Here is a 119406-nt window from a genome sequence, read left to right on the forward strand (position 1 = left end):
TTTTCTTGTGTTCGGGTAGCCTGTAAGGGCGGCTATGCACTACCACCCCCAGGAGCATCTCAATGTGGTGCTCTATGAGGTTGGTGCGGCCAGGCAGGGGCAAGAACACGTCCGAAAACTCGGTCTGCAACTGGGCAACCTCCGCGAGTTGGGTCGGGGAGAGGTGGTCTCCACAGGGGACCAGAGAGGTACGTGATGCCAATGTTCCTTTTTGAACCTCCGGCCCCAGCTCTGCCTTCTCCGGAACCAACGACACCAACGCTACGGGGACCTCCTCGTTCCAGAGTTTGAGCAGATTGAGGTGGTAAATCTGTAGCGCCCCACCCCTGTCCGTTCGTCTTACCTCATAGTCGACGTCCCCGACTCGCCGTGTGACCTCAAAGGGTCCTTGCCACTTGGCGACTAATTTGGAGCTTGATGTGGGCAACAGTACGAGTACTTTATCTCCCGGTGCGAACTCTCTAAGGCGCGTACCCTTGTCGCACAGGCGGGTTTGTCATTCTTGGGCCTGCCGCAAATTCTCTTGGGGTAGGTGGGTGAGTGTGTGGAGTTTTGCATGCAGGTCAATAACGTATTGGATTTCATTTTTACTTGGTGAAGGTCCCTCCTCCCAATTTTCCCGCAGCACATCTAGAATGCCGCGCGGCTTATGCCCATATAATAATTAAAACGGGGAGAACCCTGTGGAGGCTTGGGGGACCTCTAGCACTGCAAATAGCAAGGGTTCGAGCCATTTATCCCAATTACGTGTGTCCTCACTTACGAATTTTTAAATTATATTCTTTAGGGTGCGATTGAACCGTTCAACTAAACCGTCCATCTGTGGGTGATACACGCTGGTGCGGATCGGCTTAATACCCAATAACCCATACAGTTCGTTCAGTGTACGTGACATAAGCGAGGTGCCTTGGTCAGTCAGAATCTCTTTCGGAATTCCAACTCGGGAGATGACGCGGAAGAGCGCTTCCGCAATACTGCATGCTGAGATATTGCGAAGAGGCACCGCTTCCGGGTATCGCGTTGCATAGTCCACCAGAACTAATATAAAGCGGTACCCTCGTGTTGACCGATCTAATGGCCCGACGAGATCCATCCCAATTCTTTCGAACGGGGTCTCAATTAATGGGAGAGGGCGCAAAGGTGCTTTTGGAGTGGCCACTGGATTTACTAACTGGCATTCGCGGCACGCCGTACACCACTTACGGACATCGCCGCGAATCCCTGGCCAATAGAACTGAGCCATTATTCGGGCTAGTGTTTTATCCTGCCCTAAGTGTCCAGCCATGGGATTAAAGTGAGCCGCCTGGAATACCAATTCCCGGCGGCTCTTCGGAATCAAAAGCTGCATGATTTTTTCTTTAGTCTGAGTGTCCTGCGTCACTCGGTATAATCTATCCTTCATAATTGCGAAGTAGGGGAAGGACGGGGTGGCGTTTGGCTGGAGCATTTGACCATCGATTACTCTCACTCGGTCAAATGCATGCCGCAGAGTCTCGTCTTGTGACTGCGCTAATGGAAAATCCGTGAGGGATTCCCCAATAGAGAGAGGAGGAGCCGGCAGCTCCTCACTCTGACGTGGAGATGATGTAGATGGCTCTGTGACAGCTGCTCCCGCCAACGCGATACCGGGACCTCCCCCTACTAAACTATGGCAGGACCCACTCTTCACTAGATGACTCATTAATTCCCCAAATCCCGGCCAATCCGTCCCCAAAATTATCGAGTGGGTAAGGCGAGGATTAACCTCCCCCTTCACTATAAATTTTTCCCCTCGAAAAAAAATGTGGACCGACACTAAAGGGTAGTTGTGAACATCCCCATGCACACACAACACCTTCACCAATTGTGCTCCCCCCAATGCCTCGTCTTGCACCAGGTTTTGGTGGATTGAGGTCTGATTACAACCAGAATCCACCAACGCCTGAAGTGTATCCCTTTGGATACTCACCGGTATGCAATATGCTCCGGCCCGATCAAGGGCGGCTCCTGGCGTGTCGGGGATCCGAACCACCGCACCCACCTCCATTACCGAGCACTGCTGTTGGAGGTGGCCCAGCTCCCCGCAGCACCAGCAAACCGGCCCAGGCTTCCTCTCTGCACTAGTGCTCTGGGGCTCACTCACCTGAGGGGGGGAGAGACAGACACAGAAGGGAGAAACGGGAGGGCACCGCGGGTGCGGCGGGCTGGCTGGGGTGGCGCCGGCCCCCGCCTCCGCGGTGGGGGAATGGGGCGAGGAGGAGACACAGGAGGCGGGGGAGAGAGAGAGAGAGAGAGAGGAGAGAAGAGGTTGTCTGCTGTCCTGCCGTTGGGACAGCTGCCAAATGGTCCTCCGCCAGCTCGATTGCCTGATCCAGTGACGCCGGGCGGTGGCACTGGACCCACTCTGTGGCTCCTGCTGGTAAACGCGCGATGAACTACTCCAGTACCACCTGGTCGATGATTCCCTCAGTGTCGCGGTTGTCAGCCGTCAACCACTGCCAGCAGGCGTCCCGGAGTTGCTGGCCAAACACGAACGGCCGGCCAACTTCCTCCAAGCGCAAAGCGTGGAAGCGCTGACATTGTTGCTCAGACCAGGCTTTCTGATTACATAGTACCTCTGGATTAGTCTGGCTAACGCGACTGCAAAGCTCTACGAGCTATTGGTCTGGCCAAGATATTAAGCCCAACCATTTCCCAAAGTGCGTGCTTGACCCGCCTCCCTGAAATGCCTCAGTTTCCTACTGGTCGAAGCCAGAAAAGGCTGTGACGAAGCTTAAACCAATCACATCACTCTTTCCTCTGACGTATGCGACACGACGGGGCTAACTGGTAGATTAAACTCTTACCGAAGCCGGTCGGGAGCAAGGCGAAAACGTCCTTCCTTTCAATAAATACCTCCAGGGCTGCTCTTTGCTCCGTTTTCAATGAGAACTTCCCATTGAATGCTTTCAATACAGCATCTACCGCTGTGTTAAAGGCTTGCCGCTGCTCCATGTTCGTGATGTGAATGAAGCGCTTCTGGCATAGATTCTGTAAACAATCTATGGCTTCCGGTTGCAGTTCTACTACGTCAGTGCCTTGAATGCGCCTCTACCCAGGGCCGTTGGAGATGCTCAAAGTTGATTGGTTCCCGATTTTTCGGGAGCTTGGAAGAGCTGTAGATAGCTTGCCTGGCCAGACTAAGCTCGCAACAGGCCCTCGTGTTGCATCATGCTTAGGATGGGCGGGCCCAGGCTACCTCTGGATGGCCTTTCCATTTCTACACATGCAGCAGTAAAAGACCTCAGAGTGATCATTGACTCCAGTCTTTTGTTTGAAACTCATATTGATAATTGTGACAGTTTGTATGGGTGGGTGGAGCACAAAAGGACGGCAGGCCAGAACTGAGTTCACAAAACTCTTTTATTTTTCACTTTTCAGTGCAAACTTTTGACTCTCCCAGCCACACACGCGCGCACACACACAAGTCGTCCGGTTGGGGGAGAGAGAGCTCCCTCTGCTCTCTCTCTCTCTCTCTCCTTAAATAGGGCGCGGTCACTGGGGAAGACACACAAACACATTAATTAACATCAGGTGCAGTGATTCTGCCACTTACCTTCCCTGACTCTGCCCTCCGGTCACAGACCGACGCTTGACCACGCCCCCGCTGCCACAATAATATTATGTGGATAGCCTTCTTTTATCTCAGAAATACTTCTAAGATAAGAAATATAATGCCATTATATCCATTCATCCATCCATTATCCATAACTGCTTATCCTGTGCAGGGTCGCGGGCAAGCTGGAGCCTATCCCAGCTGACTATAGGTGAGAGGCGGGGTACACCCTGGACAAGTCGCCAGGTCATCGCAAGGCTGACACATGGAGACAAACAACCATTCACACTCACATTCACACTGAGGAAACTCATGTAGACACGGGGAGAACATGCAAACTCCTCACAGAAAGGTCCCTGTCGGCCACTGGGCTTCTTGCTGTGAGGCAACAGTGCTAACCACTACACCACCATGCTGCCCTAATGTCATTATTTGATGAGGAAAAACTAGTTCATGCTTTTTTTTTTTATCTCTAGGTTGGATTATTGTAATGCCTTACTGTCTGGATGTTCCAATAAGTGCATAAACAAGCTCCAGTTAGTTCAAAATGCAGCAACAAGAGTCCTTACTAGAACTAGAAGATATGACCACATCACCCCTGCAAAGACCTGGCAACTTATCCACATTGCACTGCTCCCAATCAAATTTTGCAGTGATTATAAAATACTACTATTGACCTTTAAAGTACCGAATGGTCTTGCGCCACAGTACCTGAGGGAACTTCTGGGCCTCTATAACCCACCACGCCTAATTAGATCAAAAGGTGCAGGCTGTCTGTTGGTACCTGTGGCAGGGGGACGTGGTCAAGCGTCAGTCTGTGAACGGAGGGCGGAGTCAGGGAAGGTAAGTGGCAGAATCACTGCACCTGATGTCAGTTAACCTGTGTTTGTGTGTCTTCCCCAGTGACTGTGCCCTATATAAGGAGAGAGAGAGCAGAGGAAGGGAGCTCTCTCCCCAACCAGACGACTTATGTGTGTGTGCGTGTGTATGTGTGGCTTGAAGATTATAAAAACACTGAAAAGTGCAAAATAAAGGGTTTTTTGGAAACTCAGTTCTGGCCTGCCGTACTTCTGTGCTCCACCCACCCGCTCAAAGTTCTACAGTACCTTATATTGCAAAGGTGACATCAGGGGGCAGAGCCTTTTCTTACAAAGCCCCACAGCTCTGGAACAGCCTTCCAAGTAGTGTTTGGGATTTAGACACAGTCTCAGTGTTTAAATCTAGGCTGACACAGTTGTACAGTTGTTACACAGTTATACTTTGTGACTATATAGGACACAGTTATAGAAACAAGTTATTTATAATCATGCTATCTGTTATCACCCAGATGAGGATGGGTTCCTTTTTGAGTCTGGTTCCTCTCAAGGTTTCTTCCTCATGTCATCTGAGGGAGTTTTTCCTTGCCAACTTCGTCACAGGCTTGCTCATCAGGGATAAATTAGGGATGAATTAGGGATAGAATTAGCTCATGTTTAAAGTCTTTAATTTTCTGTAAAGCTGCTTTGCAACAATGTCTGCTGTTACAAGTGCTATACAAATATGAGGGCAAGTCAAAAAGTTCTAAGACAGATGTTATAATTTCAAAAGGTATGAAAGACTTCCCCCAGAATTCTACAAAGAAGGAATTCTCTGATGGAAACACCGCTTGCAGAAGTGTTTAGACTTAAATGGAGGATATGTAGAGAAACAGCTTTGTTATTTTCATAAATAAAGATTTTTTTCAATTTGTCTTAGAACTTTTTGACTTACCCTCGTAAACTGGACTAAATTAAAAGAAAACATGATCAAAGACAAAATCATGATCCATTATGATCTAAGGAACAGTTACATGTACATTATGAGTGAGCAAAGTACAGACATGAACACATCATCACTAAGCCCCTTAAGGAAATCACCTTTCCTAAAATATCACTAAATCAAATTGTTCTCAAGGATTAAGTCATGTACTCATGGAATAATTATGGATTATTGGCAAAAAGACTTGTTGGTACTGTTTCCAGCCTATTCACATGTTATTTGAATTTACTGACAAACTTTATGGTATCTCACTGGCTCTGTTTTGTCTAATGCTGAGGTACTACACTAATTGCACTGCAGTTTATACATGATTTGTGTGGTAATTAATGTCACTACTAAAGGTCAAAAGAAACCATTAATATTCTTATTTTAAACATTACTACATGATTACATATTTTAACTTCAAAAGAAAGTCAACAAAAATAAAAACACAGATCATTTTTAGCCAAAATTGTAATAAATACAGTATACTTAATGCAAAGTCTCTGACTTGGTGCACTTGTGGGTCTTAAATGTAGCTGAATAAGTAAAATTCTTTCCACACTGTGTGCAGTGAAAGGGCTTCTCTCCTGTGTGAATGCGCTGGTGTGTTTGGAGATTACTCTGTTGAGTAAAACTCTTCCCACACTGTGTGCAGTGATACGGCTTCTCTCCTGTGTGAATGCGCTGATGTTTTTGGACAGCACGCTGATGCAGAAAACTCTTCCCACACTGTGAGCAGGGATAAGGTTTCTCTCCTGTGTGAATGCGCTGATGTTCTTGGAGATTACTCTGATGAATAAAACTCTTCCCACACTGTGTGCAGTGAAACGGCTTCTCTCCTGTATGAATGCGCTGGTGTTTTTGGAGATGACTCTGTTGAGTAAAATTCTTTCCACATTGTGAGCAGTGAAACGGTTTCTCTCCTGTGTGAATGCGCTGGTGTGTTTGGAGATGACTCTGTTGAGTAAAACTCTTCCCACACTGTGAGCAGTGATACGGCTTCTCTTCAGTGTGAATGTTCTGGTGTTGTTGGAGACTACTCTGATGATTAAAACTCTTCCCACACTGTAAGCAGTGATACGGCTTCTCCCCTGTGTGAATGCGCTGGTGTGTTTGGAGATTACTCTGATGAGTAAAACTCTTTCCACACTGTATGCAGTGAAAGGGCTTCTCTCCTGTGTGAATGTGCTGGTGTTTTTGGAGATTACTCTGATGAATAAAACTCTTTCCACACTGTATGCAGTGATACGGCTTCTCTCCTGTATGAATGCGCTGGTGTTTTTGGAGATGACTCTGTTGAGTAAAACTCTTTCCACACTGTAAGCAGTGATACGGCTTCTCTCCTGTGTGAATGCGCTGGTGTGTTTGAAGATGACTCTGTTGAGTAAAACTTTTTCCACACTGTGAGCAGCGATGTGGCTTTTCTCCTGCATGACAGCACTGGTGTGTTTTGAGGGCAGTCTGATGACCAAAGATCTTTCCACAGTATGAGCAGTGGTATATTTCCTTCTGTACATCATTGTGAGAAGTGTCCAAACTGAAAGCATCAGATGATGTTGGCTGATTACTGGAACCTTTGGAGGGGATCTGAAGCTCATATTTTATCTCTCCTGATTTCTGCAGTCTCATAAACTCTTCATAATGGCATCTCTGGATGTGTTTGTGGCGGTAAATCTGAGATGTATAGGAAAGAGGACATATGGGGCAGGAAAAGACTTGCAGCAGAGCGTTGTTTACTTCTGGAGAAGTGAAAGAACAAATATTAGAAACTGAAAATGAAATACAACAAAATTATAAAATGGAACAATATCCCAATGTAAAAGGGTGTTTCAAGTCAAGTAAAAGCAAACATTCAAGATTCTACATGAATGAAGACTAATCTGTAATTCAAGAAACCAAAAACAGAGAATAAGTGGATCTGGGAATTGCTCAGATTGTGTGCAGATTCACAAAGCTCAGGATCACCAGTATGGACAAGATGAACACTTCTCATTAAGAGACATTTCATTTGATCAAAATCATACAATTCTTGAAACAGTTCTCACTATCCTGAAAGAAACAATTGCCATGAGAACAAGTTTGCCACCAGGCTTGTTACAACCAGCACAGTATGAAGTGGCATACGTCAGTATGTACTATATAAGATTACAGCTACTCAGTCTCAGCCTGGGCAAGAAGGCACGCCCACAACCAGTTGATTGGTAATAGATTTTTAGATTTCATCATGTTTCATTATTTTCACAAAGCTGTTCTCATCTCTCATCTCATTATCTGTAGCCGCTTTATCCTGTTCTACAGGGTTGCAGGCGAGCTGGAGCCTATCCCAGCTGACTACGGGTGAAAGGTGGGGTACACCCTGGACAAGTCGCCAGGTCATCACAGGGCTGACACATAGACACAGACAACCATTCACACTCACATTCACACCTACGCTCAATTTAGAGTCACCAGTTAACCTAACCTGCATGTCTTTGGACTGTGGGGGAAACCGGAGCACCCGGAGGAAACCCACGCGGACACGGGGAGAACATGCAAACTCCACACAGAAAGGCCCTCACCGGCCACGGGGCTCGAACCCGGACCTTCTTGCTGTGCGGCGACAGCGCTAACCAATACACCACCGTGCCGCCCTTCACAAAGCTGTTGTCCAATAAAATTGTAAATTTTAAAAAAGGAATGTTTGAAGCTATATAGCAGCTCAAACGTGACGTTAATAGCACTAATATTAAGAAAGTTATGGCAGATTTAACTTTGAAAATTGACTAATCTGCCGACACAGCCATTTTGACAAGTAGAAAATGAAATTTTTTTCATTTTTAATAGTCAAATACTTTAATTTGTTCTTCAGATAATAACTTGGAAAAAATTAGACATAAAATATGCAAAAAATCTCATCTCATCTCATTATCTCTAGCTGCTTTATCCTTCTACAGGGTCGCAGGCAAGCTGGAGCCTATCCCAGCTGACTACGGGCGAAAGGCGGGGTACACCCTGGACAAGTCGCCAGGTCATCACAGGGCTTATTTTATTCATTTTCTTAAAAAAATTTTTTTCTTATTTTTTTATTTCTGCATTTTGTCACACATATTGCTAGCAACCAGAGTTTGTGGTAGCCTTCAAACATGGCTGCCACAGACTACAAGTCCTATACACCTCATGGCCTTCCCTCTCTGGAATTCTAATCAGCGCCTCACCTGCGCCCCATTTACGAAGAGTACTTAAAGACTCTAACAACAACAACCAGTCAGTGTGAAGTATTGCCAGTGTGTTACTACCTGACCTTACCAAGCTGTTGTTTATTGTGTTAACTTTCCATGACTCTGACTCTGGTTTCATTAGTTCCCAATTTCGATTTCTTGTCTAGTCTACTATAGTCTGTCTGCACATCGCTCGACCCTTGCCTTTCCTGACTCTGAGTTTGGCTCTCAATTTGGCTTTGTCTATCAGTTTGTGAAGCACCCACTCTCCCCTACGACTGGTTCCATAAGTGCCTGCCGTTTCTGACATATTTATTTTCTCTTTACTTAATTTTTTCCTTTTTTCTTCTTTTTCTCTCTCTTTTTTTTGCTCCTGTGATTCCATACTTTTATGATCTGCCACAACTGCTTTAATTAAAAGATGTAGGTTATTTATTAGCACCTAGAATAATTAAGACTACAGCAGGGGGCAGAGCTTTTACTACAAACCTCCACAACTATGGAAAAATCTTCCAATTATTGTTTGCACACAGAGGTATAGTCTCAATCCAAATATTTCTTTAAAACCTATTAGTTTATTCAGGCAATTTGTTAAATTGCTGTTCTCAAGGGTAAAGATGAAGATCTTAGTGTTCATGATTTTGTGAGAGATATGGTTGAGCTATGCATGTTAGTCCTCATTCCTTACCAGTGCCTGATCTGGACAAACATTGATTGTGGAGGTTCCTACACTATACAAATATATAATTGAATAGAACTGAAATGATTTTATATATATATATATATATATATATATATATATATATATATATATATATATATATATATATATATATATGGACGGACTTTACCATTCATGGAGCACTTTTTGTTCCAGAGGTTATCAAACACAGGACTGAGTTCTTTGGCGTACTCCTCTTTATACCACACCAAGAGCTCCTGTCCTGGAGTAATGGGTCGACAGCAACGATATAGAATTCCCCCTCGATACTGAAATGCTACAAGATTCTGTTCTTCATAATTACGGGCACAATTCACATACCTAAATGAAAGCGGAAAAGTGGCAGAAAAGGTAAAAATCAGATCAGTGTTACATACAGTGAAAGCATGGGGGAGATATCAGAGCGAGGAGGAAGAAAGTTCTTCCAGCAAATTAGGAGCTGTGAAATCAATCACTAAACAAAGACCCAATAACTGGTGTATTCCTCACCTCATCCAATTTGCATGCATTTCTCGTTTGCCATCGATATATTCTTCGCACTGCCTGGTCCTGCGTATCTGTAGAAAAATTACACATTTCTTCATTAAACAGGCATATCAGGTGAAAATTCAAATCCAAATTGTTTGAAACTGCTGTCATTGAATTCAGAATTGAATGCAGAACAACATGCTTTTTACAGAATTAAAATGTTTATCCATTCTTGAGATATTATAAATCAAAGACTGAAAAAAGGCTTAATTTTTAGAAAGCTTATGTAATATTATGTGATAGGATAACATGGTCCAAAATGGGTCTAATTAACGAATGAGATCAAACTTTTTTTCTTAATAATGTTTCTATTTTTCAAGATATTTACATTGAAATTGGCAGGCACATAGATGGTTGTATACTGAATACAAAGTTTGAAAAATTAGTATTAATTATGCTAATTAGGTTAAAATGTTAAATCAGTAAACTCAATAAAAAAGTAATAAAAATTATTTCTAATACCCTCTTGGTGCGCTGTAGGCCTTTGTATTTCTCAAAAGTAGGGCATACTAGTGTTTACATGAAAGAATATAAATGATCATATTCACAGCTTTCAAGGTGAACCTCAAAAAAACTATGTGAGCCACATCCAATAAACAATTCCAATTAATTGAATTGAAATTGACACTCACATTTCTGACTTCCAGTTTTTTAAAAATCTCATTCCCACCACGAAGATCTTAATATTTTTAATCAAAACAACTACAGTTATATTCTAAAATAGTTATTAATTTACATGAATCATTTTTATTAAAAAAAAAAAAAACTAGGTAAAGCTATGAAAACTCACTTCAAAGTCTCCCATGAATCACAACATCAAAACTCGCTGATGGATAATTTTGCTGAATAGTTCATCAGAAACAGTGAGAGATATAGAACATCCCTATAGGAGTTATCTGACTGATATCCATGAGTAATCCAGTTGGAAACCGATCAGGAGAGAGACAGCCTGACCACTTTCCCATGACTCAAAAAGCACCGGCAGTTTCCCGACATCACACAAGCAGAGTTTTTACTCTGTTGTACCAGCTTCAACCTGCTGTTACTCCCAAAGTACTGAACACATCTCAACAAAACAAATTTCTTTGGAAAGCAGAAATTATAAGCTTTTTAATGATAGTATTCACGATAGAAAATATTCAAGAGTTAAGCACTGACAGATTTGGAAACTTAGATGAGCATCTGCATGCACAATTTTCACAGCACGGCTCGCGAGCGTCTGATACGCCTGCATTAAATTCAAGTCAAGTTTATTTTTATAGCGCTTTTAACAATAGACATTGTCACAAAGCAGCTTTACAGAATTTTAATGACTTTAAACATGAGCTAATTTTATCCCCAATGATGAAGCCTGTGGCAACAGTGGCAAGGAAAAACTCCCTCAGACGACATGAGGAAGAAACCTTGAGAGGAACCAGACTCAAAAGGGAACCCATCCTCATTTGGGTGATAACAGACAACGTGATTATAACATTTTTAACAGTTTTAACATGAAGTCAGTTTCATTGATGTTATAACTCTTCATTGATGGAAACTTGAGTGCAAAACTATTCACGACAACTGCAGTCCTAAAGTTAGCAAGTAAACTGTAGTCCTCAACCAAAAAAGCATGACTGTAAGTGTCCAGAGCATCTTCCAAGTGTGACTTTCAACTGTCCGTATGGGGCCGTCCTCTATAGGAGCAATGTGATGAGACTCCAGCCAGACATAAGGCATCAGGATGGATCAGGCAGGCCCGAGGTGCAGCAGAGGTCAGCATCTCGATCTCAGGATTGACATGTAACTCAGAGGGACAGACAGAGTGTGTGTGTGTGTGGGGGGGGGGAGAAAACAGGTTGTTAGGTATGCCCAATGTCACCTGATGAGTAGGAACAGTATACATTTTGCACTCAGTGCAAGCAGGGACTCTGGCAAAACTAACTATGAAAGCATAACTAAAAGGGGAGAGCCAGAAGGTAACACAGGCATGAGGGAGCCCCGGGACATAAAGCAGCAGCCACTACACCATCAATAAACTCGAGTGAGCAAGCGAGTGGGGACTGACAGCATCCATCATCCCAGTTTACCAAAACACTCTATGTTCGAGGACCCTCCAGATCTGCTCCTTTACCTCATAAACACTATTAACAAAAGGCTTGACTGAACAGATATGTTTTCAGCCGAGACTTAAACCCTGAGGCTGTGCCTGATTCCCAAACACTACTTGGAAGGCTGTTCCATAACTGTGGGGCTTTGTAAGAAAAGGCTTCGCCCCTTATGTAGCCTTCACTATACGAGGTACCAGCAGATAGCCTGCACCTTTTGATCTACATAGGCGTGGCGGGTCATAAAGGACCAGAAGTTCACTCAGGTACTGTGGCGTGAGACCATTCAGTGCTTTAAAGGTCAATAGTAGTATTTTACAGTGGTGCTTGAAAGTTTGTGAACCCTTTAGAATTTTCTATATTTCTGCATAAATATGACCTAAAACATCATCAGATTTTCACACAAGTCCTAAAAGTACATAAAGAGAACCCAGTTAAACAAATGAGACAAAAATATTATACTTGGCCATTTATTTATTGAGGAAAATGATCCAGTATTACATATCTGTGAGTGGCAAAAGTATGTTAACCTTTGCTTTCAGTATCTGGTGTGACCCCCTTGTGCAGCAATAACTGCAATTAAATGTTTCCAGTAACTGTTGATCAGTCCTGCACACCAGCTTGGAGGAATTTTAGCCCATTCCTCCATACAGAACAGCTTCAACTCTGGGATGTTGGTGGGTTTCCTCACATGAACTGCTCGCTTCAGATCCTTCCAGAACATTTCAATTGGATTATGGTCAGAACTTTGACTTGGCCATTTCAAAATATTAACTTTATTCTTCTTTAACCATTCCTTGGTAGAACGACTTGTGTGCTTAGGGTCGTTGTCTTGCTGCATGACCCACCTTCTCTTGAGATTCAGTTCATGGACAGATGTCCTGACATTTTCCTTTAGAATTCACTGGTATAATTCAGAATTCATTGTTCCATCAATGATGGCAAGCCGTCCTGGCCCAGATGCAGCAAAACAGGCCCAAACCGTGATACTACCACCACCATGTTTCACAGATGGGATAAGGTTCTTATGTTGGAATGCAGTGTTTTCCTTTCTCCAAACATAACACTTCTCATTTAAACCAAAAAGTTCTATTTTGGTCTCATCCATCCACAAAACATTTTTCCAATAGCCTTCTGGCTTGTCCACATGACCTTTAGCAATGTTCTTTTTGGAGAGCAGTGGCTTTCTCCTTGCAACCCTGCCATGCACACCATTGTTGTTCAGTGTTCTCCTGATGGTGGACTCATGAACATTAACATTAGCCAATGTGAGAGAGGCCTTCAGTTGCTTAGAAGTTACCCTGGGGTCCTTTGTGACGTTGCCGACTATTACACCCCTTGCTCTTGGAGTGATCTTTGTTGGTCAACCAATCCTGGGGAGGGTAACAATGGTGTTGAATTTCCTCCATTTGTATACAATCTGTCTGACTGTGGATTGGTGGAGTCCAAACTCTTTAGAGATGGTTTTGTAACCTTTTCCAGCCTGATGAGCATCAACAATGCTTTTTCTGAGGTCCTCAGAAATCTCCTTTGTTTGTGCCATGATACACTTCCACAAACATGTGTTGTGAAGATCAGACTTTGATAGATCCCTGTTCTTTAACTAAAACAGGGTGCCCATTCACACCTGATTGTCATCCCATTGATTGAAAACACCTGACTCTAATTTCACCTTCAAATTAACTGCTAAACCTAGGGGTTCACATACTTTTGCCACTCACAGATATGTAATATTGGATCATTTTCCTCAATAAATAAATGACCACGTATAATATGTTTGTCTCACTTGTTTAACTGGGTTCTCTTTATTTACTTTTAGGCCTTGTGTGAAAATCTGATGATGTTTTAGGTCATATTTATGCAGAAATATAGAACATTCTAAAGGGTTCACAAACTGTCAAGCACCACTGTATAAACAATACAAAATCTGATTGGGAGCCAATGCAGTGTGGATATAACAGGGGTGATGTGGTCATATTTTCTAGTTCTAGTAAGGACTCTTGCTGCTGCATTTTGAACTAACTGGAGCTTGTTTATGCTCCTACTGGAACATCCAGACAGTAAGGCATTACAGTAATCCAACCTGGAGGGAACGAAAGGATGAACTATTTTTTCTGCAACATGTAATGACATTAAATTTCTTATCTTAGCAATATTTCTGAGATGAAAGAAAGCTATCCGGGTAATGTTATCAATGAGTTTCAAATGAAAGACTGGGCTCAATAATCACACCGAGGTCTTTTACTGCTGGATGTGAAGAAACAGAAAAGATATCCAGAGTTACTGTGGAATCAGAAAACTTACTTCAAGCTGCATGTGGTCCGAGTACAAGTACTTCAGTCTTGCCAGAGTTAAGCAGAAGGAAGTTAATAAGCATCCAGTGTCGAATGTCCTTCACACATTCCTCAATTCTATTAAGCTATTGGGCAGCACGGTGGTGTAGTGATTAGCACTGTTGCCTCACAGCAAGAAGGTTCTGGGTTCGAGCCCAGTGGCCGATGGGGGGCCTTTCTGTGTGGAGTTTGCATGTTCTCCTTGTGTCTGCGTGGGTTTCCTTCGGGTGCTCCAGTATCCTCCACAGTCCAAAGACATGCAGTTAGGTTAACATGGGGAAGCCTTGGGCTGAAGTGCCCTTGAGCAAGATATCTAACCCCTAACTGCTCTCCGGGTGCTGTAGTATGGCTGTCCACTGCTCTGGGTGTGTGCGCGTGTGTTCACTGCTTCAGATGGGTTAAATGCAGAGGATGAATTTCAGTGTGCTTGAGTGTGCATGTGACAAATAAAGGCTTCTTCTTCTTCTTAAGCTGGTGTCTCTCATCTGGTTTTGCAGAAATATACAACTGTGTGTCATCAGCAGAACAGTGGAAACTAATACCATGCTTACAAATAATATCATCCAGAGGTAACATATATAAAGAAAAAAAAGCAGTGGGCCTAAGACAGAACCTTGTGGAACACCAAACTTTACCTCAGTATGTCTAGAAAAATCACCATTTACATCAACATACTGATAGCGATCAATTCAATAACAGCTGAGCCAGGAGAGGGCCGTTCCCTTAACTCCCACAACATTTTCTAGTCTATCCAGAAGAATGGAATGATCAATGGTATCAAATGCTGCACTAAGGTCAAGCAACACAAGCAGTGAGACACAGCCCTGATCAGACGCCAACAGTAGGTCGTTTACTACTTTAACCAGAGCTGTCTCTGTGCTATGATGAGGTCTAAATCCTGACTGATACATTTCATGGATGTTATTCCTATGTAAATATGAGCATAACTGCTGTGCCACAGCTTTTTCGAGGATCTTGGAGATAAAGGGGAGGTTTGATATTGGCCAATAATTGGACAGCTGACAGGGATCAAGGTCAGGTTTTTTAATCAGGGGTTTGATAACTGCTAGTTTAAAGGATTTGGGTACATAGCCAATCCTAAGAGAAGAATTTATTATTTTTATAACCGGTTTAATTACTTCAGGTATTACCTGTTTGAATAGACGTGCAGGTAAGGGTTCTAGTACACAAGTTGAGGACTTTGATGCAGAGATTAATGAAAGTAGTTTGATTTCTCTAAGGGGAGTAAAACATTCTAATTGCTGATCTGATACAGTTATATTGTTAACTACAGGGTCACTTACATTGCCACTTAAGTTGTCTGACCTTAAATTAGTAGTTCGAATTTTTTGTCGGATATTTTCAATTTTGTCACTGAAAAAATTCATGAAGTCGTTACTACTACAGACTGCAGGTGTGCATGTATCTATAGTGGACTTATTCCTGGTTAATTTTGCTACAGTATTAAATCGGAATCTAGGATTATTTTTGTTATCTTCTATTAGGGAGGACAGATATGTTGATCTAGCAGCACTAAGAGCTTTTCTATACTTCAGGAAGCTCTCCTTCCACGCTAATTTAAATGCTACCAATTTTGTTTGATGCCACTTACATTCCAATTTTCGAGTGGTCTGTTTTAAAGTCCAAGTGTCATCATTATACCAGGGTGCTAATTTTTTCTTGCTAATCATTTTCCTTTTTAGAGGAGCTACATTATCTAAAGTATGGCGGAATGTTGACTCTAAGCATTCAGTTGCCTGATCAAGTTCTGCAGGGGCTGACAGTGACCCAATCAAAGCTGATAACTCTGGGAGATCATTTATAAAACTCTGTGCAGTAGTTGACATGAATGTATGTTTAATATAGTAGCGTGGTGAGGTGCATATATTATTACTCAGACATATTTTGAATGAGATGATGATCTGAGATAACTTCAGACTGCGGAAGTGACTGTATTTTCTATATTTAACCCGATTGTTAGTCTTAGATTGAGAGTGTGACCACGTTTATGGGTCGGTCCTATGACATTCTGATTAACCCCTACTGCTAATCATGGACACAAACGCTGTTTCAAAGGGTCTTCTGGGTTATCGAAGTGAATATTAAAATCTCCAACAACTAAACTTTGTCTAAGGAAATAACCAGATCTGAGATAAAATCTGCAAATTCAGAAAGAAACTCAGAATATGGCCCCGGGGGCCTGTAAATAATAAGTAACGGAATTAACTGGGTAGACTTATTTTTTGAGGCTACATACATTATATGAGTATGAAGAACTTCAAATGTATTAAATTTATAACCAGGTTTTTGTGTTACACCTAGATAATCATTATAAATAACCGCGACGCCTCCTCCTCTGCCAGTTAGACGAGGCTGGTGTATATAACTGTATCCAGGAGGACTCGCTTCATTTAATGCTATATATTCATTTGGCTTAATCCGTGTTTCTGTTAAACACAGTACATTAAACTCCTGATCAGTAATGAGTTAATTAACAATTAGTGCTTTAGATGTAAGAGGTCTAATATTTAATAGCCCCACCTTTAGATCAAAGTGCTGGCAGCGGCTGTACATTCAGTATGATCTAATTTTATATTGATTAGATTACTGGAACAAACTCTCTGAGTATTTCTATTTTTTTTATTTTGCTTGGGGGGAACAGACACAGGCTCAATGTAGTGGACCCTGAGTGACGACTCTGTGCAGCTAGCAGACAGTTGGTTTAGCCTGTTCGTCTGCTCCCTGGCCTTGGCTCTGGATTGTCAGAAGTTAACTAGATCTGTTCTGAGACTATGAGCTATGCTGCAAGAAATGAGAGCAGCGCCTTCCCCAGTGGGATGGATACAATCCTGCCCTAACAGGCCAGCAGTGCCCTCAAAATTAGCCCAATTATCTATCAAGCCCACATTGTTTTCAGAGCACCACCCGGACAACCAGCAGTTCAGCGACCATAACCTGCTGTAAGCTATATCGCCACACCACATTGGGATGGGGCCAGAGCATACTACAGCATCGGACATCACCTTTGCTAATTTAAACACCTCTACAAAGTTACTCTTTGTAACCTCAGACTGACGAAGGTGTATATCATTAGCTCTTACATGGATAACTATCTTTGAGAACCTGTGCTTGCCTAGGACCCTAAGATTACCTGCTATGTCCAGCGCCCTGGCTCCCAGTATACACCTGACTAAAGCTGCTGGTGCCCCTAAAGGCCTAGCTAATTTCACGTGCCGTATGATAGAGTCTCCTAGAGCCAGAGCTCTTTCAGGTTTCTCCACGGGTGCAGCACTGAGGAGGGCAAACCTGTTCGACACGTGAAGAGGAGAGGAGTGGTGCTCCCATGGGCAAGCCTCAGCGGTAGCTTTGGCTCTACGCTTATGCTGCCGAATCGTCACCCATTCACCCCGCTGCGAGGGCTCTAATGCCGGAGTTGGAGGATTACTAACTCCACCTAGGGCATCCAGACTTTCCCCTGCAGAAATTACACTGTTCTTATTCTCACTAGCTCTCTCTAAAGTTTGGATATGCACCTCCAAAGCTGCAATCTTCTCTGTCAGAGAGCTAACTAATCTGTACTTATCACAAATAAAGCTATCACTAGTGACAGAGAAAGAATGACTAAACATCCTGCACTCAGCACACTGAAGAAGCTGAAGGTGTGCCATGATGAAAGGATTCATGTACCTTAATTGAGGATCTGTTGATATTAAAGCAGATCCGATGTGAATGGCCTCCGCTTGTAGTCTTTAAGCAGGAAGAGAAAAAAAGAAAGCTTCTGGTCTTGGTGTTCTTCCGAAAAAATGTAAAATGTGGAAAAAGGAAAGCGAAAGTGAAAGTACAATAAAAAATAAAAATGATACTGGAATATTATTTGTAGAGAAAATAAAAAAAGATTAGTGATTAATGCCAACACTCGTTGGCATTAATTGGAAATTAATTGGAAAAAAGACTCATTGCAAACAACTCGGAAACCAGGAAGTACATCACACAGAATGCTACTTTCGAATTGTGTGGCTGACTGGGGCCTTTCTGTGTGGAGTTTGTATATTCTCCCTGTGCCTGCATGGGTTTCAATCTATGCCTTCAAATTAATTGAGACACACAGGAACAGAGGTTGGTAGAGTAAGCAAAAAAACCTGTACTAGTAAAAGCATTGCTACTTTTTAATAACTACTCAAGTCGAAGTAAAAGCGTTCAACAAAACGACTTGATTATGAGTAAAAACAAATATAAAATGAGTACTCAAGTAGTCAATAACTTCATATGATGATTTATTACATCTATAATCTAACAAGGGTGGTATGGTGGTGCAGTGGTTAGCACTGTGCCTCACAGCAAGAAGGTTCTGGGTTCGAATTGTGCGGCTGACTGGGGCCTTTCTGTGTGGAGTTTGTATATTCTCCCTGTGCCTGCATGGGTTTCCTGCAGGTGCTCCAGTTTCCTCCCACAGTCCAAAGACATGTGGATTAGGTCAACTGGCTCCTCTCAATTGCCCACAGACGTGAAAACTTGAATATAATAATTAACAAACAAAATTAACACATTTTCTTCTTTAAATCAGTCTATACCTTCAAATTAACTGACGTACACCAGAACAAGAATGATGCCAATATTATATTAAGCATCATAAAGTCAGAATTAAAAGTTATTGACTGTGTCTTCAGTTTCACAGACTCAGCAATCTCTGAGATAAACTTAATAACTACAGGAAAACATGGACAAGGCTTTTGTTCAGAATTCAGGCAAAGGAAGTGTTTATTGAAAGGGTTTTTTTTACTGTATGTCTGACAGGGCAAAGCTGTGTTGTTGAATCAGACCTCTGGTAAACCAAATACATCAGGTAGGGACAACCGTACAGACAAAGAAAGAATTGAGCACAATACTGCAAACAATACTGGTAGCTATCAACATCATGAAATCTGAGCTTTCCACCAGATTTGATGGCCAATACAGAGAACATGAGGAAAAATATGACTGACAGTGTGGAGTGAGTCACACAGGCAGAGGTAAGGATGTCAACAACAGAAAACAATGTTGCCATGCTACAAGATAAACTGCAATCTCTGGAAGGCAAATAAAGAGAGATTATGCAGAAAAAAAAAACTGAACCTGGAGGCAACATTAAAGTACTCCAACTTAAGGCACACCAATCAACCCAAGGAAACAGTGGGCGAAAACACATGCACCTTTCTGAGGAGATGGATATCGGAGGCGCTGGAGCCGGCACTGTTATGTACAAATCAGCCTCAGTGGTGTTGAACGGACAGCATCTGCTTCACTCCGACTCAGCACCAAAGAAACAGCACTGGTTCAGCACCGTTGTTTTGGATCAGCCGCAGCCGCATGGCTGAGGGCAGAGAGACACAACTTGGCACAGCTCCCTGAGGAGCTGGAAGAGTATACAGTACCAGTCAAAAGTTTGGAAACACCTTCAAATTCGATGTTTTTTCTTTATTTTAATTAACTAAAAGACACTTCGTGTCTTAAAGTAATGACTGACTGTTATTTCTCTTTACTTAGTTGAGTGGTTCATGACATAATATGGATTACTACAGTTGTTGAACAGGGCTTGTAGGAGCCATAGGAGGAATTTCTGTTTATGCTTTGTTGACTTTACATATAATTTGCAACTTTATTTTGTTACATTAAGAACTGATTTAGTATTTCTATATCTAATATAAGTTCATGTTTTGAGTATGTGTGAGTATATATGAGTGAGTGTGTGAGCCCTCTATAGGTCAAAGGGGTGATATGCCAGAAGGTATATAATGTGTCATCCTGACGCCAGGGGGAAGGTTTTCGGTGATGCGCATACCATCATAGACCGTGGTATGGCGTGCATGGAAAGGAAAAAGAACAATTAATGGACATTGCTAGAATTAAGGAACCTGGAACCGTTTGAATAGTTTAAGTTTCTTTATTTATTTTTTTGTATAATCGATTGTAACTAATAAATCACCATTATACTTTATTTTCGTTTCCTGGACTATTTCCACGAGTCGAGTGATCACACCGAATCCCAGATGTAATGCTCAAACAAATGTCAATGGGACTCATAAACATCACGGTTTTGAGCTTACAGGGCTATTTACTGTATTTTTATTATTTACTTTTTACTGGTTGATGGTGTCAAATGCATTAAGAAGGCAAGAAATTCCATTTTTGACAAGACACACCTGTTAATTGAGAAGCATTCCAGGTGACTCCCTCATGAAGCTGGTTCAGATAACGCCAATAGTGTGCAAAGCTGTTATCAAGGTAAATAGTGACAATTTTGAAGAATCTAAAAGATGAAACATGTTGTTTTTTAACACTTTTTTTTGTTTACCATATAATTCCATATGTTCTATATGTTATTTCATAGTTTTGATGAGTTCAGTATTGTCCTACAATGTAGGAAAAATAAATAAATAAAAACATTGAATTTGAAGGTGTTTCCAAACTTTTGACTGGTACTGTATATATGATTATATTCCATTAGCAGACACTCTTAACATACCCAGAGCAGCCTGGGGAGCAGGTGGGGGTTAGATACCTTGCTGAAGGGTATTTCAGTCATTCCTGCTGGTCCAGAGAATCTAACTTTACATTACATGTAGGCCTGTCGCGATATTTGATATACTGACTTATCGTATGGTAAATGAAAATGAACTCGGTAATTTTTTTTACCGCGATTTTGGCATTTACGCGCTGTACATCTACACAGGGAAGTCGGCAGAGTATTTGCTTGACCCATTGACTGAATAAAACACCGCACTGTTTTCTGTCGTCTCACGCGGCTCTCTGTCAGAGGCGGGGCCTCCCAGCATGCAACAGTTATCCAGCCAGGGTATCCACTGAATGGGGAAAAGACAACAACATGTTGCTCCGTTGTACAGACCATAGGCGTAGAATTGGGTATGTACGTGTCCCTACCAATATTTCTGATTGAAGAAGGGGAAAAAAAAATCCCGCTCTGTGCGTGGTACACAAATGGTTACTATAGGTTTCCACTGGGTGAAACCACTCAAAATTCGCTCATGAATATTTGCTCTGGGATCATGGTCGCGAAAACAGCAAGCAGTTAGGCTTCCGTGTCAATTAGCAAGTGTGGTTGCAGTGCGGTGACCGGCTGCTAGCTAGCAAACTGTCCTTGAGGAATGTAACATTAGATTAACTCGTAAAATTAATCAGTTAACAACAGTTCATATTCAGTGTGTAAAAACGACAACATACGAATATGACTGTTTTCTAAGTTTGTGTGGCATGTAAATAACAATCTGACTTGATACCGACAACAACTGGTGTTCATTAAGGTCACAAAGACATTATTAAATCATATCAAATTGTACTAATGTTGGCTAATATTGTATTTAGTCTTGCTTGTGAAGTGCCTGCAAACTTTAGCAGCCTGCTAACCCTTAATTTGAAGTGCTTCAGTTAAGACCTGCAGAGCCCTGACCAAGTTCGTGTAACATGACACATGTAAACAACAACCCAATGGTGATGTGGACATTGTTCATGGCCCAGACACCTTTTAATCAAATAAAACATTTTCATGTAATAAGCATAACAGCCTCCGCCTTCTTGATCAGAAATTTTTGGTTGCTCTCACCTCTCTTTTGAAAATGCCACAGACTGAGTACATACATAAGCTGAACTGATTGGTTTTCGAGGGGGTTCATTTGAAAGCGACAGGCTAAAAACTTCTCTGTAGAACCCTGTCACTCCGTCCTCTCCCTCCCCTCTCCGCTCAAGAAGATAACAAAAGGGCAATAATATAACAACCAATCAGAATTCAGATACATTCTGTTGCCACGTAAAATTGTAACCTTTCGATGTGTCAAAAAAGTTCTAGAGACCTCTTCCTGTTTTACCGTTAGATCAGTCGCATATCAGCTTAAACTAGCATTCTAAAACTAGTTAAAGATCACACAGAAGATAGCCTACTCCCCCTGCCAGCCTAATGGAATGCAGTGTTTAAGGCTCAATATGTGTTTTACTTCCATTTACGAGGGAAAGGAACATACACTCTCCCAACATTCAATGCGTTATTCGCTTGTAAAACACATTTGCAAATTGGTAGAATGAGTTAATCATCACATGCAAGGTTTGCAATTAATCAAATGAATTGCATATTATTATTACTCATGAATTACTACAGTTCTGAACTTCAAATTTTAAAAGTCTGGACTTTGGAGAGATGATGGATATTCTTTTGGTGGAACACAACGGAGCAAAATATTGTGACCCTCGAATGTTGACCTGAAGTTGGTGCCACTGGGGGTTGGCATTGGGTTTATGTCCCCACCAGTGTTAATACCAAACCTATGCCCTTTCCTACATATCTTGTTCTAATTGTTGTTACTTTTATCCAAATGACAGCTGGCAATACGTTGTTATTTTGCACTTTGTTTATCTGGGTACTAATCTTTGAGAAACTGGATTGGCAGAATGTTGCCTGTGAAGAAAATAATGTCTTTATTACCCTGTGCCAAGTTAATATTTACTTAAGTGCAATTTTTATGAGCCATAGATTGTATTTTATTTATTGGTTTTGTTGGGAGTGGTTTTGTTTGATTGTTGTTTTATATCTTTAGGTTATTTATTTATATTTTTTACATTCCACTGTTGAATTGAATAGGTTGGCTAAATTAAAAAGCTTACTCTTATTTGAAAGGGTGTATTTACATGATCATTATTATTTTACTAGTGGCATAAAAATGTCTTGAAAAGACGTCAACAATAATATCGTTTATCACAATAATTTCTGAGACAATATATCGTCTAACAAAATTTGTTATCGTGACAGGCCTAATTACATGGCATTTAGCAGATGCTCTTATCCAGAGACGTACATGAATGCAAAAGTCAGGTACATGAAGTGCTAAACTCCTAGACAAGAAAGTTCTAGTGCCATGTAACTGGGGACCTTTCGGTCCCATAGCTGCTTCTCTCACCATTAGGCCATGGCTTCCCCATGGGCACTGTGTCTGCCACCAAGGAAGTCACACTTATGCCGCTTTTCCACTACAAACGCGGCTGAGTCGGGCTGAGCCGTGCCGTGCTGAGTTGGGCTGAGTCGAGCTGAGCGGGGCTATTGAAGTTGCATTTCGACTACAACCGCGCTGAACCGTGCTGGCTGGAAGTGGGTGGACACATTGGGTGGAGTTAGCGAAAGTGGGTGGACGTCACGTGATGTCGTTAAGCAGTGCAAACAGTGACATCAGTGATCTTTTAAGCGGTAGTCTCACGACCCGAATAGTAAACAATAAACATGGAGGACATGGAGTCGTTAGTGTTGCTGGTCTTGGTGCTGTGGCTTGTTGTCACCGACAACGCCAACAGATACTGGCAAGAGCGTATAGATGAGGCGAGGCGCATAAGGCTTCAGAAATTCTCGTAATTCGTAATTATTCTTCTTCCGGGTTTACAGTGTTTACAGATCCCAGCGTGCTCGCGGGGCGTGTGTGGGACTGTGAGGACACTCCTCCTCACCAATCAGTGCACAGGGGAGTGTCTGCTCACGCCCCCAGCCTCACTCGGCTCGCTTTGGCTCGCTTCAGCCCCACTCCAAAACCGTGCGAGTTTTAGGGGCTAAGCAGGGCTGAAGCGAGCCGAGTCGTGCTGTTCTTTGGTAGTCGAAACGCGAGCCATGTCGGGCTGAAGTGAGCTGAAAAAGGATAGTGGAAAAGGGCCATTACTGTATCTGCATGCTGTTTTCTGACTTGCTCCATATTTCTGCCAGCAGATTTCAGCCCAGACAAACTTCACTCCTCACAACAGAGATGCAGTGCCCCAGACCAACTGTACCACAGCACATAGATGCTCCACTCCTCCACCCTGTACTGAGCTCACCTCCATGGACCAAGATCTGCAAACACTCGCCCGTCCCTCCACACTAGAAAAACAAGAGCTACTCATGCTACTCCATCTGTATCCGCTCCTGGGCACTTTCAAGGGCAATACTGGTGGAGAACACAGGCAGAGGACAGAGACCCAGCCCCAGTCCCCACCGCTATGGACCCCATTGTTCACCACCTCCTTGAACCGACCCTCCAACAGTCTCCGCTCTCCCAGAAGATACCATGGGGCCTGCATGCGGCAACCCAATAACTCCTGGCTTTCAGTCATCAGACACCTGCCATGAACAACAACAACAACAACAACAACAACAACTTTATCACACATACGCTTAAACACAGTGAAATTCCTCTCTGCATTTAGCCCATCTGAAACAGTGAACACACACATGCACACACACGAGTAATGAGCGCACACACATACCCAAAGCAGTGGGCATCTAAAGCAGCGAACACACACACACGTGTGCGTGCACACACACACACACACACACACACACACACACACACACACACACACACACACACACACACAAGTGAGCAATGAGCACACACATGTACCCAGAGCAGTGGGTAGCCATGCTACAGTGCCCGGGGAGCAGTTGGGGGTTAGGTGCCTTGCTCAAGGGCACCTCAGCCCAAGCCCGCCCCATGTTAACCTAATCACGTCTTTGAACTCATCTCATCATCTCTAGCCACTTTATCCTGTTCTACAGGGTCGCAGGCAAGCTGGAGCCTATCCCAGCTGACTACGGGCGAAAGGCGGGGTACACCCTGGACAAGTCACCAGGTCATCACAGGGCTGACACATAGACACAGACAACCATTCACACTCACATTCACACCTACGGTCAATTTAGAGTCACCAGTTAACCTAACCTGCATGTCTTTGGACTGTGGGGGAAACCGGAGCACCCGGAGGAAACCCACGTGGACACGGAGAGAACATGCAAACTCCACACAGAAAGGCCCCCACTGGCCGCTGGGCTCGAACAAGAGATCCCTACAGCTAAGGTAAACAACCTCTCTGTAGACTACTTCTCAGTCCAATTCAAAGACAGTCACATCATCTGTAGAGATGATCACCATCCTGGACATACTAGACATGGGAGAGGGGAAAAGAGAAAGACATCACCATAGGCATCAAGAGACCCCCAGATGCCCTGGGCCATCTCCTGTGAACCCAGATCAAGCACAGGAAGAACTGCAAACTCTGGCTGGCCGGGTGCATGGAACATGCTGCTCCATATTCCCGCATACCCACTGATATGCTCTGCTTGAACAGGGCTCCTGTTCCAGCTCTGCTAGACTCTGGGAGCTTTATCACCATGGCACAGCCCTAGGCCCACCCATAAATGGTGAAACCCTGTGGCAACCTGGCTGTGACATGTGTATGGGGTATGCAGCTGAGGTAAATGTAGGCAACCACCAAGGTGACTGGAAGTCACCATTACCATTGGCATAAACCCAAAGATTCTTGTGCCCCTCCTAACAGGAAAGGATTGGCTGGGGTTCCAAGAACAAGCTGTACCACCAGTAAGGAGAATTACTGCAACAAGATGAAAGAGTACTGAGATTCAGCCATCACATGCACCATCTGCCTGACCAGCCAGGAGGAGCAAAGGAGTGATGACCGGGTGAAGCACTGCTGGGGACAGTTGCAGATTAGTTGACAAGGAAAGAGAAAACCCATTCCAAGCTCTCCCCATGGCATACTTCCTTGTGAGAAATGTCCTCATATCACTGTGACAGCCATGGAGAGCCTCTCAAACTCATTATACTGTGGTCACAAGGTGACTCTGTGATGCACCTACTGGTAGGCCACCTGGGACCTAGCAACACTTTGGAAACACACAGGGACTGGTTCCATTGGTCCCAGCATGGTTGTGGAGGTGCGTAACTTCTCTCAGAAGTACTCCCAGTGTCAACACACATCGCCCAACAAACCAGCTCTGGCACTGCCTGTTCCATTCCACATCAGTAAGGGTACTTTTGAGCGGGTGGGTATAGATCTGGTAGAGTCGCCACCTGAGGTCACGAATACATTTTAGTGATTATTGACTACACCACCAGGTACCCCAAGGCTATCCCTCTCTCCAAAAGATATATTCAAGACCACCACAAGAGAACTGATGCTCTTGTTCAGTCACATAAGGATCCATAAAGGCCTACTGACAGATCAAGGCACCCAATTTTGTATCAAACCTGATAGTGGAACTATGCCAGCTGCTGGAGGGTAAGCACTTCTGCTTACCATCCCCAGACTGAAAGCCTCATCAAAAGGTTCAATCAGAAGCTCAAGAGGATGCTGCTGTTGGGTGGTAAACAAGAGAGGGAAAGACTGAAACCTATGCCTGCCATATGTGCTTGTCACCATAAGGGAGTCTCCTCAAGCATCAACAGGGTTCACCTCCTTTGAGCTCCTGTTTGACCAGCTGGATGTAATGAAGGAGGCCTGGGAGGAGCAGCCACCCCCTTTCCAGTTGATCATCAAATTTGTGCAAGAAATGCAGGAACAGAATGCCCATGCAACACCCATTGTCAGAGAACACATGCAGATGGCCCAGAGAGAGCAACAAAGGGACTACCCTGCACATCCCCAGAAGTTCCAGCTGGGGGACCACATGCTCCTACTCCTTTCCAGGGCTAACTGCAATTTCCTCAAATACTGATATGGTTTATACACCATCACAGAGCAAATAGGACCCATGAACTACCACTTGCAGCAGCCAGGTAAGAGAACACTCACCCAACAGTATCATTCAAATAGACTTAAGCATTGGATCAAGGCAGTGGCCGATCTCTCAGCCTCCCCTGTCCCCCACACAGGCTCTGAGGACAAGCAGCAGGTCCACCCAGGGGGTGAGCTCACCCCCTTGCAGCACCAGGAGCTCAAAGCATTGGAGAATCTATTTGGGGATGTGTTCTTGTGGCAGCAGAGGCGTGAGTGAGTACTGGTTTGTGAATGGAGAGCGAAGCCAGGGAAGGTGAGTGGCAAAGTGGAAGCACCTGTTGTTAATTAACATGCTGTGTCTTTGTGTTTGTGTGCAGTGATGGGGAGCAGAAAGAGCTAGTTTTTCTCTTGGCTGGAGTTACACCTGTGAACTGCATGTTGGTGATGCAAGTCTTTTAGTTATAGACCACTGGAAAGTATGTTTTGGTTTGGTTTGGGCTGTAAATAAGACCTGAAGGTGAATCTGAACCCGCCTGCCTGTATGTTCAACATTCACCCCTCAGGGAACGGTTACACTGGTGCCTAAAGCTGGGACACTGAACAGGAACCATCTCCATGGAGTCCTTCCCACTCAAGGAGCTTGTCCATACCCTCGCCACCATCCAACAAAACCAGCACAAGGTGCTGGTCGCTATGTGGACTGAGCAGGAGCAGTGCTTCAAGGCCCTGCTGCAGGTCCAGCAAGAGGACCATCAGGTGCTCCTGTGCCTCATCACTTCTGCAGGTACCCCAGCCCCAGAGTCCGCGGGGTTCCCCCACGTCACCCTTACAAAAATGGGGCCGCCTGATGATCCAAAAGCCTTTTGGGAGCTCTTTGAGTGAGTCATAGAAGTGTGGGGGTGGCCAGATGAGCAGCAAGTGGCCCGCCTTCTACCGCTCCTGACCAGTGAAGCACAGCTCATGGCTCAGCAACTGCCTGCAGCCAACCAGCTGGAATATTTTTTTTTTTAAACTTTATTTATCGAGGGTGGCATAAAATATCACATGATAATATACATATGGCCCTCAAACAAAATAAATGAGAAACAGAAAAAGAAAACTATACGTAACTACATTTAAAATAAGTAAAAACTCACGCAAATTACAAAAATTGGTTGATACGAATGCTCTTTAGCATTCCTCTAAAAGTGCTAAGTGATGAACATTCCTTAAAAGTAGCTGGGAGACTGTTCCAGAGTTTTGCTGCGCTGAAAATTACTGATTTTTGCCCAAAAGTTTTTTTAACTTTAGGTAAAATTAAATTTTTGCTTGAGCTATTCCTTGTATTTCTACTGTGGACAGTTCTAAATTGAACAAATTTATCACTGATGTATGTTGGTAATAAACCATTGATAGCTTTGAAAACAATCTTCACTTTTGATCTAGCTACTCGTTCATCAAATGGAGTGAAGTTTAGATCCTCAAAGAGAGCCTTCGAAGGAGCGTCCCATGGTGCATCTGATATTATTCTGGCTGCTCTTTTTTGCAGATGAAGCATAGTACTAGTATGTGACGCGAAGCTGTCTCCCCATAAGCAAGACCCATAGTCCATTACTGGCTGAACTATACTATTATAATATGCTAGTCTTGCTTTCCGCATTAGGTATTTCTTGGTGCGCATGAGAAGCCCAAGTCGCTTGTTGATTTTCTTGGAAGTTTTTTCTACATGTGTCTTCCAAGACAAACAGTTGTCTAGATGAATTCCAAGTAACTTGTAACTGCTAACTGTTTCTATTTTCTTTCCCTCGAAAGAGATTTCAAAAATCTCATCAGATTTCTCCAAAGACTGATGCTTGGGTCTACTGCATATTAACATAGCTTTGGTTTTATCAGTGTTAAGCGCCATTTTGTTTTGGATCGCCCATTCATTGATCTTCTGAAGGTCGTCCTCTAAAGCAGTTGCAACTTCACTTGTGCTGTGACCTTTAGCCATCTGGGTAGTGTCATCAGCATATATGTAGATGTTACTGTTGGTAGCATGCAACGGTAAGTCGTTAACAAAGATGATGAAAAGAAGTGGCCCCAAGATGGATCCTTGTGGAACTCCTGATGTTATGGGAAGGGAACTCGATACCTCTCCGCTTACTGAGACTTTCTGAAGGCGTCCATGGAGGTAAGATCTAAACCACTGGAGCGAGGCGTCAGAGAGATGGTAAAGTTTTAACTTCTCAAGTAGCACATTATGATCTACCATGTCAAAGGCTTTTCGGTAATCTATTAAACAGAGTCCGTTAAGAAGACCATTATCCATGTTGTGGAGTAAGTTGTCTACAATCTCAATCAACACTGTCTCACATGAGTGGGATGGTCGGACTCCTGATTGGTGTTTAAACAATAGATCGTGCTTAGACAGGTGATCGTAGAGGGCGAGATGGACATGGCGCTCCAGCAGCTTAGACATCACCAGTAGAATGCTGATGGGCCTGTAGTTACCAATATTGAGATGGTCTCCGCTCTTAAACACAGGGGTCACTTTGGCGATCTTCCAACTGGAGGGGAAAGAGTTCTTTGATATGCACAGGTTTAGGATCTTAGTTAGAGGATTAAGTATTGCTTGAGCTGCAATACGAAGAAGTCAGGCGCTGACATCATCAAGTCCAGTCGCTTTAGTTGGTTCAAGATTGCGTAGATACAAATACACGAATGTATTGGAAATCTCCGGGATGTCAAACTTGGGAGAGCCTGGCTGAATCTTCATTCTTATGAACTCCTCCAGTGATCTCGTGCTAAACTCAGTGATATTGCCTGATCTAAATTTTGAAGCAACAGACACAAAGAATTCGTTGAAGGCATTTGCAATCTCTACTGGATCACGTGAAACACGGTCCCCTATATTGATGGTAGATACTGTTGATCTTGCGGTTGTTCCTAGAGCAGTCTTCAGATGTTTCCAAAATTCTTTCGGACTCTTGCTATTCTCAAGTGAATCCTGGAAGAAAGTGCTCTTAGCATTCCTGATGGCTCTGAAGGTCTTGTTACATTGTTCTCTGTAAGCTTGCCATGTTTCAGGTGTGCCCTGATTGTGGGCTGACTTTAGAAGTAAATCCCTTTGTACGATGTCGCCGTATATTTCCTGGGTCATCCACTGGGGCTGCTTTTGACGCTTTACTCACTTTTCTACCCAAGGTAGGTGAGCATTAACGACATCAAGGAAGGTCTGAGTAAAAAACTGAACAGCGTCATCCGGATCATCGTACATGTCCAGTACATTCCACGGAGACCCTCGAAGATCATCTCGGAACTTATTCTCATCAAAGCCCTTCCATTTACGGTATCTAATGGTAACAGGCTTGCGATGTTGTTTCTGATATTTCCTAACAGCACATACTGGTAGGTGGTCTGAAATTCCAATGTCGAGCACCTTAGTTTTAAAGATGTGCTGGGGTCTGTTTGTATAGACATGATCTAAGCATGATTTACTGGCCGGACGGGTAACCTGATGAATAAGCTGCTGCAGACCAAGATCAGCCATGAATTTGAGAAGTCGATGATCACATTGCGACTTGTCCAGTGTATTGATGTTTATATCACCAAGAAGGAGGATTTCTTTGCCCGTTATGTAAAGCTGTTCAATAACACTCTCGAGTTTCTGATCCATAGCAACAGTTGACTCAGGACGATAGACACCAGCGAGGAGAAGGGGGCAGTTGGACTTGCGGGGAGTGATCTTAACACACAGAAGTTCAACGTCCTTGGTCTCCAGGGATTTTGCACGGCTGTAGGTGAGGCTATTGGATATATACATGAGAACGCCGCCACCATCCTTATCAGTCCTGTCCTTACGCTCGATCTTGAATCCAGGGATGTTGATCTCCGAGTCAGATACATTGTCATTGAGCCAGCTTTCTGTGACGATTAACACATCCAAATTGTCAGGTTCAGTTGTCAAACGCATGCGAATTTCTTCAAACTTTGTATTATTGAAACTCCTGACATTCCAATGACACACCCTCAGGCCCTTAGTAGAGATGTTAGGCATGCTGACTGGCCCAGGGTTGAGCTGCATATCGTTTAATAGCTGTACTTGGGGAACCTTAGATATTTCTTGGTACAGCTGTTCATCTGACTGCTCTGCTTCAGAGTAATCCACGATGTGTGTCGGCACTCTCTCAGGGGTGACATCAGCAAGAATAGTAATCTCCTCAGCACGCAACGGGACCTCATCAGGGAATTCTTCACTGACCAGTGACATGATCAGTGACGTCTTCCTGACTTTAGATTAGTGAATTAAACAATGCGCCAGTCGACCTCACACTGAAACGAAGGCGTAACGTAGCTAAAGTTGAGGGCAGGAAGCGCGAGAAGCAGCGGGCTAAGCTGTGAGATTGTGTTTGTGCTCGTCCAATCGATTTCCGCTTAGAATGTAAACAAACCAGCGAAATCCAGGTGAGGAACGGGAAGAAGCTGATGTAGAAGAGCTCGTTTCCCAGCTCGGTGCCCAACGTGAACGCGTAGTACAGGAACCGGTTCACTCGGCATATTGCAGATTTGAATTCGGCACACCCAAATTGACAAAATAAGACTGCTTGCCGACTTTGTCTCAAAAATGCCTTTAACTCCTTAAATAAGACCTTTTTTTGAATTTTGGTACCAGTCTATAGTGAGTGCTGTAGATAGAAAACACTAGAGTGAGTGAGTGAGTGGACAGTCCAAACAGGACTCTGATGTAGTGGCACTGGAGCAGTTCATCACTCAGTCGGCCATCCCTTCACCTACGGCCAACACCTACGGGACACCTGCTAGTGGTGGTTGAGGGCAGAATATGTGGCTATAAAGTGTGCGATCCTGCAGTAAGTCAGCTGCTCCCCTGAACATCACCCACAGTGCTTCCATGCACTGATGTGGGAGGTCGGCCATCCCTTCACCTACGGCCAACACCTACGGGACACCTGCTAGTGGTGGTTGAGGGCAGAAGACCACAACATCAAGGGGGTCATTGATGTAGTGGCACTGGAGCAGTTCATCACTCAGCTGCCAAGGGGGACAATGGAATAGGTCCAGTGCCACCACTTGGCATTGCTGGATTGAGCCATCAAGCTGGCAAAGGACCATCTGGCAGCAGTTCCAGTGGCAGGTAGACATCCTGCCTCTTCTTCTTCTTCTTCTTCTCTCTCTCTCTCTCTCTTTCTCCCTCTCTCATCCTGATCCCCCAGTACCACAGAAGTGGGGGCTGATCCCCCCCACAGCCAGCTCCCCAAGCCCATGGTTCCCCTTCTTCCTCTTCCCCTAATGTTTCTGCCTCTTCCCCACAGGTGAGTGTTCCTCACCCCAGTAGTGCAGAGGTGAGGCTTGGGCCAGTGTGCTGGCACTGCAGGGAGTCTGGGCACTTCCAGGACCAGTGCCAGGTGATGGAGGTGGAGGCAGTGATCCAGATCCCTGATGCACCAGAAATCGCTCTCGATCGAGATGGAATGTACTGCATACCGGTGAGTATCCAAGGGGTACATATCATGCATTGGTGGATTCAGGCTGTAATCAAACCTCAGTTCACCATAGCTTGATTCAAGGTGAGGCATTGGGCACAGCACATTGGGTAAAGTTTCAGTGTGTGCATGGAAATATACACAAATACCCACATGTACTGGTCAAGATCCAATTTCAGGGAACAAATTATAGCATCAAGGTAGTGGTTAGCCCATGCCTCACCCACCCACTAATTCTGGGAACTGATTGACAGAATTTTAAGAGCCTAATGGAGTGAGTGCTGGTGGGTGGGTCCTGCCATAGAGCACCAAGGGGGGATCCTGGTGTGTTGTTTTTTGGGGAAATCATCCAGGAGCCAGCTACATCAGCTCTGCGCCATAGTGACATGTAGAGAGGGGAGCACGCTGGCCCTCCCTGCTCTCTCTGGGATTCCCAAACAGATTTCCCTCTGGAGGAGTCGCGAGACGACTGCTTGTGGCATGCGTTCGACCAAGTGAGAGCAATTGATGGCTAGAACCTCCAGCTGAATGTCCCACACTCTCACCCGTACTTTGCAATAATTAAATATTGACTGTATCGGATGACACAGGACACTCAAACCAGAGAGTAGATCACACAATTATTGATTGCCAAAAGCTGCAGGGAATCCCTCTTTCATGCAGCTCATTATAACCTAATGGCCAGACACCTGGGGCAGGACAAAACACTAGCCTGACTCATGGCCTGGTTCTATTGGCCAGGGATTCGCTGGGATGTCCACATTTGGTGTGTGGCATGTTGCAGGTGCCAACTGGTAAATCCAGCGGCCACTCCAAAAGTGCCATTGCACCTGCTTCCCCTAATTAAGACCCCCTTTGAAAGAATAGGGATGGATCTCATTGGGCCATTAGAGCGGACTACTCATGGGCATCACTTTATTTTAATTCTGGTAGGTTATGCAATGCAATACTAAGAAGCAGTTCTACTGCATAACATCTCCGCACAAAGTGTCACTGAAGTGCTGTTTATAATTATCTCCTGAGTCAGGATTCTGAAAGAAATCCTGACTGATCAGGGCACTACATTAATGTCATGCACAATTTGCAAACTTTATGAGTTCTTGGGTGTTAAATCAATCTGCACCAGCATCTATGACCCACAAACAGATGGCCTAGTCGAGTGATTTAACCGCACTCTTAAGAATTTGATTTGTAAGTTTGTAAGCAAAGACACTTGTAACTGGGATAAATGGCTCAAACCCCTGTTGTTTGCAGTAGGAAAGGTCCCGCAAGCCTCCACAGGGTTTTCCCCATTCAAGTTATTATATGGGCGCAAGTCTCGGAGTGTCCTAGATGTCATCCGGGAAAATTGGGAGGAGGGGCCTTTGACAGCAAAAATGAAATTCAATATGTTCTTGACCTGCACACAAAACTCCACACCCTTAGTCACCTAATCCAAGAGAATTTGCTGCAGGCGCAATAGCACCAGTCCCGGCTGTACAACAGGGGGGTGCGCCTTAGAGAATTCACACCAGGAAAGAAGGTTCTCATATTATTACCCACATTAAGCTCTAAATAACTTGCCATGTGGCAAGGGCCCTTTGAGGTCACACGGCGAGTTGGGGACGTCGACTATGAGGTGAAGCAAATGGATAGGGGTGGGGTGCGACAGATATTCCACCTTAATCTGCTCAAACTATGGAATGAGGGGGTCCCCGTGGCATTAGCAATGGTAGTTCCAGAGAGGGAGGAGCTGGGGCCAGAGGTTAAAACAAAATCTGCCACTTGTCCTGCTCCAGTCCCCTGTGAAGACCACCTCACACCATCCCAACTCACGGAGGTTGCCAGGTTGCAAAAGGAGTTTTCTGACATGTTCTCACCCCTACCCAATTGCACCAGACTACCTCTCCTGGCCAGGAGGGTGGTAAGGTGCAGGCTGGACTGCTCACCAGTCTGAGTCGGGTGGTGGGGGTATGTGGCAGCGGGGGCATGGCCGAGTGCTGGTTTGTGAATGGACAGCGAAACCGGGGAAGGTGAGTGGCAAAGTGGAAGCACCTGTTGTTAATTAACGTACTGTGTCTGTGTGTTTGTATGCAGTGATGGGGAGCAGATAAAAGGGGGAGAGGAGCAGAGAGATCTGGTTTTTCCCCTGGCTGGAGTTACAGCTGTGCATTACATGTTGGTGATGCAAGTCTTTTAGTTACAGACCACTGGAAAGCGTGTTTTGGCTTTGTTTTGGTTGTAAATAAAACCTGAAGGTGATTCTGAACCTGACTGCCTGTCTGTTCAGCGTCCACCTCTGTCAGGGAACTGTTACAGTTCTCAGTGGAACCTGGGTGGGCCCACCTCTTCCAGCACGATATCATGACACCCCAAGGAGTAGCAGTACAACAATGGTCCTACCGGGTCCCAGAGGCCTGACAGCTGAGAAAGAAAAGTGGCATGAATACTGCAAGACATGTGAGAGAATTTCGTCCTTAGCTTGTGGTTTTGAGCTTCAGAACGTGTTGGGATTCCCATAAACTTTCTGTCTCTGGAGGCATCAAAAGGTGTGAAGATAACTCTGTAGCCACAGTTACAGTATCTTTTTGAACCATTGTTGACAAGATTGGAAAGACTGCTCTACCATTTCAATATTTTATGGGCCTGGTATCTATAAAAACAAATATTTATTTATGCGGTTGCACCCATCATTTACATGTAAACGGAGGTTTCAGTCACTGAAAACGGCTGCTTTCGAAAACTCCGGGCAAAGTGGAGATTTGTGAAAACTCCGTTTTCATGCCTGCGTGTAAATAGTGGAAAATGGAGTTTTCTCCGTGTTATGGGGAAAACGGAGTTTTAGCATTGTGATCTGATGGTCCCTCCTCCTTGGCTTTCAGATCTCTGGTTGGCTTTCTATTTGTTTGACATGTTTTTGACAGCCTTCCCTGGCTGTTTTTGAGCATTGTGTAAATGGAATTATTTTTTAGTATGGGGAGGAGAAGATACCCATTTTTATAAATACCTGGCTACACCTCCAGTCACACACTGGTGACACACACGCGCACACACACACATACCCATATAGATGCATACATACATACATACATACATACATACTAGAGACACCCCCCTACACACACGGCCACAGACACACACCCCTACACAAACACACACATACAAACTGTTTTAGCTTGCTACAATTATTTTTTTGAGAGCATGGTGAAATTGTTGTATTATTTAGCATGAATTTATGATTGATATACATGGGAGATATTTTAACATAAAGGTCCTTTAAGCTGAGCCTAAGTACACTTTGAGTTTAAATGTTTAGAGGACTTCATATATATGTGATCATTTTGTGTCCTCCACCATTGATTATAATTGTAAAGGCATTTTGTGTGACAAATGCAGACTTGTCATTAAGTAGTAAAATCCTTAGAATGCCAAATGGTAAATACTAGTATGTCCATTTTCTTTTAAAAAATAGCGGAAAATATGTTTTCCCATATTGGGGCAGCCAATCAGAATTCTGTGCTTCAAACAAAGAAAGTCCTTTTACAATGATTTTAATAGGAGCCGCCAATTGGTTTTGGGGTGGTCCTGGGGCGGGCCTAGGGAGGGTTTCCCAAAAAGGGGCCTGACTTTAAAACTAATGGAAGAAACTTAGAGCTCACTGTTCTCCTGGGATTCACTCACGCTTGCATTGTTTTTGTGCAATAAAAGCATTTAATGCAACTTCTTTTGTGTAAGTATATTTTTTGGCTACTTTTGAGGTACAGACTTCCACGACAGACATCATTATCCGAGAGCCCCTGGTCCAGTCCCATTGTCATTGTGTCCAACAAAAGCAAGCCCAATAGAAATATGTAGCTATGACTTCAGAAACTGAACAAAATCTCAGAGTTCAACATTTACTTCTTGCCACAAGTGGGCGATCTTGTTGAGCAGCTGGGGAGAGACCAGTTTATCTCAAGCCTAGACATGACTAATAGTGTTCATTTTGGCAGCTATTTGTATAGTTATTCTTCATCTTAGTCCTGTGTAAAATGTCCTTGTTAGTTTTTAATCATATTTAGTCAACCTCATCCTGTTTTTATTTAGTCAGTTTTTAGGCAACTAAAAGTCTGAGCATTTTAGTCTTATTTTAGTCAGAGAAAACAATTATTTTTAGTCTAGTTTTAGTCAATGAAAGCTGTTGACAGTTTAGTCTTTTTTAGTCATCATATTATATTGAACATTTCATATCAAAATTTTTTATTCAAAAAGTTATTTCATAAAATTTAATTGTATCCTTATCTGATGAAAAATACAGGTTGAGTGATTAAGAATGCAGCTTTGCAGAAAGTGCCTGGTCTAGTGGTCTGAGGGTATTCATTTAAGGAATACATACAAACATGGAAAATGTTCTCATTTGCATATTTATTTTGAAGTGTTCTCAACAACACAGGATACTGTAGTGTACACACACCAACTGCAATCTGCTTGCATTTAAAAATAAACAAAGTGAATAAAATAAATAGATTTGAGCTCGGTGTTAACAGGAAAAGAAAATTTGTGCCCATGGACTTAATCATTACAAAAGGGAAACAAAAATGCTGTTTAGCAAACTAGTTGACACAGCATATTAATGATGTAATGATGAGTGTGAAGCTAGAAATCAAAGGGGTGATGATGAATATTGTCAGCGCATATGCCCCTCAAGTGGGATGCGAGATGGAGTAGAAAGAATTCTGGAGTGAGTTGGATGAAGTGGTTGAAAGTATACTAAAGAGTGGTGATTGGGGGCGGCACAGTGGTGTAGTGGTTAGCACTGTCGCCTCACAGCAAGAAGGTCCTGGGTTCGAGCCCAGTGGCCGGCGAGGGCCTTTCTGTGTGGAGTTTGCATGCTGTCCACGTGGGTTTCCTCTGGGTGCTCCGGTTTCCCCCACAGTCCAAAGACATGCAGATTAGGCTAATTGGTGGCTCTAAATTGACTGTGAGGGTGAATGGTTGTCTGTGTCTATGTGTTAGCCCTGCGATGACCTGGCGACTTGTCCAGGGTGTACCCCACCTCTCACCCATAGTCAGCTGGTATAGGTTCCAGCTTGCCTGCGACCCTGTAGGACAGGATAAGTGGCTACAGATAATGGATGGGTGGATGGAGTGGTGATTGGAGCAGACCTAAATGGGCATATTGGAGAAGGGAACAGGGGTGATTAGGATGGTGATGAGTAGGTACAGAGTGAAGCAGAAAAATGTGGAAGGACAGATGGTGGTGGATTTCACAAAGAGGATGGAAATGGCTGTGGTGAATACATACTTGAAGAAGAAAGAAGAGCATAGAGTAACAAGAGTGGAGGAAGGTGTTCTCAGATGGACTATATTTTATGTCAGAGATGCAATCTGAAGGAGATTTCAGACTGCAATGTGATGGCAGGGGAGAGTGTAGCTAAGCAGCATCGGATGGTAGTTGGGAGGATGCTCTTGGAAGTAAAAAAAAAAAGAGGAAGAAAGAGAAAGCTAAACCAAAAATCAGATGGTGGAAGTTGAAGGAGAAAGATTTAGGGATATGGTGAGACAGACATTGGGTGAAGAGGTCTTAGATGATTGGACAACTATGGCAGAAGTGGTGAGGGAGACAGCTCGGAAGGTAATGGGAGTGACATCAAGACAAAGAAAGGAAGACAAAGAGACTTGGTGGTGGAATGAGGAAATCCAGGAGTGTATAAGAAGGAAGAAGTTGGGGGATCACGTGGACCTGCAGACACAATGGTCGGAGGGTACTAGAGCTCCTACTAACTATCCCTCAATATTGATATTTAGTTAGGTTACACACTTGATAACCATATTTATGGAATCGGTAAAGTTGTAGGAGATGTAGGGGGACAAGAAGCTGGGCGGTTCGCCAGCCAAAACCCCTTCAGCAAAACGCAAACCGTCGGAGGGTGGCGGCGTGGATGCTAACATTGCTAGTAGCGTTAGCATGGCTATTGAACTAGCGTTAGCCAGACAATAAGATAGCCTGGAAGCAGTGGTGACACGGACTGTTCAGGGAGCTCTCGACGGAATGAGAAACTCCGTAGATAGCTTGGAGAGGAAAGTGGAAGCCCACATGGAAACAGTCAACTGTGTACAAGCCGAGATGAGAGCCATGAAAAGGGAAGTGAGTAACAACACCTCCGATCTGGAAAAGATGCAGCTGAAAGTTGCTTTGCTAGAGGACCAAGACCGGCAGAACAATGTGAGAATTACAGGGATCATGTCTGGCAGAGAGGGAGGGGATGCAATCTCTTTCCTACAAGATATGTGTGGCAGCGGGGGCGTGGTCAAGCGTCGGTCTGTGATCGGAGGGTGGAGTCAGGGAAGGTAAGTGGCAGAATCACTGCACCTGATGTTGGTTAATCTGTGTCTTCCCCAGTGACCGCGCCCTATATGAGGAGAGAGAGAGAGCAAAGGAGGGGATCTCTTTCCCCGAACCAGACGATGTGTGTGTGTGTGTGTGCCTGGAAGAGAGTAAATATTGTGTCTGAAAAGAGCAATAAAAGAGTTTGTGGAACTTAATTCTGGCCTGCCGTCTTTCTGTGCTCCACCCACATGAACTGTTACAGTGGTGCCGAAACCCGGGAATTGAGCACAGGAAAAAGAACAGCCCCATGGAGTCCTCCCCCTTCGCAGACCTGGTCCACACCCTCGCCACGGCCCAGCAGAGCCAGCACCAGGCGCTAGTCACCCTCCGAAAGGAGCAGGAGCACCAGTTCGAGGCCTTGGTGCTGGCGCAGCAAGAAGACCGACAGGCGTTCCGGCACCTCCTTGCGTCGGCGGGGTCCACCGCCTCCACCGCCGCAGGCCCTTCTCCCCTCACTAAGATGGGCCCACATGACGACCCCAAGGCCTTCACCATGCTCTTCGAGCAGGCAGCAGAGGCCTCGGGCTGACCGGTGGAACAGCGCGTGGCGCGCCTCCTCCCCCTGCTAACGGGCGAGGCGCAGCTGGCCGCGCTATAGCTTCCCGCCGAGCACCAGCAGATCTATGCGGACCTTCGCTGGGCCATCCTCCAGCGGGTGGGGCGCACCCCTGAACAACAGCATCAGCGCTTCCGCACTCTGCGTCTGGAGGAAGTCAGCCAGCCGTTCGCGTTTGGCCAGCAGCTCCGGGACGCCTGCCGGCGGTGGCTGAGGGCTGACAACCGCGACGCTGAGAGAATCCTCGACCTGGTGGTGCTGGAACAGTTCATCGCCTGACTTCCAGAAGGAGCAGCAGAGTGGGTCCAGTGTCATCACCCGGCGTCGCTGGATCAGGCCATCGAGCTGGCGGAGGACCATATGGCGGCTGTTCCGACGGCAGGACAGCGTTTCTCCTCTTCTCCACTCTCTTCTCTCTCGTTCCCCCCTTCTGTTTCTCGTCCTCACCCCATTCCCCCCCCGCGGAGGCGGAGGCCGGCTCCACCCCAGCCGGCCCGCCACACCCGCGGTGTTCTACCGTTTCCTGCTTCCATGTCTGTGTCTCTCCCCCCTCAGGTGAGTGAGCCCCAGAGCGCCGGTGCAGAGAGGAAGCCCGGGCCGGTTTGCCGGCGCTGCGGGGAGCCGGGCCACCTCCAACAGCAGTGCTCGGCGATGGAAGTGGGCGCGGTGGTTCGGATCCCCGACGCGCCAGGAGCAGCCCTCGATCGGGCCGGAGCGTATCGCATACCGGTGAGTATCCAAGGGGATACATATCAGGCTTTGGTGGACTCTGGCTGTAATCAGACCTCAATTCACCAAAGCCTGGTGCAAGACGAGGCATTGGGGGGAGCACAATTGGTGAAGGTGTTGTGTGTGCACGGGGATGTTCACAGCTACCCTTTAGTGTCTGTCCACATTCTTTTTCGAGGGGAAAAATTTAGAGTAAAGGCGGCAGTTAATCCTCGCCTCACCCACTCGATAATTTTGGGGATTGATTGGCCGGGATTCGGGGAGATAATGAGTCATCTAGTGAAGAGTGGGTCCTGCCGTAGTTTAGCGGGGGGAGGTCCCGGTGTTGCTTTGGTGGGAGCAGCTGTCACAGAGCCGTCTACATCATCTCCGCGTCAGAGTGAGGAGCAGCAGGCTCCTCCTCCCTCTCTCGGGGAATCCCTGGCAGATTTCCCGTTAGAGCAATTGCGAGACGAGTCTCTGTGGCATGCGTTTGACCAAGTGACAGTAATCGATGGTCAAATGATCCAGCCAAACGCCACCCCGTCCTTCCCCTATTTTCTATTATGAAGGATAGATTATACCGAGTGATGCAGGACACTCAGACTAAAGAGCAAGTCACACAGCTTTTGATTCCAAAGAGCCACCGGGAATTGGTATTCCAGGCGGCTCACTTTAATCCCATGGCTGGACACTTAGGGCAGGATAAAACACTAGCCCGAATAATGGCCCGGTTCTATTGGCCAGGGATTCGCGGCGATGTCCGTAGGTGGTGTACGGCGTGCCGCGAATGCCAGTTAGTAAATCCAGCGGCCGTTCCAAAATCAAATCAAATCAAGTTTATTTGTACAGAGCTTTTAACAATAAACATTGTCGCAAAGCAGCTTTACAGAATTTGAACGACTTAAAACATGAGCTAATTTTATCCCTAATCTATCCCCAATGAGCAAGCCTGTGGCGACAGTGGCAAGGAAAAACTCCCTCAGACGACATGAGGAAGAAACCTCGAGAGGAACCAGACTCAAAAGGGAACCCATCCTCATTTGGGCAACAACAGACAGCCTGACTATAATATTAACAGTTTTAACAGGTATAACCCTCAACTGTCCTCATGGGGCCGTCCTTCACAGGAGTGGGGCGATAAAACTCCGACCAGACACAGGGCACCAGGATGGAAAAGCGCCTTTGCGCTTTAAAATGGGAGCATCTCCCGAGTTGGAGTCCTGAAAGAGATTCTGACTGACCAAGGCACCTCGTTTATGTCACGCACACTGAACGAACTGTATGGGTTATTGGGTATTAAACCGATCCACACCAGCGTTTATCACCCACAAAAGGACGGTTTAGTTGAATGTTTCAATCGTTTCAATAATGTTTCAATAATTAAAAAATCCGTAAGTGAGGACGCACGTAATTGGGATAAATGGCTCGAACCCTTGTTATTTGCAGTGCGAGAGGTCCCCCAAGCCTCCACGGGGTTCTCCCCGTTCGAATTGTTATATGGGCGTAAGCCACGCGGCATTCTAGATGTGCTGCGAGAAAATTAGGAGGAGGGACCTTCACCCAGTAAAAATCAAATTCAATACGTTATGGACCTGCGCGCAAAACTCCATACACTTACACACCTAACCCAGGAGAATTTGCGGCAGGCCCAAGAATGGCAAACCCGCCTGTACAACAGGGGTACGTGCCTTAGGGAGTTCGCACCGGGAGATAAAGTTCTTGTACTGTTGCCCACATCGAGCTCCAAATGAATCGCCAAGTGGCAAGGACCCTTTGAGGTCACACGGTGAGTTAGGGACGTCGACTACGAGGTGAGGCGAACGGACAGGGGTGGGGTGCTACAGGTTTACCACCTCAATCTGCTCAAACTCTGGAATGAGGAGGTCCCCGTGGCATTGGTGTCGGTGGTTCCGGAGAAGGCGGAGCTGGGGCCAGAGGTTCAAAAGGGAACATTGGCATCGCGTACCTCTCCGGTCCCCTGTGGAGACCACCTCTCCCTGACCCAACTCACGGAGGTCACCCAGTTGCAGACCGAGTTTTTGGACGTGTTCTCGCCCCTGCCCAGCTGCACCGACCTCATAGAGCACCACATTGAGACACCCCCGGGGGTGGTAGTGCGTAGCCGCCCTTACAGGTTACCCGAACACAAGAAAAAAGTGGTTCGGGAAGAACTCGAGGCCATGCTCGAAATGGGCATCGTCGAGGAGTCTCACAGTGACTGGAGCAGCCCGGTGGTCTTGGTACCCAAGGCCGACGGGTCGGTCCGGTTCTGTGTAGACTATAGAAAAGTCAACGCGGTGTCTAAATTTGACACGTACCCAATGCCTCATATTGATGAGTTGCTCGATCGACTAGGCACGGCTCGCTTTTACTCGACACTGGATTTGATAAAGGGTTATTGGCAGATCCCCTTGACTCCATTATCCTGAGAAAAAAAGGCCTTTTCCACACCATTCGGCTTACACCAGTTTATCACACTTCCTTTTGGGCTGTTTGGGGCACCCGCTACGTTCCAGCGGCTTATGGATAGGGTCCTCCGCCCCCATGCCACCTACGCAGCCACATACCTCGACGACATTATTATTTATAGTAATGACTGGCCGCGGCATTTACAACACCTGAGGGCCGTCCTTAGGTCGCTGAGGCAGCGGGTCTTACAGCCAACCCGAAGAAGTGTGCGATTGGGTGGGTGGAAGTACGGTATCTGGGCTCCCACTTGGGCAATGGGCAGGTGCATCCCCAAATCAATAAGACAGCAGTGATTGCAGCCTGCCCGAGGCCCAAGACCAAAAAGGGGGTGAGACAGTTCCTGGGGCTGGCTGGCTACTATCGTAGGTTTATACCTAATTATTCGGACGTCACCAGCCCGCTGACTGATCTGACTTAAAAGGGGGCACCAGATCTGGTCCAGTGGACGGAGCAATGCCAGCGGGCTTTCTCTGATGTGAAGGCTGCACTGTGCGGGGGGCCACTGTTACACTCCCCTGACTTTTCTCTCCCCTTTACGTTGCAGACGGACGCGTCGGACAGAGGGCTGGGGACCGTTCTGTCCCAGGAGGTGGAGGGGGAGGACCGCCCCGTCCTGTACATAAGCAGGAAGCTGTCAGTGCGTGAGGGGCGCTACAGCACCATCGAAAAGGAGTGCCTGGTGATCAAGTGGGTGGTCCTTGCCCTCCGCTACTACCTCCTGGGGCACTCTTTCACCCTCTGTTCGGACCACGTGCCCCTCCAGTGGCTCCACCGCATGAAGGATGCCAACGCGCAGATCCCCCGTTGGTATCTGGCCTCCAGCCCTTTAATTTCAAGGTGGTCCACAGGCCAGGGGCACAGATGGTCATGGCGGACTTCCTCTCCCGTCGGGGGGGGGGGGGGGGAGTCGGCTGCAGGCCGGACGGCTGCCCAGCCTGAGTCGGGCGGTAGGGGTATGTGGCAGTGGGGGCGTGGTCAAGCGTCGGTCTGTGACCGGAGGGTGGAGTCAGGGAAGGTAAGTGGCAGAATCACTGCACCTGATGTTGGTTAATCTGTGTTTGTGTGTCTTCCCCAGTGATCGCGCCCTATATGAGGAGATAGAGAGCAGAGGAGGGGGTCTCTTTCCCCGAACCAGACGACGTGTGTGCGCGCACCTGGAAGAGAGTAAATATCGCGTCTGAAAAGAGCAATAAAAGAGTTTGTGGAACTTAATTCTGGCCTGCCGTCTTTCTGTGCTCCACCCACACGAACTGTTACAACATGTTGCCGAAATGGATCCCCTCGCTCGGCAACGTCAAGATTCAAATAGAACGCACCCATAGGATCCGCAGTAACAAGAACAATGGCCAGGCTACCATGATATTCAAAGTGCTCAGGTACCAGGACTGCAACGCCATCCTGCAAGGGGCTTGCGAGACGAGGAAAAAGGCTCCCATACAGGATGCCGGGAGGACAATACGGTTCTATGCGGATTACAGCGCATTCACGAGCAAGAGGAGGAAGGCGTATGGATAGGTGATGAAGGAGCTGTACGAGAGAGGCATCCTGGCTTTTCTAATCTATCCGGCCACCCTGAGGATGACGATCAACGGTGAACAACGTACCTTCACCTCAGCGCGTGAGGCTGCACAGTTCCTGAGGAAGGAGGCTGGTGAGGGACCGCCATTGCGCCGTCAGCTGTTCAACATCGGCTCGGGGGATGCATCACGACCGGAGGAGGATGACATGGAGCAGTCGGACATTTCTGATTGACACGGATGAGATCAGGCCCGGTGAGGATCACACAGAGAGCACTTGCTGGGGACTGGTGATAGTCGGAGGACCTCACAGCCCCAGTAAGAGTTGGTTGCATAAGGTGTGATATGTTCGCAACAATCCCGGACTCTGTTACAAAGTTGAGGTGGGGGAACTATATTTGCCAGAATGCTTGTAATATTACTTTTGATTACTTATAAGCTGCCCCCATCTGACCGTACTGTTATTTTGTTATTCTAGGATGCCCCAGCTATGAAAATGTCTAATTATGGTTGTCAGATAAATAATCTGAAAGGGGATATTTATGTTTACCAAATATTATTTTGATTTATGACCGGAATTGATGACGGAGGTCACAATATGTACATTTATGTGCCTAATTTTGTTTCCACCTGCACTTTACTTTGACTATCTCATGGTTTTGGATGAATAAGGGATTTCCTGCAGGTGTATGTTTTTCTGCAGAGAGTTAACCTGACGGGAGGGAGTTAAGTGTTACAAGGAAGGGATAAATAGGAGTTTAGAAATCTTGCCGAGCTGCGTTATGCAGAAGTCACACGGGTCAGAACCACTGTTCGGGGGGGTGGGGTGGGGGTCTGGAGGGGCGGCGGTGGTAGGGGGGAGGGTGGGTATCTCAGTTATGACTCTTACATCAGGGTTAGACCTTTTATTGTAACACCTGGAGCAATAGGTACCAATTTCAATAATGGTTAAGCTATCTATATTGAGCTATAATGTCTGGGGTCTGAATACAAAAGTTCATCTCATCTCATTATCTCTAGCTGCTTTATCCTGTTCTACAGGGTCGCAGGCAAGCTGGAGCCTATCCCAGTTGACTACAGGCGAAAGGCGGGGTACACCCTGGACAAGTCGCCAGGTCATCACAGGGCTGACACATAGACACAGACAACCATTCACACTCACATTCACACCTACGGTCAATTTAGAGTCACCAGTTAGCCTAACCTGCATGTCTTTGGACTGTGGGGGAAACCGGAGCACCCGGAGGAAACCCACACGGACACGGGGAGAACATGAAAACTCCGCACAGAAAGGCCCTTGCCGGCCACGGGGCTCGAACCCAGACCTTCTTGCTGTGAGGCGACAGCGCTAACCACTACACCACTGTGCCGCCTGAATACAAAAGTTAAAAGAGTAAAATGTTTAGACTTGCTCCATCGCAAGAATGTGGATGTAGCATTTATTCAAGAAACACACCTGAGGGCAGAGGATGTATCATGCTTTCAAAATAAGCAATATAAAGTTGTAGTTTCAGATTGTGGGAGTTCTAACTCTAGGGGGACGGTCATCTTGACTAAAAGGAACTTGGCCCTAGAAGTGGAAAAGATTAATGAAGGGACAACAGGTCACATAGCTTATTTATGTACATCCATATATGGGAAGAAAGTAGCCTTTGTATCCGTATACGCACCAGCAGTTTTTGACCCTCTCTTTTTTCCTGAACTTACCAAGGTGCTACTGTCCTTATTAGATTATGAGCTGATTGTGGGAGGGGATATGAATGCAGTGTGCGACCTCAATTTAGATAGATCCGCCTTGTCTCCTTCCTACACCCAGCGGGCAGCATCAGCTGCTCTTAACGCCATGATAGAGAAAATTAATCTAGTTGATATGTGGCGCATTCAGAACCAGGGCATTAGAGACTATACATGCTTTTCCATGTATCATAAATCACATTCCAGAATCGACTACTTTTTGCTCTCTTCGAGTCTAAAAACGGGCGTAGATTTAATATAGGTGCTGCCGGCGACACTGTCTGACCACAACCCACTGTTGATGATGATAGATCTTAGTCACAGATTCAATAAAACACCTAGATGGCGCTTTAATACAACGCTTCTATAGGATGAAGTATTTGTAGCACAATTTAGGAAAAGGATTACGGAATTTATAGCCATTAATACAGGCACAGTAGATGATGCCTGTATATATGGATGGCCACCAAGGGTTGTATTAGGGACTTTACATCCTCTTATGCATCTCACCTCAAAAAAGAGAGGAGCCGCAGGGTCTGCGAGTTAGAAAGGAAGTGTCACATACTTGAGAAGTGGTTAAAGGGTAAATACGCTGAATCGGTGGAAAAAGAACTGAGGGGAGTCAGGGTGGAGCTCAATGATCTGTTGAGGAGGCGAGCGGAATTCATCATGCACAGAGTCAGGCAGAGTTATTATTTTAATGGAAGCAAACCAAGCAGGTTATTGGCGCTGAAGCTTAAGCAAAGTGAATCCAGAGCATCAATCAATACCATAAAAACGGTTAATAATAGATTTACATCTGACCCAAAAGAGATAAATATCACGTTCCACTCTTTTTACAAGGAGTTGTACAAATCAATACTTAATTTTGACTCAGAGAAATGTAAGCAATTTCTGAGCAATCTGGATTTGCCCACGTTAGGGGAGCAGGAAGCAACAGATCTGGGTCGTCCCATATCCTTAAAGGATCTGGAGACTGTGCTTAGGATGACAAATAAAGGGAAATCGCCGGGCCCAGACGGCATACCGCCAGAGCTCTTGCTACACTTCTGGGATATTCTGGGGCCAGTTTTGTTGGGGTTGATCAGATCAGCGGTTGAAAAAGGCTCTTTCCCTGCTCACACTAACGCCGCCTTGATTTCGCTAATCCCTAAAAAGGGGAAAGACAAAACTGATTGCTCCAATTACAGACCAATTTCATTAATTGACTCAGACAAGAAGCTGTACTCTAAGGTGCCAGCGTTACGTTTGGAGAGATACATGGACAAACTAATCCATAAGGATCAGACTGGCTTCATGAAAGGGCATCTAGCAGTGGACAATATTCGACGTCTAATACACGTAATTCATAAAACTCAACAGTTAAAGACTCCATGCGCGATATTATCACTTGACGCCGAAAAGGCCTTTGACAGGCTCGAGTGGCAGTATCTGTGGGCAGTCTTGGAGAGAGTTGGCCTAGGGAGAGGGTTTGTCGACATGATTCGTGTTTTATATGCTAACCCCACCGCCATGGTGTCCACGAACGGCTTACACTTGAGCCCCTTTTCCATCTTTCGTGGGACTTGACAGGGATGCGGCCTCTCACCAAGTTTATTTATTCTCTCATTAGAACCACTAGCCCGACGTTTGAGGGAGAACCAGGTTATTGCCCCCATTCGGATAAAAACCTCGTTGCATGCCATATCGGCCTTCGCTGATGACGTACTTATCAGATATCAAAAAGTCAATACCTTCACTGCTAGCCACTTTTGAAGAGTTCAGGATGTTTTCCGGCTATAAAATCAACTGGACGAAGTCAACTCTGATGCCCCTGAATGAACCCACAAAAGTGGTAGTTTTGCCTTATGATATTCCCATTAATACAATAATCACGTACTTGGGCATCCAGATTCAGCCTTCACTGCATAATATAAAAAAACAAATTATGAGAACATCTTTAAGGAGGTGGAATGTGACATAGCTATATGGACTAAATTACCAGCTTCACTGCAAACAAGGATTGCCTCCATCAAAATGAACATGCTGCCTCGCCTCAACTTTGTTAGCATGATTATTCCGCTCCCTCCTCCGGCGGGATATTGAAAGAGAGTTGACTCCCTGCTACGAAAATATATCTGGAATAGTGGACATCCCAAAATTAAATTCTCCACCTTACAGCGAGCAAAGCAAGAAGGTGGGCTGGCCTTCCCAAATTTTATGAGGTATCACCAGGCCTTTCAGCTACGCCCACTTAAGACATGGCTTGACCGCTCCTCTCAGGTAGCCTGGAGAGATATAGAAGATGCACTAGTGCTTCCATACAAACTCGAAGGGGTCTTATTTTCTGGACTAACTATCAACCAATGCATGTTACACTTTGGGCCTGTTACTACAAACTCGATAAGAAATTTTAAGGTGGTTGAGAAGAGTTTGGGGGGAATTGGAAATGGCATCTGAATACTCCACTGTGGGGGAACAAGAATATTATCTCGGGGAATAAGCCGTTTGAATCAGCATCATGGTCCTCAAAGGGAGTGTACAATCTTGGAGATGTATTTGACCCAGGGGGTATGCTTAGCTTTCAGACATTGTGTTCTCTTTTTAATCTGCCAACGACTTCTCACTTTCTGTACCTCCAACTACGGTCGGCTCTTCGCGCCTATGGTGTGCAGGCTAACTCTAGGCTGCAGACACATCCTGTCGTAGCCTGGCTATCCACAACGAACCCTAGAGGACTCGTATCAGTTGTGTATTCACAACTTCAAACACACACACAGAAAGAGCTACCCCTGGCCAAGGCATGGTCTAGAGACTTGGCTGTTGCAGAGGAGGATATAAACTGGAAAAATGTCTGGGAGAACACATTGCACGCGTCCAAGAACCCCAATCACCAGTTAATTCACTATAAGTTGTGTCAGAAGGCCTATCTGACACCACTTTTGAGATTTCATATAAAGCTGTTGACCAGCCCGAACTGTGACTTGTGCTCCCTAAACGCACCGGGAACATTTAAGCATATGGTATGGGACTGCCCAGAGGTTTATGGCTTTTGGAGGAAGGTAACAGTGACTTTATCCAATATGATTGATAAACCTGTACCTCTGGAGCCGACTCTCCTTTTGCTCAATGACGATTCACATTTGGGGCTGACTGAGAAACAATGCAAGGCTTGATTGGCTGGCTTGACGGCTGCCAAAAAACTGGTAGTACAACGTTGGCTACCCCCTCACAAATTGTACGCTAGGAAATGGCTGGAATACTTTCAGGATGTGGTTATGCTAGGAATGTCTACAGCACGGGTGAACAAAGCCAAAAGTTCTACACTGGACTCATGGAAGAGAGCCGCCTTGGCTATAACGGACCTGCTCAGTTCAGAATAAAGGCAAATTGTAGGATTGTAAGACAGTAGACCGAGAGGGGTGGGGAGAGGGGGGACACTGCCAAGGGGAGGGAGGGAGGGAGGGGTATGTTAAAGATATTTCCACTGTTTGACCTTGTTAGGTGAAATTATAATTTCAATAAAACAGTTGTTCCCCCCCAAAAAGAAGGAAGAAGTTGGCAAAGCAAAATTGGGATAAAAAGAGAGATCAAGAGAGCAGACAAGAATATAAGGAGATGTGAAGGAAAGCAAAGAGAGCAGTGGCAAAGATGAAGGAAAAGGCGTATGATTAACTATAGGAAAGGTTAGACACTAAAGATGGAGAAAAGGGCCTGTTCTGATTAGCAAAACAACGAGATCAAGTTGGGAAGGATGTGAAGCAGGTTAGGCAGATAAAGGATGCAGATGGAAATGCACTGACAAGTGAAGAGTGTGTGTTGAGAAGGTGGATGGAGTAGTTTGAGAAGCTGATGAATGAAGAAAATGAAAGAGAGAGAAGGCTGGCTGAGGAGGAGATAGTGAATCAAGAAGCAGGGCTTTCCCCAGAAAAAATATCAGAGTGGTGCTACTGATGCAGAGGGCCCCAAAGACTGCTAGGTGGGGTCTGGGGGCATGCTCCCCGGAAAATTTTGAAATTAGAGACTTCAAATGGTGCATTCTGGTGGCATCTAGGGTTGATTTAGGTACAATTTAGCATTATTAAATTTTCTGTTTTTCACCTTGTCAAATATGTAAGGGGCAAAATTTAAAGGGCAAAATTAGATTTGAAATTAAAACACTGGAAAAAATCAATTCAAAGAAATATTTAATTTTACCACACAACAAAAAAAATACATGATACTGAACAATATAGCAGCTGAAATTAGAATATAAGCAATACGGCTGTCAACTACAGACCCAACAGGCAACTATAGACCCAAACAGGCAAAAGTCACACAAAAGCCTGCAGTATAGTGCCAGGAACAGAAATGAGGTCAAACCGTGCAACAGCACCATCTAGTGACAAGTGACTAGAACATGGTTTTATGTATGGTTTCGAATGGCAGTCAGTGCATGCAGCTAAACCCTTTATTTCCCGGATAGTCTAGACCTATATATTACAATATCTTCCTACTTCTATAGTTATTACTCATTTTCAGAGGGAATTAAATATTTAGGCGCGGAAAGTACTCTGCATTGTTCAATTTATAGTATTTTTTTTGTGCAAGTGACAGAACGGTGCTGACATTGCACAGCGTGGCGGAGCGCCGCATATCCACCCTTTGGGGAAAGCCCTGGGAAGTACAGCAGATTAGCAAGGAGGAAGTAAGAAGAGCTATGAAAAGAATGAAGAGTGGTAAGGCAGTCAGCCCAGACGATATACCAGTGGAGGCATGGAGATGCTTAGGAGAGATCGCAATTGACTTTTTGGCTACATTGTTTAACAAAATCTTGGAAAATGAGAGGATGCCTGAGGAGTGGAGAAGTAGTATCCATCCATTTTGGCATATCACTACACTGATGTGGCCACTCTGACGGCTTCAGCCATCAAAGTATCTAGGGAACTTTACAGTAGTGGTTTCCCGTTGCCTTCTACTGGATTATTATAGAGAGATTTTCTGCTCTCAACCATTCACACCTATAGACAATTTAGAGCCACCAATTAGTCTAACCTGCATGTCTTTGGACTGTGGGGGAAACCGGAGTACCTGAAGGAAACCCACACAGACACAGGGAGAACATGCAAACTCCACACAGAAAGGCCCCCGTTGGCTGCTGGGCTTGAACCCAGAACCTTCTTCCTGTGAGGTGATAGTGCTAACCACTTACACCACTGTGCTACCTGGAGAAGTAGTATACTGGTACCAATATTCAAGAATAAGGCTGACGTCCAGTGCTGCAGTAACTATAGAGGAATAAATTTGACCAGTCACAGCATGAAGTTATGGGAAAGAGTAGTGGAAGCTAGGCTAGAAGGAGAGGTGGAGATATGTGAGCAGCAATATGGTTTCATGCCAGAAAAGAGTACTACAGATGCAATATTTGCTTTGAGGATGTTGATGGAAAAGTATAGAGAAGGCCAGAAGGAGCTGCATTGTTTGTTTGTGGGTTTAGAGAAAGCATATGGCAGGGTGCCGAGAGAGTTGCAGTACTGCATGAAGAAATCAGGAGTGGTGGTGAAGTATGTGAGATTGGTGCAGGATATGTATGAGGACAGTGTGACAGCAGTGAGATGTGCAGTGGGAATGATGGAGAAATTTTAAGTGGATGTTGAACTGAACCAGGGCTCGGCTTTAAGCCCTTTCTTGTTTGCAATGGTAATGGACAGGTTGACAGACATCATCAGGCAAGAGGCCCCAGGAACAATGTTGTTTGAAGATCATATTGTGATCTGTAGTGAGAACAGGGAGCAAGTGGAAGAAAACTTAGAGACATGGAAATATCCACTAGAGAGAAGGGGAATAAAAGTCAGTAGGAACAAAAAGGAGTACATGTGCGTGAATAAGGGTGAGGACAGTGGAATAGTAGAGCTACAAGGAATAGAGGTGGTCAAAGCAGATGAGTTCAAATATCTGGGGTCAACTGTACAAAGTAATAGCAAGTGTAGAAGAGAAGTGAAGAAGAGTGCAAGCAGGTTGGAATGGATGGCGGAGAGTGTCAGGAGTAATTTGTGACAAAAGGTTGCCAGCAAGAGTGAAAAGGAAAGTGTACAAAACAGTAGTAAGAGCAGCTTTGCTGTACAGTTTGGGGACAGATTCTCTCTTAGTTCCTCTCATGCAGTTGACCTGTACATTGGGCAGCAAGACGTCACCAATCATTCCAGTTTTGAGCATAGTCACCTGCATCTTCCCAGGTGATAGTGAGTTGCTTCAGATCTTCTTTGAAGGTGGCATGCCATGTCTTCTTGGGTCTCCCTCTCTTCCTTCGTCCCTTTGGTGGTACCCACTGTAGAGCTGTCTTGGGTATTCGTTCTTCTGGCAGTCAGAAAACATGACCTTCAAGTCTCACTCTTCTTTCCATCACAATCTCTTGCAAGCTGTGTAAATTGGCTCTTTTCATCACTTTAGAGTTTGTGATTCTGTCCCTGTAGGTGATCTTGAGTATTTTGCGCAGATACTGTTGGTGGAATACGTTCAACTTCTGAGTGATCTTGGCAGTCATTTTCCAAGTTTCTCCTGTGTAGACTGCTGTTGGCAGGACAATGCTCTGGTACAGCAGGATCTTCTTATGGTTGCTAATCAAAATACTGGCTCAGAGCTTGTTCATTCTTTTAAATGCTGCTGCTGCACGCCCGAGTCTGGAGTTGACATCTGTCTCAGTAGCCCCCTCTTTAACAATAATGCTGCCCAGGTAAGTGAAGTTGGTGACGTCTTGAACGGGTTCTTGATTCACAAGAATTTGTGTCTCTCTTTGCCCACTAACCTGCATCACCTTGGTTTTCTCGGAGCTGATCCTTAGGCCCACCTTTGCCGCTTCTTCAGCCAATTTGATCATCATTTGTTGCAGCACTTGGCATGACTCGGAGCACAATATCATCTGCAAAGTCCAGGTCCATTCAACATCTTCCTACAGTCCACTGTATTCCAGCTGTTGGTCCATTCATGGCTTTCCGCATGACAAAGTCAATGACCAGAAGAACAGGGGTGACAGGAGACAGCCTTGTCTCACTCCTGTGATGATTTTGAAGAATTCTGTGTTGCCACTTTCGGTTCTCACACAGCAGCCTGAATTGGCATACAGACTTTTGAAGATGAAGATGTAGTCTTCTGGGATGTCATATGCCTTGGCAATGCTCCACAGCATTTCTCTATATACACAGTCAAAGGCTTTATTGAAATCAATGAAGTTGATGACCAATGACTGCTGGAATTCTACGCACTGCTCCACAGTGTTTCATAGTACAAAGATCTGTTCGATGCATGATCTTCCTGCCCAGAATCCTGCCTGTACTTTCCGGAGTTTTTCATCCAGCGCTTCTTTCAAATGTTGCAGCAGGACTGAGCAGAAGACCTTGCCTGGCACTGACAGTAAGGTGATGCCCCTCCAGTAACTGCAATCGCTGAGACTGCCTTTCTTTGGCAGCTTAACTATGACACCCTTTGTCCACTCTTCTGGCACTGCTCTGTTTTCCCAACAGGTATTACACAGTTTGGTTAGCTCTTGCACCATGATGTTTCCTCCATTCTTCAGTAACTCAGCCAAGATCTGATCCAGTCCTGGAGTTTTACTGTTCTTCAATTTTTTGAGAGCCTGGATGACTTTACCTTCATTAATGGGTGTTCTTGTAATTCCAAGCTGTTCTACCATCTGTTTAGCTACTGTAAGGGTATCAGTTGGTTCAGGCTGATTCAAAGTCTCCTTGAAGTGTTCTACACAGCATGCGTTCTGTTCTTTTTCTGTCAGCAAGATGTTCCCATTCTTATCTTTCACCAGCATACTCGTACTGCCTTTGGAACCAGTCAGATTTTGGCAATTCTTCTTGCTGTTTCTGTAGCAGTTGTAGTTTTCCCCACATCAATGGTTTTGGTTGTGGGTTGCTAGCTCGCCGACCACCCTCTTCCTTTTGCATCTGGGCTTGGGCTCAGCAATGGCAGAGTTTTAGGGACAGTGGCACTGACAAAAAGACAGGAGGCTGAACTGGAGGTAGTGGAGTTGAAGATGCTGAGATTTTCAGTGGGAGTGATAAAGTTGGACAAGATTAGAAACAAGAATATTCGAGGGACAGCACATGTAGGACAGCTTGGAGACAAAGTGAAAGAGGCAAGATTGATATGGTTTGGACATGTATAGAGGAGAGATTCAGGGTATATTGAGAAAAGAATGCTAGAGATGGAGTTGCCAGGTAGAAGGAAAAGAGGAAGACCAAAGATGAGATTTATGGATGTGGTGAAGGAGGACATGAGGATGGTTGGTACTACACAAAAAGGATACATAGGACAGGAGGAGATAGAGGGACATTATCTGATGTGGCGATCCCTAACGGGAATAGCCAAAAGAAGAAGAAGATGATTAATGCCATTTAAAGTTTAATCAATTAAAGTTTAAACAAGGCTTGGATTGCTAGAATAACAACCATGATGAGCAAAAGTGCAAATAAAAGGTATATGTGTGTCTGTAATTGCTTTGTGTTGCTGAAACTTGAAAGTGAAAAACACTGGATTTTTATTAATAATCTTCTCATAAAATCTGAACCAATAAGCTACAAAAACTTTTACAAAAACTCAGCCCAGCAACTCCTGTACTAATCGCATGTTGGCAAAGGTCTGCATTCTTCTGTCTGTTAACATTAAAGCATATATGCAAAGCCATGGCCTCACTTTCGTTTATAAATGCCTTGAGACCTCAAGAATGGCACAGGAATAGTTTTAAGCGTTAACAATGAATCTAATATAGTAATTTTTATGATTAAAGTGATTTATACAGGTAGCGGTCTGAGTGAACGACCTTGACGTCCATAACGTCACAGCAGGAAGTCTATCGGTATCATCGCCATTTCTGCTATACTAAAACACAGAGCTGACTGCAACTCAGATCCTCCATTTTGAGCTAATTTATCGCCATGCCACGTAGATGTGTTTTTGGTCAGTGCAGCAACATGACAGAAGCTGGATTTACGTTGTATTCATGGCCCAAGAATGTTCAAACTGCAAATATTTGGACGTGTTTTGTGAGTTGTTCACATTGGACGCCTACGAAGTGGTCTCTCCTCTGCTCTGCACATTTTACTGAAGACTCATACAAGACCTCTAATCTGTTGAGGAGCGTTGGCTGTAAGCCTATATTGAAAGAGGGTGCAGTATCAACAATTAAAGAAAAAGAAAACTACAAGAAAAGGAAAGTATTAATTTTATTTATTTTTTTTTTTAAAGGAAAGTGAGTTCAATTGCACCAGTCCTCCCGGAGTGAGCCGAGGGTTGTTGCTAAAACCCGGGACGGAACGGGACGGGACATATTGCTCAGGCAGTGAGCTCCCTGCAGTTGTTGCTAAAACTGGTGACATCCCGTCCTGTCCCGGGTTTTAGTAATTGCCTGAGCCAAGCAGTAATGGCAGAATACACAGTATGAAAAAAGTGAATGAGTGGAGCAGCCGTCTGATTTCTAAACTGGATATCGCTGCCATCTCGCCCTTACGTGGAAGAAGTGAATGAACGGAGAACTGAACAAACAACTGAAAGTCAGATTGTTTCAAAACAATCAACCACAAGATTGGCCTTCAAGAAGCGAGAACACAGATGGGTAAGCTCCGACTCTCATTTGGATAAAAAAACAACAACACGTTGTTTACCTGCATTTAGATTAATCCATGTAACTTGTATTGCGTGTTTAAGTTAGTGGTATAAGATTATTTAATTTGCTTCAGAATGTGATTGTCTCAGTTCATCTGATTATTTAATGAGCCTTTTACGTTTTATCAGTGAAAATGCATGCATGTACATGTATGTTGCATAAGTTATAACACCCATCCTGTTTTAATGACAGTCAACCCACAGTCAATGAAGTCAAATCAGTCTTAGTTGAGCGAGTCGGTAACGCTATTTCTTACTTTCACCATAAATTTTTATTTATATGACTTTGGTCTATAGCTGTAAAAGGCCTCGGCCTTAAAACCGGTTCCTGCTGTGATGTCACACACCCAGGGCTGGCTGGCTCAGCAGGGCAGCTCCAATGCCAACTTTGCGGTCGATTTTAACTCTCAAAAATATATTTTTTAAAATTCCCATTTATGCAGTATACAAGAGTCAAGGATGGAGATACTATCCACTCAGAAATTTATTTAAAAATAAAGGCTCTGCGTATCTGCTTTAAATTATTTTGCTTTTTTTTTGTAGTCCAGATGTAAATGGCGAGACACAAGTTCAATTTCAAGGCTCAGTCACCCTAGGGAGTTACAGTATGAACTGATCTGTAAATAAGCCACTTTCTTTCTCAAATATCAATTTACATTTCCAAAAAGTATCAAATAAATGAATTCAAATATAAATGTACATTTTAAAGGTTCATGGTACATTTCAAGGAACATGTAACTTGGAGTATCAGCTGTCTTGCTCACTATTAATGCAAAGAATGAGGTTTAAGTCCAAGAAAAAGTAGATCCCTGAGAGCCAGAGCTCACACATTTGTACCCATGGTCCAGCCCAGCCCTTGCTCTTGTTTTTATTAATGGACTGACAGCAGTAAGATTTCTTCAGGATCTTTTTAGTTCTTGGACCAAATATGGTTTCTATAGCTCCCCAGTCCACACTAAGATATCGTCTTTTGTTTTTTGTTTTCCTCTGCATGTATGTCAGCTCATTCTAATGCAGCACACCATATGAAACAACCAATCTCTAGTAGCCATCACACTATTTAGTTCTTGTTAGCCTTGAGAAAATCACTCCTTTCCAATGTGGTTCTTGCTCTGTTACGGCAGCTGCTTGACAGGTCATCAGTTACACTGACATGGTCGGCAAAAGCTTGTGATGCTGGCATTGACAGAAGGTCCAAGGCCAAAGGTTTCAGATGTGAAAACACAGTGCAACTCTGAGAAGTTCAAAATTCTATCCCAGATTCCTCAGTATTGGCAGCATGGGACAGCACTTCCTTATATTTCTTACTCTCCTGCCTGATAGTAGAGGTCTTGGAGGTCCTGGGCCTTGATGGATGATTGGCACTTAAAAACCTAAACCTAGTCTGTTTTGGCACTGGCAAATGAATAATCTCTGAAGCCTCTGTATCCTCATTTTCCTCTTCCTCATCATCAGTCACCTCCCCTTGCACTTGCATTCTTGGTGGCAAACTGTGAACAATGTAGTCTTCCGCCTTCTTTTGGAGATTCTGAATTCCCTCATCCTCATTTCCAATAAGGGCTTCAGCTGATACACTGGAGTCAATGAAACATGCAGCTGCAGCAAGAGGAGAGAACTTGACGGCCATGACATCAAGAAAACAGCTGAAGCACTGCTCCATATTTACACTCATTTTCTGTGCCAGTGTAACTGCTTTCCTATAGTTGTGGCATGAAGTAGGGAGAACTCAGATGATTCCTCAAGTCCAATAGTGCAGGCACAACAAGGGATAGGAAACTGGTGTCACTTTCAAGCACCTTTGTGTGGTCTGAAAATGGAAGGTTCTCTGAGGATAGCCACCTTCTGCCACTCACTGGGTAGCAGGCCTTCTCAGTTCATGGTGTCAGCTACTGATGTAAGATGATCCTTCACTTCAAGGACATGAGAAATCATCAAATAAGAGCTGGACCATTTTTGTTGGACGGTCTTTGATGCGGATGAGCCTGCACTGTTGCAGCAACCACTCTGTGGCAATGGGTGATTTGCGAAACAGTTTCACAAGGTGCCTGACTTTGTCCAGCAGTCGTTTGATTGTGGGTTCCTTCTGGATCATGCTGACAAAAAGCTGAAGGGTATGGATCACACACGGGGTCCTCTCAAAGGTTCTGTACCTAATGGAAAGCGGAACACAGAACACATAGACTTTTCATAAATCCTCCAAGAATAATTAATTGTCTACAATAGCACATGATGCACTAACTTTTTTTTAACTTCTTTTTATTGGGGTTCTAACAGTCAATACACATACTTCAGTCCAAGATATGCATAGAACCACTTGATTTTTTTTGTTCCCCCCCCCCAAACTGAACATATTTAACAAAAGAAAAAAAAACACATCAAGGCTCTCCCTATACATACATAATACTAAAGAAGAGTAAGACAGAGACAAAAAATAATAATAAAATCAAATCAAAACAAGACCACACACACACACACACACACACACCCAGGCTGACATAATTACATCTAAATTACTAAGACATGCTGTAGTCAGGTCCCATGTTACTAATTGGGTAAGACAAAGTTCAGTACAGCAGAGTCCACTGTGTCCAAAACTGGTTGCCATATCTTGATAAAACCCTCAACATTTTCATGAAGGGTGTAAGTCAGTTTTTCCAGTGGAAGTACTCTCAGTACTTCCTTATACCAATCGTCCAGTGCAGGGGTGTCCTTAGAGATCCAGAAATTGAGAATAGTCTTCCTTGCTATGTACAAGAGTATTCCAATCAATTTAGCATTGTGAGTGTTCCTTGCACTGTCTGCTTTAGCTGCTAAAATGCCCTGAAGGGGTAACAGATCAAAATCATATCCCACCAAGGTGACCACTTCATTCTTCACCTCCCTCCAGAACTTTTGTATCTTTACACATTTCCAAAACATATGTACATGTGTGCCCACTTCTATATCACATTTAGGGCATTTAGGAGAGCCCAGACCAAGACCACCCCTCAACTGTGGTGTACAGTGAAGTCTATGTAAAATTTTAAATTGTCTCTCTCTATCAGCATTACAGCTCAGAATAGTAAGTGTATTTTCTATGATTGCTGCCCAGACATTCTTATCTATCTGACAATCTATATCGCTCTGCCATTGCTTTCGGATACGGTCAGTAGAATAATTAGAGTTTAGGCCGAAAGTTTTATAAATATGAGAGATAAATCTTCTCGGTATGGGTTGTTTAAGAATGTCTTCCAAAAAAGACTCATTTGGAGCATGTATGTTTTTTGGTATATAATGTTGTATTTGCAGGTAGCGATAGAAATGAGACTGTTGTAGAGAGTATTTGTTTTTCACACCCTCAAAAGACTCCATTGTTCCTCCTTCATAGAGTTTAGCAAGCTGGTCCAAGCCCCTCTCCCGCCAAAGTTTAAACACTGAATCCTGATATGAAGGGGGAAAATCTGGATTTCCCCATATGGGGGCCAGAAGTAAGAAATGGTTTTTAAGTTTAAAGCAGACCTTAATCTTCTCATCTCATCTCATTATCTCTATCTGCTTTATCCTGTTCTACAGGGTCGCAGACAAGCTAGAGCCTATCCCAGCTGACTACGGGCGAAAGGCGGGGTACACCCTGGACAAGTCGCCAGGTCATCACAGGGCTGACACATAGACACAGACAACCATTCACACTCACATTCACACCTACGCTCAATTTAGAGTCACCAGTTAACCTAACCTGCATGTCTTTGGACTGTGGGGGAAACCGGAGCACCCGGAGGAAACCCACGCGGACACGGGGAGAACATGCAAACTCCACACAGAAAGGCCCTCATTGGCCACAGGGCTCGAACCCGGACCTTCTTACTGTGAGGCAACAGCGCTAACCACTACACCACTGTGCCGCCCCGACCTTAATCTTGTTTCATGTATTCAATGTGTTCCGAACAATAAAGTTATTTTGGACCTCCAATTTTACCTTCTTATAATTAATGAAAAGGCAATCCTTTAATGCCAATATGCCACACTCCATGTCTATCCATGTATTTTTAATGTCTGGATTCACCCATTCATACATGTATCGAATCTGTGCTGCCCAATAGTATAACCGCATATTTGGGACCCCCAGTCCACCTTGTTCTTTGTTTCTCTGTAGTTTACATATTTTCATTCTGACCTTTTTACCTTGCCAAATGAATTGTGTAAACATTTTATTTAAATCTGTGAAAAAACTGTTGGGAACTGAGTTTGGCAACATCTGTAGAGGGTACAACAACCTGGGCAATATATTCATTTTTAGCACACTTATCCTGCCCAGCCAGGAGACAGGTAGGGTTCGCCATCTGTGCAGATCTTCCTTAATGTGTGTTATGATTGGTTTAAGATTAAGCTTGACCGGTTTTTTAAGAGAAGGACCAATTCTTATTCCAAGGTATGTTATCTCCTTAGGTGACCACTGAAAGGGAAAGCCACTGGGCGGGGAGGAGCCCGCCAAAGCGCCAATAGGCATGGCCTCCGTTTTTAATAAATTGACCTTAAAGCCTGATATGTATCCAAATTGTCGTAGACATTCGAGCAGACATGGAATGGTGGTGTCCATATCAACTAGGAACAGCAGGATGTCGTCTGCATACAGAGAAATTTCATGTATCGTACCTTTAACACTGAAGCCTCTAATCATTGGGGTAGATCTGATGAGCTCTGCTAGGGGTTCAATGGCCAAATCGAACAGGAGGGGACTCAGTTGGCACCCCTGGCAGGTACCATGCTCCAGTAGGAATGGGTCTGAGCAATAGGAGTTGGTAACCACCGCTGCTTTAGGGGAACAATACAGCAACTTCACCCAATCAGTGAATTCTGTACCAACATTCAATTTTTCCATAGTATAGAAAAGGAAAGACCATTCAACCCTATCAAATGCTTTTAATGAGTCCAAAGATACCACCAGGCCCCGTATCCCATTGTCACTGGCCAGCTGTATTATGTTCAGAAGTCTCCCGATGTTATTAGCATAACTCCTTCCTTTAATAAAGCCTGTTTGATCAGGTTTTACTAATGTTGATATTAGTGGTTCAAGCCTCAAAGTTAAAACCTTAGCTAAAATCTTTGCATCTACATTCATGAGCGAAACAGGCCTGTAGGATGCTGGGTCTTCAGGGTCCTTGTTTTTTTTCAGGATCAGACTAATATTGGCCAATGACATTGTTTCAGGCAGATGGTGGGCAGTATTGAAGCTATAATTATGCTGTCAGTCCCCCACTCACTTGCTCACTCAAGTTTGTTGACGGTGTAGTGGCTGCTGCTTTATGTCCCGGGGCTTCCTCATGCCTGTGTTACCTTCTGGCTCTCCCCTTTTAGTTATGCTGTCATAGTTAGTTGCCGGAGTCCCTGCTTGTACTCAGTGCAATATGTATACTGTTCCTACTTATTCAGGTGACATCGGGCATACCCAACAACCTGTGTTCCCCCCCAAAAAAAATCTGTCTCTCTGAGTTACATGTCGGCCCTGGGATCGAGATGCTGACCTCTTCTGCTCCTCAGACTTGCCTGATCCATCCTGGTGCCCTGTGTCTGGTTGGAGTCTCATCGCATCACTCCTGTGGGGGGCAGCCCCATGTGGACAGTTGGGGGTCGTGCCTGGAGGACGCTCTGGACTCTTGCAGTGGTGCTTTTGTGGCTGGGGACTGCAGTTGACTTGCTGACTTTAGGACTGCAGTTGACTTGCTGACTTTGGGACTGCGGTTGTCGTGAACAGTTTTGCGCTCAGGTTTCCATTGGTGGGGGGTTTATAGCATCAACGAAGCTGACTTTATGTTAGGACTTTTAATGTTATAGTCATGTTGTCTGTTGTTGCCCAAATGAGGATGGGTTCCCTTTTGAGTCTGGTTCCTCAATGACCACATCACCCCTGCCTTATCCATACTGCATTGGCTCACAATCAAATTTTGTATTGATTATAAAGTACTACTATTGACCTTTAAAGCACTTAAGGCTCTCCCACCACAGTACCTGAGTGAACTTCTGCTCCTCTATGACCCACCATGCCTACTTAGATCAAAAGGTGCAGGCTATCTGCTGGTACCTCGTATAGTGAAGGCTACATCAGGGGGCAGAGCCTTTTCTTACAAAGCCCCACAGTTATGGAACAGCCTTCCAAGTAGTGTTCGGGAATCAGACACAGTCTCAGTGTTTAAGTCTCGGCTGAAAACATATCTGTTTAGTCAAGCCTTGTGTTAATGGTGTTTATGAGGTAAAGGTGTAGATCTGGAGGATCCTCAGACAGAGTGTTTTGGTAAACTGGGATGTATGGATGCTGTCAGTCCCCACTCGCTTGCTCACTCGAGTTTGTTGACGGTGTAGTGGCTGCTGCTTTATGTCCCGGGGCTCCCTCATGCCTGTGTTACCTTCTGGCTCTCCCCTTTTAGTTATGCTGTCATAGTTAGTTGCCGGAGTCCCTGCTTGTACTCAGTGCAATATGTATACTGTTCCTACTTATTCAGGTGACATTGGGCATACCTAACAACCTGTGTTTTCTCTCCCCCCCCATCTGTACCTCTGAGTTACATGTCAGTCCTGGGATCGAGATGCTGACCTCTTCTGCTCCTCGGGCCTGCCTGATCCATCCTGGTGCCCTGTGTCTGGTTGGAGTCTCATCGCATCGCTCCTGTGGAGGGCGACCCCATGTGGACAGTTGGGGGATGCTCTGGACTCTTGCAGTGGTGCTTTTGTGGCTGGGGACTGCAGTTGACTTGCTGACTTTAGGACTGCACTTGACTTGCTGACTTTAGGACTGCAGTTGACTTGCTGACTTTGGGACTATGGTTGTCGTGAACGGTTTTGTGCTTGGGTTTCCGTCGGTGGGTGTTTATAGCATCAACGAAGCTGACTTTGTTGGGACTGTTAATGTTATAGTCATGTTGTCTGTTGTTGCCCGGATGGGGATGATTTCCCTTTTGAGTCTGGTTCCTCTCGAGATTTCTTCCTCATGTCGTCTGAGGGAGTTTTTCCTTGCCACTGTCACCACAGGCTTGCTCATTGGGGATAGATTAGAGATAAAATTAGCTCATATTTTAAGTCATTCAAATTCTGTAAAGCTGCTTTGCGACAATGTTTATTGTTAAAAGCGCTATACAAATAAACTTGACTTGACTTGATTATAGGTTCTAGCCAGATAGCGAATGAGCTTGTTCTTAAAAGCCTTGAACCATTCCACCGGCACCCCATCTGGGCCCAGGGATTTTCAACTGTGCATTCGGGCTACTGCCTCTAAAATTTCTTTCTCCTGAATGGGTTTGCCCAGAGCTTTCTGTTGCTCTTCAGTTAATGTGGGTAATTTAATCTTTGAGAAAAAATTATCGAGTTGTTCCTTGTTGCTGTTATTATCAGATTTATATAAAGACCTATAAAATGATAGAAAAACTGAACTAATGCTTTTCCTGTCAAAATGTCTTTTCCCTCCCAAATCTCTGATCCCTGCTATTGTGTTGCAGTTTTGTTTCTGACTGAGTAGATGTACCAAATTGACGAGGTTTGTTCCCATATTCGTACAATCGTTGCCTCTGATAAAATAATGATCTGGAAGCTTTCTCGTTCAAAATTGAATTTAGCGCTGCTTTAGTCATTTGTGTTTTAATAAGGTTTGTTCTAGTCAGATTTGATTTATGAGCTGTTTCTGCCTTTTTCAAATCTACTTCCAATTCGTTTTGCTTCAACAATAGTGATTTTTTTCAGTGTGTCATATATGAGATGGCGAATCCTCTAATATAAGCCTTTGCAGAGTCCCAAAGAAATTCAGGATTTGTTTCGTTGTTGTCATTCATGTCGAAAAATAGTTTTATCTCTGCCTCTATCCCCTTTTAAATTCCTTGTCATTAAGTAGATATGATGGAAATCGCCACCTTTGCCTGCCCACCGTAGTGTCACTCATGACCAATTCCAGATAGACTGGGGCATGGTCACTGATATGGATAAATCCTATACTGCATGCAGTCACTTGTCCTATAATCTGCGATGGTATAAAAAAAAATAGTCAATTTGCGAGTACGATTTGTGTGGGTTGGAATAGAATGTGAAATCCCTAACTGAAGAGTTCAAAATTCTCCATATATCTTTCAGATCAATATCATTTTACATTTTGACTAGCGGAGAACTTGTGCCTGCTTGTCTGAATACATCTGCTGTAGACCTGTCTAATTTATTGTCTAAACAACAATTAAAGTCACCACCCAACACTGTGAGGGGGCATTTGTATTCCTCCAATACTGTTGCAACTTTAGTCCAAAATGAGGGGGGAGGTGGACTAGGGGCATACAAGCTCATCATAGTGATACGAGTACCATAAATTGTACCATGGACAAGAATGTATCTGCCCTCAGGATCCACCGTACATGTATTAAGCACAAATAGGATGGCCCTGTGGATTAAAATGGCCACTCCTCTGCTGTTAGAGGAATATGACGAGTAATAGGCCTGGCCTACCCAGTCTCATTTAAGTTTCACATGCTCTTTATCTACTAAGTGGGTTTCTTGTAAAAAAGCTATTTGTACTTTATCTTTTTTGAGAAAGCTTAATATTTTCTTCCACTTTATTGGATGATGGATCCCTTTTACATTAAATGTACAGAATTTAATACTATTTATACTTGACATTTACCCCTTTTTCCTGTTGTCACAGAAAGATATTGTCTTTCTAGTGGCGTTCTGGACCTCTGCATTATCTGACCTCAGCCTACCTAGCTTGTATGGAAATTCCCTTCTGGTGGTGTAAAACAAAAACCAACATTTAACTACATTTAACAACAAAAGACAACTTAAATATATCCGTACCTGCTGTAACGTTAACCTATCTATAGGGCACATGTGAACCTCTAATCTCTAATATCTTTCCCTCCTACTTAACCTACAACCCCGATTCCAAAAAAGTTGGGACAAAGTACAAATTGTAAATAAAAACGGAATGCAATAATTTACAAGTCTCAAAAACTGATATTGTATTCACAATAGAACATAGACAACATATCAGATGTCAAAAGTGAGACATTTTGAAATTTTATGCCAAATATTGGCTCATTTGAAATTTCATGACAGCAACACATCTCAAAAAAGTTGGGACAGGGGCAATAAGAGGCTGGAAAAGTTAAAGGTACAAAAAAGGAACAGCTGGAGGACCAAATTGCAACTCATTAGGTCAATTGGCAATAGGTCATTAACATGACTGGGTATAAAAAGAGCATCTTGGAGTGGCAGTGGCTCTCAGAAGTAAAGATGGGAAGAGGATCACCAATCCCCCTAATTCTGCACCGACAAATAGTGGAGCAATATCAGAAAGGAGTTCGACAGTGTAAAATTGCAAAGAGTTTGAACATATCATCATCTACAGTGCATAATATCATCAAAAGATTCAGAGAATCTGGAAGAATCTCTGTGCGTAAGGGTCAAGGCCAGCAAACCATATGGGTGCCCGTGATCTTCGGGCCCTTAGACGGCACTGCATCACATACAGGCATGCTTCTGTATTGGAAATCACAAAATGGGCTCAGGAATATTTCCAGAGAACATTATCTGTGAACACAATTCACCGTGCCATCCGCCGTTGCCAGCTAAAACTCTATAGTTCAAAGAAGAAGCCGTATCTAAACATGATCGAGAAGCGCAGACGTCTTCTCTGGGCCAAGGCTCATTTAAAATGGACTGTGGCAAAGTGGAAAACTGTTCTGTGGTCAGATGAATCAAAATTTGAAGTTCTTTATGGAAATCAGGGACGCCGTGTCATTCGGACTAAAGAGGAGAAGGACGACCCAAGTTGTTATCAGTGCTCAGTTCAGAAGCCTGCATCTCTGATGGTATGGGGTTGCATTAGTGCATGTGGCATGGGCAGCTTACACATCTGGAAAGACACCATCAATGCTGAAAGGTATATCCAGGTTCTAGAGCAACATATGCTCCCATCCAGACGACGTCTCTTTCAGGGAAGACCTTGCATTTTCCAACATGACAATGCCAAACCACATACTGCATCAATTACAGCATCATGGCTGCGTAGAAGAAGGGTCCGGGTACTGAACTGGCCAGCCTGCAGTCCAGATCTTTCACCCATAGAAAACATTTGGCGCATCATAAAACGGAAGATACGACAAAAAAGACCTAAGACAGTTGAGCAACTAGAATCCTACATTAGACAAGAATGGGTTAACATTCCTATCCCTAAACTTGAGCGACTTGTCTCCTCAGTCCCCAGATGTTTACAGACTGTTGTAAAGAGAAAAGGGGATGTCTCACAGTGGGAAACATGGCCTTGCCCCAACTTTTTTGAGATGTGTTGTTGTCATGAAATTTAAAATCACCTAATTTTTCTCTTTAAATGATACATTTTCTCAGTTTAAACATTTGATATGTCATCTATGTTCTATTCTGAATAAAATATGGAATTTTGAAACTTCCACATCATTGCATTCCGTTTTTATTTACAATTTGTACTTTGTCCCAACTTTTTTGGAACCGGGGTTGTAGAAACAAACACTAGTAGGATGAGATAGAGCTCCCCAGACTCTGAATTATGTAAAAACCTCTTTCAGGGATAGTAATTATTCAATAATCATTACAAACCTTAATGTCAACGGTAATAAAATAAAATTGTTATAGTCCCAGGGTATAATAACCAAAAAAGCAGTGGATCATACGTGTAGAAAGTGTTTTCAATGTCTCTCCCATTTTGGCTGCTTCCTCACAGCACCAACAACCATAGCTTGGTAAAAAAAAAAATTCCACTGTATACCAACATCAGAAATGTTATCAACTTAAACTTTATATAATCACAGTCCCAGTCCATGGCTGCACTAATAATGTCCACTGACCTCCTTTATGTGGTGTTTTAGCTGCCTGGCCATCATGAACAAGAACTGTTGGTTTAATTCCAAATTACCTTGCGACTGCCCCTCATGACTTTTCCTTCTGCAGCTCCTCGATGTATCTCTGTGCTTCAGCTGCAGTTTTGAAAAGCTGGACCTTGTTATCATGTGCAAAACGCAGCACAGCAGGGTAAAGCATCCTGTAGAGAGAATCCCCAGCCTTTGGAGTGATTTCTTTACCTCCAAAAACTCATGCTGCTTTTTTTCCACCGTGGGTGAAAAATCCTCAAAAAAGTGGATGTGGCTCCCGGAAACCCGACTTTCACCCATACTTCATGCCTTTTGCATGACCAGCTGTTTATCTGCGAAGTTATGGAGATGGATGTATACGACCCTCGGTCTCGTTGACTCCGTCTGCAACTGTGTTGGAGTGCGATGGTACTTGTCCATCTTGATCTGGTTGTTTTTCACTGTGAGGTTCAGGGTTTTTGGCAGCCATGTCTCAAAAAAGTCTTTTGCGTTGTCATTCTCTGTGCGTTCTGGCAGGTTGACGATTTTAATGTTGTTACGTCTGTACCTGTTCTCCTGGTCCTCTAGTCTGTTGATGGCCTCGCTTAGCCGCCCCTCGGTGTGTTCAAGTTTAGCTAGCAGCTGCGACACTGTTGTCTGTGTCGGAGATTCTCTGTTCTGCATCCTTCACTCTTCTTTTGACAACTTTTACCTTTTCACACACCGAGCTCACTGATTTAGCTATCTGGTTGAGTTTCATATCCGAACTGGAGCTGAGTTTAGCAAATACTGCTTCACTTATCTTAGTCACCAGGCCATCTATCTCCTCGCCTTCCACCATTTTGTCAGGTCCGCTGGTCACTGGCCCCGGCTGAGTTTTTCGAGACTTGGGTTGTAAAACTCGTCTGTTCTCAGGTGTTTTTGCCCAGAGTTTACATAGTGACATTACTCCTCTGATCGTGCTGTTTTAGCCATGTTAAACTATCTCTGAAATGTTCAAAATCGTATTTAGTCCAGGAGCTCGACTCTGACGCTCCTACTCTCTCTGCATCACGTGACCCCCCCCCCCCCCCCCATGATGCACTAACTTATGTGCACCACTAGTTGATGTAGTGCCACTACCAATTCTTGTTTGTTGCTGTCTTTTGTGAGCAACTGTCCTTATTTAATCCTGTTTTATTTTATTCTGATTTATTTTACTTAGTTTACATCTATTTATATTTACTCTGTATTTGAGCTGCTGTAACATCTGAATCCCCCCCCCATGGGGATCAATAAAAAAAATCTTATAATTAATCACCACACAAAATATTAAAAATGATGATTGCAGATCACATTTAGGAGAAATATCAAATATCTAAAACAGCCAATAGTCATGTTATCTGGGAAGACTAGATTGGGTTTTATGTTGGGCACACACATACTGTATATAAGCATTCTATAACTTATAAATATATAAATGACAACCATCATGCACAGACTGACCTTTTGCCTTTTTTTCTCATCATCCTGGAGATTGTCCTCCTCAGAACTGGTGTCCACTGCTGCAATGAAAAGCATCAATCATGTTGCTTCCATTATCTGTAATAATGGTGAGAATTTTTTCTTTTGGGGTCCCCCATTCTTCCATGCACTCCTCCACAAAAGCAGCAATAGCCTGAGCAATGTGTGGATGAACCATTTGCTTTAGGTTCAGGAGTGTGTGTTCAGCCTTATTATCCTGAGAGTTAAAATAACAAGCACTGACTACAAGAAAGGATGCTGTGAGCCCCTTTTTAGTCCATATGTCTAAGCTGATAGTGAATTTGCGTACCATGGACAGTCTTTGAATTTTTCCTTTTCAGCCAGGTACATTTTGTCCACCAGGTTTGCAATTTTAGTTTTTTGGGGGGATTTTTTTGGCACACCGAGTCGTTTACCATTTTTTTCTATCATCATGAGGAAATCCTCATCTTCCACTGTCTGCGGAGTGAGGCCTGTCCAGCCTATCCATTGAGCAATTGCCTCATCTTTGGAAAACTGTTCCTGTGAATCTGGTCTGTACTTCATGTGAGAAAGGAATGCACCTATGATAGCTAGCCTCTCATCTTTCCTGGGTGGTTGCTTCACTGTAGCTCTATCTGGAATCTCAAAAAAGTTGAAGTCCCTCCGGTGCCAAGACCTGATCTTCCTACAGTAGACAGTCTCCTGTCCCAGTACTAACTACTTACCAGTACAATGCACTTAGTGCATTAGGTGGTGCTAATCTCCATTTCCATAGCCCTCAGCATTTCACCAATTACATAGCTAGGGTTACAGTGAGAGGCCAGTCCTCTGGTAACCTTTGAAAATTTGACTCCCTACTCATATCTGTATTGTGGCGTGCCTCGCCAGATGACAGTAGGTACTATTTTGATAAATGGTCTTTGATATGACCTGACCACGAGTAGAATTCGTGATCTCCCAGTCGAGAGGTGGACACACAAACCACTAGGCCAGTTCGTGGTCTACCTGGAATCTAGGACAGGAATAAATGCAAGGACGTCAGGACAGCTGCAACATCAAGACATCCAATTGTTGCATTATAAGTAAATCATTGCTATGATTTTAACCTAATGACACAAATCCTGAGTATAAAAAGAAAACTCTTGAGCTTGTGTTTTTATAGGTAATTAGTCTTCATAACATATCCAAATTCATTTTTATGCCTCATCAAATCAAATTCAATTTGGTGGTAAAGGTTAAGGACAAATAAACACAGCATTTTCATGTCACCAAAATGGCCAAATGCATAATACATCAGTTAAGCTGCTTTTACAAGGGCACTTGATCTTTTGGCGAGCTCTAAGAGGCACATCTTTAATTTCGATTTAAAACAGATAAGTTTGATCTCAAACCTTGGTTAAATGTTAAATTCATGGATATAAAGTACTTAAGATTATACTGGCCTACTTGACGGGGAAATAATGAAGCCACCGGCTGGTAAACCATCGTCTAACAGACCTGCTCGTGCTGGCAACGCTAGCTCCCCAGTTGAAGAGTTTCAAGACTGCACCGAGAGTGAAACGCTAACTGCTAGCATGCTAACCAAAGCCTCGGACTCGCTTAAATTTGACATCTACTCGAAAATAGAACTGGCTGTTGCAGGAGTGCAGGCTGACATTGCTGCTGTCAGAGAAGAATTGACTTTATCAGTAACTAGTCTACAGAAAACTGTAGATGACCAAGAAGGGCGTCTGAAGGAGCTGGAGACTTCAGCAACAGCAACCTGTGACTCTGTATCTGCTATCGAGGTCACAGTGTCTGAGCTCCAAAGCCAAGTTAAAGAACTACAAGCGAAGTGTGACGATCTAGAGAACAGATCCCAGAGAAGTAACATCAGATTAGTGGGCGTCCCTGAAGACCAAGAAGGTGCAACGGTGACTGAGTTCGTCTCCAATCTGCTGCAAGGGGTGCTTAAACTGGATGAGAAACCTTTGCTTGACCGAGCTCACAGGACCTTGCAAGCTAAACCGAAGCCCAACCAACCTCCGAGACCTTTTGTCATCAGAGTACACTACTTTCATGTCCACGAACTCATCCTCCGTCAGGCACATCAATTGCAATCCCTCTCCTTCAACGGACGACCCATACATATTTTTCCGGACCTGACCGCCGCCGAGGCAAAGAGGAGAGCAGCTTTTGGAGTCGTGAGGAAGTGGCTACATGAGATAGAAGGTGCTCGCTTCGGATTTCGTCTGCCTGCGAAGTTTCGCATCACTCTGCCTGGAGCGAAGGAGCATATTTTCACCGACCCTCAGCTGGTATTGGACTATGCTGTCTCTACAGTTTGTGACAGTGATGCTCATGAGAATATTACAGCAGACTGACAATTTCACTGGACCCTGATGGTAATATCTCACATGTCATAGTTCTATGCTATGTTATGCTAGCATTTGTTTCTTGGCTAACTACTATACCCAAATCGTCAATCTTGGTTTCATTCTCAGCCACTTTGGCGCGGTGTACGCCTGATAATATTTTCCAAATCTAAAATTTTTCTTTAAGTTAAAGTGAAATGTTTTATCCCATGTCGTATGTTTGTATACATTATCTGCTAATTTTGCCAGATATCTGCCTCAGTTTATGCCCTTTGGCTAATACTATAGTTGTAACTATACTTGTGTTAACCTATGGATCGGTCTAGTGTTTGTTTTACTATCAGGATAATTACACCACGTTCGGGGAGGTGTATGTGTGGGGAGGGATTATATGTATTTTCTGTTCTTAATATGTCTAGGCTTGTTTACAGCAGTGCTTCTTTTATTGGCAACACAGATAAATTTAGTTTCAGATTTGTATGACTTCAGTGGCTAATAGTGCTCATAGGGAACATTCTTCCCAAATTTACTTATCTATTTCAGTGCATTCCTGTATTTATTCCCAAATCATTTTTTCACAAACTAAACTCTGTTATTTCATCCTTTGTATGGAATTACAAATCACCGTGTATAGCAAGAAGCGTGCTACAACATCCAAAGTGTCTTGGTGGTATGGCAGCACCAGATTTTCAAGCCTATTATTGGGCTTCCAATATATGTGCAATAGTACACTGGTTGTATGAGGATCCAGGTGCTGATGCGCCTTTATGGTATGTCTTAGAGGCCCTGTCTTGTCAACCCTCCTCTTTGCCAGCCTTGGTTTACTCCTCTACCCCTGACCCCTCATCAAACATTTCCAAAAATAAGGCTGTCAGATCAACTTTAAGGATCCAGACTCAGATGCGCCGTCATTTTGGATGGACGTCTTTCTCTTTAAACGCTCCCATTCATTATAACCACAATTTTACACCATCCTTAATAGACAAATCATTTTTGAACTGGCAGAAATTGGGCATTGGGTCTTTTAATGACCTTTACTCTGATGGGGTTTTCTCCTCTTTTGATCAGCTGTGTAAGAAATTTAACCTCCCCAAAAGTAATTTCTTCCGTTACCTTCAGGTCAGAGGCTTTCTTCGTAAAACACTCCCTTCATTTCCAACTCTGCCCCCATGCAACCGACTTGATAGCCTTTTAGAGCAACCTAAGTCTTTCAGGAGAATAATTTCTATTTTATATAATAAATAAGTTTACACAGGAGCGTCATTCACAGCTTCCTGCCTTAAAGGCTGACTGGGAGTTTGACCTGGGTGAGAACATCACAGAGGACATGTGGCTATCAATCTTGCAGCGAGTACATAATACATCAATATGTGCCGGGCACAGTCTGATGCAATGTAAAATCTTACATCGCACCCACTGGACAAACCTAAAACTGTCAAAATATTTCCCAAACATTAGCCCTATCTGCAGTCAATGTCGCTCTTCCCCTGCTACTCATGCTCATATGTTTTGGGGGTGCCATACACTTCAAAATTTTTGGATTTTGATTTTTAAAGTTATTTCAGAATGTATGGGACTGGAAATTGACCCCTGTCCATTTATGGCCATCTTTGGCACTTCACCAGACAATCTTAAACTGTCAAAAGCTCAGACAGTTTGTATTGCTTTTGTGACTTTTTTTGCTAGACGCTTAATCTTACTCAAATGGAAAGATCCTCCTCCTCCTCCTTTTATGCATTGGATTAAAGATGTGCTGTTTTTCCTTAAGCTAGAGAAAATAAAATACTCATTAAGGGGCTGTGTAAACACATTTTTAGACCTATGGAATCCATTTATTAACCATGTTAAAGATAAAATCCAGCTATCTGACAACTGAAATGTCCCAAATAGGCCTGTTGTACCCCCTGTTCATCTTAACTGTAACTCTGATGTTATAATAGCCCTGTACACTCGATGCCTAATACTGTTTTGTCTTGTCTTGTTTTGTTTTGTCTTCTTTTTGGGGTGGGTTGTTTTGATATTTTAATGTCTTTGTTGCCTATATTTTGTGAGTTATGCCATTGACCATTCCAATAATGTGCTGTACTATTTTGTGAAATTCCCAATAAAAAAAAAGAAAAAAAAAAAGTCAGTTTATTCCCTGAATGACACATCACTCAAAGTGAATCAGTTTTCTGGAAAAGAAAGTTGGATTTACTGCTGAATCACCAAGTGTTTAAACAGAAACGAGCAGCAAGAAGACAATAAAGCAAGTTAAAAACAAGCTTCTGATCACTAATTTACACGTGCACTTTTGTGTTTACCTATCTAACCTCCGGTTTGCCACCGATAGAGAAGATCATGTAAACACATGTAAAAGCATGCTACCCATGTAAAAGCAGCTTTAGTAAAGCTTCTTGGGTGTAAGGTGCATATTGGGCTGTTATTTACAATTGTAAGGCATATGGCTTTAGCTACTTGGTCGCTAGTTTTACACTGATGATCTTACTGCTGCTTTAAATAAACTTGCAATCTAGCTGAAGCATCAATGTTACCCATACAGTTGCAGTAGCACTGACAAAAGCTAGCTAGCTTTTAAAATAACATTTTTTTTAAAAAAGCTACAACAACCTAACATTTTGTTAACTTACCTCAATTTCCTTGCGGTAAACCTCGATGTGCACTTGAGGTTGGTAGTATTTTTTCCAGCTATTTTGTGTCCACATTGTTTCCCTTCTGATAAAGCAACGGTGCATTCTTTTTTTTCCTTCAGCCTCACTGTATCAAAAAATGGGCCCAAATGTCTCGCTTCTTCCTCCCAAGCCATGGTGTTGACAGTGACATTTTGCTTAATCCTCTGAGTCCTCACATGCATCACTCTGTGTGTGTGTGTGTGTGTGTGTTACACTAGTACCACACTCTGCACAGACAGGACACAAACCTCTGTGTCTGTAGAATACTCCCTTTATCTGTTGCTTGTATCTGCTGAATACACAAGTGTTTATCTGTTGCTTAATAGGTGCATGCTATTCTTTTACCTTGTGTTTACATCTGCTTAGTAAACAAAATTCATCCATCAGTTTCGACTGTGCAAGAGATCAGCTATTTCCTACCATTGCCATAATCTCTTCATTGTGTGTCTCGACCTAATTCCTGTTTGTGATCTCAACCACAGAAGGCACTTCCATCGCCATGGCCTCCTGTGAAGACAATGCCTCTCCACCCTCATCTACCTCCACCAACCCATAAAGCCAGCAACCTTCTAGACCTGGTCATCCTCAGAAACTGCTCCACCTCAGATCTCACAGTTACCCCTCTCCATCTGCCTGACCACCGTTTCATTTCATTCTCCCTCCCTCTTCACCCCTCCTCCCTCCACTGTTACAGTCCGCCGTAACCTCCACTCCCTCTCTCCCTCCTCTCTTGCCTCCTCCATCACTGTTTCCCTCCCCCCTTTGAATCCTTCTCCAATCTTCCCACTGAATCTGCTGCATCATCTTTGCTCTCCTCTCCCCTTAGCACATTAACTCCTCTTGTTTCCAGGCTAGTAAGAGCTTCCCCTCCTTGTCCCTGCATGTTTGAAACACTTCACTCCCGTAGAAGCAGCCTGTGAGCAGAGGTGAGGAAGTGGAGAAAATCCAAAGCCCCAGCCGACCTGTCTCATTACCAGTCCCTCCTCGCCGAGTTCACAGCTTCACTCACATCAGCTAAAATCAAATTTTATCATTCCAAAATTCATGTCTATCTCTAACCCTCATCAACTGTTCTCCATTTTCTCTTCTTTCCTCAGCTCTCCACCAGCTGCACCTCAATCCTCCATCACTGCAGAGGAATTTGCTGTCTTCTTTAAAGGACCCATGGCATGGTGGTTTGTTGATGCTTTAAACGGGCTCGTGGAGGTTTCCGGATGTTATATCCGCAGCCTTTCTCGAAATGAACCCTCGGCACGTAGATATAGCCACCTGGGAGAAAGCCCCATTTCAGCCCTTTTCCCAGTGCGTCGTTTTGCTAATGAGAAGCATGGAGGCGGGGAAGGGTAGAGGGTAGGGGCGGGCCATGGGAGGAGGGGGAGGGGCTTAACCAAGCTGCACACACACATACTCGCTGCTATCAGCGCCTGTAGCCACGCTGCTAAGACAAAACCCCGTTCTCCCTCGGACTCCTTTCGTAAACACAACGTGACACAGAGAACAGAGAGTGAGAGTGTTCAGAGTGGTAGTTTAGGAATGTATAATATCCTAGGCTTGAACACACACTCCATAACCAAAGAGGATAGAAGCAGCAACTACAGCAACATAGTGCTTATCCAACAGAAGACATGCATTGCGGAGCAATAGTCAAACATAAGCTCATAAGTTACAGTCAATTTCCAGACTAAACTCAGTTTAACAGAGCATGCTGCATGCTTTTTGGTTTTGTAGCGCAGAGTACCTGGCTAACTGCAGGAAGCGGTTAGCTGCACAGCTAATGTAGCCATTGCAAGGCTAACGCACCGATTTTAAAACATGACAAAACGACTTAACAGTTATACACTTACTTGTTCGGTGTTTGTGGCTGATGCGGCAGGGATGCTTGGTACGGACCCAGGCTTCAGTGACAGTTGATGTGCAAAACCTGCCCTGTACTGTCCCAAGTTGTGGAAACATTCATCAGGAAAATGCTTCCGACAAACATACACCGTCTTAGGTAGACTCGACGGCATATTATTGGAGTAAATAAAATTAAGCCACTGCGTCTTCAGGGGCTCTCCCGTCGGCAGTAAAAACAGACTCCTTTCTGTGTTGTCACATCCATGTACAGCGCAATTTCCATGTTTCGCTCGCTTAGGTGGTGCCATGTTGTGTCCTCTATGGTCTCCTCACTACAAAATTGAAGTGACGTATCTATGGTGGCAACTTTTGAGCTGGGCGGGCAATCCATACAGTTGGTGGGAATCCGGGGGGGGGGCGTGGGGATCATCTCCCTTGCTGATGTAGTAAAGGGAAGAGCCTATCAACGCGCCATTTTGATGTGCCATTCTCAAATGTTGACAAAGGGTGGGCATAGTTTGGTTTACACATTATGACATTTCTAGACACTGGGGTGACTTAAGAAGGTCAGGAACTCATTTTAACGTTAAAAAACCTCAGAAAGTGAAAATTTCATGCCATGGGACCTTTAAGGAAAGGATCATTGCCATCTGTAATTCCTTCACCACCCCTGCCATCCCCTCCCTATCCTCCCTGTCTCTTCTCCCTGTTCCCTGCTTTCCCCCTCTTTCCACATCTGATGTCTCCTAGCTCCTGCTCACTCATCATCCTACCACCTGTGCCCTTGATCCTATCCCCTTATCTCTCCTCTAGACTATCACGCCTGACATCCTACCATTTATCACCTCCCTTGAGAACTCCTCCTTGTCCTCTGAATACTTTCCCTCCAGCTTTAAATGGGCCCACATAACACTCTCCCCAAAAAATCCCCACCCAAGACCCCTCCATCATCCAGAACTACTGCCTGGTTTCTCTTCTCCCCTTACTATCTGTAACATCTTTCGAACTTTGGGAAAAAGAGGAACAGGAAGCAGGCTTCAGAACAGGGGAGTTCTTTAATTTTAATACACTTTTCAGTGCCAAACACACACATGCACGTCGGGGTGTCACAACTCTCTCTCTCATTCCTGACTGCCAGAAAGACACACAGAAACACAGGTTAATAGACAGCCAGTAATTTGACACAGGTGCACCTCATCACATGTTACCCGCTGGTTCAACCTGCCTCCTCACCGTTCACAGCCAACGCTCGACCATGCCCCTGCTGCCACGCTATCAAAGACACTTGAACATGCTGTTGCTAACCAGTTCTCCTCTTTTCTCTCAGAACAACCTCCTGGATTCTCACCAGTCTGGCTTCCGAGCTGGAGACTCAAGTGAGACTGCACTTCTCTCCATCAGTGAGGCACTTCATGCAGCACATGCTGCCTCTCTCTCCTCTGTCCTGATTTTCCTGAACCTTTCTGCTGCATTTGACACCAATGATCACCCCATCCTCCTGTCATCCTTATCAGCTCTGGGGATTTGTGGGACAGCCATGTATTGCTTCAAGTCATACCTCTCTAGTTGCTCCTTCCAAGTTATCTGGTCTGGTACAGTATCAGCACTACATCCACTTACCACTGGTGTCCCTTAAGGTTGAGTCCCTGGTCTGCTTCTCTTCTCCCTCTACACCCAGTCTCTTGGCACAATTATCTCTGCTCATGGTCTATTCTACCACTGCTGTGCCGATGATACTCAATTGCTTCTCTCTTTTCCTCCTTCTGACACACAAGTCTCCTTGCCTGCGTGACAGCTAGGCTGGCTGGACAACCATCACCTGAAGCTCAACCCAGGCAAGACAGAGGTGAGTGACATTCCCGCTCCATCCTTTCCAGCCCTGGACTTTGTTATTTCTCTGAGGGACATCTCTATGTCACCTTCACTGAGTGCGAAGAACCTCAGGCTGTTGTTCAATAACAGCCTCTCCGCCTCAGTCAACATTGCTGCAGTGACCCGGGCATGCAGATATCTCTTTTACAATAGCCAAAGGATCCGCCCCTTCCTCATCACCGACTCTACTCAGCTCCTGGTCCAAGCACTGATCCTCTCCCACTTGGACTACTGCAACTCTCTCCTTGCTGGCCTTCCAGCATCTGCTATCGGACCCCTGCAGCTCATCCAGAATGCTGCAGCCCACCTGGTCTACAACCTCCCTCATTGCCCCTCTGCTTGCTGCCCTTCACTGGCTACCTGTTGCAGCTTGCATCAAATTTAAAGGTCATAGGCAATGGTTGGAGGTGAAATGTAGAATATCAACTTTATTGTCTAGAAGAACGACCCAAAAAGCAAATTCAATCTTCCTAGTGTCTAATTTGCACCCTAAAATTGAATAAAGCGGTTAAAATATACTGTTTTGCCCAATTTCCGAAGGTTTGTTTACATCTCACTTATGCACACTTTCACCACCAGGGGACCGTCGTCGTGATGTCATTTAAGCCAAACAGACTGGGAGCAGTTCTGTGTTTACCTGCGAACCGAGCACACGTGTACGGACTTTGGTCATGAGAGGTTGTGTAAAATGTCTGAAAGCGATAGCGATTCTGAAGTAGGAACTCTCCAAATTGAATATCGAGAGGTGAAACCATATATGTATGAACCTATAGCCATTGCGAAGCAATCGGTGAATGTGGCTCACTGGTTTGACCGTGCGGCCTCGGAATCGGACAGTGACTCCGCCGACTCTGATCGCGACTCTGACCTCAACAAAACTCGCGCCCAAACGATTTATCCTGGTAGTTATGATAAATTCTTACTTTCGTTTTAATACTAAATAAGAGCCCTTTTGAAGAATAATTAAACCGCCCTCCCTAGTGGATATAGGTAACGATTACTTGACAGTCCGCCGGTAGGCCACATTAGCCTGCCACCCGCGGCATTATACTATTTATAGCCTACTATAAGCGAGGAAATATCCCTCTGTCTCATTTCCACAATGATTGTACAGGATCCCTCAGGATTCTTGACTTGTCAATTGCAAGCAAAAGTAAAAATGTTTACCTCCAATCTTCTCCTTTTTGCTTGAGCATTGCTGCTCTGTTTCTTCTTTGACCGCTTGATTTTGTTTCATACTTTTGCCACTCACAGATACGTAATATTGGATCATTTTCCTCAATAAATAAATGACCAAGTATAATATATTTGTCTCATTTGTTTAACTGGGTTCTCTTTATCTACTTTTAGGACTCGTGTGAAAATCTGATGATGTTTTAGGTCATATTTATGCAGAAATATAGAAAATTCTAAAGGATTCACAAACTTTCAAGCACCACTGTGCATTGCCCTGGATAAGCGCATCTGCTAAATGCCTGTAATGTAGTATAATGTAAACATCTGCCAAGCAACGCAGAAAACAGAAGTGTATGCACTGAGGAAAAAAGTCAACGTTATAACATTTTGTCTGCTCTTTTTTGTCAATGAAAACAAAAAGAGATTTTGGCAAAGTTTTTTATTTTGTAAATGATCTTTTCATCTTGTCTCTATTCGTCAACATTATTGCATGTTGCTAACTGTTTCAGTTTGCGTCAATCTCATCATCTCGTCTTGATCGTGGAAAAAAGGTCAATGAATACGTTTCGTTATAGTTTTCATTAACGAAATTAACACTAGGGGTGGCACGGTGGTGTAGTGCTTAGCGCTGTCGCCTCACAGCAAGAAGGTCCGGGTTTGAGCCCCGTGGCCGGCGAGGGCCTTTCTGTGCGGAGTTTGCATGTTCTCCCCGTGTCCGCGTGGGTTTCCTCCGGGTGCTCCGGTTTCCCCCACAGTCCAAAGACATGCAGGTTAGGTTAACTGGTGACTCTAAATTGAGCGTAGGTGTGAATGTGAGTGTGAATGGTTGTCTGTGTCTATGTGTCAGCCCTGTGATGACCTGGCGACTTGTCCAGGGTGAACCCCGCCTTTCACCCGTAGTCAGCTGGGATAGGCTCCAGCTTGCCTGCGACCCTGTAGAACAGGATAAAGCGGCTACAGATAATGAGATGATATGAAATTAACACTACTGACGAAATGATTCTGGCAAGTCACCCTCACACCTGCAGCAAGAACCAAAACCACATTCAGCACCTCCAAAGGACAATGGCAGTACCGGATTCTCCCCTTTATTTCAACCAAAAATGGTTGGCTGATCCTGGCTTCATCACCTTCCTGGATGATTAAATAAAATTCTACTTTGAAACAAATATAATAAAAACCTCAGCAAGTATCAAGGGGGAAGCATTTAAGGCCTTTATCAGGAGCCAAATATTCAACATCACTAGTTCTCAAGCAAAGCAGGTATTCCAGAAGGCAAAAACACTGGAAGTAAAAATAAAAGCTATTAGAAAAAAAAATATTACCAATCAGGTTCTGCTGAAGCTCGTCAAAAATTAATTTTGTTAAGAAAACAATATAATGAGCTACCAAACATATTTAGAAATAGGTGTATTATTGGCCATAAGAGTTATTACTCCATCATGGAAAAGGGTCAGTAGGCTGACTATGGGTAAATGGATTTCTAAATTATTTACCACGCCACCATTTTGAAAAATTGCACTTACCATCAGGAGTAATCACTAACCATTTCACAATATCTGGGGTTCCATCATATGTTACCTAGAGAGGACAAGATTAGCCCATATGATGGAAAACACCCAAAGATATATTAATAGCCCTCTGCAATGTCCAAAACCACAGTTTTTTTTATTCTCAGCATCTGTACATTGACACAAGATGTACACAAACTGAACAGCAGCACCCCAGTATGATCCTCAAAATGTTTAAAACTAAATGATATGACTGTACTGTGATCAAAAAGATCAGTTCTGGTGTTAATATTAACAAAATTACAACTTAATAAAAATCTGAATTTTATGGATGGAAAACAGCTCAAAAGGCCATCTACTAGTTTTTATATGTATACAGATAGATAGATAGATAGATAGATAGATAGATAGATAGATAGATAGATAGATAGATAGATAGAGACTGTTAACACCTACTAACCAGCCACCACGCTTTTGTGGGAGTCTGTGAAACCATGCTCATTTTCAAATATATGCTGATCAACACTCACTGAACAACTCCTGCCTCACAAATCCATGCCCAGGCCCTTTTGTGTTATCATGGATGTGCCAAAGTCAAGAATAACTTTGTATCAGTTTTTCCTCAGATGCATGTGAGAAGACAGACTATTATGGAATGTTGATGGAGACTATAATGATGAATATCTTGTGTAATACAGGAAACTGACTATGCTTAGAAGTAGTAATGGGAAGCCCTATGTTAATCCATGTTAATTTGTAGCCAATCATATACAGTGGTGCTTGAAAGTTTGTGAACCCTTTAGAATTTTCTATATTTCTGCATAAATATGACCTAAAACATCATCAGATTTTCACACAAGTCCTAAAAGTAGATAAAGAGAATCCAGTTAAACAAATAAGACAAAAATATTATACTTGGTCATTTATTTATTGAGGAAAATGATCCAATATTACATATCTGTGAGTGGCAAAAGTATGTGAACCTTTGCTTTCAGTATCTGGTGTGACCCCCTTGTGAAGCAATAACTGCAACTAAACATTTCTGCTAACTGTTGATCAGTCCTGCACACCGGCTTGGAGGAATTTTAGCCCGTTCCTCCGTACAGAACAGCTTCAACTCTGGGATGTTGGTGGGTTTCCTCACATGAACTGCTTGCTTCAGGTCTCATCTCATCTCATCTCATCTCATTATCTCTAGCCGCTTTATCCTTCTACAGGGTCGCAGGCGAGCTGGATCCTATCCCAGCTGACTACGGGCGAAAGGCGAGGTACACCCTGGACAAGTCACCAGGTCATCACAGGGCTGACACATAGACACAGACTCACATTCACACTCACATTCACACCTACGCTCAATTTAGAGTCACCAGTTAACCTAACCTGCATGTCTTTGGACTGTGGGGGAAACCGGAGCACCCGGAGGAAACCCACGCGGACACGGGGAGAACATGCAAACTCCACACAGAAAGGCCCTCGCTGGCCCCGGGGCTCGAACCCAGGACCTTCTTGCTGTGAGGCGACAGTGCTAACCACTACACCACCGTGCCGCCCTTCGCTTCAGGTCCTTCCACAATATTTCCATTGGATTAAGGTCAGGACTTTGACTTGGCCATTCCAAAACATTAACTTTATTCTTCTTTAACCATTCTTTGGTAGAACGACTTGTGTGCTTAGGGTCGTTGTCTTGCTGCATGACCCACCTTCTCTTGAGATTCAGTTCACGGACAGATATCCTGACATTTTCTTTTAGAATTCGCTGGTATAATTCAGAATTCATTGTTCCATCAATGATGGCAAGCCGTCCTGGCCCAGATGCAGCAAAACAGGCCCAAACCATGATACTATCACCACCATGTTTCACAGATGGGATAAGGTTCTTATGCTGGAATCCAGTGTTTTCCTTTCTCCAAACATAACGCTTCTCATTTAAACCAAAAAGTTCTATTTTGGTCTCATCCATCCACAAAACATTTTTCCAACAGCCTTCTGGCTTGTCCACATGATCTTTAGCAAACTGCAGATGAGCAGAAATGTTCTTTTTGGAGAGCAGTGGCTTTCTCCTTGCAACCCTGCCATGCACACCATTGTTGTTCAGTGTTCTCCTGATGATGGACTCATGAACATTAACATTAGCCAATGTAAGAGAGGCCTTCAGTTGCTTAGAAGTTACCCCGGGGTCCTTTGTGACCTCGCTGACTATTACACGCCTTGCTCTTGGAGTGATCTTTGTTGGTTGACCACTCCTGGGGAGGGTAACAATGGTCTTGAATTTCCTCCATTTGTACACAATCTGTCTGACTGTGGATTCGTGGAGTCCACACTTTTTACAGATGGTTTTGTAACCTTTTCCAGCCTGATGAGCATCAACAACGCTTTTTCTGAGGTCCTCAGAAATCTCCTTTGTTCATGCCATGATACACTTCCACAAACACATGTTGTGAAGATCAGACTTTGATAGATCCCTGTTCTTTAAATAAAACAGGGTGCCCACTCACACCTGATTGTCATCCCATTGATTGAAAACACCTGACTCTAATTTCACCTTCAAATTAACTGCTAATCCTAGAGGTTCACATACTTTTGCCACTCACAGATATGCAATTTTGGATCATTTTCCTCAATAAATAAATGACCAAGTACAATATTTTTGTCTCATTTGTTTAACTGGCTTCTCTTTATCTACTTTTAGGACTTGTGCGAAAATCTGATGATGTTTTAGGTCATATTTATGCAGAAATATAGAAAGTTCCAAAGGGTTCACAAACTTTCAAGCACCACTGTATCTTAGAGGTGAACGATCTTCTACCGTGGACGATCTTAATTTTGCACGTGATCTTTTCAGAGGACTCCTACAGATAGCATTGCTAAATAAATAAACTAGAAGGGCACTCAGAGTGCAAACCACTGACAAGGCCAATCTTGCAATGTTAGCAAAATTTAAACTAAATTTGTGGATCCACGTTCAACAATCTTCCTGGAAATTGGATCAGTAGGTTCTGCACAATCCTGCTTACAGACAAACAGACCACACCAAAAACATAATCTCCTTGGCTGAGGTAATAACAGCACTGTCCAAATTTTCCTCCTCCAAAGGAACTAAGCAAAAGCATGACTGGTTGTGACACATTAGGACAACACTCAGTGGATGCTCTTGGAGGTGTAACTTATTTTGTAAACAGAAGACAGCATGGCAGATGAAGAATAGCAGGAAACGGACTAAGATCCTGAAAAAAGTGTCAAAGAACAAGACATACAAATTACTTTTGGTCAGAACTTTCAGAATAAACTCAGAGGAAAAACAGGATGCAGAGTTTTGAGAGTTTGGCCTTTAACCTTGAGTTAGCAGGTGACAGGCTTTGCATCCAGACAACCATAAACACAACTAATCATGTGATTATATGAGTTCAACTAAATCTGTGGGAGAACTGTGATTAAGATTGTGGCTCATGATTCTACCCCAAAAGATTGTAATATGATCTTTTAGCCAGATCACCTTCCCCTAACTCTGTATGCATTATTTATGCACTAACTTTTATATATTCAAATAAAAGAAGTCCTTCTGTAGCACTCTGAAGTATCCTCTGGTATTTGTAGAAGCGACTACCTGGGCTTGTGATTGTACTTTGATCAAATAAGCATGTGCTTGAACATTATTCAAGTGGTACTAGTACTTCTTCTATTAACAGGTGAATTTCCACCACACTGCCGAAAAGAATCGATTTCGGATTGCACTGTGATGAAACTTGTGATTTACACCCCTAGTCCACATATCATTAGTAAGAAGAAATTGATTTTCATTGGCGTTACCTTCACCCAGTAATGACATTTTGCTGCTTAAAAATATGCAATATTTATAATACACTTTCAACAAACTCACCACCCAGGAGTATCCACTGTTCATGGCTTCCTCGCTGTCTACCAACTCTCCCTGGTAGGGTCCAAAGTGTGCACCTACTGGAAGTGTCTCCCCCTTATTAAATACTCCCAGGCCTGCGTCAGGAATGCCAGACTTCTGAAGCTCTAGTCCAGGAGGAAGTGTTTGTTTGGCTCGGTCAGAAACCCCCATGGGAACAGCAGTATCGGGGATGAAGAGGGGTGGTCCATGAGCCTCACACTTGTTGAAGAAAAAGGATTTGCAAACTTCACAATCTGGGAGTAGAGAAAGCACAATGGAAAAAATAAATAAAAAATCAGTACGAAATCAGTATCCAGAAAAGGCCTAGTACTTCAGGAACAAAAATAGGCCATGGATCTCCAGTTTGTCAACAAATGTGTGAGAAAATTATTGAAAGGTTTAAAAACAATGCTTGTCAAAGAAAGAAATGAAGGGATTTGGATACATCACCCTCTACGGTACACATCATTAAACGGTTCAAGGAATCTGGAGAAATTTCATTTGTAAAGGGCAAGGGCACAAGCCTAAGCTGAACACCCGTGATCTTAGATCCTTCAGACAGCACTGCATCAAGAACCGTCATTCATCTATAGCTGATATAACTACATGGGCTTGGGATTACTCTGGCAAACCTTTCTGAAGTGCTACAATATGGAGTTACATCCACAAATACCAGTTAAAAATAGGAAGCCTGATATCAACTGTATCTAGAAACGATGTTGACTTCTCTGGGCTTGGAGGCATCTGGGATAGAAATGTGTACTGTGATCAGAGGAATCAGTACTTCAGGTCTTTTTTGGAAGAAATGGATACTGTGTGCTTCGGACCAAAGACAAAAAGGACCATCCAGACTGTTAGCAGGAACAAGTTCAAAAGCCAGAGTGTGTCATGGCATGGGGTTGTGTCAGTGCCCTTGGTAAAGGTAATTTACACTTCTGTGATGGCAGCATTAATGTAGAAAAGTACACTGAGATTTTAGAGCAACATGTGCTGCCTTCAAGATGACATCTTTCCCAGGGATATATTTCAACAAGACAATGCAAAACCACATTCTGCACACATTATAAAGGCATAGCTGTGGAAGAAGAGGGTGCCTGTCTCCCCTGTCCCCAATAGAGAATGTATGGAGAATTTTGAAATGAAAAACATGACAACGACGACCCCGTACTGTTGCACACTTTAAGACCTTTTTGCAGGTAGAATGGGACAAAATAACACCTGAAACACTTCATCACTTGGTGTTTTCAGGCCCGAAACATATTTTAAGTGTTGTGAGTAGGAATGGAAACAGTATGAAGTGGTAAATGCGTTACCATCTTAATTTTTTTTTAAATGTGTACTTTTAAAAAAAAACTTTTGAAATTGTACATGTAGTGCACCGGATAGTGTGTAGGGTAAAATGATTAGTAACTATTAATTAATTAACAATTTTTTTAATCACCAAGATGGCGCCGCGGTGCATTAGTGTGCACTGTTTTCTCTTATTTTGTTTGTTAACTCAGTTCACTGCTGCAATACTTGAATCTCTTTCACCAGAGAAGCGCTCTTGAACACTAGGGGAACAACTCCAACGGATTTATTACCAACTTGTCTGGTGTCTTCCATGGAATTATTGGACATTCTGGTCAAAGGTGCCCTCACCATTGCTCACTCAGTGAGACGCCGGAGAGGAAAATGTGCTGGGGCACTCGTGTGCCTCCTTCGGCATGGACTTCGCATTCTGCTACCTGTGATATTTCTCGCCAATGTGTGTTCGTTGTGCAACAAACTGGATGAACTTCAGCTGCTGGTGGGGAGAAACAGGAACTTTCACTCATCTTCTGTTTTATGCTTCACGGAAACGTGGCTATGCGGACTCATTCTGGACTCAGTGCTGCAGCACGGCAGCATGGTGGTGTAGTGGTTAGCACGATCGCCTCACAGCAAGAAGGTTCTGGGTTCGAACCCAGCGGCCGGCAAGGGCCTTTCTGTGTGGAGTTTGCATGTTCTCCCCGTGTCTGCGTGGGTTTCCTCCGGGTGCTTCAGTTTCCCCCACAGTCCAAAGACATGCGATTAGGTTAATATGGGACGACCTTGGGCTGAGGTGCCCTTGAGCGAGGCACCTAACTCCCAACTGCTCCCCGGGCACTGTTAGCATGGCTGCCCACTGCTCCGGGTATGTGGGTGTGCTCATTGCTCACGTGTGTGTGCGCATGTGTGTGTTCACTGCTTCAGATGGGTTAAATGCAGAGAGGAAATTTCACAAGTGTGTGATGAATAAAGTTGTGCGTTCTTTCTTTCTTCAGCTGGTTGACTTCTACCTTTTCAGAGTGGACTGTAACACATCTCTCCAGTAAAACAAAGGGTGGCAGAGTCTGATTTTATGTAACCAGTGGCTGGTGCAGCAATACATCAGTGATCCTGCAACACTGTTCTCCTGACCTTGAATCATTTATTATTAATTGTAAACCCTTCTACTCCCTGCCCGAGTTTGCTTCATTCATTCTGGTCCGTGTTTACATTCCATCGCAGGCCAACATGCAGAATGCACAGCGCAGACTGGCCGACCAAACACTGGGTGTGGAGCAAACTAATGCGGACTCCCTAGCTATTGTCCTTGGTGACTTTAACAAAGGTAACCTCAGTCACAAACTACCAAAATACAAACAATTTATTAAATGCCCGCCCAGAGTGGAGAATATTTTGGATCACTGCTACGCTCTAGTTAACAATGCCTGTTGATTTTCTGAATTGAGCCGAAAAGTTCATCGTGTCCATCGTGTTGTTGGAGTTGGCACATGCGCATTCTGTGCGACGTACTTCCTGGTTTCCGGGTTGTTTGCGACGAGTCTTTTTTCCGCGACTGTTGGCATTAATCACCAATCTTTTTTATTTTCTCTACAAATAATTTCCAGCATCCTTTCCATTTTTTATTGTACTTTCACTTTCCTTTTTTCACAATTTTTTTTGGAAGAATGCCAAGACTGGAAGCTTTCTTTTTTTCTCCTCCTGTGTAAAGAAAACAAGCAGAGGCCATTCACATGGGATCTGCTTTATTATCGACAGATCTTCGATTAAGGTATGTGAATTTTTTCATCATGGCACACCTTCAGCTTGTTCAGTGTGCTGAGTGCAGGATGTTTAGTCATTCTTCCTCTGTCACTAGTGATAACTTTATTTGTGAAAAGTGCAGATTAGTTAGCTCTCTGACGGAGAAGATGGCAGTTTTAGAAGTGCGTATCCAGGCTTTAGAGAAGGCCAGTGAGCGTGAGAACAGTGTAGTTTCTGCAGGGGAAAGTCTGGATGCCCTAGGTGGAGTTAGTAATCCCCCAACTCTGACATTAGAGCCCTTACAGAGGGGCAAATGGTTGACGACTCGGCGGCATACGCGTAGAGCCAAAGCTACCGCTGAGGAGCACCCACGGGAGCACCTCTCCTCTCCGCTTCACGTGTTGAATAGGTTTGCTCTCCTTAGTGATGCACCTGTGGAGAAACCTGAAAGAGCTCTGGTTATAGGGGACTCTATCATACGGCACGTGAAATAAGCTAGGCCTTTAGGGGCACCAGCAGCTTTAGTCAGGTGTATACCGGGAGCCAGGGCGCCGGATATAGCAGGTAATCTTAGGGTCCTAGGCAAGCACAGGTTCTCAAAGATAGCTATCCATGTAGGAGCTAATGAATATACGCCTTCGTCAGTCTGAGGTTACTAAGAGTATCTTTGTAGACGTGTTTAAATTAGTGAAGGCGATGTCCAGAGCTGTAGTATGCTCTGACCCCATCCCAATGTGGTGTGGCGATATACTCGTAGCTTACAGCAGGTTATGGTCGCTGAACTGCTGGTTGTCCAGGTGGTGCTCTGAAAACAGTGTGGGCTTTATAGATAATTGGGCTAATTTTGAGGGCACTGCTGGCCTATTAGGGCAGGATTGTATCCATCCACTCGGGAAGGCGCTGCTCTCATTTCTTGCAGCATAGCTCATAATCTCAGAATATGTAGCTCTAGTTAACTTCTGACAATCCAGAACCAAGGCCAGGGAGCAGACAAACGGGCTAAACTGACTGTCTGCTAGCTTCACAGAGTCATCACTCAGGGTCCACTACATCGAGACTGTGTCTGATGCTAGAAACCAGAGGTTTAAACTGTGACACATGGAACGTGGGGTGGATGCGTTGCATGGCGAGTGGTAGTGCCAGTCTGACGGAAAATGGATTGATTACCTTGGTGATGAGGAAAGATCCTAGGTACCTGGGATCCAGCTTGCGGGAGATGGTTCTGAGTGGCAGGTGGCGTGTGGACAGCATGACTCGTTGCCCCACCCGGTAGGTGGGTGCCTTAGAGCGGCATTTGTCGGCTTGCCTCTTGGATGCTAGGGTGGAGTGAATGAGTCTTCTCCGGGCCATTGCCCACGTCCTCCTGAAGCGGCATATGAAGATCTGGGCTGAGGGTATGGCGACCTCCTCCTCTTGGTTGGGGAAGAGTGGTGGTTGGTAACCTAGGGAGCACTGGAAGGGTGAGAGACCTGTGGCAGATGAGGGAAGAGTGTTATGAGTGTATTCGACCCAAGGTAAGTACTTGCTCCAAGAACCGGCATCCCTGGACGCCACACACCTGAGTGCCACCTCCAAATCTTGATTCACCCGTTCCGCCTGGCCATTGGTTTGGGGATGGAAACCTGAGGAGAGACTACAGGAGGCCCGAATGAGTTTGCAGAAGACCCTCCAGAACTGCGCAGTGAACTGAGGACCCCAGTCGGAGACGATGTCAGTGGGGAGTCCGTGTATGCGAAAAATGTGGAGGATGAGTAATTTGGCGGTTTCTTTAGCTGTGGGAAGCTTGGGCAGAGGGATGAAATGGACTGACTTGGAGAAACGGTCAATAACTGTGAGGATGCATGTGTTGCCACCTGAGTTGGGGAGTCCTGTGACGAAGTCCAGGGCGATGTGAGACCAGGGTCGATGAGGAGTCGCGAGGGGTTTTAGCAAACCTACAGGGGGTCGATTGGCTGTCTTGTTCCGGGCACATGTGTCGCAGGTTGCCATGAACTCCTGGATGTCTTCCTTGATGGATGGCCACCAGAAGCATTGTTGGATAAGTGCCAGGGTTCGAGCAGCTCCCGGGTGACAAGCCAACTTGGAGCCATGACCCCACTGCAGCACCTGGGTTCACACAGAACAGGGAACAAACAGATGGTTAAGTGGTATGTTGCTTGAGTTACCTTCTCCGGGGTCCTGCTCCAGGGGCTTCTGCACTAATGTCTCTACCTCAAGTCGGGCGGCTCCCACCAGACAGCATGGAGAGAGGATGGTTTCGGGCATTCTAGACTCCTTCTGGCGGGAAGAGAATATCCTGGACAGGGCGTCGGGTTTGCCGTTCTTGGAGCCTGGGCGGTAGCAGAGCGTGAAACGGAAATGGGAGAAGAAGAGAGACCATTGGGCTTGCTGTGAATTGAGACGTTTGGTGGACTTGAGGTATTCTAAATTCTTCTGGTCAGTCCAGAGAAGGAAGGGGAGATCCGACCCCTTGAGCTAGTGTCTCCACTCCTTCAAGGCTAGCTTGACGGCCAACAGCTCTCTGTCGCCGATGTCGTAGTTTCGTTTGGCAGGGGACAGCCAGCGAAAGAAGGAGGAGCAGGGGTGGACCTTGTCATGACTGGCCCTCTGGGAGAGGATGGCTCTGAGCCCTGACTCAGAAGTGTCGACCTCCGCAATGAACTGTTTGGCCGGATCGGGCATGGTGAGAATGGGTGCTGTGGTGAACTTGCGCTTGAGCATGGACAAGGCTTTCTCTGCTTCCTTCCCCCACTTGAATGGGGTCTTAATCGAGGTCAACGCTGTGAGAGGCCCGGCCACCGTGCTGAAATCATGGATGAAGCACCTGTAGAAATTGGCGAACCCAAGGAAATGCTGGAGCTCTCGTCGTGAGGATGGGGTGGGCCAATCAGCGACTGCCTCAAGCTTGAGAGGGTCCATCTGGATCCTCACTGGGGAGATGATGAATCCCAGAAACAAGACAGAGTTCTGGTGAAATTAGCTCTTCTCCGCCTTGACGAACAGTTTGTTCTCTAGCAAGCGCTGGAGGACCTGCCGGACGTGACCCCAATGTTCCTCCAGGAAGTGGGAGAAGATCAGGATGTCATCCAGGTACACAAAAACGAAGATGTTCAGGAAGTCCCTTAAGAAGTCGTTAACCAGTGCCTGGAAGACTGCGGGTGCGTTGGTCAGGCCGAAAGGGACCACGAGGTACTCGTAGTGACCAGTGGCGGTGTTAAAGGACATCTTCCACTTGTCCCCCTCCCTGATCCTGACAAGATGGTATGCATTGCTTATATCTAGCTTGGTAAATACCTTGGCTCCCTGGAGTAGTTCGAAGGCCGTGGTCATGAGCGGTAGTGGGTAGCGGTTCTTGACCGTGACAGTGTTGAGACCCCGATAGTCAATGCAGGGGTGGAGCGACTTGTCCTTCTTTTCCATGAAGAAGAATCCCACCCCTGCTGGGGAAGAGGAAGGGTGGATGATCCCAGCTGCCAAAGATTCGGAGATGTATTTCTCCATGGCTTGCCTTTCAACGGGAGAGAGTAGAGTCGTCCCTTGGCTGGCGCTGTCCCAGGTAGGAGGTCGATTCCACAGTCATAGGGTCTGTGAGGAGGGAGAACACTGCTTGGGTCTTGCTGAAGATGAATTTAAGGTCCAGATATTCCGGAGGCACGTGAGAGAGGTTGGGGAACTCACTGGCTGAAGGCTGCAGTGGTTTGGCAGGAGGCAGAGCGGAGTTCAGACAGGAAGCTAGGCAGGACTGGCTCCAGAAGAAGAAACCTTTATTTGTCACATGCACACTTCAAGCACAGTGAAATTCATCCTCTGCATTTAACCCATCTGAAGCAGTGAACACACGCACACACCCAGAGCAGTGGGCAGTCAGGGGTTAGGTACCTTGCTCAAGGGCACCTCAGCCCAAGGCCCCACGTCAACCTAACTGCATGTCTTTGGATTGTGGGGGAAACCGGAGCACCCGGAGGAAACCCACACAGACACGGGAAGAACATGCAAACTCCACACAGAAAGGCCCTCGCTGGCCACTGGGTTCGAACCTGGAACCTTCTTGCTGTGAGGTGACCATGCTAACCACTACATCACTGTGCTGTCCAGCCTAGGATGGTGTTGTCAGCCCAGTTTAGGTGGGGGTTGTGCTGTGTTGACCATGGTAATCCTAGGACGATCGGTACATGGGGGTCGTTCATGACGTGAAGCTGGATGTTTTCTGAGTGGTTACCGGAAATCCTCAGGGTGAGCGGAGCGGTAAGGTGGGTGATGGTGGTCAAGCCGGTGCCACTGAGTGTCAGGACAGTGAGAGGGACGTCGAGAGTGAGTAGCAGGATCCCCAGATGCTTGGAGGTGGCGGAGCAGATCAGGTTCCTGTCCGCCCGAGTCGACGAGGGCCTGGAGGTGGTGATGCTGGTTGTCACGGATAATGATGACAGAGAGTAATGGACAATTAGCTGGGAACTGGTTCTGAGCATTGCTCACCAGGGCCCCTCGATTCAACTGGTGGGCTTGTCCTTTTAGCAGGCAGGCTCGGCCGATGTGTCCCAGCTGACCGCAGTAGAAGCAGGCCCCTGTGCTCCGCTGGCGATGTCGTTCCTCCCCTGACACCCGAACCTGGTCTACCTGCATGGGTTCGACGGACGCAGCAGGAGGTGGAGAGGAGGTGAAGCTGGGGTGGTTCTTCTCTCTCCTCCGTTGCTGGACCCGGGCGTCTATGCGGTTGGCGAGGTCCATGAGGCTGGAGAGGTTTGACGGCAGTTCCCGCGATACCAATTCGTCCTTAATGGCGTCAGACAGGCCGTGCAGGAATGTGTCGATCTGGGCGCTCTTGTTCCAACCGCATGATGCTGCCAACGTCCGGAACTCGATGGCATAGTCCAAGGTAGACCGGGACCCCTGCCACAGCTCCATGAGCCCTCTAGCCGCTTCCCGGCCAGACAGAGAGCAGTTGAAAGTTCGCCTCATCTCCTCGAAGAAATCCTTGAAACTGGAACAAAAGGGCGCATCGGTTTCCCAGACCGCTGTTCCCCACTCTCTGGCCTTGCCGGTGAGGAGCGTGATGGCATATGCTACCTGGGAGTGTTCTGTGGGGAAGGCCAGAGGTTGCAGCTCTAAGCTCAAAGAGCATCGAGACAGAAATGATCTGCAAGTACCTGGTTCTCCATCGTAGGGCTGAGGCACTGGAAGTCTCGGCTTGTGGAGAAAGGCGGTGGCAGAAGCTGAAGTAGGAGGTGGCTGGGCAGGGGTAGGCACAGTTTGAAAGTGCTGAATCTGCGTGGTGAGGAGGTTGAGTGAGTCGGACAGGATGGCGAGGTTCTGGGTAATTTGCTGTAGGTCTTGTTGGTGGGTCCCAAGGAGAATCCCTTGTTGCTGGACGGCCGTTCTCAGATGGGCGAGTTCCGCTGGATTCATGTTGGCTATAACATACTATTATGGGTGATGGAGGTGAAGTTTGATTCCAGGAGAAGAAAAACACACACAGACAGTAATCCAATAAATAAGGTGATTTAATCCAGGGGGGAAAAAAGGCATGGCAAAAAGGTAAGCAAACAGGACAAAAACACAAATGGCAAAAATAGTCCAGGTAAAAAGAGACAAAAAAAAACCTTGTCAAAAACACGAGACAGGTAAGGACAAAAGCACTACAGCAAAAAACATGAACAAGAAAAAACCCTTGGTGCAAAATACCATGAACTAGAAAAATAGCTAGAGGAAAAATCCATGAAAAGCATGAACAGCACAGAAACGGCTAGAGAAAACAAACGAGACGTTCTGGCAAGGTCAGAGTCTGAGAACGGCCTTTAAATAAGCAGCGGTGAAAACCAGGAAGTGAGTTCAGGTGAGATGGAATTCCCATCCCGGATCTGGATTGGCACTGGTGTGGGAGATCCGTAATCTCTGGAGTGGATGTCCGGGTCGGAGCATGAAAATATTCACTTCAATAACCCAGAAGACCCTTTAAAAACAGCGTTTGTGTCCATCTTAGATTCAGTAGGGGTTAATCAGAATGTCATAGGACCGACCCATAATGGTGGTCACACTCTCGATCTAATACTAACATTTGGGTTAAACATAGAAAATATAGTCACACTTCCACAGTCCTTAGTTATCTCAGATCATTATCTCATCTCATTCAAAATATGTCTGAGTAATAATATATGCACCTCACCACGCTACTGTATTAAACATACATTCACGTCAACTACTGCACAGAGTTTTATAAATGATCTCTCAGAATTATCAACGTTGATTGGGTCACTGTCAGCCCCCGCAGAACTTGATCAGGCAACTGAATTCTTAGTATCAACGTTCCACTATACTTTAGATAATGTAGCTCCTCTTAAAAGGAAAATGATCAGAGAGAAAAAATTAGCACCCTGGTATAACGATGACACTCGCACATTAAAACAGACCACTCGAAAATTGGAACATAAGCGACGTCAAACAACACTGATAGTGTTCAAATTGGCGTGGAAGGAGAGCTTCCTGAAGTATAGAAAAGCTCTTAGTGCTGCTAGATCAACATATCTCTCCTCCCTAATAGAAGATAACAAAAATAATCCTAGATTCCGATTTAATACTGTAGCAAAATTAACCAGGAATAAGTCCACTATAGACACATGCACACCTGCAGTATATAGTAGCAACGACTTCATGAATTTTTTTAATGACAAAATTGAAAATATCCGACAAAAAATTCAAACTACTAATTTAAGGTCAGGCAATTTAAGTGACCCTGTAGTTAACAATATAACTGTATCAGATCAGCAATTAGAATGTTTTACTCCCCTTAGAGAAACTGAATTACTTTCATTAATCTCCGCATCAAAATCCTCAACTTGTGTACTAGATCCCTTACCTACACAGTGTTCGAAATACCCGTCTGCAGTCTGCATTTTGCAGAATGATTTTCAAGATTGCAGAAGAAAAATTAAACAACCTGCAATTTTGCAGAATGAAAAAAAATCAGGCTCAGGATTCAATGGTTCTCAATTTAGCAAACTAGCGGCGCTGTAAATAAACTGAAACCTGCACTGCGCGAACCTGACGACGTTTTCCAGGTCAAAGTTGACCAATATTTACGTAATACCGACGAAAGGCGACGACAACCAAATAAGGGCCGTTGCCATTTTCTGATGTAAGATTTCGTCACTTTTAATACCCGCTGGGAGGACCCGACAACTACCTCAGCAGTGTTCGGCAGTTTCCGCCATGCATCTCCCAGAATTCAATGCAGCACAACAAACATGGCTCCCAAGAGGAGGATTGTTTCTTCGGGGCAAGAGTCCGACAAAAACGCCAAGAAAACAAGAACGATTTTGTCGTCTCTCGGCAAAACCGGCAGCCAGCGTGACTCCAACAACAACAGCGACAGATCGCACGTCCGCGAGGGTGACAAAAATGAAGACGGGATCTGGTTCAGAAAGTGAAGACTCTGACTAGTTCTTATCTTGCATACATATATATTGGTAAATTGTATAGGTTTGTATATATTGTATTGTTGAATCATGCAAAATTATACTGATATTATATCCCTTCTGAAGACAGCAACAGTATTTTACCTTTATTCATAGATACTTTTGAATATTTTGTTTTCTCATACCAAGCTACACTAATACATGTTTTGTGTGCATGTTCTATTTTTTTTTTTTACTAGTGCTGTGTTGCCTGTGGTGCAGACGAGCACAAAGTAAAACAGTCGCCCTGTAAGACAAAGCTCATCGGTTCAGTTCTGTAGCTCTCAGTAGTTCTGTAGCTCTCAGTTCTGCCATGATTAGTTTGTACCCAGTTCTCTGTTGTTAGTTTAGAGCAGTGAAGCCCCTGCAGTCGTTCTCAGTTCAGTTCATGACCTTGCACTTTAGAAGCCAGGCAAACACCATGAACCCAAACGTCTTTCCATTTGCCAGTTGGGTTTTATTCCTTAATGGCATCAGTTCTTTGCATCATCGTAAGATGTAACAGAGTGTACAATTGAAACCTTGCTTTCAATTTAAAACTACAGGTTGCAGATGCAAACACTGTGAATGAAGTATATTTTGGGTAACAATCTATTGTTCAAGCTAGAAATTTAATCTTGACAAAATATAACATGACGTGTAACATGAAAATGAATGTTTTGTTTCTTGAAGATCAGTTGTGTTCGATTTTTTATTGTGGTGATACCTTTATTAGTATGTTGTGTGGAAGGATAATGTGTGGGTGTGATAATTAGTACATTTATGAATTAGTTGGTATACTTCAAGTTGTAGTAGCCCGTAGTGTCAGGGCAAGGGGGATGAAAGACCTGTGGAGGTGTCATGGAATGATAACTTTGCTGCAGAGAAGGATCTGTGAAGACTGAAATTAAAAATAGTGAGAGAATAAAGAATTACAGTAATGCTATGAGTTGTAAAGCTAGATATGATGTAAATATAGGCATTATTAGGTTGAGAAGGGTGTAGTATGGAGGCTTGTGTATTTGCAGAAAATATTTCCAAATTGCAGAACAAAATTTTGACATTCTGCAATATCGCAGAACACTGGAAAAAAGTATTTCGAGCACTGCTACACGTCTATTCAAACAGATAATATCTGAAGTAATTGAACTGCTTCTAAAAATGATAAATTCTTCTCTTAGGATCGGCTATGTACCCAAATCCTTTAAACTAGCAGTTATCAAACCCCTGATTAAAAAACCTGACCTTGATCCCTGTCAGCTGTCCAATTATCGGCCAATATCAAACCTCCCCTTTATCTCCAAGATCCTTGAAAAGCTGTGGCACAGCAGTTATGCTCATATTTACATAGTAATAACATCCATGAAATGTATCAGTCAGGATTTAGACCTCATCATAGCACAGAGACAGCTCTGGTTAAAGTAGTAAACGACCTACTGTTGGCGTCTGATCAGGGCTGTGTCTCGCTGCTTGTGTTGCTTGACCTTAGTGCAGCATTTGATACCATTGATCATTCCATTCTTCTGGATAGACTAGAAAATGTTGTGGGAGTTAAGGGAACGGCCCTCTCCTGGCTCAGCTCTTATTTAACTGATCGCTATCAGTATGTTGATGTAAATGGTGATTTTTTTCTAGATATACTGAGGTAAAGTTTGGTGCTCCACAAGGTTCTGTCTTGGGTCCACTGCTTTTTTCTTTATACGTGTTACCTCTGGGTGATATTATTCATAAACATGGTATTAGTTTCCACTGTTATGCTGATGACACACAGTTGTATGTTTCTGCAAAACCTGATGAGAGACACCAGCTTAATAGAATTGAGGAATGTGTGAGGGACATTAGACACTGGATGCTTATTAACTTCCTTCTGCTTAACTCTGGCAAGACTGAAGTACTTGTACTGGGACCACATGCAGCTAGAAGTAAGTTTTCTGATTCCACAGTGACTCTGGATGGCCTTTCTGTTTCTTCACGTGCAGCAGTAAAAGACCTCGGGGTGATTATTGACCCCAGTCTTTCATTCGAAACTCATTGATAACATTACCCAGATAGCTTTCTTTCATCTCAGAAACATTGCCAAGATAAGAAATTTAATGTCACTACACAACGCAGAAAAACTAGTTCATGCTTTTGTTACCTCCAGGTTGGATTACTGTAATGCTTTACTGTCTGGATGTTCCAATAAGTGCATAAACAAGCTCCAGTTAGTTCAAAATGCAGCAGCAAGAGTCCTTACTAGAACTAGAAAATAGGACCACGTCACCCCTGTCTTATCCACACTGCACTGGCTCCCAATCAAATTTTGTATTGATTATAAAATACTACTATTGACCTTTAAAGCACTGAATGGTCTTGTGCCACCGTACCTGAGCAAACTTCTGGTCCTTTATGACCTGCCACACCTACTTAGATCAAAAGGTGCAGGCTATCTGCTGGTACCTCATATAGTGAAGGCTACATCCACTCATGCAGCCCCACATAAGGACACTGCCACCACGTTTCACTGTAGGCACCAGGCATTTTTCTTTGTATTCCTCACCTTTGCGATGCCATACAGTTTTGAAGCCATCAGTTCCAAAAACATTTATCTTGGTCTCATCACTCCAGAGTATAGAGTCCCAGTAGTCTTCATCTTTGTCAACATGGGCCCTGGTAAACTCTAGGCGGGCTTTTTTGTGCCTGGGCTTTAGGAGAGGCTTCTTTCATGGACGGCATCTATGCATGCCATTCCTCTGCAGTGTATGCCATATTGTGTCATGGGAAATAGTCACCCCAGTTTGGCTTTCTACTTCTTTAGATTACTGCAGTGAACTTGCATGCCGATTTTCTTCAACCTTTCTCATCAGAAGACGCTCCTGTCGAGGTGTTAACTTCCGTGGACAACCTGGACGTCTCTGTGAGATGGCTGCAGTTCCATCTTTCTTAAATTTTTGTACCACTTTTGCTACAGTATTCTGACTGATAAGTAAAGCTTTGCTGATCTTCTTGTAGCCTTCACCTTTGTGGTGTAAAGAAATTGTTTTTTTTCTCAGATCTTGTATCATTTCTCTTCTATGTGGTGCCATTGCTGACAGCATGAAATGGGAATGGGTTTTCTTTAAGTAACACCCTTTTATAGTCAACTGTCTGCTGGACACCTGTGTAATGACTAATTAGACTCACCTGTGATTGCATTCTTGTTAAATTATACATTTGTAGTCTACAATTTAGCTTTGCTCCAGAGACTTTCAGTGGGGTGTACTCATTTTTACACCACCCTAATTTGAGTAAAACTGAAAAATGTGTAATCTAAGTTATATTATTAACCTTACTTTCACGTTATAAGTTAAACAGATGTTATATTAAACTTTGTCTTGTCAACATTTTGGAAATTGTTTGTGTTCATTGAGATATTGTTTAAAACGTTACTTTTCAAGGGGGGTGTACTCATTTACGCTGAGCACTGTACATGTCAATCCTGAGATCGAGATACTGACCTCTTCTGCTCCTCGGACCTGCCTGATCCATCCTGATGCCCTATGTCTGGTCGGAGTCTCATCACATCACTCCTGTGGAGGACGGCCCCATATGGACAGTTGAAAGTCACACTTGGAAGACGCTCTGGACATTTACAGTAATTATTTTATGGCTGAGGACTAAAGCTGACTTGCTAACCTTAGGACTGCAGTTGTCATGAACAGTTTTGCACTCAAGTTTCTATCAGTGAAGAGTTTATAACATCAACAAAACTGACTTCATGTTAAAACTGTTAATGTTATAGTCATGTTGTCTGTTATTGCCCAAATGAGGATGGGTTCCCTTTTGAGTCTGGTTCTTCTCAAGGTTTCTTCCTCATGTCATCTGAGGGCGTTTTTCTTTGCCACCATTGCCACAGGCTTGCTCATTGGGGATAAAATTAGCTCATGTTTAAAGTCATTCAAATTCTGTAAAACTGCTTTGCGACAACGTCTATTGTTAAAAGCGCTATACAAATAAACTTGACTTGACTTATCATGCCGTCCCCCATGCTGCACTGGACCACTCTGACCACATTGTGGTCCACCTGATTCTTGCATACAGGCAGAAATTAAAGCTGAGGAAACCTTTAGTGAGGACATCAAAGATGTGGAGCAATGAGGCTGCAGAGAACCTTCAAGCGTGCCTGGACTGTACAAACTGGGATATGTTCAGGACTGCTACCAACAGTCTGGATGAGTACACAGAGGCTGTAACATTCTACATCAGCTTCTGTGAGGACTGCAGCATTCTATCACAAACCAGGGTGAGTTACAATAATGACAAACCCTGGTTCAAAGATAAGTTCAGACAGCTAAGGTTGCAAAAGGAAGAAGCATTCAGAAGTGGGGACAGGAACAGATTTAAAAGAGTCTAGGAACAGGTTTAGCATGGCGGTGAGAGAAGCTAAACAACTGTACTCTGAGAAACTTTAACACCAGTTCTCAGCCAACGACTCTGCGTCTGTCTGGAAAGGGCTCAGACAGATCACTAACTACAAACCTTCAGCCCCCTATTCTGTTAACGACTTGTGCGTGGCCAACCAACTAAAGGAGTTCTGCTGTCACTTTGAAAGACAATGGGACTATCCTGATAACATCCCACGTGAATCCACACTCCAGCCCACCATCCCCACCTCCTCCATCTCTACTGCTGACGGGGCCTCTCTGCAACTTCACACCTCAGAGGCCCATCCACCCACCACCACAGCCTCAACACTCTCCATTCTGGAGAGGGACATCAATAAACTCTTTAGGAAGCTGAACCCCCACAAAGCAGCAAGTCCCAACTCAGGATCACCATTTACCCTGAAGCACTGTGCTGATAAGCTGTCTCCGGTGCTCACAGACATCTTCAATACCTCACTGGAGACATACCATGTGCCAGCTTGCTTCAAGGCCTCCACCATTATCCCTGTCCCGAAAAAGCCAAGAATCAAAGGATTAAATGACTACAGACCCATCACCCTGACTTCTGTGGTTATGAAATCCTTCTAGCGCCTTGTGCTTTACCGTCTCAAAGCCATCACTGACCCTCTCCTGGACCCCATACAGTTCGCCTACAGACCCAACAGATCTGCAGACGATGCTGTCAACATGGCTCTTCACTTCATCCTTCAGCACCTGGACTCCCCAGGAACCTATGCTAGGATCCTGTTTGTGGATTTCACCTCCACCTTCAACACCATCATCCCGGCTCTTCTGCAGGACAAGCTCTGCCAGCTGAGCCTGACTTCACCTGTACTGTAGGTGGACTAGGGCAATCCTGCCATGCACACTCACTATCTTCCTGTCTGACTCCCGAACCATCAGCACTGGATCCCCCCAAGGCTGCGTCCTTTCTCCTCTACTCTTCTCCCTGTACACCAACTGCTGCACCTCCGATCATCAGTCTGTCAAGCTCCTAAAGTTTGCAGACGACACCACCCTCATTGGACTCATCTCTGATGAGGATGAGTCTGCCTACAGGTGGGAGATTGACCCTCTGGTGTCCTGATGCAGGCAGAACAACTTGGAGCTTAATGCTCTGAAGACAGTGGAGATGACTGTAGACTCCACGAGGAGCTCTGCCACACCCTCCCCCATCATCCTGTTTGAATCCCCAGTAAGCTCTGTGGAGTATTTCCGCTTCCTGGGCACTCTATGGATACCTGCTGTCTCACCAAGAAAGCACAGCAGAGGATGTTCTTCCTGCGGCAGTTGAAGAAGTATGATCTGCCAAAGACAACGATGGTGCACTTTTACACCACCATCATTGAGTTCATCCTCACCACCTCAATCACTGTCTGGTACACTGCTGCCACTCCCAGGTACAAGGGCAGACTGCAGTGCATCATTCGCTCTGCTGAGAGGACAATTGGCTGCAACCTTCCATCTCTTCAGTGCCTGTACAAGTCCAGGACCCTGAGGAGAGCTGAAAGGATTGTGGCCAACCCCTCTCACCCCGGACACAAACTTTTTTGAATCGCTCCCCTCTGGTAGGAGGTTGTGGTCCATTAAAACCAAAACCTCAGGCCATAAGGCCAGCTTTTTCCCCACTGTAGATGCCTCATTAATAAGGTCTGAGACCCCCACTGACTCTCACCTCACACTTCCAATCTGTAACACTCATGCATTTTGTTTCTGAACTGCAATTTCAGAGATGTATGACATCATGTCATACATCTCCATTCTGTGAGCCTTTATTGCACATTCCGGCTCACACTGTACAACTTGGTTATTGACTTAGCCCATTACACATAGGCCAAGTTTACATTAGACCGTATCTGTCTCGTTTTCTTCGCGGATGCACTGTCCGTTTACATTAAAACGCCTGGAAACGCCGGGAAACGGGAATCCGCCAGGGTCCACGTATTCAATCCAGATCGTGTCAGCTCCGGTGCTGTGTAAACATTGAGAATACACGGATACGCTGTGCTGAGCTCTAGCTGGCGTCGTCATTGGACAACGTCACTGTGACATCCACCTTCCTGATTCGCTGGCGTTGGTCATGTGACGCGACTGCTGAAAAATGGCGCGGACTTCCGCCTTGTATCACCTTTCATTAAAGAGTATAAAAGTATGAAAATACTGCAAATACTGATGCAAATACTGCCCATTGTGTAGTTATGATTGTCTTTAGGCTTGCCATCCTTCCACTTGCAAGTGGTAAGTGACTTGCACATGCTGCCCGATATGCACTGGAATCACACACACAGCGGCTCAGTCCCGAATCACTGCTTGTGCACTTCACTCGCGCGCTCTGTGAGCTGCGCAGGGCCGGAGTGCGCACCCTCCAGAGGGCACTCGCTGTTCAGGGCGGAGTGATTTGGAGCGCAGCCGCTGAGGAGGAAGCGATGAGCTGCACTGACACATTTCAACTTGCGTGCCGAATTAGTCATGTGATTAGCGTATCCGTGTATTGGCGTTGCTGTGTGCACGTGAATCGTGTATTGGCGTTGCTGTGTGCACGCTAATCGTTTTTAAAAACGTTAATCTGATGATCCGCTGATACGGTCTAATGTAAACCCCACCATAGTATCTCTTCCTCTCACACATTCTTTTGTCTCTTCTTCATCATGTGACCTATTTTTCCACATTCCGGACATACTGTACAGCTTGGACTTCAACAAGTCATGTACATTCCCCTTAAATATGTCCACTTTCAAATTTATATATTTCAAATTCTTCTATTTTTATCATATATGGGTGATTCTTAGACTATGGGCACTTTTATGTCCTTTGATCATATTTTATGAAAGAAAGAAAAAAAGGGAAATTTCACACCTTTATAGTTATCTTTACAATGAGAGTGTTTTAGGAAATTTGTACTGGTAGTGTATGATGACTTTTTCACCTTTTTCAACATCATTATATATGCAAATGTTGCTGTTTTGTGGTTGTCCCACACCCAGACTTTTGATCTTCAATGATAAAAATTAATTGTAAAAAAAATGTTTTTTCTAATGTTTTAAAATGTCACTGAATAAAGTATCAGTAAAATAATCAAAACATAATTGGGGTATTCGAGGTCATTCAACTGTTTGTGTTTTTTTTTAACACAATGTAGTTGTCCCACACTATTGCTGCAATTTCCACCACAACACTGTAATGTCCCTTTAAAAGGTTTGTATGAAAGATTGTTTGGGTAGTTTCTGTGGAGATGAACAGTGACACCAGAGAACATGTCTGATATGGAGGGAATTTTGACTTCATCCATCAACTTTTGAAGAAAAGCCAAGGTAAATATAGCTTGAAATGAAAATATTTTTATTGCATGTAATTTCCAAACATGCCGTAACGTCAACTGAGTTTGTAAATAAGTTGTTTTTTTAACGCACATAGATGTATTTTGCGTGCACAAAATGCTAGATACCACTTCTTAGCTAATATAAGGTGTTAGCGTAGATTTTTCCTCAAAAAACTGTAGGATTGTAATTTCCACCACATTGTATTCTTGGGTGGAAATTACAATGGTGTGGTGGAAATTACATTTATGCATGCAGGCGAAATTCTTAGATCCCCATACACTGCCTTTGCTCTCTCACACACTCATCTCATGCTCTCCCCACACATTCAGCCTATGCACACACTTCACACACTCAGTCTACTCTCCCCCATCACATCCTGTCCATGCTCTCCTACATCCACATCACTGAATGCTCTCACACCACAGACACGCATAGACCCCAACTACCTCATGCCCCTTCACATTACCCCACTCATAGCTCACTTCTCACTGACACACACAAAGTTCATGGTGCCCATCGCATCCAGTACAGTCCATGTTGTCCCACACACTCCATCTCCCTTTCACAGAGAGCCCATGTCCAGGCCAACCACCACGGCAGTGTACCCTCACTCACACACACACACGCTCCTCGCTTAGCTCAGAAAACTGTGAGTAATCAGAATGTTTCAATATCTCATCCAAATGTCTTCAGGTTTACTTGATTGCAAGTTCACATGATGGCTGTGTTGTGACGTTTTCTTTCTTTATTGTGAATACTGTTCCCAGCCCAATGACTTGTGTTCTCATTGTGACAACTCCAGCCGCCGCCTTATTTTGTTTGTTTGTTTGTTTGTTTGTTTGTTTTTAGTGTTCCTGATTAACCATTCACATGCCAACAATGGTCATGCTCTCTTGGCCAACAATGGTCATGCTCTCAGGACAAACCTCCCTCTCTCTCTGTGTTCAGAATACTTTTCATGATACTGTCAAGACTACTGTTTGTGAACGGTTTCAAAATACTGTTCGTGTTGTATGCAATATATGATATGAAATGTATATGAAGTTGTCTTTTTAAAAAGAAAGGTTCAAACATACTAAATGAATTTGTTGAATGGAATTGGGTGCTTCATAAAGTTTTAAAATAAAAGTTTTGTTTTTCTATGGGGTCCATTTATTGTAATTTCCACTACGCCTAGTAATTTCCACCACCCCATTTCTTTTTAAACAAATAGTTACAAAACTCTAATCACTCATTAAAAACATCTGCATAATTTATGAGGTAATGTTCTACTTCAAGTAAAAACACAAGTAGTTACTCCTTGAAGTGCATCTAACCATTCCAATGTTATATCTCAGGTTGTGGTGGACATAAGATTCGTGTTTGGTCCTCATCACAATTAATTTTCCTAATCCATAAATTCATGGGAATTACAATATAGGCATAAACTGCTAAAACTATATATGAAATTGGTCTTTCAGTGAAAAGAAATGATGTGTATCATACTATTTTAAAATAAATGACAAATATTTACATGTGATGGAAATTATATTTGTGCAAGGGGAGTCGGGAAATCTGTTAAAAATCACCAACTTGTCTTAGAATATCAGTGTGTTCTATTATGAACCATCAAACTAGACTAGTTGTGTTTACCTATCCCAGAGTGACAATTTATATTTTCACACTTTTTTCCCCTTCAAGTTCACAAGGCCAATAGTGCCCATAGTTAAAGAATCACCCATATATATATATATACTTTTGTCTTTGCTAAATTCTTCTATTTTAACTGTTCAAGCACCAAACACCAAAGCAAATTTCTTGTATGTGAGAATGTACTTGGCAATAAACTTGATTCTGAAAATTTGATTCTGAGAGTGTTACTGAGCTCCAGAGTAGCCTGATGTCTTACAGAGGTAGTCTTTATTGTCAGGATCTTCCCCTTTAAGGGAGAGAACGTCAGATGGGTTGTCAAGATCGTCTCCATGGTTGTAGATGTTCAGCTCCAGTGTCTCCTCTTTCTTCACACAGACTTCTGACACTTCAGATGTCCCTTCATCCGAAGACTCTGTTTTCATGTCCTCATACAGCTTATGATCGAACAACAATAACATTTATTCAGTAAAAAACATCAACACTGTTTAGAAATCTGCTTATAAAGTTTGTTAAAACATTGTTTTTTGTAAGACAAATCATCATTAAGCTTCACCTGTAAGGGATCAGGAGCCTGCGACTTCCTGAAGGAGTGCTGTCTGTCTCCCGCTGAACTCATAATAGCTCTGAACAAAGATTAAGAAGAATTGTTGATATTTCTAGAACACTAAAAGGAAATAAGAGGAATATTTAAAGTTGTTCATAAACCTTCATTCATATTATTGTTATAAAATTAAGAAAAAACAAAAAAAGCAAAATCACAACAAAACAGACTGTTTGTTAGGTACTAGGTTAGTTAGTGGAGCAGAGCCCCATACTTAAGAGAATATGGTAATGCACTGACATGATTTTTTGATGGCTTTAACCGTACAATGTCCCTAAGTACGTACAAATGTACGTACGAACAACAAATGTGTACCACCACAGGGAACCCAATCGTAAGTGCAAGGCAACATCTCGTAAACACTTGACCACCAGACAACAAAATTTGTATTTTTATTTCCATAAGCTAGATGGGTTTTTAATCCAGCAGTTATTTTAATTTTCTTTTTAAAGAATAACATGAGATTATTTATGAACATATTTTACAGAAAATATTCATGACAGTTTCATATAAAATGAGTTAAAACAGTTTTATTAGTCCACTCACTTGTTGGACAGTTGTGTGAAACTCTTGTTTGTGTCGTGTAAGGGCGATAGACGGATATAAGCGCAGGAAGAGTTTTACTGAAAACACGCGAGCAAACAGATCCAAAACGGAGACGAAGGCCGAGTGGAAAACCAGGCAGTGGTGGAGTGAGGCACAGACAGAATATCAGAGGGATACAATACTCACAGTCCAAAAACACAAACAGGCTCAAAACCAGAAAAGTGACACAAAATAAAAGGCTTTCACAAAGACTGTGTGTTACTGAGAGTCCTTATATGTACAGTGGTGCTTGAAAGTTTGTGAACCCTTTAGAATTTTTTTATATTTCTGCCTAAATATGATCTAAAACATCATCAGATTTTCACACAAGTCCTAAAAGTGGATAAAGAGAACCCAGTTAAACAAATGAGACAAAAATATTATACTTGGTCATTTATTTATTGAGGAAAATGATCCAATATTACATATCTGTGAGTGGCAAAAGTATGTGAACCTTTGCTTTCAGTATCTGGTGTGACCCCCTTGTGCAGCAATAACTGCAACTAAGCGTTTGCGGTAACTGTTGATCAGTCCTGCACACCGGCTTGGAGGAATTTTAGCCCGTTCCTCTGTACAGAACAGCTTCAACTCTGGGATGTTGGTGGGTTTCCTCACATGAACTGCTCACTTCAGGTCCTTCCACAACTTCCTTTCCATTGGATTAAGGTCAGGACTTTGGCTTGGCCATTCCAAAACATTCACTTTATTCTTCTTTAACCATTCTTTGGTAGAACGACTTGTGTGCTTAGGGTCGTTGTCTTGCTGCATGACCCACCTTCTCTTGAGATTCAGTTCATGGACAGATGTCCTGACATTTTCCTTTAGAATTCACTGGTATAATTCAGAATTCATTGTTCCATCAATGATGGCAAGCCGTCCTGGCCCAGATGCAGCAAAACAGGCCCAAATCATGATACTACCACCACCATGTTTCACAGATGGGATAAGGTTCTTATGCTGGAATGCAGTGTTTTCCTTTCTCCAAACATTACACTTCTCATTTAAATAAAAAAGTTCTATTTTGGTCTCATCTGTCCACAAAACATTTTTCCAATAGCCTTCTGGCTTGTCCACGTAATCTTTAGCAAACTGCAGACGAGCAGCAATGTTCTTTTTGGAGAGCAGTGGCTTTCTCCTTGCAATCCTGCCATGCACACCATTGTTGTTCAGTGTTCTCCTCATGGTGGACTCATGAACATTAGCCAATGTGAGAGAGGCCTTCAGTTGCTTAGAAGTTACCCTGGGGTCCTTTGTGACCTCGCTGACTATTACACGCCTTGCTCTTGGAGTGATCTTTGTTGGTTGACCATTCCTGGGGAGGGTAACAATGGTGTTGAATTTCCTCCATTTGTACACAATCTGTCTGACTGGATTGGTGGAGCCCAAACTCTTTAGAGATGGTTTTGTAACCTTTTCCAGCCTGATGAGCATCAACAATGCTTTTTCTGAGGTCCTCAGAAATCTCCTTTGTTTGTGCCATGATACACTTCCACAAACATGTGTTGTGAAGATCAGACTTTGATAGATCCCTGTTCTTTAAATAAAACAGGGTGCCCACTCACACCTGATTGTCATCCCATTGATTGAAAACTAATTTGTTAAATAATTGATTGAAATATTGACTCTAATTTCACCTTCAAATTAACTGCTAATCCTAGAGGTTCACATACTTTTGCCACTCACAGATATGTAATATTGGATCATTTTCCTCAATAAATAAATGACCAAGTATAATATTTTTGTCTCATTTGTTTAACTGGGTTCTCTTTATCTACTTTTAGGACTTGTGTGAAAATCTGATGATGTTTTAGGTCATATTTATGCAGAAATATAGAAAATTCTAAAGGGTTCACAAACTTTCAAGCACCACTGTATGTGCTGTGATTGAGCTCTAATCAGGAACAGGTGCATACTGTGCTCACTCTAGGACCCAAATTGTTTTAGCGAAAAGTGCTAAAGACTCAAATTTTTCTTTAGCAATTTGCAATTTCGCTTAGCAAGAAATGCTAAAAGAGCAATTTTCTTTTTAGCAAAGTAATTTTTTTAGCAAGATATACTTCTAAATGTTTCTTGCACTGACATAATATTGAAAAATGAATTATTGTAGTTTGTTGGTGTTTCAGTAGTGTTTGCAAGCTTGTTTCCTGCCTTTGTCTTTCCATGTTCTTGATTAATGTTCATAGCATGCTTATTTATTCTTGAATCCTCTTATTTTGGTCATTTCATCAACTGTATATATGTAATGAAATTGTGTGTTTAATTTAACCTGCTTAATCTGGTTTACGGAGTCCATATTTTTCATTATAATTATATCTAACATCTGGTGTGATGTGCTTTGCATTCTTTGCTATCTATGCACCTTTTAGCCCTTAGTCACCCTCTGTAGTATGCTGACTGGCCTGTGTGTGTGTGTGTGTGTGTGTGTGTGTTTAGGGGGAGGGGGGGGGTGTCTTTATGGGTAGGGTGAAGGGAGCTCAGGGAGTTAAAATCAATGGTTGTTTCTTATAAATGAATCTCATAACCCAAATATAACGATATTCACCATTAATTTCTCAAATGAAACACTTGCAGTCAAAACTTTGAACCATGTGCGGCAAAACGCTCTGAAAACAAGGTACACTTGGTCGATATATCCTGGTTCATCTGTGAGTTCTTCCAAAGTTCTGTCAGGGTTGATATTATGTCGAAAATACGTCTTTAGAATGGTTATATTGTGTTTTTATCCTTAACTGAGAAAGCTAACAGAATATTCTAATATGTTCTCACTTTTTAGATAAGTTTGTGTCATATGTAAAGTCGGATAATTTATTTTAAACAAACCTCGCTATAATCTTGTTCACTAATGAGCGAGAATTGCCGACATTATCAGCGCAACTCGGAAATTGATCATTTTATACGTAAGGTCCGATGCTATTGGAAGACATAATTTGCGGTCAACCAATAAGAAGCTTCGAAACTCAGGGACATTGGTTATAAATCAAAACATCGAAGATGGACACGAAAGGCAGGGCCTGAATTTCACTTTTCAGAATGGGGGGGGAATTCCCCCCTCAGTGACTCAAATGGGGGGATTTACACAGTTTGGGGGGGATTTATACAGTTTGCGGGGAACGCTACTTGTGGGCTTAAATAGCTTAGGTCTTACCTTCTGCCACTACTCAGATTGAAGATCTCTACAGTCTGTAACCTTTTGTCACCATTTGAGGGATCCTTTTTAGTAGACTTTTCATTTTGATATCTCCAAAGTTGGATAGCATTGTCAGACAAAGGCCGGGTGGATAAATGCAAGTATTATTCCCACCAGCCGTCTAAGATATGGACTGTTCAGTTTCGGGTGGAGGGTAGAAAACCACCACAAAATGAAAGAGATCCTTTACAGCATGACATTGCTGACTGACTGTATTATGCCATCAAACACCAATAGCCGTTTTCTAGCAGTGCGAGTAAGGCTCTAGGAAGAGTTTGGAAGGTTGTGTGCCTTTTAGTGAAGCTAATTTTACAACCTCCTTAGTGTTGCTTTACACAGCTGCTTCTTCCTCATCTTCATGCACTATTCTTTAAGTGTCACTGCTTCGTTTAATTATAAAAAAAGAAGAAAATCAGTCTGTTCTTAATAGCACTCAATGAATTTATTGACACAACAAGTCTAACTTAAAATCTAACTTAAACCAGTCTGCTGACTTTTCAGGATTCTCTTAAATTTGTCTCTTCTTTCAGTGACCATCTCTTTAATCAGTGACCTTTGCTTTTTCCTTTTATAATATTTTTATATCATCTTTTTTTATCAACTTTTATATCATTTTTCTATTCTCATGTCTGATCTGATCATCCCTGTCCTCTGTTTAATGTCTACAATTAAAATAAGAAAACACTATCAAACTGTTCTTAACACTGAATGAATTTACAAACTTTGTTTCAGTCCACATATAGAACGTTAACATGACAACAGTCTTTGTTGACTTGTCAGGATTCTCTTATACCATATAGCCCTGTCTCCTGTGTCATATGCCATCTTTAATTTTAAAAAAATCAAATTGTTCTCAACACTGAACAATTCATCTTTGCTGAGTGCAGGATTCTTGTACACATGTAGTCTTTCCTACTCTTTCTCCTAGTGGTCCTCCCTTTTGTCAGCATCAGTGTCCTTTGCTTTTCCTTGTAAATACTTTTTTCTTATAGCCATGCTCTGATCTAATCCCCTTCGCAACGTCGACGTTAACGTTAGCTGTCTCGTCCTGTGTATTTTCAACGGTATCACTCACACTGCTATTACCACCATTGGATTCAGGAGTTTTCCTCTTAGCAGGGGAAACTCCTGCCACTGCACTTGTACGTTTTAGCCAGCGGTCCATGTGTTTAACAGCGAAAGTCCGAGAGAGAAAGAGTGCGCGCTGTCTCTGTGTGAGTGACCTGTCTGTGCTGCTGTGTGTGTTCTGAGTAGGCTACGGGGGGAGATAAGAGGGGGGTCAGTCAGTAAAAGGACGGTTCAATTCAAGTAATCTTGAGAACAGAAGGTAGTCGCGCATTCACACTGATCCATTATTAGATTGACGTTGTCAGGCAATGCAGTAATGTGTTCGGGAATCTCTTGCATTACAATTGTTAAAGGTGCGGGAATTTAAAAAAATATGCGCGATACCCGCAATCCCACGCCCAAATTCAGGCCCTGAAAGGTACTGTTTATCTTGAGAAATCGCAATTGTTTGATGGATTTTGCTTAAACTTTAAATGACTTTCGCATAAAATGCGAATACAGATGATTTTCTTTTCGCAAATTGGAATAAAACTTCGCAATTTGCGGACGTGCGAGCAGCTAGCGTGAGCTCAGGCATAGGGATTAGTCCTAACGGTGCTGTGTGTGAACGTGACAGATGAAACCAGACAGCTGTTTGATATATCAAGTTTGATATTGGACGGTAACTCTACAGCAGTGGTGTAAAGCGAAAGCGCTGGTTCACTGCTGTCCCCCAGGCACCCAGCAGAGTCACACCATAACAAATGTGGTGGTGGTGTTTCTGGCGCACGGCATGCGGCGTCAAAGAAAGGAATAAATATGTATAGTAACTGTGATGTGTCTCATTATTGGTCTCACTGTCACAAGACAATGCAGTGATTTATTGAGGTGAAAAACATGACACGACACGATTTGATGGTTTATATGCTATAATGTTATTATTCTGTTCAGGCTGATTTTGTGCCCTTTAAATATTTTGCTCATAAACTCAACAGGAGCTCCACTTTTAGACAATGACCATATAAAATCTTGATTCATGAAAGCTGGTCATAAAGAGTGACTGAGTTAATGTAAGGAAGAAGAAGAACAACAACAACTTTATTTATCACATGCACACTTAAGCACAGTGAAATTCCTCTCTGCATTTAACCCGTCTGAAGCAGTGAACACACACGCTCAGAATGCTCCAGCAGTCGGGGGTTCGGTGCCTCACTCAAGGGCACTGCAGCCCAACCTCAGCCCAAGGCCGCCCCATGCTAACCGAACCGCATGTCTTTGGACTGTGGGGGAAACCAGAGCACCCGGAGGAAACCCGCGCAGAACATACAAACGCCACACAGAAAGGCCCCCGTCAGCCACTGGGCTCGAACCCAGAACCTTCTTGCTGTGAAGTGACAGTGCTAACCAGTACACCACCGTGCCGCCCAAAAGGTTATTTAAACAATATTTTAGCTGAATATGCATATTCATTTCAGTGCATATTTATTCATTGCAGTTATTTACATTTTCCAGATAAAAAAGGCCTCTTCAACGCAATAATGCAGACGACATGCTTTAATTAAAATTGCAATGTGCAGCTACACAGCACTGGAGGCTGCTGCCGAAAAAATAAACAAACACCCCATCCATCAACATCAGGGATCCGCACACAGCTAACTCCACTAAAACAGACTTACACAGCAAGCAAAACTGCACATCATGTGGTATTATTTTATTCTGCTCTGCATTTTAATAATAAAAATTAGCGAAACATACCTAAAGCTTATAAAAACCTCCTCACGGATTTCCTTTGTGCTCCTGTCTACACTTCAACCTGCTTCTCCTGATCCAGTGTTGCCATGGGCACCAGTTGGCATTCTACTGCCACCTACTGTACGGTGTGATGCAACACGCCATGTCCAGTGAGCCACGCCTTCGAGGAGAACCATGCGGCGAGACTCTTTAGAAAAATTATCAACATTTTTTACATTTTTAAACATCTTGCTGCCACCTACTGAGAGTGTGTGTGTGTGTGTGTGTGTACTCGTTGTACGTCGCTCTGGATAAGAGTGTCTGCTAAATGCCTGTAATGTAACGTAATGCAATAGAAATAAACAAATAAGTAAATAAATAGTGCACTATATAGGGCGTACACGGCATTATTTCATACTAAATATAGTGCACTTTATTAAACAGTAGAGATCAATTTGGAATTTGGCCACGCAGCTTCAGTTTAACTTACCTGGGCTTGACATTAACTTCTTAATCCACTTGTCCAGTCTAAATTAATTTAAAAAAAATGAAACCAAAAGAAAACAAGTTGGACATGATAAGGGCAACAGAATCATGTTGTGAATGAAAACAAACTGTAAGTGAGTTTGGCACTGTCATAAAATTCCCGCAAAATATTTTATGACATTTGTGATCGTTAATGTGTACCATACAAAAGAAAAATACAATTAATGTCAAGGGTCAAGGCTTTTTTATTGTCATTTCAAACATTTACAGTTGGTACAGTACACAGTTAAAACATTTCTCCAGGACCATAGTGCTACACATAACATTACAGGAGTAAAAATCTCCATATAATAACATAAAGTGCATGAGTGCAGCAGGTGCAAACATTGCGGACAACAAACTACACACAACATAAAATGCAAACATCAACAACATAAAATGCAAACAACAAAGACAGTGCAAAAACGACAACTAACACAAAAAACCAGTACAGTGCCAACCAGTACCTGTCACTGATAATGTGTGGAAAGTTTCAGTGTGTATTTAGCGGTAGCATTTGTTGAAAAATAATAATAATAATAATAATAATAATAAATGTAAACATTGCGTATGTGGGAAGCACTGTAAACATTGTAAAAAGTGATAGTGTATTGTTCTTCACTGTGCAAAGACTGCAGTGTGAGTGGTGTGATCAACAGTCCATGTGTCTCAGTCCAGTCCCTCAGGGTTGAGGAGTGTGGTGGCATGTGGGAAGAAACTGTTACAGAGCCTGGCTTTGAAGGCCCGAATGCTTTGGTACCTTTTAACAGATGGCAGGAGAGTGAAGAGATTGTGTGAGGAGGGAAGGAAGACTCTGATGGTCTTCTCAACTGTCCTCACTATCTGCTGTAGGGTCTTGCGATCCAAGACGGTGCAATTCCCAAACCAGACCATGATGCAGCTGCTCAGAATGCTCTCAATAGTCCCTCTGTAGAATATTGTGAGGATGGGTGATGGGAGATGGGTTTTCAAGGTCAAGGCTTTTTATTGTCATTTCAACCCTATACGGTTGGTACAGTACACAGTTACAATGAAACAATGTTTATCCAGGAACATGGTGCTATATTTAACATCACAGGACTACAAATCAACATATAACAACATAAAGTGCAAGAGTGCAGTGAGTGCAAACATTGCAGACAATAAAATATACACAACCGAAAGTGCAGACATCAACAACATAAAGTGCAAACAACAAGGGCAGTGCAAAAATGACGACTAGCACAAACAATCCAGTGCCAACCAGTACCAGTCCCTGATATTGTGTGGAAATTTAGAGGTAGCATATCTCATATCATCTCATTATCTCTAGCCGCTTTATCCTGTTCTACAGGGTCGCAGGCAAGCTGGAGCCTATCCCAGCTGACTACAGGTGAAAGGCGGGGTACACCCTGGACAAGTCGCCAGGTCATCACAGGGCTGACACATAGACACAGACAACCATTCACACTCACATTCACACCTACGCTCAATTTAGAGTCACCAGTTAACCTAACCTGCATGTCTTTGGACTGTGGGGGAAACCGGAGCACCCGGAGGAAACCCACGCGGACACGGGGAGAACATGCAAACTCCACACAGAAAGGCCCTCGCCGGCCATGGGGCTCGAACCCGGACCTTCTTGCTGTGAGGCGACAGCGCTAACCACTACACCACCGTGCCGCCCGAGGTAGCATATGTAAGCAAAATAAATACATGTAAACATTGTGTATGTGGGAAGCACTGTAAACATTGTAAAAAGTGATAGTGTATTATTGTTCACTGTGCAAAGACTGCAATGAGAGTGGTGTGATCAACAGTCTGTGTGTATCAGTCCAGTCCTTCAGAGTTGAGGAGTCTGATGGCATGTGGAAAATAAACTGTTAGAAAGCCTGGCTGTGAAGGCTTGAATGCTTCGGTAACTTTTTCCAGATGGCAGGAGGGTGAAGAGATTGTGTGAGGGGTGCGTGGGGTCATCCACAATGCTCGTGGCTTTCTGGATGCAGCGTGTGGTGTAAATGTCCTTGATGGAGGGAAGAGAGACTCCAAGTATCTTCTAGGTGGCCTTCACTATCCACTGTAGGGTCTTGCGATCCGAGACAGTGCAATTCCCAAACCAGACCATGATGCAGCTGATTAGAATGCTCTCAGTAGTCCCTCTGTAGAATGTTGTGAGGATGGGTGATGGGAGATCGGTTTTCCTCAGGGTTCATAGGAAGTAGAGATGCTGCTGGGTTTTCTTGGCTATGGAGCTGGTGTTGACGGACCAGGTGAGGTTCTCTGCCAGATGAACACCAAAGGAATTTGGTGCTCTTCACATTCTCCACAAGTGAGCCATCAATGTACAGCGGAGAGTGGTCACGCTGTGTTCTTCTGTAGTCATCACCATCTCTTTTGTTTTATCCATGTTCAGAGACAGGTTGTTGACTCTGCACCAGTCAGATAACCATCGCACCTCCTCTCTGTATGCTGACTCATCATTCTTACTGATGAGACCCACCACAGTCGTGTCATCAGCAAACTTGATGATATGATTCGAATTATGCATTGCTGTACAGTCATGAGTCAGCAAAGTGAACTGCAGTGGACTGAGGATACAGGCCTAGGGGGCCCCAGTGCTCAGTATGGTGGTGCTAGAAGTTCTGCTCCCAATCCAGAATGACTGAGGTCTCTCAATCAGGAAGTTCAGGATGCAGTTGCAGAGGGAGCCATTGGTGTGAAAGAAGGCAACTGGACTTGCTTGAAATTCTTGAACATGTCTCATCTCATCTCATTATCTGTAGCCGCTTTATACTTCTACAGGGTCGCAGGCAAGCTGGAGCCTATCCCAGCTGACTACGGGTGAAAGGCGGGGTACACCCTGGACAAGTCGCCAGGTCATCACAGGGCTGACACATAGACACAGACAACCATTCACACTCACATTCACACCTACGCTCAATTTAGAGTCACCAGTTAACCTAACCTGCATGTCTTTGGACTGTGGGGGAAACCGGAGCACCCGGAGGAAACCCACGCGGACACGGGGAGAACATGCAAACTCCGCACAGAAAGGCTCTCGCCGGCCATGGGGCTCGAACCCGGACCTTCTTGCTGTGAAGTGACAGCGCTAACCACTACACCACTGTGCCGCCCCTTCTTGAACATGTTTCACCTCTTATCCAAAAGGCTTCTTCAGTTCTGTCTGACTAGTGAAGAGTTCCAGGTATTTATCCTCTAGTGGACCAAAAGCAACCCTAAGGAGAGTCATTGAGGTCACCTGGGTCATTGAGTCATCCTGTACTGGTAGGTCACTGGGGGCTGGGTATGAATGGTGTTAGTAGCCTAGAGGGTTGTTAGGGTGATCTGTGGGTCATTGGCTCTCTCTACCATCATGTGAGTCACTGAAGTCAGCTGAGTTTTGGTGTGGATATGTATTCAGTTTTCTGGGAAGTGTGCCAAGGACTGCATTGTAGGTGGCTGATAAGTGGTGTCTTAGACCACCTCCTCTGTTCAGCGATGGTCATGCTTCTTGAATACTTTTAAAAAGCTACTTAAAAACACAATACAAGATAAACCCTTCAATACAGCACATCATCAACTGAATATACCAAGAGCAAATTCCATACATTTCTGTCTTTGGCAGTATTAAAACTAACTCTCAACAGTGGTGCAAACCTGTCATGCTGTCATGTCATCCTGTCGTGACATCTCATCCTGTCATGTCATCAGTGCCTAAAATATAAGTCAGCTGCTGATCTACAAAACCCAGGACTGACATGAAGTGAATTTCTGGCAGTGTTCAGTCCACCTGTACCTTAAAGGTGGTAACTTTGAGCTAGAAAACTCCCCCTAACAGCCCAAGAAACCTTGGCTACACTTCAATTTCCCGAATATCTGCAGCCCAGGGATCAGGCTGAATACCATCAGCAAAAATCAGAGCCAAGGTATTTCACAGAAGAAACATATTTCACCACATGCTCACCAGTAACACTGTGAGTATCAGCTGGTTGTTAGGGTTTTGCTGGGATTCGAACCTGGTTCGCTGGTGTGGTAATCCAGCAAACCCCCCACTAGGCCACCAGGGGGATGACTCAAGTGCAGAGGCGTGAGGTGGAAGTAGAAAAGTATCAAAAAGTTTATTTACAATATGTACAATCCAAGGGGAAAAAAAACAAAAAGAATAATCCAAAGCTCAGAAGATAAACAGAAATAAAATATCCCAAGGTTCAAAGTCCAAAATCCAAATGAGAAAAGAAGAGGCAAAAACTCAAACACACAGAAGATCCAAAGATCAAAACAAAATCCACAAAGTCCAAAAGAAAGAAGCAAAAACCAAGAATACAAAGACACAGGCAAGGTACATGGGACAGAGGGAACTAGCACTAACAGCATAGCATAGGAAAAAGACTCCGTGACAAGGGAACAAACAGACGGGTATTTATACACACAATAAATTGAACACAGGTGACGATAATGAAGACAAACAGGCAATCAACACAAACACAAAACATAGGAACAGTGGTGGCCTCTAGAGGCCAAAACAAACATGACAAGAAAAGGAAATAACAGCAGCCTCTAGAGGCCAAAACAGTCCCAGTCCTAACAGGACCCCCCCCCCCCCCCCAGGAGCGTCTCCTGACATTCCCAGGGCGATCCGGATGGGCCGAATGGAAGTCCCGACAAAGTCCTTTATCTAGAATGTCCCGGGCGGGGACCCAACAGCGTTCCTCAGGGCCATAGCCCTCCCAATCTACTAGATATTGAAGCCCGCCGTGGACCCGGCGGGAGTCAAGCAGGCGATGCACGGTGAACACAGTCTGACCCTGGAAGATGTGGGGGGGTGGGGGGTTCCTAGGGGCAGGGGCATACGTGGACGTCAGTACGGGCCACAACAGGGAAACATGGAATGTGGGGTTGATCCTCAGAGTCCGGGGCAACTGGAGCCGGTAGGCAACAGGGTTCACCCTGCACACCACCTTGAAGGGGCCAATGTAGCGAGGAGCAAGCTTGCGGTTCTCCACCCACAGCGGAAGGTCCTTAGTGGACAGCCAAACCCGCTGCCCAGGGCGGAAAGCGTGGGCAGGTCTTCTATGGCGGTTGGCCTGAGTCTGGTTGGTTCTGGAGGACTGGATGAGGGTCTTCCTGACCTTGTTCCAGGTCTTGCGACACCGTCTCACATATTGGTTGACCGAGGGCACCCCCGCGTCCTCCTCCTGGTCCGGGAACAGAGGTGGCTGGAACCCGAATTGGCACTGGAATGGCGACAGCTTGGTGGCCGATGACTGCAGGGTGTTGTGGGCGTACTCTGCCCATGGCAGCCAGGTGCGCCACGATGTCGGGCTATCCATAGCCAGGCCTCACAGGGTGGTTTCCAGGTCCTGGTTGAGCCTCTCCATCTGGCCATTGGATTGTGGGTGAAACCCAGAGGAAAGGCTGGCAGTGGCTCCGATGACCTTGCAGAACCCGTGCCAAACTTGGGAGGAGAACTGGGGCCCTCGGTCTGAGACGATTTCCTGCGGGAGACCAAAGACTCGGAAGACATGAGTGAATAATAGTTTAGCAGTTTCAAGAGCAGAAGGGAGCTTGCACAGTGGTAAAAAGTGGCAGGCCTTGGAGAATCTGTCAACTATGACCAATATGACAGTGTTACCTTGTGACTCAGGGAGACCCGTGATGAAGTCGACTGCCACGTGGGACCAGGGATGCTGGGGAATGGTCAGAGGATGCAGGAGACCCTGGAGACGCTGTCACGGGTTCTTGGTTCTGGTGCAGACCTCACAGGACAGGACAAATGACCTTACTTCCTTCTCCATGTTAGGCCACCAGAAGCGTCTTTTCAGGAAGTCCAGGGTCCTCCGAGCTCCCGGGTGGGCGGTGAGAGGGGAAGAGTGACCCCACTGGAGAACCTTGGCCCAGGCTTGATGTGGGACGTACAAGAGGCCCGGTGGCCCCGTCCCAGGACCGGGGTCCTGGCGTTGGGCTCGTCGGACGGCCTCCTCAATACCCCAGCGGACAGGGGCCACAATCCGGGACACAGGGATAATAGGCCCGACTTCACTCTCCCTGTTAGTGGCAGAGAACAGCCTGGACAGTGCGTCAGGTTTGGTGTTCTTGGAGCCGGGGCAGGGGTGAAGTCAAACCGACTGAAAAACAGGGCCCACCTAGCCTGTCGTGGGTTCAGTCTCTTGGCTTGCTGGAGGTACTCCAGGTTCTTGTGGTCCGTCCAAACCAGGAATGGATGTTGCGCTCCCTCCAGCCAGTGCCTCCACTCCTCAAGGGCCAGTTTGACTGCTAGCAGTTCTCAATCCCCCACATCGTACCGGGACTCCGCAGGACTCAGGCGGTGGGAGAAGTAAGCGCAGGGGTGCAGCTTTCCTTCCGAACGTTGAGAGAGCACCGCGCCGACACCACTGTCCGAGGCGTCCACCTCCACGATGAATGGTTGGGAGGTGTCCGGGAGGACCAGAATGGGTGCCGTGCAGAAGCGGTGCTTGAGGTCTTTGAATGCCTTTTCCGCCTGAGGAGACCAGACATAAGATCCCCCTGTCCCTTTGGTGAGGTCCGACATGGGTGCTGCTACAGAACTAAAGTTCCTGATAAACTTGCGGTAGAAGTTAGCAAATCCTAAGAACCGCTGAACCTCTTTGACGGACTTGGGAGTGGGCCAGTCCTGGACGGCCAGGATCTTGGCTGGGTCAATTTGGAGTTGGCCTGTCCGTACAATAAAACCCAGAAAGGAGACCTCGGGAACATGACATTCGCATTTCTGGGCCTTGGCGAACAGATTGTTCTGTAGCAGCCTCTGGAGAACCTGGCGGACATGGTGGCGGTGCTCCTGCACGGTCTTGGAAAAGATAAGGATGTCATCGAGGTAGACAAAAACGTACAGGTTAATCATGTCCCTCAAGACGTCGTTGATTAGGGCCTGAAAAACAGCTGGTGCGTTGGTGAGTCCGAAGGGCATCACCTGGTATTTGTAGTGCCCAGACGGGGTGTTAAAGGCAGGCTTCCACTCGTCTCCCTGTCGGATACGGATGAGGTGGTATGCGTTCTGTAGGTCCAACTTGGTGAAGACGGTGGCGCCTTGGAGCAGGTCGAATGCTGTGGACATCAGCAGAAGGGGATATCGGTTGCACACAGTGATCTTGTTCAGGCCCCTGTAGTCAATACATGGTCGGAGCCCCCCATCCTTCTTGCCGACAAAGAAGAAGCCGGCACCAGCAGGTGAGGTGGAGGGTCGAATGAACCCAGAGACCAGGGCGTCTTTGAGGTATTCCTCCATGGCCTTGCATTCTGGCTGAGAGAGGGAAAACAGTCTGCCATGAGGAGGGGTAGTCCCAGGGAGCAAGTCAATGGCACAGTCATAGGCCCGGTGCGGAGTAAGAACGGCGGCCCTGCTCTTGCTGAATACCTCCTTCAAATCCCAGTACTCTGTGGGAACTTGAGATAGCTTGATGAGATCAGGGGGCTCGGCAGGAGACACAGGAGAGCTAGAGAGCAGACAAGAGGCATGGCACGCAGGGCCCCATTCCACAACCTGGCTAGTGACCCAGTCTATACAAGGGTTGTGGCGGGTAAGCCAAGGAACACCTAGAATAACTGGGAACTCAGGTGAAGGAATCAGGTGCAGGGATATTTCTTCCTTGTGACCTTGAGACTGGAGGAAGACTGGAGAAGTAACTTGGGTGACTCTTCCATCACCTAACGCTTGGCCATCGAGGGCAGACACAGACAGTGGGACTTCAAGAGGCACAGTCGGGACATTGATGCTTTCGGCGAAGTGGATATCCATAAAGTTTCCAGCCGCCCCTGAGTCTAACAAGGCTTGACAAGAGTGGACGGACTCACCCCAGGAGATGGAGACCGGGATGTAGATTCCTTGGCCAGGGAGTCCGGGAGAGAGGGTAGGCCCCGTCACAACCCTCCCTCGGCTGGATGGGGCAGTCCTTTTCCCAAGAGCTCGGGACATGATGCTCGGAAGTGACCAGGCTTGCCACAGTAGATGCAGCACTTGTCCCTCCTTCTGCGCTCCCTCTCGGCTACGGAGAGACGAGTACGGCCAACTTGCATGGGCTCTGGACAGTCACTGGAGGAGGTAGACGGGCTCCATGTAGAGGCAGTGAGGCCGGGGAGACTCAGGACTTGGCGGCGTTCTCTAATCCTGTTGTCCAGACGAATAGCATGTGAGATCAGAGTTTCGAGGTCACTTGGGCATCCAATAGAGGCCAGGCCATCTTTGATGGGGTCAGACAAACCATGGTGAAAGGCTGAAACCAGGGCAGCCTCATTCCATCCGCTGATTGCTGCGAGCGTCCGGAACGATATGGCATAGTCTGCGACGCTTCCTCCTTGCCGGATGGACATGAGCTTTCTGGCTGCGTCGGTACTGATGTCCGCCTGGTCGAAGACCCGAAGCATCTCTTCAGTAAACAGTTCAAAATCAGAGCACTCGGGTCCCCGTCTCTGCCAGATAGCTGTTGCCCAAGCTCGTGCCTTACCAGCTAACAAGGTTATCACAAAGGCGATCTTGCGGCGATCCGTAGTGTAGGTGGTAGGCTGGAGCTCAAAGGTGAGTTGGCACTGGGTAAGGAACTCCCGGCACTCACAGTGCTTGCCGTCATACCTCTGTGGTGCAGGAAGGCTGGGTTCGCGAGGTGAAGGAGACAGTGTGGCGGGAGGCACTGGAGCAGGAACAGGAGCTGGATCAGGATGAGGAGATGCAGGCAGAGGTGTCAGTTGTGCCAGGGTTTTCCCAATTTGCTGAAGCAGTACCTCGTGGCAAGCAAGGGCCTCACGTTGGCTTGTGAGCGTTCGTCCATGAGTGTCCATGGTCGCTCTGAAGCGTGTCAAAGCTGCCATAATTCCCTGAAGGTTGGCCGGGTAGACAGTTGAAGCAGCCTCTGCTGAGTCGGTCATGACGGAGTCTTTCTGTTAGGGTTTTGCTGGGATTCAAATCTGGTTCACTGGTGTGGTAATCCAGCAAACCCCCCACTAGGCCACCAGGGGGATGACTCAAGTGCAGAGGCGTGAGGCGGAAGTAGAAAAGTATCAAAAAGTTTATTTACAATATGTACAATCCAAGGGAAAAAAACAAAAAGAATAATCCAAAGCTCAGAAGATAAACAGAAATAAAATATCCCAAGGTTCAAAGTCCAAAATCCAAA

At 44.5% G+C, this 119406-nt stretch overlaps 1 protein-coding gene across 2 annotated transcripts; it reads right to left on the minus strand.

Annotated features, from left to right (window-relative positions):
* Nucleotides 1-5123: 5123 nt before the first annotated feature.
* On the minus strand, nucleotides 5124-109863 carry LOC132894013 (zinc finger protein 501-like). Of its 2 annotated transcripts, XM_060933198.1 has the most exons (7): nucleotides 109781-109863; nucleotides 103159-103228; nucleotides 102862-103039; nucleotides 82776-83047; nucleotides 9761-9828; nucleotides 9402-9592; nucleotides 5124-7092 (listed from the first exon to the last, which is right to left on the minus strand). In XM_060933198.1, the coding sequence occupies exons 2-7, from the start codon at nucleotides 103219-103221 to the stop codon at nucleotides 5843-5845; spliced, it is 2022 nt and encodes a 673-aa protein (XP_060789181.1). In that variant the 5' UTR covers nucleotides 103222-103228; nucleotides 109781-109863; the 3' UTR covers nucleotides 5124-5842. The 2 variants fall into 2 exon arrangements, with proteins under 2 accessions (XP_060789181.1, XP_060789182.1); XM_060933199.1 differs by lacking the exons at nucleotides 82776-83047; nucleotides 102862-103039; nucleotides 103159-103228; nucleotides 109781-109863 and adding an exon at nucleotides 19406-19514.
* Between the last annotated feature and the right edge of the window lie 9543 nt (nucleotides 109864-119406).

The sequence above is a fragment of the Neoarius graeffei genome, chromosome 11 (assembly GCF_027579695.1).
Source record: "Neoarius graeffei isolate fNeoGra1 chromosome 11, fNeoGra1.pri, whole genome shotgun sequence".
In the NCBI taxonomy this organism is placed as follows: domain Eukaryota; kingdom Metazoa; phylum Chordata; class Actinopteri; order Siluriformes; family Ariidae; genus Neoarius; species Neoarius graeffei.

Excerpts from the sequence above, each read along its gene's own strand:
- LOC132894013 (XM_060933198.1), bottom strand. The coding sequence starts at position 103,221 with ATGAGTTCAGCGGGAGACAGACAGCACTCCTTCAGGAAGTCGCAGGCT. Across the intron at positions 9,593-9,760 it reads ATGCATGCAAATTGGATGAG|GTATGTGAATTGTGCCCGTA; the intron begins GTGAGGAATACA and ends GCTTTCATTTAG. Across the intron at positions 7,093-9,401 it reads CAAAAAGTGCTCCATGAATG|AAGTAAACAACGCTCTGCTG; the intron begins GTAAAGTCCGTC and ends TCACTTCTCCAG.